Consider the following 134529-nt stretch of genomic DNA (forward strand, 5'->3'; position numbering starts at 1 on the left):
GTAATTAGGTGATCCATCCCTCAAATTTGTGTATAAAAAGAAATTCATTGTGAACATTAACCAAAAAATTAGTGGAAGTTTAGTCGGTTGAAAAATAATAATAATGCTTTCAGAATTTTGATATTTTTTATTGAAAAAAGTTATAATATACTAGTTAGTTTAATCCTTTTTTAAAAAAAATTAGAGTTGGTATAACGTTCAAGTTTATTTATTTTACTAAAGGTTGTTTTTAGACCAATTTACTAATAAATTTTTAGCAATTGACTGATATGAAATTCCTTATTAGAATCCTGACCAATTTATTATTATTTTCAGTCAAAAAAAATAAAAAATAATAATGAGCAATTGAACAATTTCCTAATTAATACAATTTCTTTTGACGGACATAGTTTTTTTTGACGGACATAATTATAATATGTATTTTTTGGTACAAAATTACAATAGATTTTAGTCCTTTAGCAGAAAAAAGATCAGATATGTTTATTTTTCAAAAATAGAAAAGATATTTTTTGACCAAAAAAAAATGATAACCTTTTCAACGGAAGAGTGACTAGACTCTTAACGGCGTCGTATTAAAGTCTGAGAGTCAATAACGGCGTGCGCGTTTTACAGTTAAACCGTGTCCCTTAAATATAGCACGTGTCATCATTCTATAAATAGTTACTTCTATGTTCCAATTTTCTTATTTCTAGCGTTAAACAAACCTAACCAAATCTCAAATAATAAAACTTCATTTTCATTCTTAACTCTTTAACTTCATAACAATTTTCATTTTATTTTCTTTCCTCAACAAAACGCATAAAACCCAAACCCAGGTAACGCGATTTTGAATTTGTTTGTAATTAGGTATCATGTTAGAGCAGTTACTGATTTTCACAAGAGGAGGATTAATCCTCTGGTCATGCAATGAAATTGGCAACGCTTTGAAAGGATCACCGATCGATACATTGATTCGATCTTGTCTTCTAGAGGAGCGATCTGGTGCGGCATCTTACAATTACGATGCACCTGGAGCTGCTTATTCTCTCAAATGGACTTTTCACAATGATCTAGGTCTTGTTTTCGTTGCTGTTTATCAGAGAATTCTGCATCTGCTCTATGTGGATGATTTGCTTGCTGCTGTTAAGCGTGAATTCTCGCAGGTTTATGATCCCACCAGAACCGTGTATCGAGATTTTGATCAGATTTTTAAGCAGTTGAAGATTGAAGCTGAGGCTCGTTCTGAGGATTTGAAGAAATCGAATCCGGTGGTTGTAGGTGGGAATAGGAAACAGCAGGTGACATGGAAGGGAGATGGATCTGATGGGAAGAAGAATGCCAGTGCTGGTGGTGGTGGCGGTGGTTTGAAGAATGACGGTGATGGGAAAAATGGGAAGAAGAATTCTGATAATGACCGTTCTGTTATTGTGAATAACGGTAACGGTTATAATTTGAGGAGTAACGGTGTTGTTGGTAATGTTAGTGTAAATGGTAAAGAGAATGATAGTGTAAACAATGGAGCTTTTGATGTAAATAGGCTCCAGAAGAAGGTTAGGAATAAAGGCGGGAATGGAAAGAAAACAGACGCTGTTGTAACCAAGGCTGAGCCGAAAAAGGTAGTTAAGAAAAATAGGGTTTGGGATGACAAACCCGTTGAAACTAAGTTAGATTTTACGGATCATGTTGATGTTGATGGGGATGCTGATAAGGATAGGAAGGTTGATTATTTGGCTAAGGAACAAGGTGAGAGTATGATGGATAAAGATGAGATTTTTAGTAGTGACAGTGAGGATGAAGAGGATGATGATGATGAGGATGATGATGCTGGGAAGAAGAGCAAGCCTGATGCTAAAAAGAAGGGTTGGTTTTCATCTATGTTCCAGAGGTAAACTTGCTGAACTTGATTAATTAGTTTTTAGTTTTTTTTATTTTTTTATTTTTTTGTATATAAATTGAAAAGTTTGTGCTCTATTCAGATTTATGCTAAGTAGCTTACCTCATAGATTCCGATTGATGTTGTGTTGCTTGAATTAGTGAGAAGTGTTATATTTCCTTGAATTGGATTTTTTTGTCTGTTGCATTGTTTCTAATCGATGATTCCTTGACAATACTTTTATTGTTTTAATTCTAATGATGATTTACTGCAAGTGGTGGTAGCAATAGAAATTACACTCTAAACTTCCTTGGGTTGAAATCTTATTCATAGTTGTCCTTTGCTTTAAGACATATGTGCATTATTAGGATGTCAAGCTTATTTAACTTGTAATGATATTGGTATTCGTTTGAAAGTCAGGAAAGGTGTTGAGGTCAGGGGCATATATGGATATGACAAAGCATAAATGAATGAATAAATTAAATTGTTACTCTTGGTCATAAATGAATTTCCTCTTACATGTTGCTTTGATTGTTGTTTTTCTAAGATTTTGTGATGATGCCCTGTTTCCATTTTCCTTGTGACGGTATCGTCTTGGGTGAAATTTATTTTGTTGTTTGCAAATATCCTTGATCTGCTACTTTGATTGAATAATTTTACAACTTCACTTTGAAATTATTACTATTAGTTTATTTCAATTTTCAGCTTTTCATTGAAATGACTACTAATGAAGTTTATTTACATGCTTGTGCTCAGTATTGCTGGGAAGGCCAATTTGGAGAAGTCGGACTTGGAACCAGCTTTGAAAGCTCTGAAGGATAGACTCATGACCAAGAATGTGGTATGTATTTATCCTCAACATCATTAGATGTGGTGGCTTAAACGTCTAAATTTTGTTCTATTGTCTTCTTTTTGCTCTTCTTAAGCTATATAATATTTTTTACATTCTGTGTCACTTGTAGGCTGAGGAAATAGCTGAGAAGCTATGTGAATCAGTGGCTGCAAGTCTTGAAGGCAAAAAACTGGCTTCATTTACAAGGATATCTTCCACAGTGCAGGTTTGGTTTCTATCTTTTTCCCTATCGACATTTGATGCCGACCTTTTATTTATATACAATTTCACATTATTCATACTTATGCCGTGTTTTGAAAAATAATGCAGGCGGCAATGGAAGATGCACTGGTTCGTATTTTAACTCCTAGGCGTTCTATTGACATATTGAGGGATGTTCATGCTGCAAAAGAGCAAAGGAAACCATATGTTGTTGTATTTGTTGGAGTTAATGGAGTTGGAAAATCTACTAATCTTGCTAAGGTGAAGGACGTTCATATATTCTTCTTCTCTTTATGTAAAAATTCCGTACGTCGGGCTTGCTTTTTAACCTGAAGGAGATATTCCATTTTCTGTGTGATTATGCAGGTTGCTTACTGGCTTCAGCAACACAATGTTAATGTCATGATGGCTGCTTGTGATACATTTCGATCAGGAGCTGTTGAGCAGTTGCGGACTCATGCACGCAGACTTCAGGTTTACATTGATTTTAGTGCTTAAAGATTAATACATATATTGTTAGTAATATTAATAATAACCTTATAATTCCCCCTTTCAGATCCCTATATTTGAGAAGGGTTATGAAAAAGATCCTGCTGTTGTGGCAAAAGAAGCAATTCAGGAAGCTTCACGGAATGGTTCGGATGTTGTGCTAGTCGACACAGCTGGTCGTATGCAGGTAATAATTGCAGTTGTTGTTGAAGCAAAAGTTTATTGGTTTTATGGGGGTGTACAATATACCAAATGACTCAATACTATTGGTTATCTGTTAGGAACCCGGGATTAATACCGGTTTTATATTGACTAACGAAAGGAAATTGAGCCACGCTCTTATAGGAAAGCAACAGACCACCTGAGCCAAGGCTCCTTCAGAGAGGAATATCCTACTCCGCCTAACTGAATGAAACAGTTACTAACTTCTAGAATGAATGGATATTAAGTGGTCCAGCTACCCTCCCAATCTTTTATGCACTTATTCCTAACAGAATCCCCTTAAGAAATGGAACCTCTAATGCCACGTCATTAACCATCAGCTCTCTTAAGTCTTCTAGAGTATACCCTCCAAGGTTTGCGATGTGGGCCAGTATAGAGTATACCCTCCAAGGTTTGGGATGTGGGCCAGTATCCACAATCTGATCCTCTTCATGGCCCATTTCATTATTGGGCTCCAGAGCTCTATCACTGTTTCAGTTTCTAGGCCTTTGCTGTCAAGAGATAGTACTGAAAATGAACCTTTTATGTTTATTGGAATTGAGGAAAATTGTCATAGTTGAATGGTTTTGGTTATATTTAGAGACTATTGACGATGTTTATTTAAATGCATTTATATGTTCATCACTTCATCTTACATGTCACTGATGGTTTTCAGGATAATGAACCATTGATGAGAGCACTGTCAAAGCTGATCTACCTTAACAATCCTGACCTGGTCTTATTTGTTGGAGAAGCACTGGTTGGCAATGATGCAGTTGATCAGCTTTCAAAGTTCAACCAGGTTAGGTTCAATTTATTCAATAGTAGCTTTGTCCAACTACAATTGGGTCTTCGTCTCTCTTTTTCCCATAAGTCTGTTATTGAACCCATTTATTTTGTTGCAGAAACTGGCTGACCTTTCCACATCTCCTACACCCAGATTGATTGATGGGATCTTGCTCACAAAGTTCGACACTATTGATGATAAGGTATGCAAATACTGGAATTGCAACTTTGCAAGTAAATTTATGGCTAAGCATTTGGATATTCTTGATGAACATTTATTGGTTGGCTAGGACGGAGACTGTCCATTTAATATGGGTAATGATTATTGTTACGAATTAATAGCCACAAGAAAGCATCGAATGAATCATGTCCGCTGATTTTGTTTCCATCTCACCCATGTATTTCGCCCCCTTCCCTTTATTTTGTCTTTGCTAGTTTTTATATGTGTTATTCTTGCTTTTCTTGCCAATTTCATTCGCAAGAAATAGCACTGCTCATTTAATATAGATGAAATCGTTTTCTAATTATGTTTGATTTTGTCAGGTGGGAGCTGCACTTTCAATGGTTTACATATCTGGAGCTCCAGTCATGTTTGTGGGATGCGGACAGTCCTATACCGACCTCAAGAAACTCAACGTCAAGTCCATTGTGAAGACGCTCCTTAAATGAAAGGATGAAACTATTTTAGTTTCGGTCGTGAGACTCTTCTCTTCACCTGTGACCTGTCACGAATGTTTTCAGTTTGCAAGTTACTTGATGATCCTTGTTAATCCTATTACTCTGTAGGCCAAACTATGTGGCTATGACTTTGGATGCAGTTTGGTTTGTTTATTTTGGAAAGCTTTCTTCCCCCTTTATCTATCTTGGAAAACTTAATATATCCCAATAAAAATGGTTTTCTGTTTGTTTCATTTATGATTTTTAAGAGCAGACATATAAAAATCGTTTTAAATTGCTATGAAGAGGGACGAGTACAATCTGAATAAATTATATGTGGTAGAGTGCTTCACACAAAAATCGTTCACAATGTTATAATTTGGAATTTAACTTATTAATTCTTTGTTATTCTTGAACTTTGATTTCCTTAAAATTTTACTGAGAAAAAAAAATCATATTTCCTTAAAATTTTACTGAGAAAAAATCATACAAAGTAGAGTTTAGAGGAAAATTATATGGCAAATATTTATTCGGTTGATAATAATTCAGCTATAGTTGATAAATAAAGCTCATATTTTACAAGCATGTAAGTTATAATTCTGCTGCTAACTTAGGTCGTGTTAGTGTGTATTGTGCTAATGCTCTTTGAGACTTAAGCTTTTTCTCCCCGTATATGTACTCTAAGGCCTAAAAGGTGGCTTGTCGGAAATTAGTCATCGGTAAAACTAATAACATGGCAAAAGAAAAATTAAAAGTGCTAGTTAAACCTACCAACGGACATCCTAAACAAGAATTGAAAACCACACTTTGTATATATGAATTATCAACATAAACTAATTTTGTTAATTGATTAAATGTTCATTGATCATGATTTTGTTTGGATAGAAAAGTTATCTCGATTCATTAATTCCATCTTATGATTGATTAATATGTTTTTAGTCCCTACAATAGTAACAATATGCAAATGTATCTTGGATTAGTGGCATTTGATGAAAATTTAGCGAAGATCCTACAATGTGTTTGAACCTACCCCTAACTCGCCTAAACTTTTAGAGGATCAAAAAATAATTACAATAACGTATAGAGCAATGCTATATCTCTAGAAAAATATTAAACAAAAATATGTGCCATTTACAATTGCCACAAGTCACATGGACGATCTCACAAGTCACAAGCATTTGAATTGTTGCTGTGACAGAGTGAGATGTAACACCCTGCCTCTACTCTGGAACGGAAAAACAGTTAACCTCTCAGAAAATGAACAGATTTACGTATAATATATCCTCTAAATCTCTAGTTGTATTTTTGGATAGGGATGGAATTTTATATATTTATTAACTCTACTAATTTATAAATATTACCACAAAAAAGGTGTAAGAGGTAAGCTACTAGTAGTACTATTTTTTTACAACCTTCGATTATAACAGGGAATTTAATAAAGAATTCATTCATTCCTTTTAATTTTTTAAAATTGATTATCTATTTCATCCCAAAGGATTATGAAAAGGCAGGAATCTTAGGTAATGGCTCGCCAGTTCACCAAACCACGTTGTTGCTTCCAATTGCCAAGTAGCTTACGTAGATTCTCAAACTACCATTGTTTACTAATATTACTACTACTTTTTTTAATAATAATAATAATAATAATAATAATAATAATAATAATAATAATAATAATAATAATAATAATAATAATAATACAGGTATGTTAACAAGTGTTTTAAGGGCATTCTTTAAACAGATATTACGTTTTTATGAAAACTTGTACATTCAATGCATATTAGACATTTTCAATGAATAGTTTCTTGGGAGATTAGTCACTTTAGTCCCTGAATAGAAAATGAGTCGGCACTTTAGTCTCTGAATACAAATAAATTACAAAATAGTCCCTGAATGTAGACTCCGTTAGTCAATTTAGTCCCTGAATGTAGACTCCGTTAGTCACTTTAGTCCCTGAAATTGACCAACAGAGTCTACATTCAGGGACTGTTTTGCAATTTTTTTTCATTCAGGGACTAAAGTGACTACTCATTTCCTATTCAGGGACTAAAGTGACTAATTCCCAGTTTCTTAGTTGAGAATTCTTAAAGAATGTCCTTGGATCACTCGTTAGCAAAAACTTAATAATAATAATATTATAATAATGACATGTTTCAAATCTCATGCACATGTAACAATCGTAAAATAATTATTTGTGTCACGGTAATTAATAATAATAATAATTTTACATTCCCTAATTGTTTTCTTAAAAATATATTGAATTGAAAGTTGTGTTGAATCCTATAAAAAGCTACTCAATTCTAATTAGTCTTTCACCACTAATAAGACAAACAAAACATAGCCATGAATATGGCTTCTTCTTCTCCAATATTGTTGATGACTATTTTCTCAATGTGGCTGCTAATTTCCCACTCTGAATCCACAGATTATCTGATTGGAGACAGTCACAATTCATGGAAGGTTCCTCTTCCATCACGACGTGCACTCGTCAGCTGGGCCTCTACTCATGAATTCACAGTCGGCGATACTATCCGTAAGCCATATATAGCATTGTTCTTAATTAATTACTTCTTAACTACATATAAAATATGATGAATAAAAAAGTCCAAATTTATCCATGATTTATCTCTATTATAATGAAAATATCATATATTATAATTTGAGTATTATTTTTTTGTCATGGATTGAACTGCAATGTATGAAAATTGATTAGTTATTGGATACGTGTGTAATGTATTTATGCATGTATACATGCATGCAGTGTTTGAGTACGATAACGAAACAGAATCAGTGCACGAAGTGAATGAGCATGATTATATAATGTGTCATACAAATGGAGAACATGTGGAGCACCACGACGGCAACACTAAGGTTGTGCTTGATAAAATAGGAGTATATCATTTCATAAGTGGAACAAAGAGTCGTTGCAAGATGGGATTAAAGCTGGCTGTGGTTGTCCAAAACAAGCATGACCTAGTTCTCCCACCTCTAATTACAATGCCTATGCCACCTTCGCCGTCACCGTCACCAAATTCGTCCGGTAATAAAGGTGGTGGTGCTGACCTTGGATTCTTCATGTGGTTGGGGGTTTCATCGGTGATGATGATGTTCTTGATATGACAGATTATATATATATATATATATATATATATATATATATATATATATATATATATATATATATATTTCTACATAGACGTCTGTTTCTATAAGAATTAAGCTTTGTGACTACATACATATATACAATGTAATATCGTGTGGTCAAGATCACTTACATTTTCATTTTGCTTTCATTTTTCGTTAATTTCATGGGAAAAATGTAGTTTTTTTTTTGTTTGTTTTAAATTTGGCATATGGCACATGAGCCAACTAATCCGAGAGGTTCATCCCACCGTCCACTTGCGAGGGTCCAATTTAAAGTTTGAAACATAGTTTTATATGGACTTAGCCCTTAGCGTTAGGGGAAATCGAACATGAGACATTGATAGAAACATACAAGGTCCCAAACCAACCATTAGGTCAATCACAAATGAGTTATGGGAAAAAAAAACGTTGTTAATCTCTTGAGTAAGAATGATTTCGCCCTTGAAACTGTAACAATTGGTCTCTTATAGTTTATTCATTCTTTGGTAAAATTAGTGGTTAGCCGGTAGTTTATAGGTTATAGTTGATGACTGAAATGACCATGACTGCTTATTGATAAGCTAACTGAAGTATTTAGTAAAATTAGCTGTTCGACTAACTAATAAATGTAAAATAACATAAAAGCACATTTTAAATCATAATAAGATTGATATCAACTTTTTTTTTACAAAGATTGATATTAATTAAATAGGGAAATTGCTAAATGCAGCGGAAAAATGAACCATTGTGAAATACTTGTTTTTTTAAGGGTCGTGAAATACTTGGTTGAAAAACTAAAAAAGAAGAAATTAACGACTATATATGATGTGTAGACTCTGATTGGTTCAAGTTATATAAGTTTTGCACGATACACACTCTCTTGACAAATAATTTCAATCTATTTATATTGGTGATTGAATGAATGTTTACAAAGTACTAACAGAAAATTCCACGACCATGTCAATATGATTATGTTAATACGATTACCTGCTCCATCACATTTCTCTATAAATACACATGCAAATCTCGTACTCCCTCCATTTCAAAATGAGTGTCGTTTTAGCCAATTGCACACAGATTAAGGAATGAAATAAAATAATCATTAGACATAACACTTTTACTAAACTGCTCTTACTTTATAAGAAAAATATAAAATTAAAGTTGCATTGAAAATTGTGTGAGAGAAAAGTTGAAGAGGGTAAAGTTGGAAGAAAAAATTAAAGTTGTATTGGAAATGTAAAACGACATTCATTTTGAAACAATTTTTTTTTGCTAAAGCGACACTCATTTTAAAACAGATGGAGTATTAGGAAAACTAGATCAATCAAACTATCATTTGACTTGTATTTTGACTTTGTCTATTTGGTTTTCATTTACTTCTGTATTTTGAAACTTAGTAGTTCTCAAAGACCTCCCAAAAATTTGTACTTGACATTCTTTGAAGGATTTAAAGAATCTAGTACTAATAGACAAAATTTTGACATAATCACTTGAAGAAAAGAGAATCATTATCGAAAATTATTAACCAAATCGTCGGCTAACTTTCAAGTTTAACAAGAGATACATTAATCATCTCTCATGAATGATATATTTTTTTTGTTTACAATAACAAATAAAAAAAAATTTGAAGAAGCAAAAATAACAAATAATAAATTAAAGCAAGAATCCCTTCAAGAAAAATGAGAAATTTAATAGAAGAGTAATATAACAAAACAAATGAACATTTATATCATCGAAACTTTATTACAAGATTGCTAAAGTAGCAGCCTATTACATATTAGCCTATTAGGTAAATCAACTAAAACAACTTTGTCACATAAGAAAGAAAATTAAAGGACACACTACAGCAAGAAGTTTACGAGGATATAGGTGGTATGTTGGTAAGCCATCCATCCTTATTTATGAAAGATGATAAAGAATATTCATTTACTTCTGAGTTATTTAGGCTTTTTTTCATCCAAGAGACACGTTCCTTATTATTGGCTCCTGGTCCTGTACAATTGATTTCTGCATATGTGAGCTGATTTCTGCAAGTTATTGGCAAATTAAGAAAATGGTTACATAAAAATAAAAATGATAGCATTTTAACATACCAAAAAAAGGTTGTTTTCATATAAAATCAAAGAACAAAACATACACTTCTAATTCTCAAATTTGTAAATGAGAATTTTTAAAATATCTGGGTCAAATTTTAATTTTTAATAAGTTGGAAAACCAATTGGCAAAATGTGAATTAATTGGGACCATTTTGTAAATGCTTAAAATTTTAAAAAATCCATTCACTCAACTTGTGAATTAATTGGGACCATTTTGTAAATGCTTAAAATTTTAAAAAATCCATTCACTCAACTAAATTGACACACCAATATTAGAAGAAAAATATGTCCTTATTTATTCTTTAGGATAATACTTAAAATAGAATATACACAAAAACAACTTTAAATAGAATATTTTATCGCTCAATGTTTTTATGGAATATTTTATCACTCATTTTACAGCTGATTTATGAGAATAATTCTCAGATAACAAACCAATTTATCATCTAATTTTTTAGAATATATTTTTTTTTTAATTTTAAAACATGTATTGAGTGAAGTAGAATTATTTATGTTTTTGGTAAAAAATGGCTATATACTAACCATTTAGTCCTCTAAACAAATTTGTTTTTTTGTTTTTTTTTTTTACAAATAATAACTTTTAATTTAGTCTGTGCTATCATTTTTTATGGATGTATATTTTTAAACTTACACTTGAGTATTATGCCAAGCACTCCATCCTTGTGGAGATACCACAGATGAAAAATATGTTTCCCAAAATATAACTCTTGAATATGGGCCCCAAGGTCTTCCTAGAGCCACTTCACCATTTCCAACAACAGACCCTTGTCTAAAAACAAAACCACTTGTATCAGAATCATTTTCCCTACGTTGAGCAGTCACAAAACCTGAAGGAATCGAATTCTTCTGTGTGGCGTTTATCAGACAATTCTACAAAGAGTAAAATCATAAGGATGAAAAGCAAAAACAATTATATTTGCAGGAACAAAAATATAATTAAACCAAAAAATATTAAAAAGAAGAAAAGTGTGTCTATGTTTTACCTCAAAATAAGATTGGCCAGAACCAAAAATAAAGTCGACATCACCTTGAATATAACAGTCTTTAAAGTAGTGTCGTCCCATTGCCGCAAACAAAGTATCTTGATAACTCAAAAAACTACATTTAAAGATTGCAGATTTGTCTCCGTAGAAAGCAGCTGCCAATGCTTGTTTGATAATATTTGACCCTCCTTCCAAATTATATGAATTCTGCATGCAATCATACAATAATGTATTAACTAAAAACAAATATAAGAGACATACCAAAATTGTTGTTGTATTGATTTTACCTTGAAAGTAATGTCACTCACAATCACATTAGTTGCGAATGAACTGAATGTAGATCCCCAATCTGATGTTCTTTCAGGTTGACTAGAAATAATTGTTGTAGTGTTACTACCGGATCCTTCTAAAATGATACATGGACTCGAAATGGGAATATTAATCTTTTCCCTACACAAATTTTACGCGTGAATATTAATTTTTAACGTGTGAAAAGGGAAGCATATAGTTTAACGTAAAAAAAGGAGAGGAGTGTAATTTATTCTAAACTTTAATATTTTATATAATAAATTAAATGTGTAACAACATTTTAACTTACCAATAGACGCCCGGATTTATGTGAATCTTAAACCATTGATTGTTATTTTGCTTTATAGAATATATGGCAGATTGGATTGTAGTGAAATTACCCTTTCCCTGTTGTTGGTCAACAATGACTGTATTTTGAACATTACTTCCACCACAATCTTGGGCTCTACTAAGGCAAAAACAACCACTAATAAACATGATTAGAGGGAAAAACATTTGTGAAAGAAGCATCCTCATGTTAACGATCTTAAGTGAATAATTGTGATACACACATATCTTATTGGTTCATCATTAAAATTTAAATACAATTTGAAAGCTATATGTTTTCGTGGAAAATTTTAGATTATGGAAAACACATTTACAATGACAGCTATAATCTAACAAATTTAAATATTTATTATTTGATAAATATTCAATATTCTTAATTGATGGACATGTATGCTGTGTTTCCATTTATGGAGAAAATGTTGCCAACAAAGATAATTAAATTCATTTATAAATATGACTTTTGTTCTATTGTGACTTTCTAAAAAATCCAGATTGCACAATAAAATAAAATATTCTTAATTAAGATATTCTTAACTATTTAAACATTAATTAAAATGGAAGAAATGAATACATAAGCTAATTGTAGTATGTATTGGTTCAAATAAAGGAAATAAATTTAAGTCTATTACACATCAGATGCTCTTTCTACACAAAACACACACACACACACATCAGATTCTCTAATTAATCCCGAGATTCTTGGATATTTGAGAAAATATCACCAAAAGATTTATTTCCTTTTTTACTTTGTTGTGGAACTTAAGATGGTTATTTAGTTAGATAATGCCTAGTAATGGAAGAAAACATATCTATGGTTAGTCTTGATTCGGATGGCAATGCGGGTCAACTCGCTCCGTTTAGGCCCAACCAACTATTAGTCCACCAAAAATGGGACGGGTCAACTTAAGGTAGTGAGCTCAATCACACGTCTCAGTCAAGAGGCAAACTGGCGGGCTGACCTGTCTAACAATTTTTTTTTTTTAAATATTTTTCTGTGACTAATATTATTAAAATAATATGACACCGCTATAAAAAGTTAATTTTATTTTCTCATAATCATTTTATTCTCATTTTAATCCCACATAAAGAGAAAACTATTGTCTAATAAAGAATTGTCGAATTATTTTTAGGAGGAAAAACTTAAAAATTGAGACATTTATTATTTATTAGTACAATAATAATTTAATAAAACTTTTTTAATGAACCTGCGGTCTAGCCAGCGCCACCCTGCCACAACACACTTTTTCAGCGGGTTAAACATGGAGGTCCAACTATAGAGGGTGGGTTTAAATCCTCAGCCCAGTCCGTCTAAAATGGTGCGTTAAATGGGTCAACTCAACGGATCAGGCCCGTTTTGCCGGCCTTAGTCTTGATCACAATAAAACCTACTTTATATGTTCCACAATTAGGGGTGGGAAAGGGTGGGTCACGCGAGTTTTTGCTTAAATAGGTTGGGCTTAGTTTAAAAAATCAAGGCTTGAGTATGTCCTCTTACCTAACAAAGATTTTATTTTAAGTTTGATCTCATCTTTTTAAACGCTTGGTTTGGCTTATTAGCACGTATAAAAATCTATTTAGTGTTAATGATTTTAAATAGAATATTTGATCTATTTATTTTTTTTGAGGATATTTGATCTATTTCGAAAAAGGTTAATAAACATATATTTCTTAAAAATGCTAATAGACCAATAAATTTGTATAGAGCATGTACATCTATTTTGTAAAAAAAAATGTTCATCCATTTTATTCACTTTTTGCATCATCCTTAATGTATAGATAAACATTAACTACATACAATAGAAAACAAAAGAATAGGTTTTTATAGTAATAGATTGAAACATGTTGAGAAGATTTTACTTGAAGTGTTCAACTAAGAGTCTATCTTGAAGATTGAAGTATTGGATGGATGATCAATCTCTTGAAGATAAGTGTGACTTTGTAAATATTTAAGATTTCTTAATTTGTAATTTAGAATGAGATAAAAATAAAAATAATAAGAGAGTATACCAAGAGTTGTGTTAGGTTTAAAAGTAAAATCAAGAAAGAGACAAGAATATAATTTAGTTAACACATCGTAAAATCCTCTCAAATGAGAATAATTAGATCATGATGTAAATCAATCAAGTAGTCTGAAGTACACTTGAATTAATATAGGATTTCAATTGTAATATTATGTTTAAGGAGTTAAACAAATCCTAGATGACTTTGTATAAGTCAGACACAAACTCAAGTTGTATCTATTTAAACCTCTTATTAGTAGTACCAACCTTTTTAAGGGATAGTCTAAAGAAACTCTAAACACTACATCCTCATGGACTTGATAAAACAAATCAATCTAGACTAAGTTAGGATCATTATTGGATAACTCATCATTGGTTGGATGACCAGAAGATGATGGGACGAATGGACTTGAAATAGATTGATGCTTTATGGGAAACCATGGTATAGCCAAAGGGGACAGAAGATACCCTGATTATTATAATTCAGTTATTAAAGTGAAGCAAGCCCCTCTCATTGAGATGGAAAAGTCACTGTAGATAGGGTGGATTGGACTTGCCAATCATATTGATGGTGACCTAGTGTAAAACATATCATCTCATTCTCTCTCTCTCTCTCTCTCTCTCTCTCTATACACACGCACACACACTTTATAATTAGAGTGTTGGAATAAGTTATTTAGAGTTTAAATTCAAATTGTTTCTTCTAGTCAAATAAGGTTATATGTTTTGAAAAACAACTTATTACTTTAACATACACTTTGTAAACGTATATTTGTTAAAATACTTAAACATAACTGGTTCATAAAAAGAAAAGTATTTTAAAAACTATAAACATAATTCAAACTCTTTTTTTTGTGTTTCTTTCTCCTTCAATTGATATCAGAGCTCTAGCCACCTACAAACCGTTGTCTTCGCTTTCTTCATTTATTTCCTTGGTCGCAACCATTGTAGTGTCAGCTGCATTTGTTAACCATGACACTTGCGAATATGTAGTACTTGCTTTTGTCTACTATGCTTCCTCGATGAAGACCTCTTTCAAGAAAATATATTTCTATTCTTTCACTGGTTTCACAAACCTTGACAACTTCTTCATTGAATCGCTCAATGATGTGACGATGAATGATGTCTTTTATATATGTTGGGCATGGAGCCTCTTGGCTTAATGATGGAAGAGTCGTTGGATGGCTATTACGAACTGCGGAGTTTGGTAATCTTCGCCAGTCATTGGTTAGTTATTGAGGGAAGGTAATGTTATGGATTATATGGAATCCAAAACTTTTGACTGTTGGAGTCTCTATTTGGTGCATAAATGCAAACCCGTTCTTGGGGAGGTGCAAACAACTCAACCGAGCTGGGCGTCCAAAAGTGATGGGCCTTAAAGAAAAATGTATAGCCCAATACACACCCCCACTCATAGAAGAAAAAAACATGTTCTTGTTTCTTCTTTCTTCCAATGGTAACACTACTTCTTCTTCTAAACCTCTCTCGTGTTCCCTCCCGACCTCCATCTCTTAGCCACACGCCGCCATACATACACCGGTAACCACCACCAATCCAACCTCCATCTATACTCTAGTTCTCCTTTTCTGGACAGGAATTCGATGTTATCAAATCATCCAATTTGTATAATCACTTAATCAGTCAATTTGAAAAGTTATTTCAAAGAATCACAACAATCATTTCTTTTTCGCAGAAACCATTTGTTTTCCCCTTTTCCATAACGAAGGAACTAGAAATCCAAATGACCCTGTTAAGTAAGTTTCATCTCTCTTTCATTAATTTTTTTTATCTTTCTTTTGATATATGTTGCTATTATTACTACTTCAAATTTCAATGGCTGATAATTGTTATATACTTCTTATAATTGCTAATTTTGTTGAATGTTGAAAAAAGAAGTAATTATTGTTAATTTTGATTTCGGTGGCTGATAATTGTTATATGGTTCTGATTGTTGAATGTTGCTAATTGTTATATGGTGCTATGTATATTACTTCTTTAAATTTCAGTGTATAATTGATATATGTTGCTAATTAATAATTTATATCTTAATTTTATTTATTGGTTTAGCCTCAACATTGTGGTTCAACTTGAACGTTGCGAAATTGCTCAAGAACAGTCAGGAATTTTTAGTTCAGGGAACTATTTTTACTATGAGAGTCGAGAATCCAATTTTATAGGGACGATCATGCATAAATGGTGCAAGATTGGTGTAGATAGCAATTGAGCTACCATATGTTTGGACCTTTGATGAGCATATGCTCGATAAGGGTTTGTTGAGCCAAAAATATGTTTTGAGTGTTACTTTTCCCACCCTATGCCTTTCCTCGCGCGCCCTATTTTTTTTCCAATTCTACCCCTTCTCCGGATAACGCTTTCCGGATTACATTGTTAGAATTTTGCAGATATATCCGGGTTATATAATCCGGAATAGTGTTTTACCAGAACTTTTGCAATTTTAAGCTCTACAATTCGTAAAATAAAATGCGAATAAAATAAAAAACATAAATAAAAAAGACACAAACATAATTTTCAATTCATTTTATTAATATATGAACAATACTTACAATAATTTTCAAGTTTTCAAGCTTTTTAAGCTTATTACATCCTAAAACTATTTCTAATCCTATCCTATTACATAAGCTAAACCAGTGGCTCCAGCTCTAACTCCAGCCACTGATGGAGAGGAAAGAGAGTGGGAGGAAAGAAGATGGCGGTGAAGAAGAAAATCTGTTGGTGGGGAGACAGAGGGGGCACAGGTGTCTCTAGGGAACAAGAGACCATGATGGTCAACATGACACCCAGGCAAACCAACCTCAGATTCAAACTGACCCCCACCCTATTGACCGATCATATGACCCCTGATGCTTTTCCAAAGAGGCCTCTTTCTATGAAAGGCCAACGATGGAAACACATCGTTGTAGAAAAGGTGAAGAGAAGAAAGAAGAAGGTGTGAAATTTTTTGAGAAAAATGAACCATATTTATAGGGGAGGGGGGATAAAAAACGTGTGGGGAGGCCATAATTACGGTCAAAAAACGTGTAAAAACATGTTTTCTGAAGCTGACCACCGCCCATAACGTTTATAAAACGTTTTCTTTGTGGTGCAGACCACCGGCCAAAACTTCTGGTGCAGTCCGGAAGATATAATCCGGAATTCACATGCACTCCAGATTACGTATTCCGGAAAAAGACGATAATGGGGTGTCCCAAAGTGAAACTTGGGACTTGGGACGTTTTGTATGGTGAGGGTTGGTTCGGATTGTATAATCCGGATTGCTTCATCATTGGATTCTTCTGTGTGGCCTGCGTTGTACCGACAATTCTTGCGGTCCACAACGCCCAAATACCTCTATAAATAGGGGTCTCTATTTTCATTACAAGTAAACTACACCAGAAAAAAATCATGGAATTCCCTGGCTTTGATCCGAACACCAAGCTAGCGGCAGTTTACTACAACGGTGGAACACCACCCCATCTGTTTAGGATTCGCGACGATGTCACCCTATCCGGGCTAAAGGATGAGCTGGATCAAATCAACCGTCAACTCAACCGCAGAGACACGAGGAGGGTGGTCGGTGTTGAATATCGATGTCCATTGTCCGACTCAGCATTATCCGACTCAGTCGGATCTCTACGTTTCAGCCGGATGAAACTCACAAACGATGACGACGTGAGAACCATGTTCTCTGTCTTTGGTCAGCACAGCGCTAGAGGACCGATCGAGTTAGACGCTTCGTTGGTTAGATCTGCTGAACAAATCCTGAAAAGTTTGCACCGGCCTAGGAACTACGAAGAGATCAGGGCTCTGCTGGAGGGACCAGAGGAGGAAGAAGTTAGTTTAGATGATCCGTGATAATGTGTTATGTTTTAATTAACCGCGTGTTTTATGTTGTTTTAATTGCGTGTTAGTTATGTGTTGTTGAATTAAGTCGTTGCTTTATGTTTTAATTGTGTCTTTTATTGCGTGTTAGTTATGTTTTTATTGTTTTAATTTCATTTAATCGATTAAATAACCCAATATATGCTTTTCGGATTACATAGTCTGGAAATCACAGGGCGTAAGTATATTCCGGAAAACGTAATCCGGAATGCCTCAGCATAGGATTCTTTTGTATGGACCACATTGCACTAAGAGTTTATGTGGTCCACAACATCCAAGGACCTCTATAAATACACCCTCTCCGATTTTGATCTTCAATACCAGCAAAACACACAAACACCAAAGCAAACCATGCAAATTTTTGTCATCAAGCTGAGGATCTTTCTCATGCTATTTTAAATATATAGATCTCTATATAACGGCATGATGAAGATCTTCAGCATGCTGTCAAAAATATATAGATAGTCCTTGATGCCTCCTTGATAGATAGATAACTCAAAAATATCAAGAGGTTTCTATGAGTTAGATCTTGCTGCCTGCCAGATGAATATGTCATTTGGCAAGGCAGCAGGATCTAACTCAAAGAAATCCTCTCGAAAACACCTTGCCTTTCTTCATTGTGTTGCAGATCTGACTCCAAAGAAGAGGTTCTTATGAACTCGAACATGTCGGTCTGCAGATCGTAACATGTCAATTGGCAGGATCGAGTTCAAAAGCTCCTCTTCGAACCACCTTCCCAAAAGAATCATCATTTATGCTATTCTGGTGCCGTTCGGACTATATAATCCGGAAATACTGCATGCATTCCGGATTATAAAATCCGGAACCACTCAGTAACAATTTGGCCGATGACGTTTCACCAAAGCTTTGGCCGGTTAGTGGAGTTTGAATGCATTTTTTTACGGTTTTGAATGTGGAACACGTTTTATTTGACTGTAATTAAGACCTATGACTTATATAAGGCTATAAAAAGGCTTGGATCTTCAACATTTTCCTTCATTCTTCTTCACATCCTTTCTTACATTTCTTCAAAAAATTTAAGTTTTTTAGGTAGCTTTTAGGAGTGTTTGTGGTGTCATGGTCATTGTTGACCGTTTCTATGAACCCTGCAATTGCATTGCAGCTTGTGTGGGGTTCATATAACGGTCAACAGAGACCCTTGACATCAAAGAAAGACACAAAATATGAATACCGTATTTGTCCGGAGTTTATGTTCCGGAATTACTAACAATCTGGTTCGGAAAATTTAATCCGGACCAGGGGTATTTTTGGAATTTTTGCAGGGCGTGCGAGAAGGCCATAGGGTGGAAAAGTAACACTCATATGTTTTTGACCTCTTATCGAACTGTCGAACATAGCCTTTTGGACAGTCCAATACACATATTAGCGCACACTATGAAAAGATTTTATGAAGAAAAAAAATAAGATAACAAGATGCTTTTCTCTAGATATTATGATTTTCTTTGAAAGCAAAGGAAAAAAAACATTTTTTTTAAAGATAAATATGTATAACATGTGATATATTATTATATTATTATATTTACACAAATATGTGCACCGATCAAGAGAACAGAAGGTACACATTATTATACGCCCTGCCTCCACTCTGAAACGGAAAAACACTTGACCTCTCAAACAATGAACAGCTACAAGCATAATATATCCTCTATTTTTTTTTTTTTATTGGGAAGACATGATATGTTATATATTAACTCTACTCTACTAATTATAAATATCGCCACAAAAAGTGTAAAAGTAAGTTAATAGCATCGTCCTATTGAAATCTTTAACATTCGATTCCCGTTAATTTGTCTCAAACTGTTCTATTTCATCCAAAGGATTACGAAAAGGTGCAATTCGTTTAAAACTCAATGCAGGAATCTTATGTCATGGCTCGCCATTTCACCAAAACATACAGTTGCTTCTAATTGGCAAGTGCCTCTTTCAGCAAAAAAAATGAGGCAAGTCTATACCATACATTATTTTCGGCCACCAATGTTTAACATCACTTCTACTACTTCAATGATAATAGCAAAATACCAACTTGTCAATAATGCTAGAAAGATCCAAGCCTTCAATCCGAAGATTCTGAGTTCAAGTTTTATTAGTTTCTTTAAAAAGAGGTAAAGTAAACTTTTTTTATAAACGATCTTTGAACTTTAAAATTTATTTTTCAAGACAAAATTGCTCTCATTTCTTAGAATGTGTCAAATAATTAGGAAATTGTTTCTTTTTGGACGGTGCAATTATAGGATGTTCACTATTGAAAAATATATTTGTTTTTGAGAGACAAAAACCCGAGCAAATGACGAAAACCCCTTGAATTCATTTAAAGATAATTAAATATTAGGTTGTGCTAACGACTATCTTGATAACACTTAAAAATTTTAAATTTTGAAATTATTTTTTCAAGAAATCAAATATTATAATTTCAATGCATTATATATAAGAATTTTCATAAAAAAATATTATTAAAGGTCGTTAAAGAGTTTCGGAAACATTTATTAACATTTCCGTTAGATATATACTCCCGCATGTCTATAAGTATTGGAAGAAAAAACCCTCTCAAAAAAGGTATAGGAAGAAAAAATAAAAACTATTACGGAGATTCGTATTTTTTGTTGGGGTAGAATAGGGAGACTCATTTAACAAGATAATTTAGATTTTTTTTTCAAATGTAATCTTGTATAATGTGTTCACATCCAACACTATAAAAATTAGAATTTAATTAAGGCTTAAATATGTTATTCGTCCCTGCAAATAGGGGTCGCTTAAAATTTCGTCCCTGCAATCGCTAATCCTTTTTTTTTGCCCCTGCAAAGTTTAATCAGTTAAAATTTCGTCCCTTGACCCAGTTAATGACTGCCACGTCACTAATCTGATGAGGTGGCACTGCTAATTGGTTCATATGCACGCGAAAGGACAAAAATACCCCTAGACTCATCAGACAAATGAGAAAATACCAAAATACCCCTGGACTTCTTCTTCTTCTTCACACATCCCCTTCTTCCTTCCTCTTCTTCTTCGCCGTTCCATTCAAAGGAACCCACCACCACCAACAAACACAACAACCACCCTTTTCTTCCTTCTCTCTACCGTACCCACTTCAACAAAAAAGGGAATGAGAAAACTCCACAATCACCATTCATCTTCTCAAATCCGCATTCATCTTCTCAAATCCACTTTTTCGTCTTCGCCTTCAAATCGTTCTTCCGCTAATTGCGCTCTTTTCATCAACAACAAAAATCTGAACCTCTCACTCTTGAAGCAGTTACAAACAACATTGATGGCATTTACAAACTTCAATTCCCTCGCCTCATTCGTTTTCCAGTTGCAGGTTGCCGTCACCGTCGTCAATTACATTCCAAAAAATACGTGTTTGATGAGACGGCGGAGCGCGACGGCGGAGGTTGAAGAGGCAGCGGGAGATGGGGGAGCGCGATGTGTTTGATGTGAAGGACCCAAACATTGTTTTCGTGTTCAAGTTCAGAACTCATTTTGGAGGTGGCAAGTCTACGGTTTTGGTTTGATCTATGATTCTGTTGAGAGTGCAAAGGAATATGAACCAAAATACAAGCTTGTCAGGAACGAACTTCATACTAAGGTTGAAAAGTTTAGGAAGCAAATGAAGGAAAGAAAGAATAGGGCAAACAAGATCCGTGGAGTAAAGAAGACCAAGGCTGGTGATGACCAATTTTGCAGTGCTTTTAATTATAATTTTCGTGGTAATTTTGTGAGTTCCTTGTAGTAATTCTTTAAAATAGTTATGACCAATTTTGATAATTATGTTGAACAATTTTTGTGCTTTTAATTAGTTAATTGATTGAGAATTCTGAGTTGTGTGGTGTTGTTTGTGATGTCGAGGATGGAGGAGATGGTGGTGTTGTTGTGCTGGGTTTTGAAGATGAAGAGGGAGAAGATGAACTTGGGGCTAAAACGGTCATTACGCGTATGTGTGAGAACTTAAGGGGCATTTTGGTCCGTTCACGTAAGCTTTTGATGTGTTAGCACTGCCACGTCACCAAATTACTGACGTGGCAATAATTAACTGGGTCGAGGGACCAATTTTTAAGTGATTAAATTTTGCAGGGACGAAATTTTAACTGATTAAACTTTGCAGGGGCAAAAAAAAAGGATTAGCGATTGCATGGACGAAATTTTAAGCGACCCCTATTTGCAGGGACGAATAACATATTTAAGCCTTTAATTAATATTCATCGATAATGTATAATTATTTTACAGGTGCATTAATGAATTGTTGCTATATTATTTAATTAATATACCAACACGTTATTAATTGCATGTGTAAAATAAATTTACAAATGTAAGTTTAGTTCGGTTGGTAAGACTATTACAATACTTGACCCAAAAATCGATATGTTTATACAACTAAATTGAGACAACTTTCCCTTTAATATTTAGAACTTTTTTTTTAGTCTCTCTATTGTTTTGTTCCAAAATAAAAGAGAAGACAAAATTATCATAAAAGTTGATTAAAAAATGATTGGACAAATATCATTTCTCTTTATGAAATCATAATGACATGCTTTGATTTTTGTCAAACTCATTACTATATCAAACAAACACATATCCGAGGAACACCGTTATTGGCCAAATATATTTACCCTAAGATCGATCATCGAATTACCAAAGTCTTTTTACACTAAAAATAGGAGGTTTAACAAAAATAAAAGATAATGAGGCTGATTATAGCACATATATCATGTTTATAAAATAATAATAATAATAATAATAATAATAATAATAATAATAATAATAATAATAATAATAATAATAATAATAATAATAATAATAATAATAATATATTCGATACAGTATTGTGTTCAATCCTATTTATAACCAAAATGACAACCCAAAAGCTACTCAATTCTAATTAATCTTTCACACTACTGAGACAGAATCATCACATCAACATGTCTTCTTCTTCTCCAATATTGTTGATGTTCATTTTCTCAATGTTGTTGCTAATTTCCTACTCTGAATCCACAGATTATCTGGTCGGAGACAGTGAAAATTCATGGAAGTTTCCTCTTCCAACACGACATGCACTCACCCGCTGGGCCTCTAACTACCAATTCACAGTCGGTGATACTATCAGTAAGTAATAGTAACTCCCTTCTTTTCTTCTCTATAATTTTTTTGACAATAAAATTGGTCAATATTTTCATGCATATATCTAGTATATCATCATATAATAATAATTATGGTGCAAATAAATGTTGATATATTAATTGTGGCTCCGTAGTATACGTAAAATAAATTTGATTTGATAATACTCCATATTCATGCATATATATTGTACAGCATTTCAGTACAATAACAAAACAGAATCGTTACACGAAGTGGAAGAGGATGACTATGATAGATGTAGAATAAGAGGAGAGCACGTGGACCACTACGACGGAAATACAATGGTGGTGCTTAAGAAAACAGGAATGCATCATTTCATAAGTGGAAAAAAGCGTCATTGCAGGTTGGGATTAAAGCTAGCTGTCGTTGTTATGGCAGCTCCAATACTTTCTTCCCCTCCTCCGCCTCCTTCACCGGCTTCACCACCCGCGCCTCGGTCAACTCCAATTCCTCATCCTCGGAGGAGACGTTCACCGCCTTCACCTCCTGCACCGTCGCCTTCACCGTCAGAGTCACCTTCACCTTCAGAGTTACCATCACTGGCACCGTCACCTTCACCTGTAGCTTCACTGGCACCGTCACCTTCACCTTCAGTAACTTTACTAGCACCGTCATCTTCACCTTCAGACCAGTCACCTTCACCGGCACCGTCCCCAAATTCATCTGGCAGTAAAGGTGGTGGTGCTCGCCGTGGATTCATCATGTGGTTGGAGTTTTCAATGGCTGTGATGATGGTCTTAGTTTTATAGATTATGTTTACTTATTTGCATTGATGTCTTTTGAATTAAGCTTTGTGACTACATGCATAAATATTATGCAATATTATTGTGTATGGGGTCAAAGTCAAGCACATTTTCATTTTGCTTTCATGTTTCCTTAATTTTCATTTTCATGTAGTTTCTTGTGTGGTTGATTAGAATGATTTCGCCCTTGAACTACAACGGTTGGTCTTAGTTTTCCTTAATTTTCATTTTCGTGGGATAAAGTTTGTTAGTTATTCATTTCTGAATCAATGTTTAAGTGTGAGTATTACTAGTTGTTCCTTGAAATCCAAACACACGTGAAAGCCTAAGACAAATTTCGAAAGTAAGACTTTTCAAAGTTAAAAAAAAAAAAAAAAAGATTTTAGGAAAAATATTATATTTTTATTCAAATTTTATTTACAAAACAATCAATTAAGATTTAGCAAATTATAAACAAAATATTTGTTATATAAGAACAAGATAAAATTTATACTATATAAAAATTAGAATTCACATTATCATTAATGATACTCCCTCCGTCCCATATTACTTGACCTATTTAGAATATTTGCACTATTCATGTAACATGCTTTGACTCTATTTTTCTACTAATATATAAAAACAAAATATAGCATATAAGATGTTGTTAGATTCGTCTCGGTTAATATTTTCAAAATATCAAATTTTCGTAATTTTTTCTACTAAATTATTAAAGAAATTTAAGTTTAAAATTGTGCATTGGCATACGTGACAGAGTCAACTAGGTCAAGTAATATGGGACGGAGGGAGTATGATATAAGCATATCATTGCATAGTAAAAAGAAAAAACAATTGCTCCCAGAAAAAAAGAGAAAATAGAATATACTCCATATAATTGCCATATCCGTTTGTGTTATCAATGGATTGATATTCAAAATTAACAATCAGTGCATAGTAAATGTCGTATTGCTTCATTAGGATTGTCAAATTTGTTGATGGAAGTTGTATTGTTCCCTAATCACATGATAACTCCCATGTTAGTGGAATTGTGTGACGCACTAACGCCCCTTGTCCGGCTTTGTTCTTCTCTTCTCAAAGTGGTTATTGACGTTGACAGCAACAAATGGTGGATGACGCGTTACTATCCGGTCCCACTATGTACTCTTTGACTCGGCTTTGAATTTCCACTCATATTAGGAGTTAGTGGTCTTAAAAAAGAATCAACTTCATTCGTTCGGCTGTTCTGAGATCAGGGCGGATCTCTTTAGAGACCCCCAGGTGCCACACAACTTATATGTTGGTGTTGCAGCGGTTATGCAATCTTTTTATCAGTAAAAGGTCGCGTGTTCTTCGTATTTTATACAAAAAAAAGGTCCTAGTGGGATTTGAACCGGCATCCCTCATGTCACATTCATGCAATTGTACCATCACACCAGTTTACAATATCGTATTTTTTATGCAATTGTACCATCACACCAATTTACAATATCGTATATTTGTTTGAAACTTTTTAGTATATATTCTACAAATATTCGGCATCCCCGAGAAATAAACTCAACATCCGCCACGGGTCAAAATCAAAGAAAATCATGGAGAGAGAGAGACGAAATGTAAAAGTAAAAAACAAGAGTGTTGCTATTTCTAGCGAGAGATACTATAACGAAGGCACAACGAATCATTTAAAACCATTGGATCTCATGGTTTAGTGGAAAAATAGGTGAGGTAGAAGTAAACATAATGGCCAATTAGTTACTACACGTCATTCTGTAAGTTCGGGACGATTTCTTCGCTACATCAAGCATTCCGCAAAAATCAATAGTACATGAAAAAAAAAGAGAAGTGCTAAATCTAGCGAAAGAATTTATCCCGACAACATAGCGAATGATCAATTAGCCAATTAAAAAACGAGCACTGCTATATCTCCCGACAGAATTCCTCACGAACTGATCACGAAACACTTTTGTATAGCTATTAATTCTCAACAAAGTATTCAAATCAATTACCAATTGAAGTAAAGTTAGTCTGGCACACTACAAGACTTGTCCATTTTGATTTTGTTCACTTGCAAACACACGTGGCTGTCCATCCAAAACTTTACTCCACCACCTACCCTGGCTTTGGACAAACAAATTTTTTTCATCTTTAAAACCAATTTTATTATTTCCAATCGTTTTTCCATTATGATAGAGAGTAGTAGGACCCTTTTATTGTATCAGGTGATTAAAAAGTGGTATTAGTTTGGTCTCAAAGTAATATATGCATGTTTCGTGAACCTGTCGTGAAACAATATTTCGTGATGTTAAGCATTACTCTTAAAAAACATAGTTTTACGGAAGGAAAATGCTTAATGTTACGACACAGTACTCTTGCACGAATTTAGACGAATGGTAGCTATTCATTTTATTTTCAAAACACAGCAAGCTAGATTAAATTTCTATAAAGTATACAGTAGTAACCACCATCTGCCAACACTTCCCAGTTTTTTATGCTTCATTTCTCTCTCTTTCTCATGTGTTGTTATACCTTCTTTTTTATGCAATGATGATATCAAATATTAAGCGGTGAGGTTGGCGGTGATACTAACATCATATGCAATGATAGCTATATAGGATTCTATTGTCAGTATATTAAATTTGTTTAAAATGAGCCCATATATGGTGATTTTGTAAGGCAAACAAGCTTTCGTACATTTTGTGCGAACAAAAATCTCGTACCACATAGCACTACTGTTTACGGAATTCATGGTATGCTATTGACAAGCGTAAACACGTCGGGACATTTTCGCGTTGCTACTATTCGCTATAAACAGCATTTCGCGAAAAAAAAAAAAACAATAGTACGTATGCATGTTTGTGTTTATGTTGGAAAGTACGTTTATATAAAAACATTTATGTTTTTATTTATGCAATTCAATATTTCACATTAGTTTCCACTTATAGAAATAGCTACGTATAGCCAAAAGAAAAAACTATTATATATTTATAACCTACCTCATGTGGTGATCGAGATTTCAACTCTGACTTGTATATTTGTCATGTGAACTTTTAATGATTATTGTCATTCCGTTTAATATAACTTGTACACTTTGTATTAAATATATAACTTTTAAATAAATAATTGTTGTTTTTCAATAAATACTTGTTATTTTTAGTCATTTTTACAAGTTTAATATTACACATATTAGACAATTAACCCTTTATAAAAATAAAAATAGAAGTACTTTTAGAATAATAACATTAAATATGCATGAATTAGTTGACATAATTAAGTTCAACAAATATAAGCATTCATGGGAAAAGGAACGACGAAGTACTATATACAAGCCAGTACTAGTGTACTACTACTACATTCCGTATGGAAAATGCTCCAACTAGCTAGCTAGCATGCATGTTCAACAAAATTTGAAGGTCAACGACAACATGCACGTGTCAAATGTGAAAGATTCCAATTATAGACACTCCTCTCTTTGTAGAGAACCCCATTGTTTTTCGCCTATCATTTCTTGTAACCACTCCCATTTTCTTTGATCTTTCTTCTATCAATACTTCCACAAACACCCAAGCCAAACACTAGCATTAACAACAGAAATTTAAAATATTTGTACTTTCGAAAAAAGGAAAATCAAGTGAAGATGGCAGGAAATGAAAATCAAGCAATGAAAGATACACCACCTCGACCACATCCAACAAATGTACTTCACCAACGCAAAAAAGTACCATTTTGTCCAATGAGAATGGCCATAGGGGGTTTTGCAGCAATATCTGTGTTAGGTTACTTTGTTTTGTACGCTAATAAGAAGCCTGAAGCATCAGCCTTGGATGTTGCCAAGGTTTCCACTGGGGTTGCTCATCCAGAAAATACCCATCCTCGTAATTAATATCACCAATCAATCCATGAAGCATACACTATGGTTTTGTCTAGCTATCTTAATTAGAGTATATTTATTTTTTGATATGTACTTGTTTAATTAACTAAGTTCATTCTGGGAGTACATCATTGTATATTTAATTATCATCGACTGCAATAATCATTTTACTCTTATTGTTGTTTCGAAGATTAAACATATCAGAGGGAAATGTTACGTGCAATATTGCACATACATTTTTTATTAAAGGTGTGTCCCAACATTTGACACGTAATGTGTCCGGTGTCTTATCGGTGTTTCATAGATTACATGCAAGTCACCGCATGACATAGTTATTAGGTTTTGTATAATTGATTTTACGTATTTCAATGTGAGAACTAATTTTTTTAATACACTCGTTCATGCCCAATCCCAACGGTTTTTGTGCCTTATCTGTGATTTGAATGAATAATCTCTAATACTCTCTCCGTTTTAAAATGAGTGTCGTTTTAGCTAAAAAAAAATTGTTTCAAAATGAATGTCACTTTACATTTTCAATACAACTTTAATTTTTTTCTTCCAACTTTACCCTCTCCAATTTTTCTCTCACACAATTTTCAATGCAACTTTAAGTTTGTCTTTTTCTTATAAAGTAAGGGCAGTTTAGTAAAAGTGTTATGTCTAATGTTTATTTCATTTCGTTCCTTAATCTGTGTGCAATTGGATAAAGCGACACTCATTTTGAAACGGAAGGAGTACAATAATACATTTTTATATTTGGTTTAAATCATTTTTTAAAATTTTGTCAATGTGAAATTCAAGTTTTTCTCAATAATAACCATTAACAACTTTCAGCTCCAGCAGTACCAGACAAGTTCATCTTACTACAAAACATTTGTCATTTAATTTCCATGAGTTTTCGTTCTTTCCTTTCTTTAAAAACTAAGTAGAGTGATAATGTGATTAATTAAATTGAGGGAAGCTTATAAAATAGCAACTAACATTTGTTATTTCAGAAGAAAACACCGACCGTGTGCAACATTTCAAGAGCTAACATACATAATTTTTTTTTCACAAACAAAAATGATGTATATTATCAACAACGGTGATACACCCCGCACAAGGCGTGCAAAAAGTGAATCACCGATCCAAGATTACAAAGTCATAACAATTGATGGTGAACACCTATACAAAACAACGGATGTGTCCACCAATCATAATAACAATAACTGAAATTAGGGTGGTTTGCCTTTACCCACAAAAAAGAGTGTAAACTTTCTCAAAAAGAGCATAAGAATTAGAACCCGCATTATTAAAGAGGCGGTCGTTCCGATCCTTCCATATAATCCAAACACAAGCAAACCAGATACCTTTCAAAAGAGATTGAGAACATCGCGGTAAACCAGCCAGGTAAGAAAACTGAATCAAATGATCACGTATATCATTAGGAAACACCATTGAGATGCCTAACCAATTACGAACCTTTGACCATAAATATTCTGTTTGGGCGCAATCCAAAAACAGCGGATTCCATGATGTCACAACCGCTTGGGCACAATGAACCTGTTTGTTGAATGATGTTGCGCCTCACCAAGTTGTCACATGTCGGAATTCTATTGCGAAGTAAACGCCAGACAAACAAAGAGACCTTCGTCGGTATGTTCCTATGCCATATGTCAGCAACAAGATTTATGTCCATTTGTTCCCCTGAATTTGTAAGAAAACGATAGGCATCACGCACCACGTAACCATGAATAGGGTCTAGAAGCCACCTCCATGTATCAGTTATATTATCCTGCAAAACAATGTTATGTAATAATAATGAACATTCCCTCACACTCTCCTCCTCCCATGCTAATAACCGGCGCCTCCACAAATGCGCCTCCCCACCTTCCCCCAACTCTATCCTAACCATTTCCCCCACGGAGCATTCCTTATTCAAAGCCAAATCAAAAAGTCTAGGAAATTTGAACCGTAAAGGCGAATCCCCTACCCAATGATCTAACCAAAAAAAGGTGTTTCGTCCATCTCCCACAACCCGACGTGTGCTTGGAACAATATCACGTCTAGCAAAACCACAACGTGGAAGGTCGGGTGTTTTTTGCTTCCATATTTATTCATCGGGACACATAATGGCACTTCCAATCAATGCCAAACCAAACATATACTTGGTGAAAGTTTTGTTAAAAGTACGACATATCTTTTGAATACAATAATTAAATTTTACTACCTTTTTTTTTTGTTTACAATAACAGGCCATACAAATTAATTATCCTCTTTGATTTACACATTAGTTATCTTTAGTTCAAAATATACGAAGTGTTTTTTTTAAAAAAAAAAAAAAAAGCTTAATAGCAGTTTTAGCCCCCTAACTTTCTGAAAGTTGCAATTTTGGTCCCCTAAGAATAAAACTACAAAATTGTCCCCTACGTTTTGCACATGTGGCAGTTTTGGCTCCCAAGGTCAATTTTGACTCGGTCTACGCTGACGTGACACCCTAAGTGAGGTGCCACATGTTATTTTTTTTATTTTTTTTGTCTTGGGGGGCCAAAACTGCTACAGTTGCAAAACTTAAGGGGCGGTTTTGTAGTTTTTTTCTTTAGGAGTCCAAAATCGCAACTTCGTGAAAGGTAGAGGGCGAAAACTGCTATTAAGCAAAAAAAAAAAGGATGTAATATTTTATCAATAGGAATCGAATTCGGTACTTTAGAGTTTACAACACTCCAACATTAGTTAATAGGGATGTAATTTTTGCTAATTGGTTCCAATTTGCATGGCCTAGTTTCTTAAAAATTCCTCCCCAAGACTAAAGTAATGTTTGGATAAAAGTTACAAATGGCCAAAAGCGCGGCAAGTCTAACTCTACAATTCTCAGCTTCAAGAAAGTCACAGCAAATCATGCATTGGGAATTGAGAATTGGGTTTCCACCGCCAAATCAAACAAAGCATAAGTATCTTTTGTGGTGGCACTCATAGACAAGAATCTTTGTGTGCCAATTAATGCACATCATTCCATTATATAGTATATAATTGGAATTGGAATTGGAATTGGAATGATGTGATTGAGGACAGTAAATTCTTACAAAAACAGTAATACATGTAAATATTTTTAAATTTTCTATATTGATCGATATTATGCACTTTTGTCTACTCCGTTTTTTTTTTTTTTTATGGAAGACATCTAAGTTGAGGGGATGATATTTTAATCCAAGGTAAGGAATATCATTTAGGAAAGAAATCACATTTATCTTCTTTTAGAGACAATAAGAAGGCTCAAACATGACCCTTTAAGTCTAAGTTTGTCTTTTTTATTATTAGATTAAATCTTTGAAGTTAGTTTTGTCTCCTTTAAACAATATTATAATTTGAGTAAAACATAATATTATTACTTTTTTACTAATTTATTTCTATTATAATATTTTTTTTTTGTAGTGGCCGAATTTGAACCCCAGACCTTGCGTATTTTATGAATGGTCCCAACCAGCTGAGCTAAACTCACGAGGACTCTATTATAATAATCTATACACTTTTGGAGTGCTCTTTGTGCTTAGTACTCTTTTTTTTTTCTTTTTTCGGACAAGCTGCTTATGATCTTAAATATAAAAAAAGTAAATCAAATATATTTTAATTTTTGCTTATATTTAATATAGGAGAAGAACGAGTCCTAAAATGGTTAAGGGTCAATGAGAAGACATTGCCTACCCCTATATATAAGCAGGCCTGATAAACAATTGCACAATAGTTTTTAGGCTAAATTTCATCCTAGGTTTGCAATAACTTAAATGAACAGATTGATTTATGTGTGACTCTCAATCTGTTATAAACGTCAAATTTAAAAGATTTATGTGTGACTAAAATAACTTAAAGGATCAATCTATTGCAAACCTCAAACTTAAAGACCTATGGTGTAATTTAACAGAGTTTTTATACAGTTTCTCAATCCCTCCTCTATATATTTAAATCTTTTGTGATCCATGTGAGCTGTCTAACTTAGATATGTGCAATATGTGCAGCCTAATTACATTCACTAATCACAAATTCCATCCTAGCTGAATCTTCCAAACATACATATGGAAACATTACCCAGTATTTTGGGGTGAATCTAATCTAGTAGTGATATTTTGAGTTTATATTTTCTTTCCTTTTTTTATGTCGGATAAATTCGCTATCCTGTATGCGCATTATAGGAAGAAAATGTGACATGAGAGGCACTCACGTTTGGAGATGCTAATCGCGAATAGACAACCAAACTCACAAAGTCAACAATATGCACGTAATCCAATTATTATTATTAATACTAGTATTACACAATTATTTATATGATTAAGTAAATACTTTTGTCAAAAAAAAATATGATTAAGTAAATATTCATTCGTCCCTATATCTAAGCACCCATTTGACTTTATTTTTGTCCATAAATGTAAAATCCTTTTCAAATTACTAGCTGCATTTATTATTTTTTCATAAACATAACCCTAATTAATACTACTAACTTTTCTTGAAATATGAATAGTCAAATTTAATACACATACAAACAAATAACAATTTGGTAATATTAACACACAAAACAGACACATTAACTTTTCTTAAGAAATGTGAAAAAAGTAAAGGGGACTTAGATATAGGGACGGATGCAGGGGCGGATGTACAGTGAGGCATGGTGTGGCAGCTGCCACACCAGATTCTAGCCCGGTTTTTTTTTTTTTTTAATATATGCATAACTTAAGGCACTTGAAGTGAGGGAAAGTGGAAAACACACACAAACAAAACAAAACGCGTTTCTTCTCTTCTCTACTCTCATAAACAAAATCGCGTTTCTTCTTCTCTTCTCACAATTCACAAACAAATCACAACGTCTTAACAAACAAATTGCAAGCTTATGTTCTCCTCTTCTCACAACAAACAAACAAACCTCTCCTTCTTCCACTATCAGCAGTCAGCAACATCATTTTCTCTCTTCACTCCTTCAAATCTAGTGTATCTCTCAGTTCTCACTCTAAGTCTAAGCCAAGGTAAGTGAAATGTCAATTGATTCTCTGCTTTCTCATTCATTCTACAATTGCTTTTTTTAGAGTTTTAGAATTGTGAATTGAGAATTGTTTTTTTTTTTAGGGTTTGAATTGGAGATTTTCTGTTGTTTTGCAATGAATGAATTTAACACAAAATTCTAACATTGAGACATTCAGTCACTTTGTTTATGAGATGCTCTTTGTCTTTGCTTCTTGTTAAATATGAGACTTTGATAGATTTGATTTAATATATGTTTTGGTTCAAACGTAAATAATTGAGAATTGGTGTATTATGCTTTTTATTTTGATTCCAAGACTTAGCTCAAAAATGATTCATCAGAAAGTAGCATTATCATTAGCAAAACGATTCATTCTACAATTGTAATATGCCAACTATAATTGTAGCTATTGTTACTGCTAGTGTAAAAAAAAGAATAGGTCATATTTAGATTTTCTTTGTTTGTTTTGCTACTGCCAGTGCCGAGTTTCATGGCTTTGTTTGTTTTGTTTTATTAATAATACAAGTTAAAAATTGCTTGTTAAAAATTGCATCAAACAATGTTATATATTATTTTTAGCATACTTTGTATTATAGTTTCTTTAAAAGTTTTGCCACACTAATAGAAAATGTCTAGATCCTCCCCTGGAGGGATGAAGTATAAAAGTAGATGCTAATGCACGTTATTTCGTTGATTAAGTAAAAAATATCATGTTAACTCATACTTTAAGATCATATGGTAAATAAATTTAAAAATAGAATCATTTTCTTAAATTTTGAATATCCAACAAATTTAATATACACATTTCAACAAAATATTACTATATTATACATTTATTAACTTGTATTTTAAAGATACAAGTTAACCTTAAGAAAATCCGAATTTGTTTAATTTATCTACCTTTATCTACTAGTATTCACATATAAACACAAAAAAAAATTAGTAAGATGTAAATTAATCTTTCAATTATGTTTATCCTTTATGAAAAATATTAATGAATGTCTCTAAAACAAAGAGCTTTAAATAATTTTAAAATTTAAGATTATTGTTAGGAGACACTCATTAAATAAACAGTAAACAAAAGAGACAAGATAGTAAAAAGTTGACAAACTTTATGCTGTTAATGCGCATATTTTAATATTTATGAGAGTAATTCTTTTTTGTGAATAGATTTTGTTGTCTTCAATAATAGAATTATTGCTACAAATAAAAAGAAAAGTATATTAGTATTGATTTTAATTAGTTTTTTTTTTTGTGATTTGAGATTAGGATCCTTCCTCCTTGTTGTTCGGTGCAGAGTTTGTGTTGCAGACTGCAATCAACTTCTCTCTCTTCTTCTTCTTCGAAGTCACCGCAACTTCAACTTCACTTTCAACAGTTTCTCTCTCTCTATGAGGTCCGTTTTCTTCTTCTCTCTCCAATTTAATTGCTTTAATTTTAATGGAATTTCACTCTTCGCCGCCGTCCACCGTCGCTATTCATTCTCCTCACTGTGCTTTTCTTGTTAAACTGCAAAAACTTTACTTCACTTCTCTGCATCTCTTTAACTACAACTACAATAGATCCATTTTTTTTTGTTTTTGTTATTTTTAAAAAAAATAATTTTGAAGGGATAAGAAATGTTGCTTTATTAATTTAAATTATTTCATGATCATAAGGCTTTAACTATGTATGTATATTTTTATTTTTGGTGATTTGCTGTATCATAAGGATTTAACTACGTGTTAGTCAATAGTAACGGCAATATGGTTTAGATGATTAATATTGGAAAGTATTTCATGAACACCCAAATAAAACCCTGAGAGAGAAACAAACAAAGAGAGTGTTTTGATAATTGATAAATATGATATATCGATGATGTGATGAGAAGAGAAAGAAACGACGCGTTGAATTGAATGTGTGTTTGGAAATCATGGGCGTAGAAATATCATTGCTTGAAAATTACAATTGTTGCCCAACTCTGGATTATCAGGGTCTCTTTCCTATGGGAATAAGAGGGTTACCCCAAAAAAAAAAATGCTGTGATGGAAGGAAGATGATTATAAGTAATAAACTAGCAACTTTAGGTTCATTTTTATGGTGTACTTAAACCACGTTATATAGTAGATTTATTTACATATGGGTTTTAACACCTGGTAAAAGTAATCTTGAGCATGAGTTTCTAGTTTTGGGCCATGTCATTCTTTAAATTATTCTTTTTCTTGATTTTAATTCCAAGTTGTTTCAGCCTCTCTACCATGATGCTTTTAGTAAACATTCGGAATCTGACCATGAAGAATGCAATACTATAAATATTGTTGGTCATTATTTTGAATATTGTTTTGTTCATCTGCAGGTTGTGCATCTGCGACCTACTGTTGAAAGATGTTTGACCGAAGTGATTACAAATCACAGTACATGGATGGCCAGCGAGAAAGTTCTTTTAGGTATCCAATATATTTTCGTTGCAATGTCATGGTAGAAATATGAATGAGAAGAGAGTAGTGCAAATAATTTTTAGATGCTTTACACAAATCTTGTGTATGTTACTATGTGCACACATTTTCTTATTTATTCATATCTTCTCTATGTCTTTCTCTGATCTAGATGGGTCTTAATATTCCTGTTTATGAACCGGTAGTTACTTCACTATTGTTTGAGAGGAAAGTTATATGTCTTTTTCATTTTTTTTTTTCTAGGTGGGATTTCTTGGATTCTAAACTATCTTCATCTTCTGATGTCAGAGTTACAAAATCTGGATTCAGTATTGATAAATTAAACCATGGTAGTCATGGAAGCAGCACAACCTCTAGGTCTTTTAAAAAAGGAATGAGAAAGGGATCTGAAGGACTGAAATTAATTGGTCGATCACTTGGACTGGGGGTATCTAAGGCAGTGTTTCCAGAAGATCTTAAAGTGTCTGAAAAGAAGATATTTGATCCCCAAGACAAATTTTTACTCTTATGGAATAAATTATTTGTTATCTCATGCATTTTTTCCGTGTTTGTGGATCCACTGTTTTTTTATCTTCCTGTCATCAATGATGAATTACACTGTCTGGGTATAGACCGAAAGTTGGCAATAATAGTCACCACCTTGAGGACAGCCATTGATGCTTTCTATTTGCTAAACATGGCTCTCCAATTTCGCACGGCTTACATTGCTCCATCATCTCGTGTCTTTGGGCGGGGCGAGCTTGTGATAGATTCGGCACAGATAGCCAAGCGATACTTGCGACGATATTTCATCGTTGATTTCCTATCTGTGTTGCCAGTACCACAGGTTGAAAAGACTTCTGTATCTTGAATCAATCTCCTTTTGTAAATACTGTACGATTATTTTTTCTTCGGATTTTATGATCTATCTGTACCAACTACCAACAATGTTCTCTGTTATCTTTCAATTTTGATTTCCATGAGATAATATTTTCGCTGCAATCCTCTTGCTTCTTACTCATAGGAATGTTTTTTTTTTTTTTTTTGGGGGGGGGGGGGGGGGGGGGTTAGTTGGTAGGAGGGTGTTAAGTAAGAGACGTCACCCAAGAGAAGAAAGAATAAGTGCAATAAAATTGGAGAATATAATATCATACTTGGCAATGCCACAGACAAATAGGCAAACACTGTCACCAATACACCAATCTTGTTGCATACCTGTTTTCTTTGATTTGAAACTATTGAAATTGGGGATTTTCTTATAAATTTTTCTAATATGGATTTTGTTTGTGCTTTTAGAATTGCTTCTTCTCTCTTATTTTTTTCGTTTTAAGTTCTCCTATTTTTAGCTCAATAATTTTTGTTAGCTGGACTGTGTGCTACAATAATTTAGTATAAATGATGCTTTTTGGGTGGATTGGATATACTGAACCCTTATTTCGGGAGAGACAAGGAGTGTTCAATTGTTAATTCTATATAGACATTTGAGTATGTACAAATTATTTATATGCTTTGTATTTTGTTAATATTTTCTACTGCTTAGCCGACATTCACTAACATGTCCAAAAATACTTCTTTCTTACTTCTCAATTAATAAAATCGCAGCAGTTATCGTATATGTCTGACGCATGTCCTTATTGCTACTGTAATTTTAAGGAGTGTAAGAAAACTAAACCCTTGCCTTTGTTTTCTTTTTATATTCTTGTAATCAGATTGTTGTTTGGAGATTTCTTCAGAGGTCAAAAAGTTCTGATGTACTAGCAACAAAGCAGGCCTTGCTGTTCATTATCTTGCTTCAGTATATTCCTAGATTTCTTCGAATGGTACCATTAACTTCAGAACTTAAGAGAACAGCTGGTGTCTTTGCCGAAACTGCATGGGCGGGTGCTGTATATTATTTGCTGTTATACATGCTTGCCAGTCATGTAAATGTTTTTTTTCTTCTGTTTTTCGTTTTGCCTTTGCTTCCTTGTTCTATTTGAGTTGTATACAATCTCACTAGTTAAGCTATTATTCTTGCTTTCTAGCTCTATGTTGCGTCAACTCTGCCACTAATGTATTTTAGGTCTTTTTCCATTACTGATTATTTGCAGATAGTTGGTGCTTTTTGGTACTTGTTAGCTATTGAACGCAATGACTCATGCTGGCAGAATGCTTGCCGTGACAATGGGTGCAACAAAAACTACTTGTATTGTGAGAACCAGCACACGGAAGGTTATAGTGCCTGGCAAAACAAAAGCAAAGCTATTTTTAAATCAAAGTGCTCTGTAGATGATGATCCTCCACCTTTTGATTATGGAATTTTTAAGCAAGCCTTGTCATCTGGTATCATTTCATCCAAGAAATTCATCACAAAATATCTTTACTGTTTATGGTGGGGGCTCCAGAATTTAAGGTAATTAATTTGTTTCTTGTCGACAATTTGTCCAGATAAGAGTGTATTGGACTTCCCTTTTGGTGCATAATCACCCCACTCATTACTTTGCTCTGTAAAACGAACCTTAATTTCTGAAGTTAGGTTTTTAGTCTTATCCTTCAATTGAGTTAAGGTCATTGATTTTATGGAGTTTCTATGTCTAAAATACTGGTCTTCTTTTGAGTCTAAAAACTCAATAGTTTCAAAACTAGACTGCATATTAATATTTAATAGACCATATCAATGGTAGGGTTATCTCAGAACTTCTTATAAAGGTGATAAGTTCTAAAGCCTGCATTTTTTGGCTTGTTTCACGTTTTGGTCTAAATATCAATTTATTTATTTTTTAATTTAAATTTAGTATGTAAGTTTTTTTTTTTTTATATTAACATATTCATATCCAGATCCCTACAATATGCGCTTTGCTCTCATGTCATGTGACATCCCCCCTCCCGTGATTTCATTGATTATTTGTATGCCACAACCTATTTTCATTTACTTCACTGCAGTACCCTTGGTCAGGGGCTTCAAACTAGCACATATCCTGGGGAGGTTATCTTTTCAATAGCACTTGCCATATCAGGTCTCATCCTCTTCGCGCTTCTGATTGGCAACATGCAGGTATACTTTAAACCATTGAGCTTGACGTATCGTAAAAGTAAGAATGGTTGAAGTTTTGATTTTTAAGAAATATGATAAAATAGAGGAGGATCTCTCTAAGGGTTTCCCCTTCACAATAGAGAATACCATATTCACAATTGCTATATTTATATATGATTTCTATCCATCATATTCTCCTATTTATACATGATATCTCTAACCAACATCCCTATTTAACTCCTCGTTATCCTATGTTGTTACTAACTCCCCTTATCCCATATCCTAACAAACTTCCCTCTTATCTCATCCTAACAATCTCCTCACTGTCTTATGTCCTAACACATACTCATATTCTCACGTGATATTTAAGTTTCTGTGTTATGGCTTTGCTTCATAGTTGAGAACTATATGGCTGTGGACCAAATGTTATTTACATGAGCACTCAATGTTATTAAGCTTGTTCTGAATGATGTTTCTCTTTAAAGTATGAAATTGCAGATTGTTTATATATTATAAATGTTACTGAGGTTTCTGTATTTCCGTTATTGCAGACATATCTTCAGTCCCTTACCCTTAGGCTGGAGGAAATGAGAGTCAAAAGGCGTGATTCAGAACAATGGATGCATCATCGCTTGCTCCCAAAAGAGCTTAGAGAGCGTGTGAGGCGGTATGATCAATATAAGTGGTTGGCAACACGTGGTGTAGACGAAGATATTTTAGTTCAGAGTCTACCAAAGGATCTTCGAAGAGATATTAAGCGTCATCTCTGTTTGGCTTTAGTGAGGAGGGTATGCTGTCACAAACACTTAAAATTAGTGAAACACCAAAACACTCTCTCTTACGTGTGACTAAAAAGGACTTGACTTTTTTCCGATAAAGGACCAAATATTTTTACAGTAGAAAATGAAATGTTGTCGATCAGTTCCACATTGATGTTGTTGTGCAGTATATCACATCAATTTATCATTTAGTCCTTCTGCATGAGTATAAAAATATAGTGTTTGAGATTTGTTGGACTTGATCTCTCTCTTAGATTAGTTACCTGGTCCATGAACTATTTCATCAACTCATAGATTTGCTTTTCAAATTCTTTTTGGTATTTAAACATGCAGTGCCTCTATGTGACTTTTTGGAGTTATCTCTCTTAGATTGATTTCATTGATCCTTATTTCACTGATTGATTTTCAAATTTTTAAAATTCGAAATTGATCCCTCTGGTAGATTAACTTAATCAAATTTCTGTTTAAGCATCTGAATTTGTTAATTCATTAACTTATTTTCATGGATTTGTAGGTTCCACTATTTGAGAGTATGGATGAGAGATTGCTTGATGCCATATGTGAGAGACTGAAACCATGTTTATTTACAGAGAATACTTATATTGTTCGGGAAGGAGATCCAGTTGATGAGATGCTTTTCATCATACGCGGGCGTCTTGAGAGTGTTACCACAGATGGTGGGAGGAGTGGTTTTTTCAACCGCACATATCTAAAGGAGGCTGAGTTCTGTGGGGAGGAGCTTTTAACATGGGCCCTGGACCCCAGATCTGGTTCTAATCTTCCAACCTCTACTCGGACTGTGAAGGCGTTAACAGAGGTTGAGACTTTTGCCTTAACCGCCGATGAGCTGAAATTTGTTGCCAGTCAGTTTAGACGTCTTCACAGTAGACAGGTTCAACACACTTTTCGTTTTTACTCTCAACAATGGAGAACCTGGGCTGCTTGTTTTATTCAAGCAGCATGGCGTCGATATTGTAAAAAGAAAATTATGAAGCTTCGTCAGAAGGAAGAAGCGGATGAGTCAGAAGGAAGTCACGGCAACGGCAGTTCCTCCAGCCTTGGTGCCGCCTTATTAGCCTCAAAGTTTGCCGCGCGCACTCTCCGTGGTGTACACCGCAATCGACTCGCCAAGACTGCCAGGGAGTTGGTGAAATTACAAAAACCCCCTGAGCCTGACTTTACAGCAGATGATGCAGACTGAAATTTTGATGTGTAACTGCTCTTGAAATTCTTGTTTTCATTTACTATTATGACTGAACTTGTGAAAAAGGTCAAAAGCAATGTATCCTTTGTAAATAATTGTATTATAGTATACATTAAGCCTAACTGGCTGTCATATTAGGTTTGCCACCAGCATGTAACTTATTTACCGTTGTCAATTGTAATATTGAAATTATGGGTTGGAAGAATTAAGGTTGATTTTATTTGTGGTCAATATTTAATGAGATTTTATAATACGCTTGCTGTTTTTCCACTGGAGTCAGTGGATATTCACAAAGCTTCAAACATGTTTTGCACTTCAATATTAGTTGACAGTACCTGTCCAAGACGAACGTGATCGTAAGCTAAATTCAATTTTTTTGTACTAGCTCATATATGTTGTAATATATGAAGCTGCGATGTTCTTGTTCTATTGCTTCCATCCTCTTCTTGTTCGCAGTAGTTAACTCTTACTGGAGTATATTGTTTAGCAACAATAAAACATGATGATTTTGATTGTCATTTTGGCTTTTTTTTTCACAAATATAAACAAAAAATGTACAAATTGTTTTTTTAAAGGAAAAATTGTACATGTATATAATTCAAGAGTAATGCTATATCTTAGGAAGGAGTAGTAACTTCTGTCTTTGATGGAAAGCAGGGAACATGTGTTAATCGTGCGTTTCGTTTTGTAATATTCAGAATTACCCATAATTCAAAGTTGTGCTAAATACATTTGATTATATTTAAAACAGGAGGGAGTATAATAGATAACTTTTTTTTTTTATTAGGATGATGTAGTTTTTTTGTTATGTTTAAGACCATAGGATGATGCAAGTAGACTAAGAATTTGAAAATCAATCAGTGAATGGTGTGATTTATGGTGATGGCGCCCTGCAACGCCCCTCTCCATCTGTCCAGGGTCCAAAATCAACATCCTCTCCTTTTTTTCCCCGATCCTTTTTTCGTTGCATTGTGAATGGTGTGATTTGTGGTGAGTGTGAAGGTGAATTGATGTGTGAAGGTGAATTGATTTCAGTGAAATTGAGTGGTGAAAACTGAAATTGTTGTTGATGGTGATGAATGATGAGATCCGGGGTGCAGAAAAGGGTGTGCCATTTTCGGAATTTGAAGAGAGAAGTACAATGGTGTTTTAAAAAATTCTTACTAATTTTAAATCACAGCCTTAGGTGCTTTTTTTCCATGTGTCGTGAATCCATTAGCGTAAATGGATGACATCCTAAATGGAGCAGATCTAAACTCCTAAAATTTAGATGTACTAACTAACACGGCATGAATGAAAAGTTTACACTAAATACCATTAATATATAAACTCATTTCTGTCAATAATAAAATAAGTCACAAAATTAATTTGAGAAAGAAACATTCTCAAATTTAAGTCTGTTTCAATACATGATCCTCCAACATAGAGGCAGTTTTCAACTAAAAAGTTTTGTTCATACTGATGTGTCTACATTTTCCAGAAGTATACTTGAACACTGAATATGGCTGCAAACCCATATATAATAAAGAAAGAACTCGTGATTGATACAACTAAAGGTAGAAAAAAAGAATCACCAAATAACTCAAATATAGCAAAACATGGAAATTTAGTTGTCCTCTTGTACCGGTGATTCTAGCATCCGTACCGTGCGAGGGAGCATAAACTCGGAAAATATAGGAAAATGAGATGAAGGATAGCATCCATCAATATTATCATTCACCACTTCACATGAAACAGGAATAAGAGATCTACCTCTGAAAAGGATCCAATCAACATGAAGATCTTGTGTTTGCCGATCCCAGCAGAGGCAGAGCGCTCTAAAAATTAACTTGAGGTATTCAACGGTTCCTTGTTTGTCACCTGACAACACCAGATAATAGCACAATCATGTCATACTCATTTGATAAAACATAAAAAACAGTGTAAAAGCATCGAAACAAACAGTACCCTTGAATCCGTGATAAGTGCGGATTAGAGAAACATTTTTCCTTACACGCGCACTAGGCCATGCATCCCTCATATCCCCAACTACACCATGCTCTCTGCACTCAACCAGAGTAAACACACAAGTTAAAAACCATTTTTTTTCTAGTATGTTTCCATAGAATCCCACTTAAATGAATAACAAGGGTAGGTGTACTAAGCATGGTTATCGAATCTAGATTTGAATCATGAATTGGAAGATTTTTTTCCTTCTGAATCGCTAATCAAATCTCATTATGAATCATAAGATAAATTGCCCATAAAAATGTCATTTAGAAGTAAAAAACAAGTGACATAACAAAATTATAAGCTGATGGGTCATATATGAATCTCAAAATAAATCAAGATTTAAGTGATATATCAAATGACAAAAGAAAAGTGGTTGGTTTTACAAAGTTGTCAAAATAGTAGTTGGCTATACTAAGTTTAGGTAGTGTTTATTAGAATGAATCAGGATTCATCATAGTGAATCAGGATTTATCACAAAATCGTGATTCAAGATGAGATTTATGTTATTTAAAAAAAAAAAGAGAGATTTATGTGTAGATAGATACACACTAGAGATTCTTATCAATTGGATTCAGTTCAGTATCGAATCGATATTCGACTCTCATGTGTAGTAAGATACTGATAATCATGACACTGCAGGAAATATGAACTTGGACTCCTGGCACTAACATAATATAAACCGGAGATATATGTATCAAGAAACTACCTTGATCTTCCGAGAAGGAAACGTCCAGTAGTTGATTCTTTTTGTGTATTGAATCCTCCACAGTACACAACTGGTAGGCTAGGGGGTAAGGATGCAATGTGTTGCCATGTGAGTAAAGCACTTCGTCTACGGGCTCGAGCACTGTGCTCATCCATGTTTGTATTTACTATCTGAAATGAAAATCCTGGTGGCTCAACTCCTTTTAGTTGAAATGTGTGGACATCATGTCAAAGAACCAAAAGATTTAAAATATTGTGAAACAAAAGTATAACAAAGTTCGAAAACAATTCAAGTTATATTTTATTTTCTAAATCATAATAAGGATATAGCCCATGTTGCAGTGCAAGGAACTTCGGAACCCCACGACATGCTTCCAGGTACAGAAGGAGACTCAGACAACCAAAAGGTTCCACCTTCTAGAAGCTCTACCTTCATTTTTTTCAAAAAAAAAAAAATACTCAACAAATCTGTTCCCAGACCAGTTAAATAAAAAATTATATGAGATAATATCAAAATAACCCCTTTTACCTTTTCCTTGTCATAGAAGATAGTGCAATGCTCATCAGTTGTATCTTGTGGCCCTTTTCGGGATACGCCAAACTGATCATAGCCTGAGTAATTTTTTTATTATCAACTTAAAGTAATATGTTTTGAAGTAGAGTATTATTACGCAGAAATAATACTATATCTTTCCTTGGACTCCAAACATATTTGATTTCCATGAAGAATAATTGTATATAAGTGGTTTGGAATCCACCCTTGAACATTATTAATTCAAGATCATTAGCAAATGTAGCAACTAGCAATACAATTTGAGCTATAACATTTCAATACAAGCATTAAAGAAAGTCACTAGAGACAGATTGAATGGTCAATGGTGTTGTCTTGTTTGTTTTTTCATGTTTCTTGGTGTGTTTGGATTCCTTGTATTGGATTTTGTGTTGTCATTTGTTTTAGTTTACAATGTGTTGGGTGTGTTTTGGGCATCTCTTGTACCCCTCCTACAGGAGTTTTGGCAGGACCCTTTGTACATTTTGGTTTCCCCTATTTATTTATATATCTATGTCTATGTCTGCCTTCAAAAAATAAAAACTAGAGATAGATGGAATTATTTCCTTGAACGACAATCATCAACAAGTTATTTCAATTATTTTGATCGTTTTGGCAGTTTACATCAAGCTAAGTATGGATGAAGTCTACAACACATACTCCTCATGCATAAATTTGACACCTGATTGTAGTTGGAATCCTAAATTTATCTAAATTCTGACCTTTCTATCATTTTTGAATGAACCACACCCCTATTTTAACATAACAAAACCATCGATAATGTGAGCATCACATGGGATGAAAAATCTACCAAGTGAGCGTGAATTTATTTAAAAATTGGGTCCGTAACACATTAGGTGTGGTTTCCTATGTTTCCACGGTACTGACTCACATCCAATCTTAAAAGATCAGACAGACTAGTAGCTTCTATCTAGCCGCGTCCACACCGCAATTCCAAACATGCTCTAGACAAAAACACTTTACAAACACATTTCTGTTAATAACCCAGAACCAGACAATGTAAATAATCCTTTAACAAGGACATATATGACTATGGTCTGGTACATCCATTATGACATTTGAAATGGAAAATATGTTTGTAATAATATTAACAAACAATGCAGGCAACATCAAATTTGAGAACTATAATGAATCCTATTAGAAGGTGAAGAACAACATGTTTTTAAAAAATATATATTGTTACCTGGCAAACCCTGTTGTAGAAAATCCAATTGTGTTTTCACTCCTGAATCGACCAGATGCAAATTAAAACAAACAACTGAATCAGAACATCAACATATATATATATTTTTCAAAGAAGAATCCAATCCAGATCAAACAATCCAATGAGAGACAAAGAAATCAAGAACTCAATAGGATGCAAAAAATCATCAAAATAAAAGATCAATAAAGCAACCATTTTTAGCAATTGAATATTGAAAGGTGCATGAAGAAGGATCCAGAACTATACATTGAAAACCAAATCACAAAAAAGAAACAATTTTATTTTTATTTAACAAACCCAGATGAAAATAAAAAGATGGGATGGGAATGCAAAGAAAGAGTGAGAAGCTATCTATCTACCTTGTTGAGTACAGAGGATGATGGGGGAGTAACTAGTAATAACACTTATGCATATATCTCTTCTTTTGTCCCATGAATTAGGACTATCTTGTGGTTCATCATCATGAAGATTCAAGGTCATCACAGTCAAAGATACACTCATTTTCTTCTCTCTAGTTCATAGGTAATTGAATGAATGATGAACAGTGTTTTATGATGTTTGTGATTATTTATTCATGGAGGCTCTCTCTTCCCTTTGATGAAAAAAAGGACTTTTTTATATGTTATTCTCTTGATTGGTGTGAGAGTGTGAAAGAGTAGTATAGTAAAATGTGAAATGTGAAGTGAAAGTTTTAACGAAGTCATAGGTAGTACTACAAGAAAGACAGACAGGATACCTTTTTTCTTGCCACCAACCATTCAAATATTCCTTTTACTAGGTGCCGGATTTTGGGCTAATTTTGTCCCTAAGTAAATTTTATGACATAATTTGACTACATAGTACCCTTTTAATTTGACTGCAAGTCATAATTTGACTTTTTTGTTTTTGTTTTCAGGGAGGGATACAAGACATTACACTTTATACACTTAAATTATATAGTAATAGGACTTTTTTTTTTTTATAAAATTAAATATAAAAATATAATCTTAGAAATTGCGTATTTTAATATTACTTATTTTTGATAGAGTGTATTTAATATCATGAAGGTTTAAAAATTCATCTTTTAATATAAAACTTACTTTTTAATTCCTTTTTTAACTCATTAACTTGTCCTCTTTTAAATTGAAAAATATCCCTACCGCTATTTGAAAATTGATGAAACAACTCCCTTAAGATGGAAGTTATTGATAATAAAAATTACCTCGTCCTTGTCAAAACATTTACTACCTCCGTTCTTTTTTAATTGTCACTTTTTGACATTTCATGCAAACCAAGACAATCAATAAATGTTACTACTTTTGATACAATTGTTTTACTTTTACTATAATGGCCTTATTAATTTAATATTTCATTTCATATGTTTCTCTCTCCGCAATAAATATCTAAGGGTAATATTGGTAAAACAACATTTAATGTTACATTGAACTTTGAAAGTGACAGTTAAATAGGAACAAAAAATTTCTCTAAAAGTGACAATTAAAAAGGAAGGGAGGGAGAGTACAACACATTTTCTGTCTACTCCCTTAACCACTGCTAGAGGTAGTTGATCGTCCAATATTTGGAAGGCTACTTTGAGTAGTTGGTGGGACAAAGTTAAGCCTCACATCAGATGAGTTCTTAATGATGCTCCTTATATTCCTCCTCGAGAGATTCAACTCTCAGTCTCATCTCAAATCTTGTCCTAAATAATGATTGGAATTGGAATATGATGATCTACACTAAAAATTCTTGAATTCATTTTCCAATAAGTAACTAAACTAAAACCTTCATGAACATGCGCCAAGTGGGAATGATATCCAGAATCGGGATTTATCTTCTGATGGTCAATTTAATGAAAAAATTGCTTGTAATTTCATTTAGATAATACTAATTATCATCCTTTGTTTCTGGAATTGGAAGAGTTCAACTCGTATATGTGCTGTTCTTTGGAAGATTGATCATGGTTCTCTTCTTACAAATGTTGTTCGCGCTCATAGGAACATGACTTGTATGTGCCCTCGGTGTCACTCTCAAAGCAAGTCAATATCCATATGCTCAAGTGCTGGAATCAGTTCGTCAAAGAAGACAATTGGGCCAAGTTCTATGGTCTATGCTTGCATGCTTGGTTGGAGTGGGATCTTAGTACTTAGAATGTTAGTTTCAACCATTATAATTTGGTCCACGTTCTTCGAAGTGTCTCTTTGGGTAATTTAGAAGGATCGAAATTCTTCGGTTTTTTCCGGGGAAACTGATCTCGACATTCAGCTCATGTCAAAGGTTAGTAGTATTGGTGGTTCATCAAAATGGAAAGAAGTTTGCTTATCCTCTTGCTTCTCGAGATGATAGAATAGGCACTTTTTTTTAGTGGTCATAATACTCTTTACCTAGGAGGAACTTTAACTTTTGATCCCTTTTGCTTATACTTGGATTGGATTGGATGCCTTAAAGCAAGATGATTTTACATCGGCCATCAGTAGTTCAAATGGATAGATTGCAGCACTCCGTAGGAAGCACATTGGTCCCTCCAAAAGAAAAAGAAACAAGCTGTGCCTTTTTTTTCTGTAAGAAACTATGCTTCTAAATACACACATAAAAAAAAAAAAAAACAAATGGACCACCCCCTTTGCAAAAGAAGACACTGCGTTTGTTTGTTTTTGACGGGAAGAAGAAAACACTACTGGAGCTACGTAGGATGATAGAAATATATTAAGAAAACAAATAGATGCTTAACTGAATTATTGGCAAACCCTGAAAATACAAAGTATTCTTTTTTGTATTGAATACACTGTGGAATATACCTCATCTTACCACCTTTTCCATCCACCATCAAATTACTTATTCATAAAGCAACCCCAAATAACCAGAAAAACCATAACATGATTTTTATCTTATCTTATACTTCACTCATGACGCCAATAATATTTGAAGATTTCAGTTTGCAGTTAAGAAGAATTTTTCAAAACCCATTCCACTAGAGTAGCAACGCCAAATCCTGTCGCTGAGCGCTTCTTGTCATTCCACACAGGACCAGCCATGTCAATATGCAACCATTGAACCTTTTCATCAACAAACTACAAAAGCAAAGTTGTTTCATAAGTCAGACAGTAAACAAATAGAAGCAAATAGTTTCCATATTTAAGAAACTAGTATATTTTCCTCCAATAATAAGTTTCTTAAAATAAAATGTTACTATATGAAATTTTTACTATAGATTAGGACAGTTCAAGTTCCAATGGCACACAATCACTTGGATAAATATGGAGCGAGAAAATCGCAGAATATCATTCAGATGTTATTACCACTCCACGGTACCCAACACAGCTGTCCAATTACATTGAGAAGAAAAATTCAAACAATAACACGGTTCGTATCATTATTAAGCACGCACCTGTTTCAGGAAAAGAGCAGCAGTGATAGAACCACCTGGTCTACCACCAGTGTTTACCATATCAGCCACTCCTGATTTCATTGATTCCCAGTAGCTTTCCTCTATTGGCAGCCTCCATAGTTTCTCCCCACTCACCTCAGAAGCTTCCAAAACTTCTTTTACCAGTTCATCATTGGGTGAAAACACACCTTCAAAATAATATATCTTTCAGTTATAATCAGACAATGTTTGACAGTTTTATCTTTCAGGTCCAGTCTCTCCCGAGTTTAGCTTTACTATTTCCCCAAAATAATATATGAACTTAGGAGCTTATAGTTCCAAGCAAAATATTGAGAGTTTTTTTTCCTAATTCTAGCAAGAAATTTTGGAATATGGTAATAAAAAAGAGGTCAAACACGTACACGACATTAATAATTTTTAGTTTATTTTTACCTGCAATTGAGGGCCCAAGAGCAACTACACATGCCCCAGTTAAGGTTGCCAAATCAATAATCTGAAGAAGAGATTATCTACCAGTTAGCAGTATTCTAAAACTAAATCATACATCTAAACAGAAAAAAATTTAAGCTTGTCTAAATTGATGCCAGAAAACAAACAACATATGAGAAGTTTGTAAATATAAAAAAGGCCAAAGTCAGCACTTGCTAGGCAAATCTTGGTACACCGAAACAAAAGTAAACTTGTCCATAGATATTCTTAAAGAATGAGAATGGTATTCAAGACATATGCTAGTAACAGTCAAAATGTGAATTTAGTTGGCTTCTAGATTGATTACTTTCTAAAAATGTGTCGACTTTAAAGAGAATGAATCAACTATATAAGAGTGTACTCAAGACGGTGTAAAAAATGGGTGTCTTCATGTCCTACTAGTAATTCTCTTTCATCACATAATTGAAAATCTCACCAAATCTATCAAAATATTAAATGTTAAGCAAATGATTTGGGAAGGCAGCCGAAATCTGTTTATGATTTATAGGGATACTGCAGAGATAGAAAGATGCAACTAACTTGCAGTATACCTTTTCAACACCTTGGTTACAAGCATATACCAGAGCATCTGCCAGTGTGAGTCTTCCCTCAGCATCAGTGTTGTTCACCTACACAAAAAGTTACACCAATGTCAAATTCCTAGTACATCATATAAAATGTTAATACTTAACAAAATCAAGGTCAATACTACATATGTTTACAGAGTTCATAGGGGCCAAAACTTCTCTTCAATTGCAATGTAATTGTATTATATATATTGTTTAACCAAGTATAACTACAATAGATTTGCATTTTCAGTACTGATACACACAAAATGACAATCAAGAGCTGCATCCCAAGCATCATAAATGATTATTGCGAAACTTTTTTAAAATGGAAATAACGATGCATTTCATTTTCATTCAATTATCCAAATAAAATATTTGAAGAAGCACAAATTACATGCTGTCCACTGGACCTTATGACATATATACATATTTAACAAATCAGAAAGATAGCAAAAACAAAAAAAATCATCAAATACTATGCATCAATACCATGTACAATAGGTTAAATTTATTGGAAAATTAAAAAACAAAGACCTAGTAAACCCTCACCTCAATAGTTTTTCCATTTGAAGCTGTGACAACATCTCCAGGCCTCATACCTGTTCCACTGATCATATTCTCACAAGCTGCAACTATAAAATGAACCTGCATATGCAAGGTTTTTATTACACGACAATAACCACCAAGTATTCCAAACAAATCATTCCACGGAAAAGCAGCCACCAGAAAAGTAAAATGAAAATCCATACTCAACAACTCTTATTATGATAAAAAAAAAAAATCAAATGAGATTAGGAAATTTCTGTGACTTTTTATTTATACAAACCCGTTATTTTGGAGATCCCATACTACATCACCCAATAATCCCTAAGCAAATCTTGACATGAAATTGAAAAATTGAAGGACCAATGATTTAAGTGACTAACCTCCACCCCAAGAGGTTTGATTTGACCAAGTGCTTTTGCAGCGCCTAAAACTGCGGCTGAACCACCCATATCAAATTTCATGAGTTCAATTGAACAGCCAGGTCCAGTCTTGATGTTGTAGCCACCACTGATAAAAAGCAGAAAACGTAATAAAAAAGCAGTAAGGAAAAAAAACTAAAACTTCCTACATCAAACAAAAAAATAAATATGAAATGGGAAAGAAAACCATGGACTCCTTAATTTTGAGTTGAAACAACATATATATTTACACCAATACTTAGTATGCCATTGTAGCAAATTGGCAATGCATGAAAAAAGAATACATAATCATGCCTATGTTAGCCTTGTCAAGCATAGCCAGTCCCAAGGCTGGGTAAAAGGAGAGGGTTGTGTTGGGCCTCGACAGCCAACGTAAAACTTTGTCGAATCCCTATGAGACGGACCAATAATTTGATCCATGTAGCCGGACCCATTTAGTGGGATAAGGCTTGGTTGTTGTTGTATTTAGAAAGAATATATTGAAAAAATCTACTTATGACCTCATATTAAAGATTTATCAACAAAGCAAAAACATCAAACTTCATAACCGCTGATAGTTTTGGTACCATAATCAAAACCATGGATAATACAGGGTGGAATCCCGTTTCAAATTTTTCCATGTCTTATGAATTGTAAATAAAAAACACGGTTTGGTGAATTACCTATCAAAAGTCAAACCTTTTCCAACCAAAGCCAGCTTGACCTTTACAGATCCACTTGGAGGTTTGTAAGTAAGATGGATAAAACGAGGAGGATTTGCCGAGGCTGCAGCAACACCTAGATAGGACCCCATTTTCAATTCCTTGCACTGATCAGCATCTAATATTTTAGCGGTGAAAACATCACTATAGGTGGAAGCAACCTTAGATGCCTCTTCTGCCAACACCCCTGAGACCAAAACATCACCAAGTACAGATCAGATTTTAGAGAAGCACGCGTACACTATACATACATAGATATAGATATCTATATAATACAGTTTAAAGTGTCGTACGAACCTGGTGTGAGAACATTAGCAGGAGAGTTTACAAGCTCCCTTCCAAAAATTATTCCAGAAGAAACATCTCCAGCATACTTGAGCTTTTTCTCCAATTCAGGTCCCGTTCCAAGACCAATAATGTCAATGGATCTAACTGCTGGTTTCTTTGATTCTGACTTGTATCTTTGATCTTCAAATAATCCCAGCACAGCCCCTAGCACAATTCAAGCCCACGCATCAAATGTAGCTATAAAAATCACAAACTCGCATTCACACACGCGCGCACATATACACACAAGACAAGTAGGGATCCTCACCATTTCTAAAGTTTGTGATGATAAAAATCAATGTTTCTAAAAATGGGGACATGTATTTTTATTTTGTATAATTAAACTTTATACACTCAAAACATTAGTAAATAGTAATGGAGAGATCCCTATTTTAACACATCAAACACTTAAAAAAAAAACATAAAATCAATACATCAAACAATGATAAATCATAAAATCAATACCAGATGCAATTGCATAAGCAGTGCTAAGCTTTGATTGTGAAGAAAGTCCTTCAGAAGAGGCAAGAACAATAGCAACATTGCTTGCCTGAGCAGACTTAGCAGCTGCGACGACAGCCTCACCAAGACCCTTATACAGTGCAGTAGTTGAAGGTGACTGACCAAGACCGATCAAACCAATCCTCTTTGATCCAAGTCCTTTAATCCTAACAACGGTTGATTGACCAACTTTACCAGAGAAATCCTCTTCAGAAGAAGCTTCAGATAACAAACCATCCAACTTCAAATCAATCTTGTTCAAAATCGAATTCTCGAATCTCGATTTAGCATCTCTTGTTAAATCTTTCTCAGTAACACCCACTGCTAGTATGTCTCCTTTCCATTCAGTCACATCAACATCCGTAGCAGAAAAAGAGATCTTTCAGGAATTTTCACAAACACGTTAAAGGCACTATCAGTAAACACATAAAATAAACAACCCACAACGAGAAAATCAACAAGTTAACGACTTTATTCATAATTTACGTAAATGAAACAAAAAAAGAAACATGGGCATAAAAATTGAAGAAGAAAATTAACCTTAGGGGATTCGATGTTGGTGGGGTGAGTGAGGCCGAGAGTGGTGTCACGTGACTGAGACATGAGCTTCGTCGTTGAATGAAAGCTTCGCTTAGGAAATGAAGCAAAGCGAATACGCGAAGTGAGAAAGAGAGAAGAAGAGGAAGATTTTGAGAAAGCAATAACAATGGCAGAAGCTATGGCCGCCATTAGGGTGTGGGAGAGTCTATCTTATTTATAATGAACCATCACATCTTATTCATCCAAAAATAGCCAATTAAAATTAAAATCAGGATTAATTTCTTATTATTATCGTTTCCTCAAGTGTAAACAGCACTACCTGTCCGTTTTTCTCGATTGATAATGAAAGTTGCAGGTGAAAAATGATCTCGTCATATTTAGATTGAACTCGTGCTAACTAATTAGTCGCGTATATTTAGTTCAATTGATATAGACAATATATATTTATTTATTTTAAGATGTAGATTTTTAATTGCTAAACTATTTCACAAAAAATAATTAATTACTTATATATCTTAAAATAAAATAAAAATTATGTTAGTATTTTTTTTAACCCTAATTTAAATGGTATGGATATTGCGATATGCAAGAATAAAGGTTCTAACCACTAAACAACTTCATAAAAAAATTATGTCTATTAAAAATTTAGTTTTCATATAGAAAAAAGAAAAACAATTTCTACCTTAGTTAGTTTAAAATAATGGATAAAAAAAATTCATAATTTATTATAAATATACATGGAAAAGATTTTCATAAGAACTATAATAAGTTCCAAAAAAAAATACTATAATAAGTTATCTTTGTGGGACATGTCATATCTTTTATACGTAGATAAATTTAAATTGATTTATTTAAACAGGTCCCAAAACTTGATGTGGTTTTCATATATTAAAAAACAAATAAAGAATAGTAGATTATTAATTATTCGTTCATTTAGATTACTTTATTTATTGTTCTTTTTTAATTCTAAGTAAGAAGCCAACATACTTTCTTGTCTTTTCCAATTTGAGATATGTTCCTTGTCAGACTTGACGAGTTCTACCACGTAACGTTTTAAATTAAGGGAAAATAGTCACTTTAGAGATTACAATAAAAGTGATTTTGATGTAAAATAATTTAGAGATTATATTTTAGAGATTTTATGAAAAATCAGAATCTATTTTGCGTTTGTTAACCGTATTAAAAATTACTTTTCTTAAACAAATAATCTAGTTTGTTTGGATACAACTATATAAAAGAAATTTTTTTGTTGCAAATTAGTTCAATCTTTTAAACAATATTTTCTCTCTCCTCTAAAAAAAATCTATTTTTTGAGAAGCTGCTCTTAACAGCTTCTCATTTGAGGCTGTTTTTAGATTTTTTTTTAGATTCTGATTTTTTTAAAAAGCTATAACAAACGGATGCAAAACTCTGAAAAGTGATTATTTTTTTAAAATAAGTGATTTTTCCTTAAAAAAAACTATAACAAACGGGCTCTTAATCCTTGAATGAAAAAGGAATGGTCACTTTAGTCGCAGAAAAATTACAAAACAGTCCCTGAATATAGACTCTGTTAGTCAATTTCAGGGACTAAAGTGACTAATGGAGTCTACATTCAGGGACTAAATTGACTAACGGAGTATGCATTCAGGACTAAATTGACTAACAGAGTATACATTCAAGGACTATTTTGCAATTTATCTTCATTCAGTGACTAAAGTGACGACTCATTTCCTATTCAGGGACTAAAGTGAGTAATATCCCTTTAAATTATTAGTATATTTAAGTCATAGCAATTGATATTGAGTAAAGGGGGTATTATACCAAATGAATTTGATTAATATAGTCATCCTTTTGATAAATTAAAACCAATATGTAATGTGGTATTTTTTTTCTTTTTCCAAAAATTCAAATCAATATACATAGAGAGACAATAAATTGCGTTGTTGATGGTAAATAAAAAAAAAATTGTAAATATAGCACACAAAAAAAGTATTGAAGTTGCGACGGTCTCTTACATATTTTATGTTTATGGATTGAATATATAAATGTGTCTGGACCTTTATCGTTTGAGCTAATTTTTTATAGGGGATCCAAATTTATTTGACATAGTATGAAAATCAAGTTAAGTATTAAAATGTGTGAGTGGGTATTGAAGTCTTGTTGAAGTCCCGTACTGTTCAAATTTATGGGTTTGGACACCATCATCATTAAGTTAAATTTTGGATGAAATTCAAGTCTATTTAACAAAAAGTTTGTATATTGCCAAAAAATATTATTTGTTGTCGAAAAAATGTTATACGTAATTTGGTCTCATTCTTGTATGGAGTCCCATACTCATAGTTTTAAAACTCGGCTCGGTCATCGACTCGGCATGGGTACTGGGTCAATGGTCGAACCACCGAGTCACTGATTGAACCGCATGACTGAATCGGATTAAACCGGATAGCTCGGTTAGATGACTCGGTCTTAAGATTAAATTTTTATAGGTATTTAACTAGATTAAAATATATATCAAACTAGATTTATAGTTTATAAAAAATTAATGTTAACTTGTAATTGTAATTGTCAAAAACATAACATTGCCCTTTCAAAAAAATATAATTATTCAAAAAAAATATAAATATATAAATTATTCAAAAATATATAAATAAATAAACATCGTTTTATATTTTTGTTGACACGAGGTTTACTAATTGCGAAACATTAAAATTGGGCTTTATAGACAAGCCCATCACATACCACAAAGTGAAAACCCTAATCATATACATCCTCCCGTCACTATTATAAGCAAAAATTTACCGGTCACTATTATAAGCAAAAATTTACTTTTTAGGTTCATTCAATAAATGATGTATGTGGTCTATTTAATGGACCGCATACATCATTTATTGAATGAATCTAAAAAGTAGATTTTTGCTTATAATAGTGACCGGAGGTTGTATATAGTTATAACACATCATTGTAAACATTAGCGCCGCACAGCAACAGTGTGCACCTTTTCTTTCTCATTCTCTGTTAGTTCTTGTTTGAATCTTAGAACTATAAGGGAATTCTTATATGGTTTTAGTTCGTTCTCTCTTCCCATTCGCTGTTTAAGACCGAAATCCATAAACCTTTCTTCTTCTTTTTACCATTTTTTTTTTAAGAATGCTAAGCATTGAACCGGACGGTTCTATAAACCGGCCGAGTCACCGGTTTTGACCGGTTTTTATCGAGTCGCACCGGTTTACACCGGTCTAATTGCATGGCCGATCCAATGAAACACGAACCGGATACCTCACCGGTTCCCGGTCTGACCGGTTGGACCGGCCGGTCCGGTCCGGTTTTTAAAACTATGCCCATACTGTTCTAATTTATGAGTTGTTAGGATGTATAAATATCGTGACATATTATGATTTCTTTTTGAAGGAGGTGACGTGTATGTTTTGGTGAACATTATATTACATACAGAGTTTCGTTGGATATGTACTTATCATTCAATCATTTAATATCATGTTATATTTTTATATTAATTTATTTAAAAATGAATTAAAATGTTAAACAAATTTGCAATGTAGAACTGATACTCAATCAAACTCTATGGTATTTAGGAATTATTACCCTATTTTTTTTTCTAATAGTGGGAGGTGACGTATATTAATATTAGGTTTGTGATTTATTAAAATAAAATAAAAATTTAAGCTTGTTATTCATTCTTGTCCACAAACTCTAACTCAACTGTCAAATATCAAAATTGTTAAGTTAAACATCGTGACCTTGGTTTGAATCTGAGACCCTACAGTTCTCTGTGTGAGTTTTCAAATGGTTTTTTTATCATTCGGTCTATCTAACAAAACAAAAAAGAGTGTGTCATTCTTATCGTGAAGCAAAACTTCGTGCGAATGTGTTGAAAAACTTGAGATGTTGAAAAACATCGTGACCTTGGTTTGAATTTGAGACCCTACATATTATGCTTTTTTTTATTAGTTGATTCAGCAGGAGTTTCTACTTCTCGTTTGATAAGTTTGTAATTTTTCAATTTAGTCCTCAATTGTGTTTTAAACAAATCTAAAATTTGATAAGTTTAATCACTACTTCAAAAACTTTTCTTTTTTGACTCATTTTTCTAAAAGACTCGGTGCTTCCTTCAACCACAAAAAAGACTTTGTGCTTCTTGCTTGATTCTCAATCACAATAGTGTGTGTGTACAGAGAGAGAGGGAGAGGGAGAGAGAGAGAGGAGGATCAAAATACACCGGTTTAATGTTACACTGCTCAATATCGTTTTACTCGATTCATATTTTTTAAATTTGACCGTTGGATTGTATGTTTATATCATATAGATCATTCACGTAAATTTTTACGAAAATCTAAAATCATTTTATATGTTATTGAGATACAACAAGATTAACGGTGTTCTATAAAAGTGCATAAACTGTTAATCTTGATGTATCTCAATAACATACGAAATGATTTTAGATTTGGAAGAATAATTTTAATGGAACTTATTCCATGAAGAGCATATATAAATTGCTTCTTGAAAAGTATAATCCAATCAATATTTTGCGATGTATCTCAATAACATACGAAATGATTTTAGATTTGGAAGAATAATTTTAATGGAACTTATTCCATGAAGAGCAGATATAAATTGCTTCTTGAAAAGTATAATCCAATCAATATTTTGCGAAGTTGGAAATGGATCTGGAAGTTAAAAGAGGATGCAAATGCGCAATTTTTTATCTGCCAGTGCATCAAAGATCTCTTCTTATTAGGAGTATCTTACATCATAGAGGGGTTAATATTTCTAAATCTTGTCATTTTTGTGATAGTGTGGAGGAAACTATATTTTTTTGTATCATCTTATACCCTCGAGCATCGGAGGTGTGGAAGGATTGCGATTTAGAAAGGTTAGTGATGTTTTGATGAAATGTTTTCCATAGAATTCAATGTTATTTTGAATAGTTTGGAAACAAGTTTGTAGTTGAAGCTACTTGCCTATTTTTACCTTCTATAGTTGCAGGCACTTTTTTCGTAGTGGATGATACTAGGGGCAACATTGAAGCCTTTAATCTAATAAGTGGATGATCTTTATTCATCATATTCTTTGCGAAGACAATGGGTGCGTTTGTTTCAGCTTTAAAAAAAATAGATTTTGTGTCAAAAGAATCTAGAGATTTTTTTAGAGATTTTAAAAAAAATCTGAAGTTATTTGTGTTTGTTTACTATCAAAAAAATCCATTTTGTTAAAAAATTGAGTTCTAACATAGATTTTGAGAAAAGCTAATCCTAATAGCTTTTCATTTTAGGGTCAAAATAGATTTTTTTGATAAAATGATTTTTCTAAAAATCCTAAACAAACACTTAAAAATGAAAAAAGTGATTTTTTTAAGGGAAAAAATAGATTTTTTTGAAAAAAAAAACTGAAACAAACGGGCCTAATATTTGTTCTGATTTTTTTAATCAAAAAAGGAGCAAATAGTTTTGAGTCCTTAACCGTCTTGCATAAACCTTGTCTTAGGCTATCTTCAACTATATTGGCTGATGCATTGGGCGTTGCCTTTTTGAGGGTGCACATTTTTTTCTCTTTTCTTTTCCCATGTATACAAAAAATATAACATATTTAGTTCAGTCAATCACTCAATTGCCAAAGTCTAACTAACAACATTTGTTGGATAAAAAATTATTCAAAGACCTCAATTTTTGTTATTCCTAATTTATTTTATGTTTTGAAAAATTCAAAATTTAAATTATTTAGAATTAATTTGTATTACGAAAATCTCAAATTTAAACTTATCAATAAATGATTTTATAAAAGTAAGAATATTTAAAATTGATTATGTGTAAAATTGGTTTTTTGTTGTGTGTTGTGGGGGTAGGGATTACATGTGTGATGTTAGAGAAAAGTTTTCCTTTCAAATTTCAACTGCGACTCTTCAACCGTGTGAAAATTGCTTTTTTGACATACATATCTTCACAATGACACAAGAAAATTACTCAAAAACCCCAGCGGTAGTTAAAAATTACTCACTGGTGCCCGCGGTAGTTAATTGCAGCTGCGTTCTGTTATATGAACAGAACAGACATAGGAGTTTCCAAAACTCCATTGTTGCGTTTTTTGCTTCCATAGGTACGAATTTCAGCCATTTCAAGCCAATTTAAATCACAAAATCAAGTAAGTGTTTTGAACAATTTTGCATTGGTTTTTTTGTTATTGAATTGTTAGATTTTTTGGGCTTTTATTTGACATATTTAGGTTTTATAAATTGTTTTGATTTGATGATGATTTTGTATTGATTTGCTATATTGTTGTTTAGAATAGAATTGTGTTAGAAAATGTTAAGAATTGTTACAAATTGTTAGGTATTAGAAATTGTTAGAAATACTATGATTTTGTTTTGATTTTATGATAATTTAGGTTTGGGTTAGAATTGTTTAGGTTTAGGTTTAATGGATATTTCAAATAAGATTGACATATTGTTGTAGTTTAGATTTTGACGAATTGTTGTAGAATCGTTACGATTAGTTTAGGTTTGTTACGACATGATGTAGGTTTTGATCCTCAATTTGTTTATGTAAATATGTCTCAGAATCAAGGAATCGTTGAGTTGAACAAAAAGGAGGGTGATGACAAGAAGAAAGAAAAATCGCCTATGACATGGCACAGAATCACATGTGATGGTTCCGTCAAAAAGAAGGATTTGAAGGTGCTGGTGTACAATCACTCGAGGTTGAGGAGGAGTGGGAGGACATTCCTTAACCAAAAGCAGGTGCCCCAGGGACCGTCGAGGACAACCCGATTGACTTGTGTGACGATTGAATGTGATTGTTTTTTTATGTTTTGGATCTTATTTTGATTAATTGTTTTGGATATTTTTTTTTATGTTTTTTTTATATACCGTGCGCATTTTGCTACATTTTGCTTGACATTATGGTACTTTGAATAAAATTGTGTATTGAATAATTTCGATTAAACTCGATCGCGTATTGAATAATTTCGATTAAATTCACGTATTGAATAATTTCGATTAAACTCGATTGCGTATTCGAATAAAGTCTAATTAAGTCTAACGTGAATTCGAATAAAAATTGTTTAATGAATAAATAAATTTGAAAAGTGGTAAATTCATTACATTACATTACATTACATTACATTTGGGAATGCACCTTCCAACTACAACAATTATCTTACCTCTGAATGGGGTAAATTCAAACTTGCTAAGCAGCAAGACTCCAACATTCGACCGGCACTCCCATTGTTCCATTCAAAAGATTAAATTCTTGTTAGGTTTGGTTTAAATGACGGTATTCAAGTGTCAAAAGAATGAGGTCCATTCCTTGACACTTGAATACCTTCATTTAAACCAACCTAACAAGAATTTAATCTTTTGAAATGAACAATGGGAATGTCGGTCGAATGTTGGAGTCCTGCCGCTTTACAAGTTTGAATTACCCCATCCAGAGGAAGACAATTGTTGTAGTTGGAAGGTGTATTTCCCTACCTAATCACGATCTTCTGGCAGAATCAGACTCTTCATGATATCTTCAGTTGATCTCAGCAACATTACCCGCATATCGATCCACTGGAACATGTTGTGCTCCCAAAACATGCTCGTCACGTTTTCGTCGTTCTTTAATTCCACCCAACTGAATGATACTCTCCCCTCGTCGAGCTTTGGACGTTTATACCGAACGTATTCCACTCTACTTGTGTCTCCGAGGTTGACTCCCTGGTTGAATTCATTCAGTTCATCCTTGAGACCTCTTAACGTTACACCAAGACACCGAACCTTCAACCTCTGAGGTTCTCCGTCGTTGAATTGTGCATGAACGTCGATCCACCCGACCATTGTTTCAAATCTACAGAATTAGAAATTAAAAATAATCAATGAAAAACTCATTCAAACACTTGTAGTGAAAATTTTACATAAACCCTAAAAATCCTAAATAAACCCTAAAAAATTTATAAAATTCGAAAAAAATATATAAATTTAAGCAATACAACTCCATTATAACAAATATTCATAATATGTGTTAATAGCATTTCAGATCTATAACATAACTATATTAAAAATAAAAATTTAAAAATTAAACTACAACTAAAATTATAAACATATAAACATATATACTAACTAAAATTTATCAGAATAGCATAAGTGATAACTTACTTGTGATTTAGTGAATTTTTTTTGCATGATCTGGTAGAGTTTTCTTTAGAGAGAGAGAGAGAGAGAGAGAGAGAGAGAGAGAGAAAATTTTGAATTTTTAGAGAGAGATGGTGATGATAGAGTGGCTGGAAGCTGGGTTCTATCTTGAATATGTTACGAACACAACGACAGTTAACTAGGGCTGACACCAGTTGTAGTTAACTGCTGCCGGCTTTTTCAACGGTAGTTAACTATCGTTGGGGGCTTTTGGGTAATTTTCTTGTGTCATTGTGAAGTTCTGAATGTCATAAACGCAAGAATTTTGCTCTCCACCCAGCACATTTTGCTCGCACCCTGCAACCTTTCCAAATTTACCCTTGCGCAAGTTAACTAACGCAAGTGTAATACTATGCGTTAGTTAAGTAACGTCGCGTGAATTAAGATGCGCAAGTGTAAAACTATGCGTTAGTTAACTAACGCATAGTCACGTATAGTATAAAACACTACGTGAGTTAACTCGCGCAATGTATTACACTTGCGCGAGTTAACTCACGCACTACTGATATATCAGAACAACATTAAATGCTGTATTGATGTGCATTCAATGCAGTTTGGGTCCAAACCTTAATATGCTCGTAATTGAACCTGCTTACGCTAGTTTAACAATATTATGGGATAATACGACACAATCGATCAAAATTACACTAAAACATCATTTTTTTCACAATCACATAATCACACATAACGATCCAAACGGTCCTAATTAGACAAATTCGCCGATAATGACCCGTAATCATTTAAACACACTTAATGACACGTAAACGATTAAAATTACACAAATTTGTCCATAAATTTATAAAATTACATAATCTCACATAAACGGTCAAACATTACACTATTAAACTTAAATAATGATTACACTTCAACGGATCGGACAAAAAGATACAAAGTATTATTCTCAACCATTACCCTAAACATGAAATCAACGTCCCTATCATCTTTGAGAAGTTGTGGATAATACACGGTCTTCCAGAAGTCCTCTTCCTTATCCTCCCCCAAGTCCAGGTCTGGCACATTTACTATCACATCACGTGTTCTATGATTTGAACCAATATGGATAAAGAAGTCGTCAAGCTTTGCCTTCAACTCGTCCAACTTGTCGGTGGGGTTTACAGTGAACCAAACCCTCTTTTTCACATCTACATAACGGACTTCAAGTTTAACCGGATCTTGTGCATCTTTAGACATGTTTCACCTCACAAACTTCACAAAAATATAATGAAAAACAAATATGAGATAAAATAAATAGTTGAATAATTAGAGACAAAGTAAGTAATGCAAGCAATAATTGTTCGAAAAACAGGAACATTGCGTGAGTTAACTTAGAAAAATTAATTAACATGAAAAATGGAAACTGTCATCGTTCTTCTCCATCGTGTTACGTATCATGTATTTCAAGTTTCCATTACACGGTAGAAGCCATCTTCTTGTAATTTATCTTCAATATGATTCTAAGTAATATGAATATAAATTGTGTTATTTAACGCCCTTTTGGACGGTGATTTTGATTCTGCAATCTGCATTATTTTATAAGGTTGTCGACATTCAATTTCAAGTGTGGCTGAACCATGATTCTAGAGCGGTGGTTGCTCGATATTCATTGGGCGGCATCATGGAGGCTCTGACGTAAGAACCATGGTGGTCGTGTTCTTCTAAGAGAGAAGGAAAAATTTCCATGAAAAAGAAGAAAGACAAACTGACTTTGTTTTTCAAATTTTAATCACTTTTTATTTATTGTTTTTAAATTTTAATTAATTTTTATTTATTTAGTGTGTTGTAATCTTTTTATTGGATGTGTGCAAAAATGAGGTGTTAGGTGCGCTTCTATGCAAGTATTTCTCAAATGAAAATCATATTTGCGGTTCATATTATTCTTACTGTAACCATTGTTGATATCTTGATATTAGCGCATTGATTCGTGTTAAATATCAATGCAAACTTTTGACAAAAAAATTGGCTCAAGATTTCTCTGAGGGTTTAGTCTTTTTCTTCTTTCATATCTCTCTCTCTCTCTCTGATTTGTGTGAGTTTGTACGTGCCAGGAACTTCACGTTAACGTTGTGAAAATGACATAGTGTTGAAATTTCGAATAATGAAGAACGGCTTGGAAATTTGGGTTATAAAAAAAAAAAAAAGACTTGGAAATTTGAAAACATTTATATAAATCTACAAAGTACTCCCATTACAATGAGTTGAACAACGAGTCCAGCATAATCATAATAATTTGAGTTCAGAAGATTATCTCCTTCTCTTCCCTTCGCGCTTTCCTCGTTATGCTTGCATTAATTTTCTTCCTCCACTCTACTCAAGTTAACGCAGGTAAATTTGTATTTGCCATCACAACACACAAATACATACATACATACATACATGATAGCACAAGAGGTGTTGTCCAATTCAGGGTTAAGGTATTTAAAATTATTTCAATTAAGGGTTTTCATTTTTGTAAATTCTTAGATACCTTAGAGTTTCGTTGGGTATCGATTAAAATTTGTTTAATATTTAAATTTATTTTAAAATAAATTAAAATGAAAATATGACATATCATTGAATGATTATTAAAAGACGAGTACATATCCGACCAAACTTTGTGTTATTGTGTTCACCTTTCATTTTTAATACTTTTTACAAAATATAAATTTTGAATCGAAAATCTATGTGGACTTGCCACATCTGCATCGAACCACATGATGTATTTTTCCTGTAACATACTATTATTGACTAAAAACGATTCATTTTACAGATGTGGAATTTATGAGAAAATTGGGTCTCGTGGACAGACAGAGAGAAATTCCACCACCACCTCCAACTGAATTAGCGGATGCACCACAGCAAGAGGCACCATTTTAAAAATCTTGTATGGATGATTTGAGGAGCAAAATAAAGGAGTTGAATAGATTATACTACAACCCAAAAAAAAACAATAAAATTATTCTAGGGCATTCTATTTGAGTCTCTTTAGCTACAACTAGAAGTGGCCCAGTAGTAACCATTTTGGGGACGTATATTAGTTCATCACGTCTACTCACTCTTCAAACTATTCAATTTTTTTGAGAGATAAAATATTATCATCATGGAAAATAAAAAATTAAGATTCCTAACATTCTGAACTTCTGCATTCATATCATATGCTTCTCTGTAGTTTTCAAACTATTCAATTGAAAGTATTATATGGAGTAAATAAAATATTATCATCAGTTTAGACCTTTATTTATTTAAGTATTGTTTTTTTTTTCTTATCAATTTTTGTTTTTTACTTTAATTACCATGATTGCGTTATATATACACAATGAAAAGATATTAGATTGGTTTAAGGTGTGTGTGTGAGAGAGAGAGAGAGAGAGAGAGAGAGATTCTAACATCAATCAATATATACACAAACTATAGTAATAATTAGTCATGAAAAAGTTGACACAGAAACTCCAACAAAATTTTGTGACATATATAGTTTTTTTGCGAATGCCTCATAAATAGTTAGTTGTCAGATTCTAGCAATACTTGAAAAGAATCATGTTGAATTGTGCACCACATCCAACACCATTTTGCAATCCATTGAAGAGAGCCTGTAGAGGACCATGAGGTTGTGGCTATGATGAAGGCGCCATACCTAGACTATCATTGGCACCTTCTTTCAAGATGAGTGCTATCAAGTATCAACATATTTTCTAACACACTCTAATTAGTTCAAATTCAAATGAATCACACTAAATTATATTAGCCCCACATAAATGTTGGAAAGGAGTTAAAGTGTACAAATATTATCATCATAACATACTTACGCATTGCGATAATGCACACTCTAGTTCATCTTCTGGTTGAGGTAGGTGCCATTTAGCTTGGACCAATTGAAGAATTGGATACACGTTAGAGATAGATAATGCTATCTTCCCTTTGATTGTGGGGCTTTTTAGATTACTCAATTATATACTATCCGTTTCCTGATAACATTTCTTTTTAATGAAAAAGCATTTTAATTGTCAATTGTCATCATGGAAAATAAAAAATTAAGATTCCTAACATTCTGAACTTCTGCATTCATATCATATGCTTCTCTGTAGTAGTTTTCATTCACAAGTCATCATTCCCAAGGACTATAAAAGGGGCACATCCACTCCATAGCATTGACATTTTCAAGATTCTGTAAATGTAATAATTGAGATATTTTACGTGTATGTAAGTTACTTGAACAAGAGAATAAAAAAGTCTCTAATGTTCTCGAAGATGTAACAGAGTGGTATGAATTAGGAGGTCTAAAGTTCAATCTGTTCCGTTCCGCTAACAAAATCTCTTGTATAATGGCAGATAGTGACAGAATGAGACAAAAGATTATTTATTTTATTTCTCTCAAGGACAAAACTGATGGTTTTACTAAAATTGAAGCTCATGAAACATTGCAGGTCACGACTCACGAGCAATCATCTGCCACAATTATCATTTTCAGAGCCAAGCAATACCCTACCACTGTTGGTGGAATCCAAAGGTAGCAAACATGTCTATGAATAACGAGGAGTCATGTTCCCACAGTGACAAAAAACAAAGCCACTGTTCTATCATTGTCATCCATCACAAGTGGGGGACTCATCAATAAGTTAAAACTCTAGCTGGACAATAATACAAAGCATACATGAATGCAAACACAATAAAATTAAGATGTTAATCCTGTATAATGAAATGAAATGAAATGAAATTCAGTTATCTATTACCTGCTAACACTGGATCAGTAAAAGAAATTTCTAATCACTGATAATTTTTACTGTACAAAAAATTCTACACCAATTTGTTAAGGCTTCCATCCGGAAAGCTTCATACAACAGCACATGTAATTGATTCAACCCTTCTTTGAGATTGATACACAAATTCTCCTCAAATATAACTCAATCTCAGGCTAAGTATGTAGTGTACCTATTTGATCTACCAGATTTACTGTGATTCATTCTGAGGACAAACTCAAATTATCAATGGCAATGGAAAGATCAGATTCCATCACACTATCACATGCATTTGGTTGAGCATCCTCATTCTTGATGGAATTCTCCACCTTCCCTTCTGCTGCAGCCACACATTCCTGAAATCTGAAGCAACTAATGAGGTGGTCATTAGTTAACCCCACCACCTGCATGAAGGAGTATATGACCGTGGGACCCACACCGCGGAAACCTCTTCTCACCAGGTCTTTGCTAATAACTTCAGCTTTTGGTGTTTTAACGGGAACCTGTCGGGGATATCGGAATTTGCTAAGTATAGGCTTGTGGTTCACAAAACTCCAAATGTAATTGTCGAATGACCCAAACTCTACTATGACCTGGCATCAGTAAAACCTGCAAAAAGTTAGTTGCAACGACAATCATAGCCGTGATGCAAATTGTGCAGAGTGCAATTATGGCAGTTGAGTAAAAAAATGAATTGTAGTGTTTAATGTTAGGTGACTTAGCACATACCAGCTAAGCATGTTGGCTGGTTAAAGAATCCAAATAATTAGGTCTCACATCATTGTGACAAATTAGAATATAGGAAGCTCAAACTGTACGAAAGATTAATATCATGGTTTGTCCCATATGGGTCATGCAAATTAAATGAGGACCAGGACCACAACCCAATTACCTTTATTATCTAAACCTCCCTAATCAAATCATCATTAAATGTCAATTGTAAGTCATTCAATTGATTCAATATCTCTCCCATTAGTCCCTCATTATCAATGGTAATTATATGATATAGAGTACTATAACAAAGATCTCGGAAAATCATTTCAAGCCTTTTTTTTCAAAAAAGGGAAGAAAGTTCGTTAATTAATGAAAAATAATTGAATTATCACGCTTGAAATGTTTCCCTTTTATGAAATTATTCGACTTACTTTCCTAGTTAGGTGTTCTCCAAAAGATCAATACAGAAATATAGATATGATTTATTTTTTTTCCGAAGGGAAAACCCCCAAACTGGCAACACATCAAGCGGTTGACTTCTTTAGTTGTTCCCCAAACCCTCAGAATTACACTTTATTCATATATCATGAATAAAGAAAGTATATAGTACCACCTAGAACGGCTAGTAACATCACTTGTTTCCTAGACATGTTATTAAGCCCATATACACCAACCCAAGAGCGTTTGGATGAGATGATTCCGGTCTCTTCCAAATTAACCAGAGGCCATGGGTTCAAATCCAACCCTGAAAATGAAGCACCGTTAAAAATCTTGAGAGAGCTTTGACGCCCATTGTGTCATACTCTACTCAAGGGATTACTCTCTGCAGTTGTGGGCGAAGGGTAGCCAATTATACCAAAAGAACCATATACACCCAATATATATCTACTCAAGGGATTTCTCTGCAGTTCCGGGTGAAGGATACCCAATTATACCAAAAGAACCCATATACACCCAATATATAACTAAAGATTTAGAATATGGCAGTAAAATACCACAAGTAATTATGATCTAACCCAAGAGGGTATATTCTACAATGAAGGTAGCAAAAGTCACGCGAAAACTAATATACCTTTGATATTTGGCGTGCATTCTCAATTATTCCACGCAATTTCTGATCAGAGAGTAAGGAACTTGTAGTGGTTCCTGGTGTTATCACCTTCTTCTCATTTAATTTTGAGACAGCAACTGGATCAAAGTCAGCAAAAACTTCCCTGCAAAGGACTTTGTTAACAAAACTTATGTGAACAAAGTCAAAGAGAAAAAAATGGCTACATATGAGGTAGCAGCCAGCCATGATAAAATTGGCTACATTTTGAAGAAATAAAAGAAATTTGGAACTGCTAAATCGATAATTACCTAAAAATGTGTCTCTTGCTTAGAATGGCTGGCCAAGTGAGTTCAGATAGAGCACTCGAAAGAACAAGAACCTCAAACAGTTTCCTACATGTGATAAAGAGTGCCAAGCAAAATTTAATGGAGGATACATTCCTTTTCCAACCAACATAACAAGACTATTTTTAGTGTATAAGAACATACTTGTCGTCATGTACTGGAACTCCCCATTCTTCATCATGGAAAGCAGCATAATATGGCTCTAATATCAACAAGTAAACTTAGTCAGGGAAACAAAACTTTGTAAAAAAGCCAAAGTAGTTCAGAACTTAATAAAACTCGAAAACTGTATTGTAGAGAAATTTCCAGTAAAGGTATGGCTAGTTCTCATTCATTCATATGGAGTGGCATAAGCATTGATCTATATCCAGTTTGCGGCATGTACTTCTTTTGCAACTCCCAATTTTCTCTCCAATGATAAAAAACAACAACTATAGCCCATAATAAGAGGTACATGTCCATTGCATGTTTTACCCCATTTTGGCTACAAACCCATTGCACGAATGAATATTTGAAGCACGAGCAATAAAATATCTAAAATTAACATATCAGACTTCATTCTTATTCACATTTATTTATATGGAAAATAATATGTTGATGTCCAAATGGAGTTATGAATTTAAAGTAAAATCTCAATTTTCAAGGACAAAAAACTATTTTTAAGTTAAATTAGTCATACAATTCGCAATATGTCAATATCAGATCAAATGCATCAAACACAACCAATGAAACCAGATGAATGAGATTAAACTACAACCGCCATATATGTGAAAGCAATTCAGCATCCAAAAGTATCATGAACCGAACTATGAACTATCCTACCAAAGGCACACAGCCACACATATACAGGAAAAAAAATCAATTTATCATTAAACACATAATTATGCCCCGGCCCATGATGTTTTAAAATCACTCCAAATGTCTTCTTAAGAAATCAAGGAAATTGGGGAAGGAGTGGAACAAACCAGTATTGGGAGTGATCCAAGCACACCTCTTCTTGGATTGTGCACCATCAGGAGGAGGAGATTCCAACACACCGTCAGAAACAACACTTCTTGGCTTCGACACTGACCGCTTCCTTGTCAAACCATAGCTATTAGACCGAGTCAATCTTCCAGTAGAAGCTCGGCTATGAAACGAGTCTGTGGATGCATCCGAAGAACACGAAGCATTCATCGACAAATTAGAATGCAACAACTGCTCATGTCGGCGCAACACTGAAGAAACACTGGCAGAATGTGACTGAGGAGAAGCATCTTTCTTCTCTTTGGCCAAATCAACCTCCTTGCCCAATTTCTCAGCCTTTCTCAGTGGCTTTGAAGCATCTTTTCTAGAACTATAAGAACCTGTCTTATTTCCAGCAGGACCAAACACAGGCCTTGCTTCTGAGTCAGCAACATTCATAGACCTCAATCTAGGACCTCCTGAAGCTGACATTAACACAAATCTTTCTAATTTAGGTTTCACAACCCACCAATACACACAATCAATCACCGACCAAATTCTTCTTCTTTTTTTACCTCACTACACACCCTTTTGAAAACTCTAATTATCAATCAAAACTACCCATAAAAATTTAGAAAAAAACTATCATATCGAACTTTTAACAAACACCTGGTGCACAATGAAGTGACCCCAAAAACAGATCTTGAATTTTCAACCTTCAAAGTGAACTACGAAAACCCCATTTCTTTGAAACCCAAAATTGGAAACCTATAAAAGGTTGAAGCTGATTGGATTTAAGAAAATGGGTTGACTTTTTGGAAGCAAAATTAGGGTTTAGGTAGAGTTTTGTTTAGCTATGAAATTAGCTGAAGAGAACCTCGAAAGGCCAAGATTCCGTTCTGCATTGTTGAAAGGAACTTCAATGCTACCTCAAAAGGTTGGTGCCACGGTAATAACACACGTTCCTTAAGAAGAGTTCATGAATCTATTTTTTCCTGGAAAATAGTAGCAGAGAAATTTTGCGAGAAAATGCTGGGGAAAAAGGATGAAAATGAAGAGAGAGAAGGAAGAGTGTGGGGTTTCGATTATTTGATCAAACAAAGAAAGAAAGCAAGGTACAAGTATTATTGACACAAAATGAAAATATGCTAAGGATCAAGATAGATAGTAAAAAAGGTAAGGCTGTGAAAATAAAATAAAGAAAAGAAAAAGTGAAGAGGCATTTATTTACTTATTTATTTATTGACAAAAATAAAAGATGTTTATTTATTCAAATTGATAAAGACATCAATATAATATGGATTTAAAGTCACTAAAAATAAAAATGATGAATATGCAAACAAACTCCACAATATCTACGTTAATAGTATAAAATGACATAGTATATATGTCTACAAATATGATTATGTCTACAAATATGATTATATTCAAGTCTCTAAAATGCTCTTGTCTTCGGATTTGCACCGTTGACATGCAAAAATCGTTATTGAATCTGCATTTGCTCAAAGTTAATCTTCCAACCTAAATCAAATAAACACTTTTTTTTTGTACAACTATATAAGGAGAAAATAAACACTTGTTTAACTAAAAAATAAGGAGAAAATCGAGAGAAGTGAGAGATTCAAAGTTTCAAAATGGCATTCATTTTTCTACATGTGAATTTTTAATTATTGTTTTCATTTCTCCTATCTACAAAAAAAAAAATCGAGAGACTCGATTTTTTTTCTTGACAATAAGTGTGTGTTTTGTTGAGCGGTGAGGAAAAACAATTTAAGTGAATTGATATTTTAAAATTAATTTTAACTAAAAGTGAATCAATTTTTAAATTTATGTGTAAATATCAATTCTATAATAAAAAGTTATAAATCTTATCTTTAGGTAGTTCTAGTTCTTGAGCCAAAATCAACTCCATTCAAAAGCAACCAAAATGTAAGAATTAATGTACACTAGGTATATAACCCGTGCGTTGCACGGGTTTGATTATAATGTTTTTCTGGATGTATTGAAAATAAGAAATTTGGAATATCACATTATTGTCTATTGGACTATTCTTTGATTTTAAAAATGAGTATAAAAATACCTTTCTTTGAAGAACTATTAAAATATTTTTAAACATTTTCCTTTGTCAAGTGAATGTTGAATAAAGAATATAAAGAGTATATAGAAATTACTTTAACATAGATGATGTGTCATTCACCTTTATCAGTAAAAAAAAATACGGTTAAACAGTAAATTATAACAAATATTCTTTTTTATTAAAAATTCTTATTTTTTTGGATTTTGGTTTATATCGAATCATATTTTTTTCATTTTCCCTTTCTTTGAATATATATTTTAGATTTTGGAAAGAAAAAAATATAAATTATAATTAGATATTATCAAATTTCAACCTAACTTGAGTCAATGATATTATTTTATATAAAAGAATATTAAAATAACTTATTTTTAAAAAAAATCAAATGACTTTTTTTTCATAAGTATCACGCAAACACTTTATGACATCACGGTTCTTAATGAAAAAAATTAATAACTATTCATCTTAATCCTTTGTGGCATAAATAATTTGTATTAAAATTTAATTTGATTATATGTAGTTTCACTATTTAATCTTCAACATATACAAATAATGTACATTATTTTTAGCATGTTTAGTGATAAGTATAAAATAACTTTCTTATTAGAATAAAATTGGTGTATTTACGAAGCATATGAAATATGTTTGACGACAAATTATATTTTCTTACGAACATGGTGTGCTACAGTTAAAAAGACAAACTATATGCACTGCAATATCCTCCCACGTTGACTCCAGAGAAGAAGAAAAAATACACAATGAGATCACATAAGTTTTAAAAATTCTTCTTCTTCTATAACTTTTACATACCCTCTCAAATTGAAATTTCGTACACTCATTTGTACTAAGTAGTTATTCATAAGGTATATTTATAATCAATTCATGCCGTCGTTATTAGTTAGTATGAAACTGAAACGCTAAGAAGATATTTAAAAGGTTGAACTCAAAATAAATCCACAATAAAACACTAAAAATGGTGCATCCGTTCACCTTTCTTTACATTAAAAGTTGGCCACATTCAAGTCTAGAAGTAGTTATTTCATGGTGACTTTTAGGGTGCACAAATTGTTAAATTTGTCTACCCATGCACAAACACTCTTTTGACCTTTGATTTATCATTTTAAAATTGAATGGTTAGGATGTAATGATAGAAACCTCATTTCAATGTAGTCTGCAAAAACTATTTACTCTGAAGTGATTTTTAATTAAAAAAAGTATTTTTAGGATGCATTTATTTTTTTAATAAAACATTTTTTTATTGATGTGTTTACGCCAACTTTTGTCTATTTTTTTATTAACAGAATTAAATCCATTTAATCTAGTTTTTATGATTTCTTTTATCTCAACGAATAAACCTACAATTTTCAATATTTAACTTTTTATGGGACTTCTATTTCACTTTTACCCTATTTATATGCATTAGCCAACTATTTTTTCTACGCATAATCCAATCAAAACATGTTTAATATGTATTTGTAGAGATATTTTAATAACTAATCTAAAAAGTTGATATCATAAAGTTATTTGATTAGATGCACATGCACATATAAAAAGGTTTACACAGTATATGCTTACAAATTAAATCCAAATAAAAAAATTTATTTATTAATTGATTTGTTTTTACAGAAAACTATTACTAAACGATTAAAAATGCATAAAGGACACATAAACACGTACAGAGGAACAAAAATAATATGGAAAAAATCATTCCCCTCAATAACAGAAAAATAGGGAAAGAATTTGTGTTTAAAATTATATGTTACAAATAAAAGGGAGTAGATTCACGCTGTTAATAAAATAGGCCACATTTGTACCAAAAAAAACAATAATAAAATAGGCCACATTAAACTTTTTTGATACATTCCTTTATTTAAATTTGATACATGTAGACTATCACTAGATCTATACCATTCATTTTTAGAATAATAAATCCAAGGTTAAAAGTGTGTTTGTGTATGGGTACACAAATTTAACAATTTGTGCACCCTAAAAGTCACCTTATTTCATAACTGTCTTGTGAGTCTTCAAATGCACATCTAATATTTAACTTATAATAATTAATTAATATGAAGCAATTTAAAATAAATTATACTAACATATTAAAGAGAATTTTATTTATATTGTAGACAGTGGTTTCAATATATTTTGTTTGAATCTTTTTTCTTAATGAATTGTCTTAACCATTATCTACAATAAATTTAAATTTTGCTTAATAAATTTAGTCAGTGTTTTTCCTAATCAAGCAAACTATAATGTGTAACTTGAATTGTATCTTTCACTCTTATCTATATATATTTTTAGAGGCACTATTATATCTCTCTAAAATCTCTCAACGTTTTTTTTTAAGAATCAATTCTCTCAATATTTTATTTTTTAATAATAAACTTGAATCAAAGTGTTTTTTAATGATAACGCAACTTTTCAAATCTTCTTAGGAACTTTTCATAAATGAGAAAAAATATATATATGTAATATGACTTGAAAAAAATGAATAACTGAGAAAAAAGAGTGATAAGCGAATAAACATGACAAAATTTTCTAAGAAAAAGTGAAAGAAGTTTTTTAGACGGGACACATAAACAACATTTAAACTTAGAGTACTCAATGCATACATAGCTATAGATATTGATAGAAACTCTTCTACATTCAATTTTTACTCATATTAATGAAATATATAAAATCTTCTTCAAAAAAAAAATATATAAAATCAATATAAATTTCATTAAATCAAATCTCAAAATATTCCTAATGAAATTTACACCTTAATTAAAAGAAAACAACTAAATGATATATATATATATATATATATATATATATATATATATATAAGTCTTACAAATATTCAATAATAAAGTAATAATGAAATTTCCCTAAAGAAATGTGAGTAGGCAAACAATTTCATGAGCTACACCCAAATTTACCATGTTGTTGCTTTCAAATTATCAAAACGTGATTTTGCCTCTCCAATTCCCAGAAGTGGATGTGTGCAACTCTTCTATGTTCCACCTTTACCTCATATTTATGAAATATATAAAATCAATATAAATTTCATTAAATCAAATCTCAAAATATTCCTAATGAAATTTACACCTTAATTAAAATAAAACAACTAAATGAGAAATAAGTCTTACATTTATTACTTAAAATAAGATAATACTAAAATATGTGTAAAGGAATGTGAGTAGGCAAACAATTCCATGAGCTGCACCCAAATTTAGCATGTTTTTCATTTTAAATTATCAAAACGTGACTTTGCCATTCAAATTTCAAGAAAATCAAGAGCATTTCATTAGATTTCGGAGTAGATGTGTGTTTTTACCATAAGTTACTCGGACCTCGTAGTTAATAACTCATAGAAGAAATTGTTTAATTAAAAACATAACATGCTCGACTGAAATTAGAAAGAATAAAAAAAATATTCATTGTTTATATGTATTCTCCCATGTTTAGCTAACTCTTGGTCTGATTACAATGTTAAATTAAAAAATAATAATGACAATACTTCAATTTCAATGAAAAATTCAACAAAACCCTCCCTTTTTCAAATCCTGCATATGTGCATTCAAACAAAGGATATCCAATAGAGAATACAAAATATTAGTAGAAAGAAATATATACGACGCTTGAAAAAAAATGAATACCATCAAAACTAAAATGGAAAGGATAACATAAGAAACAAATATATATATATATATATATATATATATATATATAAGCTAAGAAAACAAAATGAGAAGCTTTGTAGTAAACTTGTGTGAACACTCTAAGATTTAGTATAATTGTCAAAATGAGTAGAAAATGAATGTGAGGTTAGTGGTGGATTGGTGGTTATAAAAGGTGAGAGTGAATGTGAAGAATGATGCACTATATTTTTCTAATTTGTAGGTTATAAATAAAAAACAATGAGTAGTGTAAGGAGTTACAAAAATTAATTGGAAGTTACATGATAAAGAAGTCAATAAATATATAGATCATGTAGCAAGTATATGAAGAAAAAAAGACACATGCAGTTGAAGAAAATAGAAGATGTACGGTGGAACAATTGACAGTTACATAATAAAGAACTTAGTGAATATGTATCAATATTATATTCCTTAAAAAAAATGTATCAATATTATATACAAATAAATGTGTAGTAAATAGATGAATGATTCTACCACAAAATAATAATAATAGTGAAAGAAAAAGGGAAAAAAATGAAAAAGAGAGCCACGTGGCATAGGTATGAGAGATTTGTTAGAAAGAGAGAGTTTTGGTGAGGTGACACATAAGCAAAGTGTAGTTTAAAATACATGTATATATATAGATAGATAGATAGATTATTAGAATCGACTTTGTTCTCCATAAAAATGGAACTAAACATACTTTAAAAAAATGAAACATTTTGATCTATTTTTAAGAGTGTGTTTGTTGCTATAAAAAAAAAGTTGTGTTTGTTACCGCAGTGATTTATCATAATTTTGACATATTTACTATGATGTCATGTATGTTTGTTATGCATGCAACATGTGTCCACTTCGTTATAATTTTGAATTTAAAAACTGCAATTATTTTAAGGGTAGTAGGAAATTAAAAGTGGAAACCATTTTTTGAAAATGCAAAATTTAAATTTTTATAAAGTTGAACACACATTTAGAACACTAGTTCTTTATTTTAATTACCAATATGTTGTATGTTAATAATTATAAACAAGTACAATATTTGAACTTTCTTAAATTTTTTATATTTGAACATCTCATATTTACGGACATCCATTTAATACTTCATTTATCTATCCATTTATCTTTTGTCACATCAATTTATTTTTCTCTCTCAAGATGTATGCGTATATATGGGCGTTGAATGCCTATTTATTGTAACCAACGGAAATTATGCATTCACAAATTCAATATGACAGAGATCGTTAGATCAAGATCGAATAGTATAATTTAAATAAAATATTAATTTTTTCAATATTTATAATTTCAACCTTAAAATCTACACTGTCTGTTTCCAACAATCACTGGCATAGTAAAAGCACGAATGCATTATTTTATTTTATTTTATCGGAGAAAACCTCAGTCTTTAGGTGTTTATTGAACATTTTCAATTACAAATAGACATTTTGATCTCTAAAATCGATTTAAAATTCATTATTATTATTATTATTATTATTATTATTATTATTGTTATTATTATTTGACAAATTATTATTATTATTATCTTTTTACCTTTGATTGTCTTTCTTTCCCGTCAATTTATGATATTTAAAGGTGTTCTCTAGAAGCTTAAATTGACGGGAAAGAAAGACTATATTATCATCCAGTGTAAATAGAACCCCCTTTTAAATATTAACTGTTACCCGTTTTTAAGGTCAAATGGAAATAGAATTTTATCATGGCTACTTGCAAAATTGCGATTAATATTATATTTTGACATGCCTCCCTGCAACCAAAACTCATATATGGAGGCTTGGAGATTATGAACTGCACATTGCATTGTATCATGATCCTAAACACTGCAATTATCTCTTAGAATTTTCCGCACTTAAGAGGGACCGATCTATAATATATATATATATATATATATATAGACATCACAGACATAAATAGACATGACATTACTTTTAATATGTACATATAAATGAATGAGACAACACTCTCTGAGATTCTTCAATGGAAGGAGGAAGAAGAAAGACTTTTATATAAGAAAGGGACTAGGGCTTTAAAATTAGTTCTCAAGACCAAGATGTATGTTTCTAACTATTGAGAGAGATCACATTGCACCTTAAAATCATCAACGGTGCTATATCCAGCGAAATCAATTTTCCCAAATGCATAGCAAAACAATAATCCACCAATCAAAAAGCTGGCACAACGGAATTCATGGGGGTGCTTTTATGAAAATATGGAAGTCAACAAAAAGCCTTGCCAAAATACACATGTCGTGATGTATCTTGAAACTACTTTTCGCGATGAATAACATTATTGTATAATCATTGATATTATAAGTTGTCCAAATTATGTCATGGTGGCGAACACACATGAGATGAGTAAAAGGATATTTTAGCACACAATTAATTCTTGTATAAAAGTTGAGATAGACAGAGGCGGAACTGGGGGGTGGCAAGGGGGAGCCACCGCCACCCCATTGTTTGTGTGAAATTACTATTTTACCCTTCCTTAAAATTAATATTTTCTACTCAATTTCACATTTGTCCATCTATTTTCTCTTTCATAGAAACAGAACGCACGCGTTTTATCTTCTTCTCCCAACCAACCAAGCTTACAAATCGTTGACCCACCACCACCAGGCAACCACCACACCTCCACACCACCACCGGCCAACTTCTGCGACACTCTCCATCTCCATCTCCATCTCCATCTCCATAGTCGATCTGAAGTGAGAACAGAGAGCTGTCTCCATCTCTCTCAACAAACCCTAATTGTTGGAAATTGTAAGATAATGTAAAATTGAATGTATTTTCATTCAAATATGATTCTTCTTTGATGATTACATGTTATTTAATTGGTTTCCTTGAGTTTTCCATCTGTAATGTTGATTTTTGTTCACGTCAAAAATGCCAACTCTGTTCTGTTCTGTTGTAATGTTTTAATGATGAAAGGTGCTGTTTTAAACTTTTAATATAACTTGTTCACGTTAATGATAACAAAAGGATGAATAACACTTTTAAAAATCATAGTTATTTATTTATTTATTTTGTGAGTGTTTGATGCGTGTCTATTAATTCAGTTTAGGAATATTTAGTTTAAAATGTGTAGTTGTTTTGATTAATGAAGGGTGATGTAGTAGTGACAAAATATGCAGAATTTAAAGCAAACTTGTTAGCTAATTCATCATTTTATCTCTTTTTTTATTACTACATTGTTGAACTTTATCTTTGCTTGTTATGGATCTAGATTTGAATTCATTTCCTATTTTTTATTTTCAAAGTTGGTTTGATTCTTGCAATTAACAGGTGACCATATTATTGGAGCACACAGTTGGTAAAGTTAAGATGAAGCATCAAAGAATCGATACTATTTTCAAGAGGAAGGCCGTTGATGGTGAGATGGCGGCCACCCCAAACTTTTTTGTCTGGCTCCGCCACTGGAGATAGAGACTAAATTGTTTCGGTATAGTTTTATCATGATTATCAAAGTTGAATTATGTTTTGAGCTACCAAACTGAGCCACAATTTTTTTTTTCTTTCTGAGATCCAATGGCCAAATATATTCTCTCTCTTATGGTCTAGTATGAGACTGAATGCATCAAGTCGTTTGGCGGACACATGAGCAATCTATCACTTATGCAATTTTTTAGTTCGATTCACAAATTGCTATCAAAGGAAGGAGATCAATTTGTCCGAATTTGGTTAAATAATATGTGAATGTAGTCATATTTGCAATCTAATCCAAACATTGCGAGAGTTTGTTCGAAGATTAGTTAGGGTAATAATAGAGTGGCTGCATTATTGTCTATTCTCTAAAAATCTGGTAAAATTACAAACTTATTTAGTTTAATACATGTGTGACTTTACACTTCCATCTACTCCAAGAATATAAATTTGACAATTTAATAATAATAAACATGACAAGTATGACAAGTAATTGTTTATTATCATTAAATTGTTAATATTTCATGTAACCAAAAAAATTGTTAATATTTCTTTCAAAATAAAGAAGTGATTAGATTAAAGTTAAACAACGAATAATGATCATTATTTTATACCAAGTTTCGAAACCCATACTAGCATACGAGATATCCAAGTTTTGTCGAGTGCCCAACAAACCAACCATCAATCATTAATCTCGAATGCATTACCAGATTTAGAAAGAGAGAATTTTGGGTTAGAAAGAATAATATGACCTATTTTAGTCTCTTCAAAAAACAAAAAAAAAAAGGAATAATATGACCCACTTGGCCACTTTGGTACAGGAAATAAACAATTTTAGAGATTAAATAATCATTAGTACCATCATAGTCCATACCTAATACTTTGATTTTCTGTTTGAGATTAGATTTGCAATTTACATTATCTCTGCACGCCATACGTAATCTTTGTCCTATACTAAGTAATCATAGAGAGTGTTACGAATGGGTAATTAGAAAAGGGAAATTAAGATTTATTAAAATTCAAATTCTATATTTTAATTCACTTTATTTACGAAATTTATTGTATTGATCAACTAATTTTTCACTCAAATGCATTTTGTCCTTTATCTGCCTTCTCATCATAGAATGAATATATAACTCATTAGAAACACATATGAAGAGTAAATGAGATGAATTTATCTGAATTTGGTTAAATAATTCGCGAATAGGTATACTTGCAATATAGTTTGTTCCCAGATTGATTAGAGTAGCTTAATTGTTTCCTAATATATAAATTTCAGGAAAAATTTAAAACTCATTCAATTTTGTTGATCAAAACGTGTGTCTGTGTAACTTTACCCCATGAAAAATATAACATTTTTTTTTTTTAGTTTGAAAGAGAATAACTGTGAAATTTACGTTCATTAAAAAATGGGAAATTGCATCTGTTGAAGTTGGTTTTAAAATTGTTTGTAGTTTGTTGTTAGTTCCATATCGCTCAGGTTTCCGAACTGTCAATTGTATAAATATGTTTGAGTTCCATCCTCCTTTGAGCTAGCTTTCAAGATGAGATCCAGACATATTTAACATGGTATCAAAGCCGAGTTAAGAATTGCGACGTGGGAATTGGATCCAGATCCACACTAGGCCTAAGGGTGGATGTTGAAGTTGTTTGTAGTTTGTTGTTAGTTCCACAAATGTCTTGCGGTTTTTTACCATGTGAATTTAATGACCATAACATGGCTAAGTAATCATTTCTCCCTACATTTGTTTATGTAAAATGTGTTTTTCACCTATTTTTATTTTGTTGAAACTTCGTCATATCACTCAGTATGACTTCATCTTCATGACGAGGTTCACCCTTTGCTAGGGCTGTGATGTTGACATTGCCAATAAACAAACAGTTAAATCGTAGATTAAACAACCAATAATGATAATTATTGTATACCAAGTTTTGATACCCACTAGCATAAGAAATACCCAAGTTTTGTCGAGTGCCCATACCAACCATCAATCACCAATATTCCTCAAATCATTAATCTTGAGTACATTACCAGATTAAGGAAGAGAGTTTTTGTTTTTATATAAGAATTTGGGGAGAAAGAGTAATATGATTCACTTTGGTACAAGAAATAAACAAGCGTAGAGATTAAATAACCATTCATGCACATAGTCCATTGGTTATCATAGCAGTCGGTTACAAATAATAAGTATAAATCCCTTAAAAAAAATTATAAATAGAAAAACAAGGGAGTTAGGTCCGACCAAATGAGTTAAACTATATTTGAAAAAAAATAAAATAAGTTAAACGATGCAACACATTGATTTCTAACCGAGATTATTTAGTATATGTTATTTATTGAAATCACTATCTTTAATTTAATTCTTTTTAACCAACCATATTTTTCGTGTTTACCCTCCGATTTTTAAAGAAAAAGACCTAATAATTCAAAGTTCAACGGTAACTTAGAATTGTTTCATCCAAAAATCGAATCTTAAACGATTTGTCTTCAAGATTACTAACCAATTAAGCCAAATCACTTTATTATCACCAATCCATTTGATATAGCCAGAAAAAAGTATAGTATTTTTTTTTTGTAAGGTTATTATAATCTACATGTATATATGTTGATTGATTTTGTTTAATTCAATTTTGAAAAGATAATGCTGGCCGGCTTTGACAAAAGATTTAAAAATATCTAATAATATTCAGGTTTGTGCAGTTTTTTTGGATCAGTTTGCAATTTTTATTTTAACGGCTTTGAATTGAACATCCCAAATAAAAACTAAACATTATTTACACATAAAAATAATTAAATTGTTAGCCAAAAATGATTAAAAAAAACATGAATTAAGATTTTAGTCCGATTTTAAATAGTCTATTGAAATATAGTTGAACTAAATAACAATTGAATAGGACACAAGCAAATTTCTCTCAAGTTCACTAAGATTCACAAAGGTCAAATGAACGTTAGAATCAGTCAAAGACACACTAGAATAATTACTTGTATTTATTCCCTGAGAAATGATAATTGAACAATTATTTTGTAACAATTTTTTCTCTCATATTTATATTGTGTTTTTACTCTCTCTCTCTCTCTCTCTCCCTCTCCCTCTCCCTCTCCCTCTCTCTCTCTCTCTCTCTCTCTCTCTCTCTCTGTTGCTTTGATTTTGTGTCAATACCTATTTTTCTTTGTATATTTTCGTTGTTTCACAAAGTTATCCCAGAATATGGTCGTTCAAATAACATTATTCATCTTATTCACTAATGCATCCCAAATAGAATTACATTCAGTGGAATGAATCCATAAAAAACCAAGTTAAAAATATGTAGTAATCTTATTTATTTTAGTTACCTTTATTTTGATTAAAAAAAGTTAAAGCAATTAGCAAAAAGAAATTGAATGTGAATGAAAGCAGTCGTGCGAATAGCAATAGTTACCTTTATTTTGGTTACCTTTCTCGTTAGCTTAACATTCGTAAAAGTAGCATTTCTCTTAAGTTAAATATAAAAGATGAAAAAACAAAAACATTTACATGCAAATGATTTTTAATTTTCTGTATGATAAAACGTTTTTGCTCGATATATGTTTGAGCAGTCACCGCCATCATCTTCATATCGAATCATTCGGGTGGTAATAAAATGATAACACTATCATACTACTTGTCCCCATTGGCCATTACCATGTAAATAGATTATGCCAATCAATTCTATACTTGTTCCACTACAAGCAAACTTTTTCAGACAAGCTGAACGGATGTACATACAAATAAATACACACAAACTGTTCCACTAAACTACATGAGAAAAAACCAAGAATCAAGAATAAAAGATAAACACATGAAGCCGTGAAATTACAAGAGACCGGCTATCTAATTTATATATTACAACTGCATGGTTTCTGAATGATGAATTCAGCAAGGCTTGATTTCAAAACCTATGCTCAGAAGCGTTCGAGCTGACTCTATTGCTTTCTCACCCCCAAGGTCCTTGGCTTCCCCGGTTAGTTCTCCTTCGGTGTCCACTGACCATTGAGTAGAAATTTTCTGATTTTGTGGCGAGTCCGGTTTACTCAACTGCAAATTATTCATGGAGGCAGGTGCTGCATCAGCCACAAGAGGAGCACTTGGTGGGCACAGCAAATTATTCATGGAGGCAGGTGCTGCAGCAGCCACAAGAGGAGCACTTGGTGGGCCGTGTCGTTTCTTCGGCACAGGAGTGTCATGATCATGTACACCCTTGTAAGTTATGATGACAGCATCTGAGTTGTCTACGGCAGTCTCAATGTGCTTTCGAACAGGACATCCAGCAGAAGTGCATCTGTAGTAGTTTCTGATAAGAAAAGGAAAAAAATTCAATGGAAAATTAAAGAAAACTTAAAAAGAAAACCAACAATCCGTAAAAGGAAAAAAGTGAGCTTTAATATCATTCATATAAACAGGAAGAAAAAAAAGCCGAAAAATCAGTTTGGCAAATAATTTTGTCCGGATACATTTTCTTGAAGATACAGTTCTGTTTCCATGGATACATAATACTACCATGATGGATAGATACATTTTGTAGAACAAGGGATGGAAACAGACATGTTTCGGTGGTCAGTAACGGATCTTTTGAGGTACAGATGGAAGTCACGGCTCCCCCAAGTTTTTTATTCTATCCATGTAGCACCGACGCCTCGAATTAAGGATGTGGATGTGTCCGATGTTCAGCATGTGCGAATGTCTAACATCAACACATCATATGGTTACATTCATAGAAGTTTACGGTAGTCTAGTTGCTAAGCTAGTTTTGCAAGGAGGACGGGGACTTGGAGTCGATTCCTTTTAAGCGCATTTTTGCCTTTCCAGTGTATTTTCTTGAGGAAACATGGTAGGCCCAAGATTGGAACCCCGGAATTCAAAGTAAGAAACATGTGGATTAAACCACTATACCAATGGTAGGCCCAAGATTCGAACCCCGTATTTCAAAGTAAGAAACAAGTGGATTAAACCACTATACCACGATACAAGCTACACGTTATTTGTGTGACATATTTACATGTATATTCCATAAAAAATTGACCCCCTCTACTGGTCTCAGTTTAACACAATATTTACCAACTTACCTAGGCCTCTTGTTTCACAATTTAACCAATAGGCTATAGTAATTTATCTAAAACTTTTCATTAATTAACACCACGATACAAATTACACATTATTTGTCCAATATACTTACATTTATATATTCCTTAACATTTATATACTATCATCCATGCTCCGCCACTTATTGGTCTAAGTTAAACATAATATTTACCAACTTATCTTAGCCTCTTGTTTCATAAGCTGACCTATAGGCTATAGTAATTTGTCTAAACCTTTCATGTATTAATTTAACACTCTGTCCATATTTGTTTTAGCTTAACTTTAAAAAAATAACAGCTTTATAGATAATAGCTCTCTTAGCAACATCTCTATTTTAGACACATTCTAAGCATAAAATAAGCCAAATATAAACATGCACAAAATACAAGTGCCTTCAAAAATAAAAAGTTGCAAGCTTCATTTATCTAGTTTACAAATTTCATAAAATTCAAAAGATATTTGATACTTAATCAAATAAATTAAACTTAAGGCATGATATATTTGTGAAATAAAAATAAATGTCAACTATAAAATAACTACACAAGTCAAATTTATCTAGAATTTGGTGTGCATAATCCCTAAGATAATATGACAATATTCAGCAACTTAATTGATAAAATTTAATTTAATTGTGACAAAAATTACTCTCAATGTAAGTGAATATCCATCCATATAAATTTATGAACAATATTTTAAAAAGTCACTTAAGTAGAAAAGAAAGCAAAAAAGGCACCAGCTTGAATAAGATCTTGGCCTTGTCATTTTTCAAACTGCTTACAATAAATAAATGCAGCTTGCAACTTTTTTATTGGACTTTATATTTTTTATTTATTTTAAAAAATTGAACACTGTTTACACCTAAACTCAACTTTCATAATATTCAACTAAAGATACTGATTCATCAATGCAACAAATTCGATTCATATCAAGAACAAAATAAATAATAACCAAAGGAAACAGAAATTATGCATACTTGGCTTGTGGATAAAGACCTTTACCTGGGATGTGGGTTACCCTTCACCATTTTCTGTCCATACTTGCGCCATCGGTATCCATCACCAGATATCCCCACATCTCCTGCTGCATGTACAACAAACTTGGGTTTCTTTTCAGGTTTTACAGAAGAATCTGAGTGAACCAAGTCACCTTTCTCCTTTCTGGTTATCAAATTAAATGAGAGAACATAAATCATTATATCCTGCCACAATTAAAATAAATGGGCTTATTGTTTAAGCTTTGCTGATAAATAATATGATTTCATACGCGGACTTGCCTTCGTTTTGGATCTGGCTCGTCGACATGTTCCTCGTTCAAAACTATTTTACCATTACCATTGATATCAGATGAGTTTTGTGGTTTCTTGTCAGAACTGCAAGGTGTTTCTTCTTGAGCTTTGGAAGATGTGGATGGATCAGAATCTTTCGGAGCATTGACAGGCTTCACTAAAACACTGTTCTCTGCAGTCGGTTCGTTGGAGGGCGCAAACTTACTTTCCCTAATGGAACTAATCTTCCGTGGGGGATCATGACTGTGCTCACTTTTATAAACAGTCTCTATCACATGACCTGAATGATCCCAGCATTCAATCTTCTTAGCACAACAGTTTGATTGAGTACACCTGTAATAGCTTCGAGAACCTGTAGTAGGACTCTTAACTTGCTTCTGCCCATATTTCCGCCAGTTGAATCCATCAGATGATGGTGTCCTTGGAACAGAAACAGAAGACAAGGCTCTACCGCCAGAAGTACTTTTTTTGTTTACTTCTGCCACAGGCGTATTACTAACGATTGGAGGAGACATATTCTGTATTTGTATGGTTGGACTAGGAACGGATGATAAAGATTTTGTAACAGAATTTGGTGATAGTTCAGATGGTGGATTTGAAGACACAGTCACTTGAAGCTGCTCTTCGGCCTGAGCTGAAGGTTCCTGGACAGCTTCTCTTTTAGCAACTTCCTTTTCATTTTCAAGAGGTCCAACCGTTTCCTGAGCATGAAATGGCCTATTTAGTGCTAAAGAAATCAAATACCTTGGGATGTACATAACATACAATTTTTTTATGCTTAATTTGAATGAAGAAATACTGTCTTGTCTTGGGAATTGTTCATTCAAGAAAAGCAATCAAATATTACTATAAAAACCTAATTTGTTAGATGAAAACTCAAGAAATGTATATCTCTGTCAATTGAAACCTGTAGATTTTGTACTAATAAATGCGCTACCGGATAGACATTTCATTTGTACATCATATGCCAGTGTTAAAATTCAGAATTCAGCATTTAAGCTACTGGGAAAAAAGAATCCTAAGAATCTTCACGAAGATCATAAATGAGTTACATAAAACTTGAAGTCTCAATTTTGGATATGGTCTATCATTAAACACATCAAGTGATTCAACTTTTATGCGATTTTGGATCACTTTGTAGCCAGAGAGCCTGGTCATTGCATCTCGTTTTCTTTCAAAATTTAAGTAAATTCATTCCTCCTTTTTATGGGATCAGTCAAAATTTAAGTTCATGATTAAGCTGAAGCTTCTAAGGCTTAAATAGACCGAAAATCGAAACAGGAGACTCAGTAAGTCTTTTCCTATAATAACTAAGTCCTAAACCCTACCAAAAATAGAAGCATTTAACAATCATTTTCAATCCAGATTCCAAATTCATAATCTATAAAGCAGAAACTAACAGTACTACTGCCTTATTCTCAGATTCAGAACAAAAAGGAGAGTAATTAATTTGTTTCAAAATTTTCAGTGAAAGCTACACAGTTTCCACATAAGGGTATTACATTCAAAAACCCTAATCAAACAAACTTTTCAAGGTCGAATTCCCCAATTATAACCATGCCCTAAACCAGCAACTACTGCAAATGATCAAGCAAAGTATGCAATAAAAAAACTAAAAATTAAAAATTCTATATAAAAAATTCACAAAAAATTGAACGATCGCACGTTTAACTAAAATCTGTTTCAATAAAATAACACGGTAATAAAGTTAAAATTTGGTACAATAAATTATCTAACCTTAATTTCGGATTTGACAACCGAATTCAGCGTATTAGGGATTCCTTGCACATCTGTGAAATCAACCAAACAATTCACAATTTTTTTCTTAATTTTTTTTTTGTTGCTGAAAAAGGATAAACAGAGTGGAAATTGAGGCGTACCGAAACTACGTTGATCCAAAACCAAAGATGGAAAAGCAATTAGGGTTTCTGAATTCGAATTTTCATTAGAACTCGGTAATTCACTTTTCTGCGACTCGGTGGCTGACGGTGATTCGCCGACTGGTTCCTTTTTTATCTCTTGAGCTTTTTGTTGTTCTGGGAGAAGCTGAGTGGGTCCCACAGGGAGAGCTTCGGAGACGCGATGCTCAGCCATGGAAACTTAGACACAGAAAGAGAAGCTTCTAGAGAACTTTTCTTATAATCGATTATTGCAAAAAGCTAAACGAGTTTCGTGTTTGTTGAATTTCCACGGTTTATGTGTGAGTGTGTGTGTGTGTGTGTGTGTGTGTGTGTTTGACTATCATTGACTCGCTCACTCACTCAGGTGTTTCTCGTTCATTCTCCTAACTTTTCATATGATTCTCTTTTCTCGTTCGTACCAGGTACTAGAGTAATACACGTCGTTTGTTTTTCCGTCAGTAATTCGTTCGTCGTGCTCTGCTGACGCCGTTAGTCAATGAATGTTTACCGCTTCTTTTGACTTGTTGTTATACGGTGCCGTTTTCCTCTTTCTCTTTTGCTTTTTCTAACATAATCACACTTTAATCCTTCGATACAACAATTGAATTGATGATGACACAAACAATACAAAATTAGAGAAGGTTATGTTATGAGATAAGAATAATCACATGTTACTAACCACTGATTATGGTAACTAAACATGAATTACGTTTCAATCACACTTTAATCCTTTGTTGATCTCGTACATGATCATAACTTAATTATCCAAACACATTCAATTGAATCACTGAAGACTTATTTTATTTTCATTCCACACCTTCCCTAGAATTGTACCATGCAGCCTCTATGTAGGACACTTGTTCGAAATACAATGCAAGAGCAACTAATTCTCCCCAAAATTAACATGGCAGAACGTTATTTCTCAACATGCTTATTGCCGTATTGAGAATTGTCATATTTCATCTCTCAGTAAGGCCATTGTGTTGGGGTTTATATGGAGTTGTAACCTCGTGTTGGACTCCATTTGATTCACGCAAAGCTTTGAAATCATTTGAGGTGTATTCTGCACCAATCCTCGATATCTGGATGCACTTCTCATTTTATTTTTCAACAACTAGATTGAATCTCTTAAACATTTATAGTGCTTCACATTAGGTTTTAATCAAATAGACTCCCCTTTACTAAATTTATCTAGAAAAGAGATAAAATTTGTATTGCCTATAAACGAGTCCTTGTGTGTTATGTTCTAATTAAGAGCAAAAAATTCTTCAAGATGACGAAGATTCCTGTAGAAGGTACGGCACGACTTGTGAGATTACCTTAAAGTATCAAGGATGACTAAAGGCAAAAGAGAAGTTATGGTGAAACTTGTGAAACTACTCTTCAAGAGGGTAGAAGGCATTATGAGATTTGAAGAGGTAAATTTGAAAGCTTGTGGGACTACATATTGTAGTTGGATGCAAGGGTAAGAATCAAGGTGGTTGATGATTACAATGGTGTCACCATTGATTTAGAGTCAAGGTGGAGAATTGTTGTGTGTGACTGAAAATCTTGTTGAATTATTTTTTTCTTGGCTCCAAAGAAAGTTGAAGACGCTACTTGTTTATCAAGAAAACATAAATATAAGGTGGTTTTTTCTTGCTTAGCAAACCATATGGATTGCAAGATTATTTCTTGAAGTTAAAGACGACGGTTGTTTCACTTGTTTAACTACTTGTTTGATTTCTTCTTGGCGTTGATGATTCATCATCAACGTAATCATCAACGTTATGAACTTAAGTATTTGCTTAAGTATTTGGCATACATGTCTTCACACAACTTTTGGTCATCCTCCAAAAAATGAGTAATTGTTTCAAGTTGTTGCACTTTTGTTTTCAGTTCTAATGGTTAGATTCCACCGCAACATTTTTGAGAAACCAACTTCTCATAAGAAAGTTGATTCATGCTCCTAAAACTCAAAGTGAACAAATCTTGAGTGCCAAAGCCAACATTCTTTAGTTGAATCAACAACTTTCAAACACTGAATCTCTATTATAATAATATCAATTTGAAATATCCTATTTTTGACAAGAGCTTTCAACATCAACTTCTAATTTGCATCATACCTTTGCAACATATTATCTTTCATCACTATTTGTAACTCTTTTTGAGTTAGTTGACCAAGACTTAGCAAATTGTTTTTCATAACAGGGACATAGAGAATATTTTCTATCATAGTTGGCTTGCCATTTCCTCTTGTTCGCCATCTATCATATGCAAACCTCACCTTGCTCTTTCTTGATGATCAAATTCAACTAATCACTCTGTGACTTGACATGTGGGTTGAACAACTAGTACCAAGAAATCATAATTCTGATTTTGAACAGTCCTTGTTGATGGTGGTGGCCAATGGCCATCAACAAAACTGCAGTTAAAATACCGCACTGATCTTGTCAAATTTATTTGTTGTGATTCTTCAATAGTCGTGGCTGTTGTATCTCATGTTTCATCAATTGCACATACATACAACATAATCAAATTTGGAAGGCAGTTATCTAGAATTTTCTTAAACACGTGCAGATATGTGAGATTCGTTCCATTTTGAGCGACTGTTGACAATATTGTTTCAATGCTTTTGCGTTTGCACTTCATGATGATTTAAAAAAGATTAAGGATTGAGAAATACTACTAATGAGAATGTAAGACATTTACCAGTGTACAAGTTCATCCCAAAATAACTTATTGGATATATTATATAAACTTCAATTTGACACGCTTTTATAAAATAAATAAAAATAAAAATTCAATGAAGTTATACTCAAACGCTCCTTAACCCTTAGACACAACTAATCGACCGTCCAATATATACACAACTACTCAGACAAATGTCAACTATGAAAGTTGCAAGTTCATAACACAGCAAGATGCCTAGATCCGCATCCCCTATAAGTTAACCGCATTGATCCTTTGAAAAAAGTTAACCGTGTTGATTGCAAGTTATAAAGCTGGTTGGTACAATAATGATATCAAATCTTTGAGCGCATATCCAGTGCACACTACATCACACACATTATCCTAAATTTATTTTTCTCCATCAATTAGTTGAAAAGAGCACAGAGGAGAGATAGGGTTCAATATTAAACTCAACAAAAATATAAAGTTACAAGGGACACTTAAAGAATTCATCTGGCCAAAACCAGAGAGTTCAATAATTAAAGAGACAAGATAAATATGGTCCTTTTCTCCACACCATGTTTTATGAGTTTCAAGCTCTTTTCCACATTGACAAGTTTATTGAGCACACAATCATACGAAAAATTACTACTTAGGACCAATGTCCTTCAGGGCACATATCTGCTCTTCACCCATCGCAGACATAACAGAAACCACGAGATCTTTTCCATCAGCAAATCCATCTTTAATCTATGAATGTATCCAATAAATCAAATTAAAGAGACAAAATATATATGTGGCATAAATTCATAACTAATTTTATAAAACCCAATACCTGAGTAAGTAGTGAATCATCAGTAGGAAGCTTCAGATCATCTTTGGTACTTCCATTGTCAGTCAACAAACTCACCTAAACAAAACATTCATGTAGGTTAATAAATGATCCACTGCAATGACAATAGCATAATAATTTGTCCCTTTTTCTTGTTGTGCACTTGTTTGTATTCACATTTTGGAGTGTCATAATTCTTCATTATTTATCTTTTCAAATCAACAATGTGACAATATTTATTCAACATGAGAAAAATACAGTTTAGAGAATGCACCCTATGTCATCTTATTTTTACTTATGTGCTAACAAAAACTTGAATTGAATGTATAATAGAGTTTACAACTATGAAGCATGGACACGTGTCGTGTCCGACACAACACCGACACTTATAATTACACTAAATTATGTGATTTTTTCAAATTATTAGTTATGCCAGTGTCCGTGTCCGGTGTCTGTATCCGTGCTTCATAGGTTTACAGCAAAAGTCAAAAAAAAATGTTATATTTAATGTGAAATATTTGACTTTCTTCATGTTAGGAAAATATGGTAGAAAACAATTGTTATCTTTGAAAGCAACCTGACATAAAACATAATGTAAAAGTCAAAAGAAAAATATTATAGTCATTCCTTTGGTAAAATTTACTGTGAAATAGTTGACATTCTTCATGTTAGGAAAACAAGGCAGAAAACAATTGTTATCTTCGAAAGCAATCTTACATAAAACATACTCAGTTTTTAGGACATGGTAGTGCCCTCATCCCTTAATAGACATTAAGATAACAACACCCCCATGTAACTCATCTATATAACCTAATTCTCATTTTATATATCCATTTGAAAGTTTTAACTTAATTTCCCACCTACTAAAGTTGTCACAAGTAAAAGAAAAAACTTACAAATCCATCTTCAGAAATATCAATCAACTGATAATCAGTACGATTCACATGAGGAACCTGCAAAGAGAGCAAAGATGATTAAAAAATGCATAAAACAAAAATCTAAAAAACATAAATGAAGAAAGATCTAACTTACATCACAATTGTGGGATGAAGGAACAATATCTTCAAGTTTTTTCCCATTGAAAATATCAATAGCAACAAAGTGACACTTTGCATGTCCATGTTTTCCTGTTTTTGAAGTAGAAACCTCAACAACCTACCAAAATATATTGAGAAACAAATACGGCACCCAATAAACAAGTTAGCACAATTGAGAATGAAAATCATAATAACAAAGAAATATTCCAGCAAAACTAAAATTCCAATGTCCCTGTTGTCAAGGATTATAGGGATCAACACGATTGATAATTCCAGTTATATCAAGTTTATAAAAAATTAAACCTAACTCATCCTAACGATGTCGACTACGTGTCCATCTTTAAAAATTGTTTCAAAACCTAGGGCCTGTTTGGATTGACTTATTTGAGCTTAACGATATAATCGAGCATTTGCAAAAACTTGTGAAAACAGTTAATGAGATAGTTGTAAGTCATTTTCAGTTTATTTTCACAAGCTCTCTTAAAAAGAGTATAGAAAAAAACTAATAAACTTTATTTTATAAAAAGTTCATACATAAGTGCTTATGCTATATAAGCTGTAAATTAAGTTAATCTCTTTTCAACATGGAACTTAATTTTTTTTCACAATTATTTATTGCAGCCAATGTTAGATCTAGATGTAAAATAGCACCATATGTCTATGTCTCCGTTTAAAACAATCAAATCAAATCAAAACAACCAAATCATGTTCCAATTTTTATTCGATTCAAACATTCCCAGTTACCAATCAACCAAAATCAACACCATATAAACAGAAGCATGTTAATTAATACAGAAAATATACAAATCTTAATCATACAATAGCATAAATCACAATCAGAGTGAGATTCCAGATTAATCGAATAAGGAATTCAAAAAATACAAATCTAGAAGGGGAAAGGGAAAAGCAGAAAACCTTGCAAGGCCTGGACTTGATGACTATGTAACCATTCTTGCGAATAGTACCAGCCTGTTGAGGGTAGGTTTTGGATGCTCCGGCATCGGCAGCGGGTTCAAAGTGATGTTCTTCGTCAGACATGATTGATTGATGCTTTCTCTGCGCGCGTGGGTAATGTGTTATGTGTGAGGAGAAGAAGATGGATGAGTTAAGAGATTTTTTGGTGCGGTGGTCCCTAACTCTCTTTTTATTCTAAACCTAATCATTCATCCGATCCTCACCGTCCGATTGGCATTCACTGCATCTGTTCCGTTTTTGGTCTTGTGGATACATACACACTGTATTTTTTTTTTTTAAAAATAATTAATTTTAAATAATGTAGATAAGTATTAGCTAGATATTTTAGGACACTATTAAGATATAAAGGTGAGATAATTTGTAAGGCAACTATTTTTTATAGATAAATAAATGGTAGATAAATAGATACTAATAAATAGTTTTATTTGACATGTTTCGTAATAATTTATTCTTACGAATCTTCGGTGTCAATTTAGGTGGATTAATTTAGTTTCTTTAAAAAAAATTATTCTTACGAACTTATATTTTTTTTTATAAACTACTCTAAGTAGCATTGGAGCTTATAACTTATAAGTTGTTATTTTTCCGTTAATTTTACCGTTATCTTAATTGAAAAAAAATTAAAATATATAGTTTTTTGTCACTTCATATCTATGAGTTAGTTCGACTATGTTATCCGCTACTTCCTACCAAACCTAGTATTAATTTAAAATCATCATAAACATGCATATCACCAGGAAAGCAAGGACTTACAAATTTATGATTTTGTTGTTTTTAGTTTTACTGCAAATTTGTAGTTGTACTCATGTTGTATTTTAATTTAGATTTTTGATATATAACATTATTTAGAATTGTATTTTAAGCAATACATTATTTATTATTGTTATTTACAGTGAAAATAATTAGCTAACCAATAACGGTGTTAAAAATTAAAGGGTTAAATATGTTTTTAGTCCCTATAAATATGTCAACTTTTCGTTTTAGTCCCTCTAAAATTTTCCTTTAACTTGGGTCTGTTTGGATGATCAAAGAAAGTGAAAGGAAAGAAAGAGTGAGGAAAGATTATATGAGGATAGAAAAAGAATAGAAAGTGAGAGGATTGTTTTGGTTGTTTGGTTTAAAAGAAAGTGGAATAGAAAGTGAAAGGAAAGAGTGATGTGTATATATGTAAAAAGACGATTACATCCTTAAAAAGTTTTGGCTACATATGTCATTTTAAATTAAATATTGTAAAAAGACAATGCTATTTTGGACATTTCTCATAAAGTTGGTGCATTCCTCTTTGTTTCCGTCCTTATGGCTATGGAAAGTTTTTGAGCGTGGGTCCCACCTCAAAACTTTCTTTCCTTACCCTTTCTTTGTCCTGCCAAACAGTGGAAAAGTACTGTAGCCACTCACTTTCTTTCCCTATCCTTTCTTTCCCTTATCTTTCCATGGATCCAAACATACTTAGTCCCTATAAAATTTTCAATCACTACTCTTGATCCCTAATTTTAATTTAATTTTTGTATTTTTTTAATGAAATTGTGCAAAAATGTGTAAAGCATTCTAAAAAAAAAATCTGAAAAAAAATTAGAATTTTTTAACAAAACACAAATTAAATATGAATTTTTAACCGTAAAAAATATAAAAAATCATATTAAATTCATGTTTTATTAAAAAATTCTGAATTTTTTTTGGAGTGATTCTTATAATATTTTGAATTTTTCTGGAAAATTTTATTAAATAATATGAATTCTACATATGAGTTTACTTTAAAAGAGGGACCAAAAGTGAAGATTGAAAATTTTATAAGGACTAAAAGTTGAAGGAAAATTTTAGAGGGACTAAAACGAAAAGTTGACATATTTATATGGACCAAAAACATATTTATCCCAAAATTAAAAGGGTTAATTATGTTTTTGGTCCCTACAAAATTGCGACCTTGTAAGTTTAGTCCTTACTTAATTTTAATAGCATTTTTAATCCCTACAAAAAATTTCTGCACTCAATATTAGTCCTTACTCAATCCAAATTTGTTTAATTTATGTTTAAACTCTTAAGTTTTTCAACAATTTTTTACAGACGTGTTAAGAACATTATTAAAAGGTCCTCTGAAAAAAATATCGCAAAAATTTGATTTCTACGTCCATATTTTTGTTACTTATATCTTAAACTTTTGTCGTTTTAAAAAATTCATATTTAATTTATTTCATGTTAAAAAATTATAGATTTTAGTAAATGAACCTGTCATAGTGTTCTAAACTTGTATAAAAAGAATCATTAAAAAATTTAAGAGTTTAAGGATAATTAAATAAAATTTATTTTAGCAGGGACTAAAATTATAAGTAAATTTTTTTTTGTAGGGATTAAAAAAGCTATTAAAATTAAGTAAGGACTAAACTTAAAAGGTCGCAATTTTATAGGGACCAAAAACATATTTAACCCAAATTAAAACAACACTTGCAAACACTAATATCAACACATAGATAGCTGATGTATGTACATTTACATATTTACATATCACGAAGGTAACCCTTGGCCATTGTACAGTATGTTTAGTTTTCTGTTGAAAATATTCTCAAATCACATAAAGGGATTTGGGACATTCTCCATGAGAAACCAAACATATCTGAATCTGAATATTAGTTGGACACATTTGAATGTAAAGTAACTACAGAACTCTTTTGAAATAAATGTACTTTTGAGATTGCAATTTGCAAACTAACCAACCATCACATAATTGGGTACATTTGGATTTTGGACTCAAATTAACTACAGAGTTCTTTTGAAATAAATGTACCTTTGCAATTGCAACTTACAAACCAAGTAAAACATATTTACTGCTACATGATGCAGTAACATTACATGTCAGTTCAGGTGCATATTCATCAAAGCTATATACTTCTTCATCTACCAAAAGAACTAGTGGAAGAAAAAGGATCAGCGTTAAAAACAGAATTCGAAAACTTAACAGCTCCACATTTGCTCCATGGTTGCATAGGAAGCTCTCAATCTAAGTACAAAAAAGGAAAGGAAAAAGAAAACGAAGTTAAATAAAAACACCACCATTCTATTACATCATGTGTTGCTAAATACTAACTAGTTGTAGGTTCAATATCCTTTAGAAGTCCAACTATCTGCTGCATGGTTGGTCTCTTGAAAGGTAAATCAGCTGTGCATAGATATCCAACTTTAAGAGCCTCCTCCATTTGTTCATCCAATCCTGTATCGCGGATTTTCGGATCAATAGCTCTTGAAGTTTGATTCTTTCTTACGAGTCCTCTAACCCAACTTACCAAGGTTGTTGCTTCTTTATTATCATCAGTGTAATCATCTCCTACCGGCTTCTTTCCGGTAAGTAGCTCAAAAAGAACAACACCAAAACAATATACATCCGATTTAGGCGTTGGAGACTCAAATTCCGATTGAGAAAACTCAGGTGGAACATAACCGGGAGAACCGCGTGCAATCTCTTCGTCCAAACCACTTCCAAAAATCTTGGCAAGACCAAAATCAGACAACCTTGGCTCCAAATCATAATCCAAATAAACACTGCTGGCTTTGACCGCTCTATGAATTATTGGAGGAGAACATCCATGATGCAGAAAAGCCAATGCTCTTGCAGTTCCAAGTGCGATTTTGTGTCGAAATCTCCAAGTTGTGAGCAATCCTTCAGAACCAACATTTTGAATTCCATTATCAGCTTCTTCCCAAGTATCTGTGCTCCAATCATCTGTACTTTGAACACCAAGTGGCAAATCATAAAGAAGATTTTGCAAGTTTCCATTCTCCATGTAATCATATATAGCGATCCTTTGATCACCAGCTACACAATAACCAGTTAAAGGAACTAGATTAGGATGCTTGATTCTACCAAGAAACTCAAGCTCTCTTGCAGCTTCTTCATCTGTCAATGTAGAACCCACAACCAACACTTTAACTGCTACATGGATATTTCCAGGTAGAAAGCCTCGATAAACAGGTCCAAATTTTCCATCAGCCAAAAGGGTACCTCTATCAAAATTTGAAGTTGCAGATAAGAGATCTGCAAATGTAATATTCAACAATGGCTTCTCAAAGATTACTACCGGAACAGATGTTGCTTGTTTGACATCAGCTACCCAAGTTGTTGAATCAGTTTGGAAAGAAAAAGGACCTGAGATATTCTGTTCTTCTCTGTATGAACCTTGTTTCACTTCCCACATTTTATGTTTCCTTCTGCAACCAAAGGCTAGAAACAGAATACCAGCAAGCGCAAATATCAACGAGAGGGTTAATACAAGAGCAAGCTTCATTCCCCTGTGGCCGACGTCTCTTCTTTTTTTGAAAAAACTCGGATTTGCAGCTATTGGGCAGCTGTTAACTGATCCAAAGAACGATGTTTTCATGATATCAGGTTTGATTTCTGAAGCACAAAGGGTTAAGTTATTATATGAGAAGTTATATTTCTTCATCTTTGGGAGACTCTTCAAGATAGATGAAGGGACTGGTCCACTCAAATTGTTGTGTGAAAAGTCAATAACTTGAAGATGTTTATTCTTCAGTAAGGGAATTTTTCCATCAAGATGATTCATAGAAAGATCAAGTGCATTCAAATTACCAAGATGTGAGATTTCATCAGGAATGTGACCAACAAGACTAGTTTTAGACAAATTAAGATATTCCAATCCTAGGAGCATTTCAATCTTTGGAAATTTCTGTCTTGAAAATCTATTGCATGCAAGACTAAGGTGCTTTAAATTCATTGAATTGTTCAAGTTTTGGAAAATTTCTCCACTAAGCTGATTCTCAGACAAATCCAGATAAACTAAATGAGACCAGTTGTTCTTTACCTGAGAAATGTGACCTTGAAATTGGTTTCTGCTAAGGTCCAAAGCCTCCAACTTTAGCACAAAGACATCTATAATAGAACCTTGAAATGAATTTCCTGAAATGTTGAGACTCACAATAGACTTCAACCTTGAAAAATCTGATACACCACCATAGATATTATTCTCAGCAAGGTTCAAAGTCCTAAGCTTAGGAAAAGTATCACCAAAACCATGTGGAAGTGTTCCACTTAGCTGATTTGATGAAAGATCAATTGAAACTAGAGACTGACACTTGAGAATCCCTGAAGGAATGCTTCTAACAAACATGTTGTGGTCAAGTTTGAGAACCTTCAAACTCACAAGGGAACTCAAAGCTTCAGGAATTTCATCAGAGAAACTGTTTTTTGACAAGTCAAAGTTTTCAAGTGAACCAAAGTTTCCAATGTTGTTAGTCAATGAACCTGAAATATGATTGGAAGAAAGGTTAAGGCTTTTGAGAGAGGATAAACTCCAAAAATCTGAAGGCAAAGTAGTGATTTTGTTGTTGCTAAGATCCAAAGATTGAAGTTTATTGAGTTTGCCTATGGTTGTATCAGGAATTGGACCAGTAAGACCAATACCAGAAAGGTTCAATTCAACAACATGTTCCTTATTGGAATCACAATGAACACCTTTCCATGAACAAACAGAAGATGAAAAGTTGTAAACTTTGGAGGATGATGTTAAACCCATTTTCTTCAAAAACTCAGAGACATAGAATTCATCAGTGTTTGGCTGCTGTGAAGCTAAATGCTTGAACAAAAATGTCAAAACCAAAACAGATCCAAATACTCCTAGACCCATTTGCCAATAGTGTTCAAAATTCAAAACCAAAAAAATATCATAGATTATGGATAATATTTTACTCCATTGGAGCAAACCCTTCAATGCATTCAGAATGTTCTTGAACTTTAAGACTAATACACAAGGATATTAGTGAATAAAAAAAAAAAAAAAATCTCATGTGAAAATGATAGATTTTTTACTGCAAAGTATATATAGCATAGAAGGACACAAAGTACAAAGCATAGAGTAAACAAAATGAGCTGAAACAGGAGTAAAGGTAAAACTACTACTGGTTGTGTTTTTGAAGAAACAAAGTGAGTTAAAGGACACACAAGGTTGTGGTTTGGACTAGAACAAGAGAGGTTGTCTTTATCTAGACTCAAAGATTGTGGAAAAGTTGTGATGCTTTTTTAACTTGTGTGGCGTGGAAGCACTTTTTGTCATGGAAATAAAAACTTTACCCCCTTCAAATGAGTTGTTATAGTACATGGAGTGCAATATGTGTAATTATTAGTGTTTTCTTATTCTATTACCCTTCCAATTATTACGAGAGGTTAAAATGTAAGTAAAGTTTCAATCAAGATTTTCTAAATACTAATGTCTTTAAATACTCCAAAACTCATTAATTAATTGACCTCAGTGACATACTAGTAGCATGAATGAAAAGGAGGTGGACATGAATGTTGTTGAGTGCAGTGGGGTGGGTTTGAGATTCATAAATGGAATTGAAATATTGTTGAGAATGACGGTTGGTGATTGTAAATATAGTATTAAAGATTTATTGGTGTGAATTTAATGATTCTTCATTGAATCACTGAGTGAGTGTGTTTATCACCACCACCACAGGAGTAGTTGGAAAAAATCCTCTGAATTTTAATATCCATTAGTTATTCTTCACATCACTATCGTTATTTTTCTTGTCAAATAGTTTACTGATTATACTCACGCATTACAAATGTGAAAAAATGAAAAGTTTAGAATTCGAGTCTCGACTTCTAGTTTATCACCACCACCGTTGTTATTTTTCTTGTCAAGTGGATTACCGATTAGTTTATCACCACCACTATTGTTACACTTAAAACTCTATAAATTAATAATGTCAGGACCGGAAAAATTTATTAATTTAGAGAGTTATTAATTTATCGATAAATTAATAATTATTAATTCAAAGAGTTTTTAAGTAATTATACTGTACATACCAAACAAAAGGGCAAATTAGTCTATGCCTCTTAGAATTACGTTGCAGCGAACCTTGAGACTCAACGTAAATTAGTAACTACTGTGTTCAATGTATTCTTAATATATTTTTTTTTTCAGTTTCTATGAATTATTAATTTATGATTTTCTTGGGACCGAAAATTATAAAGGGATCTCCCGAAAAATTATTATCTTATTATTTTATCGAGTTTTTCAATTTTTTACATTGGCCTAAGTCGGGACCGGACAAATTTATTATTTTAGAGAGTTTATTAATTTACCGAGTATTAAATTAAAGAGTTTCTACTGTATTTTTCTTGTCAAGTAGTTTATCACCATCACTCTTAGTTTATCACCACCACTATTGTTATTTTAGTTTATCACCACCACTATTGTTATTTTTATTGTCAAGTAGTTTACCGATTAGACTCACACTACAAATATGGAAAAATAGAAAGTCTAGAATATAAATCTCGACTTCTAGTTACAAATGTTAATGGGGCTTATCAAGCGAGGTGCAAACGATACAATGACCAATTTTTGTTTTTACTTATCATAATATTCGTACGAAGTTTTCACTGTCATTTAGCAGTAACTAATCTCTATCGAGAAACATGTGGAGTACATAAGGCGGATTCTCCTTCTCTCCTCTCAACCAAATTTTTTCATACATGTAAGCCAGAAATCAAGCCTTTGACCACGTATTTAAAAAACGCAAGTCATGTACCACTCCGACCAATCCATTATTGGTTGGTATACACTAACTCATTCTATTACGAAAGAAAAATAACCACCATATATTACTTATTTTTTATAAGAATTCATTTAAAGTGAGGGATAGTGAGGAACAATGACTTGATCTAAAAAAAGAAAAATAACCACCATATATTACTTATTTTTTATAAGAATTCATTTAAAGTGAGGGATAGTGAGGAACAATGACTTGATCTAAAACTTAGAAGACTGTAAATTCAAAGAATATTTGTAAATATATTTATATTATCTCATTCCAAATATTCGCTAAAAAAAATCTCATTCCAAATACAACAGCAAAACTCGAATCCGAGATATATGAGATCAAGACCGATCTTTATACCATTAATTAAATTAAACCACTCGAGGATTAATTTCCTTTTGTTTACGTCTGTGTATAAAACTTTTATGATTACTCTTACTATAAGAGCTACATGGATTAGCTTGATTTTCTCTAAATAACATAAATCCGAACATAGGCCAGGTACGTGTACTTTGGTCCTTGTGATCTTTTAGTGCTTCCTTGATATTGACGGTACACCCTTCAAATGTTAAGAAAAGATGATTGTCTATGGAGAAGTTGAGAATTAAATAGGTCTTTTAATTTTTTTTAATGGTCAAAATTGAATTACAATTTTGTATGTAGAATTTATGTGAATATAAAGTACAGGGCTAAAAATATAATAAATATAATAAGTTGAAAGTAATATCATATTATTATTATTATTATCGGGATCACCTAAAAAAAGATAAAAAAGATATTCATTCACGATGGTAGACTTGCTACGATCATCCATCATAGAAGGCGCCAAAAAATAGTACATCTTTCAAAATCACTTAATTCAAGTGAAATGATGTTTGGACATTAGAGTTTCGATGTTAAATACAGTGTATTTTAAAAATACGATTAATTTGTAAAAGATATAAACTCAATGAGAAATTGAAATAAATATATATTGCAGGAATGTTGTTGAGGATTTTGATTTTTGTCCCTTCTTTTTTGTACTCCCTCTAGTCCTTAATATAAGAAGAAAAATAAAAAAACATCAAAACCAATACAATTATTAGCTGTTGCAACTTTTTGAATGTTTTGCAAATATACCCTCATAAAAATTTGTGAAGTATTAATATAGTATTCACTAATATTAAAAAGATAAACATTAAATGATGGCTAAAAATGTCTTTTACGTAATAAATACACCTTAAAAGTTGTGACTTTTTTTTTATAAATAGAACTAATTTTTTAAAAAAAGTTTATTATATAAAGGATCGGAGGGAGTATTTTTTTTTCACTTGCTATTAATATTTGATTAGAGTGTTGTGGTATACAACTCCTCTACGTGCCCGTTTGGTTCAGCTTTGAATATAATTGATTCTGAGAGAATTGATTCTGATAGAATTGATTATGACAGAATTGATTCTGAGAGAATTGATTTATGTTTGGATACAATTATGTAGAATTGATTAAACAAAATGATTTATGTTTGGATGCAATTATGTAGAATTGTTTTTGAATGTATAATTACTAAAATAGACATAGCTAAAGGAGAATTGATAAAGAATGAGAATTGATAAAGGGCAATAAAGTAAAATAACGTGTTGTAATAATAAAATATACAAACCTATACACGTTGTTCAAGGAGAATTGATTCTAGAAAAGCTAGAAGCTAAGATTTGTTGCTTCATGGAGAATTGCTTTTGGAGGACAAAAGCAATTCTGAAAAGCTGAACCAAACATGTTGTTTTTGGCTAGAATTGCTTTTGGCACTGTAGAGAATTGATTTTGGGCTAGAATTGCTTCTCAGAAGCCAAACCAAACAGGCCCTACATCTCATTTTTAAGCTAAAAAAATTATGACGTGAAAAAATTACATAACTATTGAATAGTAGCTTCAAAAATTATAAGAATGACAAATAATAACTCAAAGTTGAAATCCTTTCATCACCCTCAAAATAAGGTAGTACATGTTGAGCCAATATTCTAAACCCCCTGACTTCTCTTGGACATAATCCAGCCACTCCCCCTACTGCATGAGTACTTTACTCCCTCATACCATTACCCCCTTCTCTTTCTTTGCAGGTTTTTTCATTAAATTCTGGGGATTTGATCTTTATTGTGCAATTAATGTTGTTGGTACAAAGAAAAGTTCACAGTTGTTAACAATATTTTAGCTATATTTCCATTATCATGGTCACCCAACCCACGTAGTCCCTTTTGTCCAAACAAAAAAAAAAACCATTAAGTCCCAAAAATAAAATAAAAATTACACTATTTTTAGTTGTCATAACACATGCAATAACGAAAGAATCAATTTAACAACTATAATAGCATTTGTTATTAAAAAATATTAGTATAAAATGACAAATAAAATAAGAAAGAAAATAAGGAATGTGTAGTTTTCAATGGATTAGCCAGGTTTCTTGCGTTCTTGATAGAACAAAATGCATTTTTTTGACTTTTGAAACATAAAATAAGTCCCCATTTTCCAAAGTGACCCCGCAATTTATGCTCGCTAGGATGCAATTTACATAATGCGGGCCATTGTGAATGTCACGCTCTACTCTTTGGGACAATGGCAATAACCCAACCAATAATCTACCATGTGGACCATCTAGTAGGTGACCATATTTGATTTGAGAACTTTACTTTAAAGTGTAAACAATCATCCATTTTCACTTTGGATTTTTGAGCCCTTTTCGGCCAGTTTGTCGTATCACGTGAAGCAATTCAACAGGGACCAATATGAGGATTTGGTCGACTTTTTCACTAATATTCATTTTACTCAGCAAAATCAATGCGAGTCTCTAACAATTCAAAAATACAGTAGGTTTTACATGTAGTAGTTTCAGTTAATACAAGAGGGAGTGAATATTAAAGTAAGGGTTGAAAATAGAGCATTGATATTGCATGCACTCCATGGGCGATAATTCATGATGCGGTATATGTTTTTTTATAAGGAAATGATGCTGTATGTAGGTTTTCTTTCTTTGTTTTCATGTTATTTTATTTTTATCTTACCTGTTGTCCATCAATTTTTTACTTTTACTATAGCTCAATTATGTGTCTCATTACCAATTTTTATGGGGGTGGTCTACAGACCATATATAATTCATTTTTATCTCTATGGCACAACTTGTTTGGATCTTCATTGGAGAAATTCCACAACCCTCTATTATGAAGACAAATCTTCACATACACGAAATACATTATTTGGTTTTCACTTATGGCAAGTTGGCCTCTATGTGAAACATGCGCAGAAAGTCAGCTTTTAACAAATCTCCGAGGTTGGGTCAATAAGCATAAACATTGAAATTCATTAAAAAAAAACATACATATAGGAATTCTTTTTGTTTAAATCAAATACATTTTTTTTTTGAAAGAGTTTAAATCAAATACATGAAAAGGTAATTTTTGTGTGGAAGAAACAATGTTTATAATAGCTCCTCTATATAAATGTTTATAATAGCTAATCAGAATAATAAAAAGAACATAAACTAGACATTGTCTAATCTACACAAGTAAATTAGTCTTACATCATGTATAAGATTGTTTTTTTCTTTTGAAGAATGTATGAGATTGATTTTACTATTGAATCAATAAATCTTTGTATATTTTATTTAATTTATTGATGAAACTTATTGATTCAATGATAAAAATAACATTATGCATGATGCAAGATTTAGCTTACTTGTACATCATAAACTTGACACATAAAATAAATACTGTTTAAATAATATATTGATATATTTTTATGTCTATAAACAAAATGACAAAACTACTTAAACTCACTCACAAATATGAGGTTTCAGATTCAAACTCAGACGAAGATAAAATGTTTATTACTAGTAATATTATCCATTGAACTAAGCCTTACCTATATAATTGATCATACATTATTTTGATATCTATGTCATTGAATATATTATAAATAACTATGTTTCGATTATGTGTTTCCTTTAATAAAAAAAAGTTTTGATTATGTGTGTGTGAGAGAGGGACGCATTAAGAAGAACCGTACACAAAATTATGAAGGGAAAGGGATGAAAAAAATAGAGCGGCGTCAGCGTTAAATGATTTGCTATGATAGTCAAGGATGGGGGTTCAGGAGTAACAATGACACATGAAATGTACCGACAAAATGGCTAACAATAATCATAGCATCTCCACTAGTATTTTTATGCGGAAGCTGTGTGTATCATATCATATCATACCATTTTCTTAATCATGCAATGCAACTATACTCGTTCTTCAAACCACGTCAAATAAGTGTTTGGGACCATCAAATTGGATTTCACGCAGTCAGATTTTTAATACAACCATGCAGTTAGGACGTCAATGATTTTCCGGTTCAAATAAACTAAGTTTAATTTTTATTTTATAAATTTTAAATATCAAATTTACAATAGGATCGTTTATCTTAATCGGATGGTCATTAATATATGATCGTAGGAAAAAGTTAACTGCAACCAATCACAAGTTCATATATAAAAAATTACACCAGTGTTTATTAGGTATATATTCGCATGTAAATATATTTTTTAAGGAAAAAAAACTAGACATATTTACACACGAAAATAATAGCTTTAAAGGTTCTCATAGAATCTCATGTTGAAATGAACAATATAGTGTGTGTGTATGTGTGTGTATATATATATATATAAGTGATTTGCAGACTTTATTTTATAAGTTGGTTTTGTAAGTGTTGAATTAAACACAATCTAAATTATAATATAATACGATATCAGTTCACTCATGCACGTTAGTTAAGGTGACATCATAAAAAATGACCGCAAAAATGGCATGGGTGTAAAACCAGAAAAAATAGTTAAGTACTGCGACAAAAAAATCAATTTTTTAAATGAGGGTTAAAACTTCAAACTTTTATAAAATAAGAGATCAAAAGTGCATTTAAACCAAAAATTAAAAAGATCCACGATATTAACCTCAACAATGAAAATTTTAAAATGGTCCACAACATTATTAGATAATTTTATAAAATATCAATAACATATAATTACAATAATATAGCTATAAAGAAGAATGTTTCAAAAATAGCTATAAAGAAGAAAAGGAGATTGAGGTGTCCCGGTTATTTTTTTCTATGTTATTATACTCATAAGCATTCATTTATAATTCTCTATAAAATATTGAAAAATTTCTTCATTTTTTCTTCTACTCTCGTCCCTCCAAATTCTTTTCTTCCCCTCTAAACTCTTAACAGAGTCTGATAGCATATCCTAACGGGTTTAAAGTTTTGAGAAGAACGGTGTACTGTTTAATTGAGCTTGCATTAAATGACCAATACCATGGCAAAGAGGAAACTATGTGCTGTTCGAAGGTCAACGTCCTTGAGACGGACATGTGAGAGAGCATTTGTTCCATGTCAGACAGCTTTAAATTCCACAAGAGGGTGTAATAAAATCATCATTCACGTAACAAATCAAAACCAGGTTCATTCTCAGGATATAACTATGTCTTGGATCAGCCATTAACTTTAGGTAACCTCGTATACGTTAAAGATGAGTAGTGAGTGGTGACAGTAACGAGTAACCTCTATGCAAGAACTCTAGCATGAGCAAAAAAAATAAAAAACCATGAAAACAAAATTCTGGACACAAGGCGAACGATTATAACTTAATATATATGCAGAGACTAAGTACATTTTCACTCAAACTTAAGGGACCCGTTGGTTTGAAATATTTTCAAGCTTATGCAAAATAATTTATGCAAATAAATAAGTTTTTATGTAATATCATAAATTTGTCAAAGTAGTTGATGAAAACACAGCATAAGAAGATATAGTTTTCAATTATGAAAACCTATTAACTAACAAAAAAGCTCAAATTGTTTTTTCATAAGCTTATTTACATAAATTGTTTTTCATAAGCTCAAAAATAAGTAATTCAAACAGACCTTAAATCCTCAACCCCCAAATAAATGTCTCTCATTTTATTTATTAAAGGCATAGTTTATGTATCATATATTAACCATTCGATATAGAAACAAAAAACAAGTCGAATATATTAAACAAATTACGTAAGATATCCAATGGAAAATTTTAAATTCATATAAACCTTGAAAGATTTAATAAATTATGCTTTGCATAAACAAATTTATTTTCTAAACTTTCCTTCAATTACCGATTCATAGAAGGTACAAAAAGTAAATAACAATATTCAAGAACAAAACTTGAGCTACAACATGCAGCTAATACAAACAAAACACAATCGATTCATTTTTCACTTCTCGATCATGAAGCTAATAGTTGTCTGAACTATAAATTGAGATGAATTGAGAAATGTGCTAAGGGGAAACCCGTGCATAAAAGACAATAAACCTCTATAGCTCGATCCCAACATGAAGCAGCCAACAAAATTTAGGTGCTCTCTTCAAAACATCTCCAGTGTTTGGCAAATCAATAATTGTTACAAAGAAACCCAGAGTTGGAGTTAAGTTATATTCTGAATGGAGGATTTCTGAGGCTAGAATGGTCTAATTTTGCCCTTTTTAACTTAGATTTCTCGGTAGCGATTTCTTGAAAAATATTTGGCCCACCAAAACTCTGCTTCAAACACCTTAACTTCTTTCTCTTTCCTGTGTCATATTCCTCATCCCTGTAAATTGAGGTGTCAAGATACAGATTTATAAATGTACACGATTATTGATTAAAATAAGTCTAGTCTCACTCCCTAGTCCCTACCAGTTCACACATTTGGCAGCTCTAAAGTAATAGTCTGTAGAGCATAATAACATTAAGAGCATATTTTATTTATAAATCTGGACAAAACACGTCAACAGAAAGATGCATTGCCTAATGGACATGATTAGCAGCGAATCTATAAGCCAACATTCAACATCTTTCAAACAAAACAAAAAAACATTCTACATTAAATAAATCACTACATATTTGAACATGAAATAAGCCAATAAGCCAAGTACAATTTCAGATTCAGCGTATTCCTAATGTGTCCCGACATGCTGGACGCATTTTTAGATCATTTTTTCAAAAGAACAATTCGGATACTCTTCCGATACACATCAATAGCGTATCTCAACATATCACTCCGGATCCAGAATGATTCTTAGACAAAAATAGTGTATCAGTACTTCGACTACACAGGAATGCACAAACTAAAACAGCTCAAATTACTTCAATAACTTCCATAGTAAACAAGGAAAAAATCTTAGAATATTGGGTTGAGCCTGCCGGCTTGTAAGGTAAAGGCTGCCAAAGCTTAATAAGCAATATAGAGGCCATATCGCAATGTGGGACTAAATCCACCCCTTGACACCCCGCGCAATGAAGGTGTTGGAGGTTGCAATGAAGGCAACTTAAAACCGCAATTAGGGACAGTCCGCAATGAAGGCGGAATTTCCAACCCCCTCCTCCTGCAAGGCCCCAATGAGCCTAAAGCATGGATGATGGAGTAAGGCCAACAACAAATCTAGGATAGGCTCTAATACCATCTTTTATAATTTTGGGTTGGGCTTAACTCAACCTCGCAAAACTTGCTTGTAAGGTGAGGGCTGCCCAAGCTTTATAAGCACTACACAAGCCCGTGTCTCTAGGCAACATGGGATTAATTGCATCCCTTCACAACCAACACAATGAAGGTGTTGGTGGCTGTAATGAAAGCAACACAAAAGCCACATTAGGCGGCTAGGGACAGACCACAATCGATGTGGAACTTCCAACAAAAGGTGAGGGCTGCCCAAGCTTTATAAGCACTACACAAGCCCGTGTCTCTAGGCAACGTGGGATTAATTGCATCCCTTCACAACCAACACAATGAAGGTGTTGGTGGCTGTAATGAAAGCAACACAAAAGCCACATTAGGCGGCTAGGGACAGACCACAATCGATGTGAAACTTCCAACAAAACCATATATATTGAGCTCACCATTCATCCCCAACATATCCAATGCGAGCAATCTGGTCAGTCTTTGACTCCAAGACCTGAGATGAAGGTAACTCCACATCATCCCAACGCGCAACTGTACCCAAAGAGAACATATATGTTATATATCAAGCATAAAGAAGCCAATATTCAGAGTTCAGTTCAGAAAAGCATAAAACATAATACAAATATGCAAACGTGCGATAACAAATTGAGCTAGTTTAACTAAAGTAGTTTTATATTAATCAAGGATGGCAAACATTTCACATGTGAAATGAAAGATTGATATTCGTACAACTACTCACAACAAAACATGATCAACACACATTGATGATGACACCAGATACTACTTTTTGTGTGGTGTGAATAGCACCATTTTAACCCAAGGAATTTGGCAATTAGCAAGATTGTGAAATCATTAATAGAATAGGCTACCAGAGACATTAAACCAAACAATTAAACACTACAAGAGTATGAAGTGTAAAAAAAACTACTTAAAAGTAAGTATCATCTAAGATTTTTTAGCATATTAACAATTAATCATATTTTTATTTAATTATGTCACAAGGTAGCACACAAACAATTAAGCAGCTCATCTTTCACACCCTAGAACAAAAATAATAAAATTACATAGATATTGACACAAACTCTATGTGGTGTGCCAAATAAATCTGAAAGGAAAATGTTAATATGAAACGTACCAACTGTCTCCTCTAGACCTCGAGTCACAACAGTATTATGCATTTGATCCCTCTTATCATCTTGTAGACTACATCGGGACATATTTTCTACTTGTGTAGCTGTTGCAAGCGCAGCACAGTTCCGATCCATCCTGTTTATAATCTCTCCTTCAGCATCATGCTTCATCAGAGAAGAACGTAAATGGTCTTTTCCGGATATAGATGGTCCAACATCTGATGAAATGGCAAGTTTATTCAACTTTTCTTTACTATGATACTTCAAACCCAACAAGCAGCGTCTATTTTTTTTGTGATTCTTCTTCCGCGGGCCTAGGCATCTCAACGAAAGGCGGATCGAGCTAAGTTGCATGATTGATCCCTTGTACTTTGGAAACTTCTTTTTTGATTTTTTCACTTGCTTTTGATCAAGAGTTGAGTCTTTCAAGGATCTGTTTGATGAAACAACTGCATTCTTACACAATAATTTGCATGCTTTCTTATACACCAAACCATTTGAAGTTCCAACCTAAAAATAAAAGTAGAGTCAATACACCGATACAATAAGGCCCCAATATATGGGCAAACAGGTGATATGATCAACAAATTTTGGTTGGGTTACTGAAATTACAAGGCCAGCGCACTCTGACAAGTTTGTGACTGAATCTTGAGCTGCAACGGCATCAACTTCAGCGGGGGAATTTTTCTGGGAGTGAATTACAGATAAGTAATCAAGAAAACTAAAATAGCACCAGTTTTGTCCAAAGAGGATACTGACATATTTTGAAACACTTACCTCATCAGACGGTGATGTTATGTCACTAGCATGTTTACCAGTAACTGTTTGGGGATTACTGACGATTGGCTCAATTAAAGGAGAATCAACACCCTCTTTTAAAAGTGTATCCTCAGTAAACAGATTAGGTTTGTCTCCAGCTGGTGCAACTAAACATTTCTGATTACCAGCCACATTGTCTTTTCCAGAGTGATCTAAGGATGATAAACATTCAAGTTCTGATTTAGCAACAGGGAGCTCGTCTGATGAATTCATCTGTGTAAGTTCCTTGGAAGTACGTTTAGATAAACATTCATTATGAATTAAGCTTTTTGCTAAAATGCCACTATTATTTTGCTGAACCAGAGCATCCTTCACATATGATATCCTTGATGGATCAGCATTTAACAAATTTTTCTGAGTTTCTGCAGTCAAAGGTACCCCACAAAACTTATTTTCCACATGACCATTTGGATAATCTTTCAGTGCATTGGTTGGGGTTGAAGGATATCTACTTCCAGTAACATTAGTCTTTGAAATCTCTTCCTTAGCGATATTAACAGGCTTCCTTGGAGCAATACTTTTTTTATCACGAACATAAAACAACATGTAAGCTTGCTGATTTAGAACTTCCTGTTCACCGACATGACTTACCTGTTACAACAATAAAAATAGGGTTAGATTGATGAGCAATGCTATGGTCACTCACTCAAACACTCTCTCACAAGCACTCTCCATGTGTATGGTGCCACATGTCTAAATTTTTAAGTCCTCACTTGTTTACCAGTTTTTAAAGTAATGTAAGGGAATTTTTATTTTTTATTTATTTATAATAATTACCATCTGAAAGGTCAGTTCGCAAACGGTTGGAATCCGACGCCGTCGTCTACAATCTCAATGGCTTTTGTGTATGGAAAAAGGATTCCACAACCGCCATGTACAAATCTCACTTCCGTAATTATCCTTTTTGATTTTTTCAATATAAAAAGTATGCCTATCAATTTAGTATCATTTGCTTCACTTAAATCGGACTTGTCAGTTGTCATCATCGGTTAGTAAAAAAATTATAAAAAGCAAGGCAACTATTGTTAAATCTTCCATCAATTTTGTTTTGAAATATCAGCATCACTTCAATTTTTTCTGGGTTGTACTGGTGGGAGGATGAGATCTACTACTGTAGTCAATCAAACTCCACCACAAACAAAGAATTTGGCTGGCGGTGGAGGCCATTAAAGTAGATCGAGAACCACAATAATGGAGAAAGATGTTCACTTGTCTTCCATTAATCTTACTTCAACTTCATCCCGTCGTCTTCCCTGCCATCACCATTTTCCATGACTGCTCCGTCATCTTCCTCTACGGCTCCTCCCTCCTCTCATCACTCTTGTCTTCTCCGGTGTGTTGGTCTTTGGAGCCGCCGTGGTTGTTTAGATGAAGTGTCAAAAAAGGGGGAGAAAACGTGTAAAAAAGTAGAGAATAAAATAAATGTTGAAAAAAAAAATGTTGAAAGTATCTCAACCTGCTGAACCGGTTAGTAGGTAGAAATTGAAAAAGAGGGAAACGTGGCACCATAGATTGAGAGAGTGTTTGTGAGAGAGTGTTTGAGCAAGTGTCCCTAGCATTGCTCTAGATTGATTAATAAATTTTATGTCACAGCTGAAGTAGGGCACCTAGGGTCTGGTTTTAAGAAACCATTCCTCCACAGAACATTCATCAATACGGTAACCATTGATTATTATCAATACAGAACATTCATCATACAGTGACCATTTTTTTAGTCTATTTCTAATAACCAATGGTTACTGTTCCAACCTCAAGTCCGAATGTTTTTAGTCTATTTTTTTAAGAAACCATTCCTCCACAGAACATTCATCAATACCAATGGTTACTACTGTTCCACCCTTTTTTAGTCCTTGGTTATTAGAAATAGACTAAAAAAAAATTCAAGAAAGGATATTTATTCTAGATGATGATATTCTCTTCATTTATAAGCCCCGGCCAGATAACGCTAACTGATTTTTCTCAGGTTATAAATATTTATAAAATTAATGCGAAGAATTAAACAATTGATAACACTATAAAGATTAAAGGATGTTAACGTATTTTCAGTACCCGGGTGTCATCCAAGGTATACCACATGTTATTTGAAGTGCGGACATAGCAGTAATAGTGGCCAGAGTGAGTACTAAAACCAGAATGAACCAGGACCCCGTATAACGAGTATTTCACATCTCCATCCTGCCAAACGGGAGAAACTTGAAAGTAAGAAGTATATCACACACATGATTCTTGTAAATTATTTTATTTGACAAGGTTTTGCAAGTAAAGAAAGTGGGATAGCATAAAACTAAAAAAACTATTGCTTACCGATGAGCCGCTGACGAAAGGTTTCAAATTCAGTGCGGAGTCAAACCGAACTTTCTTTTTAATCTTTATGTTAGGGTCATGAGGGTAGAATCTCTTTAAATGAATTGCTAGCACATAAGGTGCCTTATGAATTGTTAGCTGTTTGACAGCTTGCACTTTCTGCTTGCAACGTTGACAATGGTATTGCTTCTCTCCTCCATCCAAAAGTTCTGCAGCTGTGAAATTTGCTAGTGCCTTTTGTAGTGAATCTGCCTTTAAAATTTCAAGACTTAAATCTAAGAACGGATCAAATTTGTTGGAGGAATAAGAACACTGTCTGCATTTCACCTGAAAAAAGCACCCAACAAACTTTTGAGGTGTTGTCATCCATGAAGTCAAAAGATACTCTTGTTCTATAAAGATTCCCAGGTAATGCCTTAAATATCAAAGATAACAATCTTCAAACTTCGATTAGTACTACTATCTCATGAAAATCCCATCGAATCAAGAAACAAGTACCTGACTTCGAAGACGACCACCAAAGATCTTATGAACTAAACTTTTCTCGAAAGCACCAGGTGATTCACTCGGTACTCCAGAAGGCAGGCAGCATTTATGCATTGACTCAAGTAAGTTCACCATATACTCATGTGCATCTTCCTGCCTAGCCTTTCGGAAATTGCGTGATATGCCTAATCTTATGTCAAGGAGTACAAGTAACCAAGCTAATAAAATGGGAAGTGCTTCTAGCAAAAAACGGGGTGGAGGCAGGAGACAATACTTATGAATAAAACCAAGCAATCAGCACATGATTAAATTTTAAAACATTATTACGCCTTATCTAACAAAATCAAGCATGTTAAATACCGTTCTAGATATTACAGCAGGATTTTAGAGAAGAGTGATTTCGTAGCCTCAAAAAACCTTAGAAAAAGTAAAATTATCTATGATGAAAAACTTTTTCAATCTTTTCCCGTTTAAAAGAAACTGAGCTGAAAGAGGTAAATCAGTAATGTTGAAGCTCCCAAAAATATAAGCCAAGAAGTTGGTTCTAGGCTTAAAGCCTTGTTTCAAAAACAGACAGCATGAATACAGATATTTTGAAATATTAAGATCTTCTGCAAGATAATGTGGACATGCGGTTATAAAAAAAAAACTTATTGGTCGAAGGAATACAATTCCCATGAAAACAATTGTCAATACCGGCCATTTTCCTTGACTCAACGTAATAAATGCAGAAACAAGAATATTATAATACAAATATGGTCATGACCTTGATTTGATTACTCATTTAAAAAAAACGCAACATAAGGATACACCGCAGATTTCCAACCATATCCTGTGGCGATAATATTCGTCCAGTTGCTTGCAGGGCACGGCTAACATGACTCTGAATTGCACAAAGCGCACAAAATCCAGCAATGTGGCCTATAAATATAAAAATTGAAAAATGTAATTAGAAACGCTGTGAACCATAAATTTCCTTCATTCATCAATATAAATCATTGCTAAAATCAAATCATCGACATAATATGGCAAGTGACAGAGAAGTAAATGTATTGCTTACATGAACTTTTATGTTTGCCACTTTGCAGATATGCAGCTAAGGGCTCAGTGTAGGTCAAACACTGCAAAACTGAATTCAGAAAACAAGTGTTTCCAAGATTCCAAAGCCCAGCACCCTGAAAATTTTCAATCAAATCTTCGTTTTTAATTACTAACGCTAAAAAAAGATCAATTCCAATTTAACTAATCCAAATGAAGTGAAAACAAATTTGCATCTCAAATTTTCACCGAAACAACAAATTCAAAAACAATAAAAAAAAAAAAAACACTCACTATTCTGCGAAAGGTAATTCCGAGGCTGAGCTCCGGATCCAAACCAAACTCGGAGAATTCAGAATTTTTGGAAGGTGGCTGCGATGATTGAATATTAGCGGAAACAAGTTGTCGGTGTTCGGAGGTGGTAGGGTTTAGGGTTTCGATGTGAAAATCATTGGAAAAGCCTTTGAATGGTTTTTTAACAGGTATGAATTCGATTTTTCTCTGAAATGGATCGTGTTGTTTGGTAATAGTTTCGGTTTCAGCCATTAAAGTTTCTGACATTGTTATTGATTCTTCAATTGAAGCTTCTTCGATTTGAGAATTGAAAATGGAATGTGTAAAGAGAATGAATAATAGAGCATAACAGAGAAGCGAAGGGTTTCAAGCTTCTGCGAAAGAGAAGAAATGAGTGTGCATTGTGGCTGCTATTAAACCCTACACTGCCGCAAAGAAAAAACAAACGCTATACTCGTTTTTTCTTTCTTCGTGTTATGTAAGGATTGGGCTTAGCCCGGCGCCCGGCCCGTGACTCTTATACTGACATTTTCATAACTTGAACCCGAAAGGTTTTTTTCTTTCCATTTTAATAAATTTTAGTAGTAGAATTTAATTTAATTGACATTGCATCGTAAAATTACATCTATTGTTCCGTAAAATAACTTTCTCTGTATTCTTTCTTTTGTTTCATTTTCTCTCCATTGTATTTTATTCACTGTTCTCTCTACTCAAGTACCTCCACGGTAAATACAATAGTTGTCAAGAAAATATCACGTAGTCTAATCTATAGCCAAAGATTTTCATCTATAGCCAAAGATTTTCAACTCTTATGCAAGAATTCGAACCGTTTCTAGAACAATGATATCTAAATTTTTCTAGTTTATTATTCCAGTTTAAACACCAATATCTACATTCTTCAGTAGTTTTTTTTTAACATACTAAAATCAATATATTTTTTCGATTGTTAATTGGGATGAAAAAAACGAGTATGAATTGAGAATCTAAGAGGAAGAATGTTAATACATATAAAAAGCAAGATCGTGACATTGACATGCATATCTATAAAATCAATATCATTTGTGATTTTAGATCGTAAATTCATCAAATCGATATCGTTTGTGATTTTAGATGTAGATCCGTCAATTTGTTGAAACACAAGTATGACTGAGATTAAGATTATAGATTTATATTTTAGATTCTCTAATTGTTTTTTTCTTGTCTTTTTTCTTGACTTTATTATAATTGTTTTTTATTCTATTTTATGAAAAAAAATAAAAAAATTGTAAGCGTGATATGTGCGAAAGCGCATGTACCTTGCCAGTTATTTCAAGAACATGTGTTGTGTTTAAAAGGGATTGATGTCAATTATATCCAGACTTTATTCCTATTATTATCAGTTATTTTTAGATATTTTTTCAAAACAAAATGTTTATTTTTTTTTTGAAATGGCCAATATTATTAACCAACAAGCTCGTGCAAGGCGCACTAATAAGCTCGGGTGGAAAAAAAATACACCGAAGGGGAAATCGGTTGCCGTACAAACGTGGCTCGATCAAAAACCCCTTTAAAAACCACCCAAAAAACAAAATAGAATTGACGCTGGCATATACAAAGACAAGCCACAAGCATACCCCTGCATCAACTCCTAAAACACCCCAATCGCCTAAAGAGCAGCTGAAGCTACATCTAAAAAACTGACAGAAGCCACCCGCACAGCAAAACAAGAGCCAAGATAATAAACCTCCAAAAACAAAGAATACTGCTAGCTCCAAAAACAAAGAATACTGCTAGCTGCCAAAAACCAACAGCTCTAAATAAACAACTGCAGCAGAAACCGAAATGCAGAAAGGGAAAAGCATCACGGCTGCTAACAGGAACACCAAAAAACCAGCAAGCAAAAAATGATCCAAGAGGCCTTGAACCAAAATCACCACTTTATAACACACCAGTTTAGCAACCAATCAATCCACCACCGACGAAACAGCCTGAACAGAGCAGCAAAAACCGGAGAAGAAACTAGCCAAAAATCTCCCGCTTAAGACATTCCTTAGGATTCCAACACCACTCATAAAACATACAAACCGGTATTTTGATCCTATTGAACGTCCAACGCCAAGATTACACCTTTACTTCCTCTACAATATCCTCCACATTCGAAATATGATTGTTGAAAATCCTATTATTCCGAGTTTTCCAAAGTACCCAAACAGTAGCATGCCAAATAAGCCAAAGACCACACCAGATCTTCTTATTTCTCTCCCCACCAATCCAACACATACAAAAAATAAATAAGTTTGGTGGAATCAAAAAGTTGCAATCCAACCAATTTAGGATTTCCAACCAAACCCTCGAAGCAACCGTACAATGAAGAAAAAGATGATTCGATGTTTCCACCCCATGACCACACAAAACACAAAGCGTGGAAGCCTCCGGGGGAAGGACATTCCTAACAACAGGATTTACCCTCGATGGAATACGATCAAGTAGCAACTTCCAAGAGAAAGCAACCACTTTCGAAGGTGCGGGACTTTTCCAGACTTTCGAAAACACCAACCTTTCTTCTTCACTCCACAAGTCATCATTCAACACCAAACCCTCCAACTTCCCGTACGCGGATTTAACCGTAAAGCACCCATCATCCTCCAACCTCCACATCCAACCATCCTCCTCAACACCAAAACGGACATCCTCTAAGTCCATGCAAAGCTCCGCCAACAAATGTTCCTCCCACACAAATAATCTCCGCCTCCACTCAAAGGTCCAATCCACCCCGGAAATGAGATCTCCCCCCACCTCTCGGACACTATCTTCTTTTTGATTTGAGATAGAAAAAAGTCGCGGGTATTTCACACGAAAAGGCAAATTTCCTCTCCACGTATCGTTCCAAAAACTTGTTGTCCTACCATCTCCCACCCTCCTAACAACTTCCGCATTGAACCACGGAATCCCATCAAACACATCAAGCTTAACAATCTCCTTCCACCAAGAAGAAGTGAACCTTGGCCATGAATAAGAGTCCCCATCCAACATCTTAGAGATGTTTTCGCCATATTTAGCCATCAAGACCTCCTTCCACAAAGCATTACTCCCGACCAACAATCTCCATCTCCATTTGGCTAGAAGACTCACATTAACGGCTTTAATATCCCTAACACCCAATCCACCATACTCTTTCCTTTGACAAACGGTCTTCCACTTTACCCAACTAATTTTCTTCCCACCTCTAACACCACCCCACAAGAACTCTCTTTGCAATCTCACAATCTTCTTCCACACCACTCCCGGCATCTTCATGAACGATAAAAAGTAGATAGGAATAGAGTTAAGCACCGAGTTTAAAAGCACCATCCTACCACCAAAACTAATATAATTATGGCCCCATGAATTTAACCTCCGATCCAAGTGGTCAACCAAAGGTTGTCAAGTAGCACTTTTCCTATGATTTGCCCCAACCGGGAGACCCAAATACTTAAAAGGAAGAAAACCTTGAGGACAATGTAAGAAGTTGCACGCCATTGCCATAAAATCGGATTGGACATTGATCCCAATCAAACTACTCTTGGAAAAATTTATCTTCAATCCCAAGGCCAACTCAAATCCTTGGAGCAAAGCTTTGAGGGTCCACAAATTCTCCACCGATGGGGTGCCTATACAAAGAGTATCATCCGCATATTGAAGATGAGAAACCTCCACCTCACTATTAGCAAAAAAAAAACCCTCATACAAATTAAGATTAACCGCATTCCTCATCAACCCACTAAAACCCTCCGCCACCACCAAAAACAAAAACGGCGCCAACGGGTCCCCTTGTTTAAGGCCTCTATGAGTGTTAATTTCCTCCGTGGGACTTCCATTCACAAGAATAGACATACTACCTCCACACACACAAGTTTTCATCCACTCCACCCATTTATTGCAAAAACCTACTCTCATCAACATATACTCCAAAAAGCCCCAATCCACCGAATCATTAGCCTTTTCAAAATCAACCTTAAGAATCAAGCATTGCCTTTTTGCTTTTTTAGCATAATCCACCAATTCATTGATAACCATGACTCCATCCACCAAATTTCTACCTTTAGGAAACCCCGATTGGTTTGTTGAAATAATAGAGTTCATAACCCCCGCCAATCTTCTAGCTAAAACTTTCGAAAGTAACTTGTAAAGACAACCTAACAAAGATATCGGCCTATAATCTTTTAATTCCATCGGGGAAGAAACCTTTGGAATCAACGTCACAAAGAATGCCAACATTCCTCTCGGAAGCACTCCATTGGCGTGAAATTAATCAAACATAATCCTTACCTCATCTTTAATCAAATACCAAAATTCCTTTATAAACGCAAAATTATAACCATCCGGGCCCGGGCTTTTGTCGCCATCACTCTCTTTAACCACCGCCTTTATTTCCAATAAAGAAAAAGGAGCAATCAAACGGGCATTCTCCTCCTCGGATAGAGATGGAAAAGGAACCCCGTCCAATTTTGGCCTAACGCACACCGGAGAAGCGACATGATTTGTGAAATAATCCACCACCTCTTTCCTAACATTCGTTGGAGAAACCGCCCAACCATCACCCACCTTTAACGCCTTCATAGAATTAGAACTAGATCTCCTTTTGATACAAGAATGGAAATACTTAGAGTTCGCATCCCCTTCCTTCATCCATCTAGCCCTAGATCTTTGAACAATCGAAGCATCTCTAGCCTTAAGAATCTTCCAAAGATCACAAAACTTAGCTTTCCTACTAGCTATCTCCTCCTCATCCAACCCCACCTCCTCACCCTTCTCATCCAACTCCTTGATATCACCCACCAACCTTTCCGCCTTCTCTTCCATACCCCCATATTCCACTCTATTCCATTCTTTAAGACGACGCTTGAGGCTTTGAAGTTTTGACTTCAACACAAAGCTCATCCAACCATTCACATTATCCCTCCGCCACTCCTCCTCCACCACCCTTTTAAAGGTCGAATTTGTGAACCAAAAATTGTTAAAACAAAAAGGTTTAGGCCCCCAATCCCACCCACCATTTCTCAACACCAACGGACAATGATCGGACACATCTCTAGGAAGCACCCACAAAGTAGATTCACCCCACACATTTGTCCACTCCTCCGAAATAAGAACTCGATCGATTCTACTCATAGAAATCCCATTAGGATGAAACCACGTGAACCGACGACCCACGACATTAAGGTCCTCCACATCCATGTCCCTCACAAACCTATTAAACCAATTCATATCACCCACTTGACTAGATGAAGATTCATCATGAACACCCCGACTCTCATCATTATTGGCCACAACATTAAAGCCCGCAAGAACACACCAAGCAACATTCCCCTCCTACGACGCTCCTCCAAAATGGCCTCCCACAACCTTCTTTTAGACAAGGAATCACATTAGCATAAACATTAATGACAAAACACTTATGCCTATGCACCCCCCAATCAAAACACACCCCAACATACCCTTCACCACCGAAACAAGAAACATCATAAGCACAAGACCTCCTCCACAAGGAGAGAATTCCACCACTATTTCCTTCCGAAGGACGGAAAGACCATTGACAATCGTCGCTACCCCAAAGATTATAACAAAGAGCCGATGAAATATCTTCTAATTTAGTTTCTTGGATAGCTAAAAAATCCACCTTATTATGCCTCACCAACTCCCTAATCCTCCTCTTCTTCACCCCCCCCCCCCCAATCCTCTAATATTAAAAGAGGAAACAATCATGGATCCACCTTAGAAGACACCTTAGCAACCAAACTAACCTTAGAGGGAGAGAAAGTAAAACCTACTTGTTTTTTAATTTCTTCAATTTTTGCCGCCGCCAAGGCATCTACATTAACATCCTTAATCATAGCATCTTGAGTCTCTGGTACCACCTCATCATGATCTTGAATAATCAAATCAATATCGGAAGGAGGTGTTGGAGCCGATTTAGCTAAAACACCCTTCCTTCCTTTCCTCCCTCTAGTTTGCTTCTTAAGGCGAAGATTCTTTTTTAAATTCAACATCTTCTCCTCTTCCTCCACAAAATCTTCAATTGAATCACTCAAGTCCGAGCAATCGGAATCGTTCTTGAATCTAATATGCTTATTTATAGCTTGCACCCCTTTAATAACTAAATCCACCTTATTAGTGATCAAAAAATAATCACTAACTGCAGCACCACTAGGCCCAACCGAATTGGAACAAGCCTCCAAGGATTTTGTTCCTCTCCTCAAAATAAAAGGCCCAGGCCCATTATTGAAAGATTTCTTTAGTGGAGGAAATTCCACCAAACAGGGAGCAAGTGGAACATAGGAGGCGCTTTCCAACTGCTGAGTACAAACAGCGCTTTCCAACTCTGTCTGCACATTGCTGCCAATTTTATGCACCATAGACACCTGTCCACTCCCCACTTACGGTTTCAAAACAACAACCTCCAAACACTCCCTTTTGCTTTGACCCACACTAAAGGTACTACCTGACCCTTCCATTTGAATCTCGGAGACCCCCACCTCGGGACCCACCATTTCCATCCCTAGTCATACGGAGTTGTACGGCCTATGACTTTCAACCTCATCCATTGGGAAGTCCCTCTCTCTCACCTCTGGTAAGTCTCCCTTCCTAGACCCCACCGACTCCAACTCATCCCCTCCCCCATCCACCACCGTCTGCCACCCTTCACCACCACCAAACTCCTCCACAACCCAAATTTTATGAACAACCCCCATCACCCTTATACAAATTTCTTCATCAATCATTCCTCTTTTTGGTGTTCTAACATGTAATGTAGCAAAATCCAACCTCCTTCTCCCAATAGTGTCTTCATCAAAATCCAAAAACTCACCAAAATGGGTCCCTATTGCTTTGAATAACTCTTCATCCCAAACATGAAGTGGTATTCCAAACACTTTCAGCCATAGCCTCCGATTCAGAGCTACACATTGAGGGGTCCATTTTTTCACCGATAGGAACATACCTCGCCACCACATCTCATGCGCCTTCGCCGCCCTCGCAACCGCACCAGCATCCGATTCCAGCAAGAGAACCAGGGAGTCCCCCATCCCAGTTACCTTCGCACCAACAATACCTTCCATTACAAAGCGTTGTTGGAAATGTACATCATTCTCAACACATCTGAGCTCTCCCACAAACCCAGCTTCCAACATCTTTAGCATGTCTTCACTAGGATTAATCTATAAGCACACTGAATCCACACGTCCTGCAGGAGCTGTGCTATTCTCCTTAGTCATCGCAGCTTTGAAGGAGACTCCAAGAATCACAGGAGCATTACTTCCACCATGCCTCTCCTCCACGAGTTGGACATGCGGCCTATCTTCCCTACGAAACCTGGCTAAGTTAACCTTCAACTTTACATTATCAAACCAAACATTTTCCAACCTAGCAGCCAGATCCACCACTTTCAGCACCTCCTTGTACTTAACAAAGCCAAATCTCCTCCCAAACTTGTCCAGCTTATTAGGGAGGAAAACCTCACCAACATACCCAAACTTTGCAAATAGTTTCCACAGATCAGAATGACTAGCTTCCTCAGGGATATTGGTAAAGAAAAAAGAGGTTACATCCTGATTTGCAAGCCTAGCCGATGGTCTTCTCCCCGTCACCACCTCTTTGTCTCGCCGCTGCACACTCTGACCTCCAGCAACAACCCTCACATTTGTCCCAGTGGGCCCTATCCCCCCCTCAGTTTCTCTCTCTACACTCTCAGACATTCTCTCTCTCTACTACTAATATAAGTTATAATTCCATAAAAATGTCTATGCATTACAATTTGTTGACTTGTCTTGAAATCAATTTAGTCTTGTCTTTATATCACCTCGTCTTTATTAAACTCAAGCCTTGTAGGGTATGATCAGGTAAAAAGTCGAGTTCGGGTTGAGAAAATGACTTGTTATAATATAGCGTCAAAGGATAAATATAACTTGACCTAACTTCTCCTTTTTACTCACCTCTTTCTCTTTTGAAGTTAAAATCTACACTATCCTCCTTAAAAAGTTAAACCGTTTTTATTTTTTAATTATTATTTGTTTGATTTTTAATATTTTGTTTTTATCTTTTGACATGCCTTGTACTTTTTATTCACTAGTCTCTCTTTTTAAGTTAAAAATCCACATTTTCCTCCTTAAAAAGTTAAACCATCTTTATCTTTTGTTATTATTATTATTTATTTGATTTTTAATATTTTTGCTTAAGGCATAACTTTCTCTAATTACATTTTACGTAATAATGTACGATTTAATTCTACTTAAAATATTCTAACTGGAATTATTATGTTATAATATTATTTCCTTGCCTAGCCTATTTATGCATGTTGTGGTGTATTTATCTACCTATAGATCCATTATATATAAATAAATCTGAGTTGTTTATAGACAAGCATTACGTGACTTCTCTAAAAAAAGTTTTGTTGACGGCTAGAAAAACAGTTAAAATATGCCTTTACGAGGTAAAATTTAATCTTTTCTAAAAGTGATTATTTTAATCAACGTTGTCAAAACCGGATCGGCCGGTCCGACTGGTTAAACCGGAAACCGGACCTGTATCCGGTTCGGAAGACCCCAGAAACCGGACTACTATTGAACCGGTAAGGAAACCGGAAAACCGGTCTAAAACCGGTAAAACTGGATTTGGGCCGGTTGTGAGGTTAGACCGGATATAAATACAGGGACCTTTTTTGAAATGACCCCTATTTGCAGAGACTAAACACGTATAAAAGCCTAAAGTATATAAGCAAAGGTATTTATCGTTTAAACTATTGTTTGACTTAGACCATGATTCGTATAGTAAAAAGGAAAAAACCTTATACTATTTGCTACAACGTAAAAGAAATTTGAATAAAATAAATTACAACCAATGGGATTTTTTTTGGATGAATGTGCAAATATGCATACGTGATGTGTTTCAGGTCAATTTTAATATTGCTATAAAACAAATATAAAAATGATGTATGTAGACCAAGATTTTCGGGTGTCAAGCCATTGATTGGACTTGAACCTTCAATCTACCGGACTTGCTCGATTTTATTCTTGGGAAGGGAAAAAGAGATTGAAAAACCCTTTTTGGATCCGGGGGTTGGTTACGATTCGGGAAGGTGTTAGGCACCCGCGTCGTTCACGGTACTCCGTGAGAACCTCTTTCTAACATTATTTTATTTGAAAAATTATTGATTAAGGTATGAGTGAAAGAATGGAGGGAGAAGAAGTAGGAGTTTTGGTTATTTTTATTTGATTGATTTGAAAGGAATAAAGCCTCTGCCTACGTACCCTTAAAAGGGATCAAAACCACCGTAGTTCACTCTTAAAAATATTTTTGTAAGTTGGGTTGATTTTAGTTTGATTTTTGAAAATGATTTTTTAGAAGGGTTGCGAGACCTCAAGGCATAGAAGAATAAAATAGAAGTGAGGTTGTTTCATTTTATTTTGAGAAATTGAGTCTAAGTTTAATTAAAGTTCATTTAGGAATTTGATTAAGAAAACAAGGGGAAAACCACTTGGATTTGGATCCAAGGTTTATTAAGAAAACAATTTGGCTTTTGATTATTTGATTTTTGAGACAAAAAAGATTTTTCTAATTAACGGAAAGCTAGCGTAATAACGTGAAAAGTAAAGCGAGGTAAAAGCGATAAATAAAGTGATAGTGTCGGTGCAAGTGTCGGTGTGTGCAATTACTACGCTATTACATACCCTTCCTAATTGCAAAGCCCAAAATAAATTACATCATTCTCCTAATTATACACACTAAAGATCATGGGGCTTTGCAATAGGAAATAAATGAATAGATACCAAAAATTAAAGCAAACATGATTAAATGAGATATAGAGAAAATTAAAGGCATCATGTACGAAAATGAAATGCAATAATGCTGAGAAAATTCTAGCAAAGCACGAATTAAAGTAAGATGCATATGTGAGAAAATGAACAAGATATTAAAATGCATGAGATAGAAATTTTAAAGCAAAGAACAAAGAATAAAATAAGGCATAGAAAATAAAGCTTTAAAATGGATGGGATAATATTATTTGAAGAAAAATGCATGAAGTGGAAATTGAAATGTTAAAGCAAAATTAACAAAAGATGTTGTGGAGTAAAAAACATTTAAAATGCATGAAATGGTTTTTGTTTAAAGGCCTACATAGGCTATGATGCATATGATAAAAATCGGGTAGATACATGATAAATCAATTGAAACACAATGTAAGCATAATTAAAATTGAACAAACCATATAATAATGCATGATTGAAAATTATTTGATTTAAAATGCATGTGATGATTCTTATAAAATGAGTACGCTAATTAAAATGTTGAGTGAAAATGAATGTAAACAAAGAGATAAAAACGAAAGCATGAACAAAGAAGCAAGACACTGCAGGGGGTACAGACAGTATATGGGGATATGCAAATAGCAGAGCAGAAAAACAAACAAGAAAGCCAGCAAAAGGGCTTGCAGCCCAACACGTGTTGGACTAGGGTTGAGAGCCCACCGGGACGGTTCATGGGTCATGGATATGGGGCGGTTGGGTTAAATTGAATGGGTAGTATAATGAAAACCAACAGAATCCCTTCTTCTTCATTTTTACAAAACGTATTCTACTCCCTCTCTCTCGCTAAAACTCAACTATTCTCTCCTTCTCTCTACACACTCAGAGACGTCGAAGAAGAAGATAGGAGGTGTCGGAGCTTCTCCGACGCGGTGGTCGGCCGGAGAGCCGCCGCGTCGGAGCTTTCTTTCAACTTTAGTTTAAATCCGCACCTCTTCCCTTCCTCTTCGTCCAGATCGCAAACAAAATAGGAATACCAATACAAACAGATTAAAAAGACTAAAAGGAGGGAGGAATCACTACCTCTTATGCGTTCAAGACTTCGACTCGGTCGACCTGTGATGAGGATGATCCCGTTCGCGACCTTGTACGTTGCTGCTGATGACTCCGACTTCGTCTTCTTCTTCTCTCCGCTTCTGTTCCGATCTTCTTCGTGTAAAGCTTTTGTTTATCTCGTTCACCTTCTTCTTGCTCCTTCTGGAAATTGAATTTGTTGTTGATGCTAGATTCAGATTTGTTTGTTGACACCGTTATGAGCTTCGACTTCTGGCGCGGATTTGTTCGAGTTTGTTTCTGCAACCGTTTAAGCTTGCACGTTGGAAGTGGTTGTAGTTGTCGAACAGTATTTGAAAGGCCGATGATGATAATGGATGTTGTTGTTTGATTTTCGAAGTTGATGGTTTCGTGAAGGTTTGACGAGTATTGGTAAACCAAAACTGGTGTGTTAGTGAAGATTATTCAAGCTTGTTAAGGTTCGAGTTTGGAACTTGTTTGTGTCGAAATGAATCGACCTTGTTTCTTCTTTCTTCGTTTTTGATTTCTGTTCGAATCTAAGCTCAAAGGTAGGAATGTTCAGATCTATTTGTTTACATGATGTTTGGCGATGAAGGTGTGGTGGCCGAAAGCTTTGGAATGGGGTTTGAAGGATAAACAGTGACGTTTGTTCTTTGGGAGATGGATTCAAATTTCAAAATTGTGTGTGTAAGGTTTGTAGTTAAGTTCAATTGAAAGTTGCTGGGAAATGTGATTCAATTTTTGTGAAATGTAAGAAAAAACATTGTTGTTGATGGTATGAATCTGAAAATAAATGATAGAGAAAATGGGTTTGATCTGGAATTTTGGGGCTGCTGATTTGGAGAAATGTTTTTGTGAGAGTTTGTTGAGGACTGCCGTAAGAGTGTGGAATTTTGGGGTCAGTGCAGCCTCCTTTCATCAATGATTGGGAGCCTATTTATAGCCAAAACTAGGTTAAAAAAGGATGAATAGACTAAAGACTAAACTACCCTTAATGAAACTTGGAGAGAAAGAAAATGCTTTGGATGCTCTTTGGACCAATAACAATGTAACAAGTGGACTTAAGACAAAACAAATTGTTGATAAAAATGACATAAAAATGGAATAATAGAAAATAGAGTTGTAAAATAAGATAAAAGTAATAATAATAAAAAAAGTAATAAAATTTAAAGCTGTCGAAATCTCGACTGAGACGACTAAAACTTGCGGTGTTTTAAAACACGAACAGAACTTTTTAAACGGTTTAATCATGCGGACAAAAGGAAATTAAGGAAATGAATAAAAGACTTTAAATATTTTAAAAGCACGCGTAAAAATTTAAAATGCCCGAAATGACAAATAAAGCAATTTCAACTGGACAAAATTTTACTTGCAAGATCACAAACTTTGAATGATTAAACAACGACTGAGAAAGGTTTTCACTCGTTAAAGCGAAAAGAAGAGAAATTGAGCCGCTTTACAATACGGACAAAAATAGGTAAAAACAGAGCAAAGTGGTCAAAATTTGGGGTATGACAATGTAATTTTTCGTGAAAAAAATAATGAGTATTTTTTTAAGTATGTAATGATGTGTTCTCTTTTCTATTTGATCACTTGATACATAAAAAAAAAATTGTATTAATAAGTGATCGGTGTCACTTTCTTCAAAAAAAATTCATTGGTGCCACTTGCGGACTTGCCAATAAAAAGAGAAAATAAAATAAGAGTTTTGTTGACGGATATTGGTTGGTACATAAGAAAAAAAATGAGAAGATACACAACTTAATATATTTAGAACTTTTACGAAAATGTGTTTGGCCCAACTTTTACGGTTAAGGAGAAGGTAAGTTAATAAAAAGCTGGGTCAAACATAGATTTAATAATCTCATGGAGGCATGTGGTCTAATTTGTTTACCACAAAGTTAAAGGTTGATAATTCAAAGTCATTGATGACAGTCCGTCATTCCACATTTTTAGAGTCTTTTTATGATATTTTTATAGCATTTAGAGAGTCAATTACTTGTAATTCATGGTGAAATCAGATTAAAACAGGAACAAGAGCCCAAAGGAAGAAATTGAGAAAAAGAGGAAAAAATGTGAAGAATCGTGCCACGTTTGCTCTAATCGTGGCACGTTGCAAGGATGTGGAATTCACTGATACTTTCTGGAAATTTCGTGGCACGATGAACCACGAAACGTGCCACGATTATTGAATTAAGTTGCTGCCACGTATGAATTAATGAGGATGAGAACAAGTGTTTTGCTTTTGGGTGGTGTGAATAGAAGGTATGAGACAAAAAGAGAAGTGGTCTTCAGCAAAGAAAAGGAAAACGTAACATGCTTGTTGCAAAAGAAAACAACTAGGTCACAAGATATATATATATATATATATATATTTACAAGAAGCTAGCAAGGAAAGGCATTCACGCTTTTACGGTTTTGGGAACAGCAGCTGCACCACAATTTGGTTTGGAAAACAAGCACGCATCACGAGACAGAAAGGGAGTTGCACATGGATGATTGGAAACAATAGCAGCACAAGTTGAAAAGAAATTGAGGAGCAACGCCGGCAACGTCGAAACTCTATCGGTTTATTTTCTTTATTATGTTGTTTATTCATTCAATTATGTGTAGCTAATTTTCTTTGATTAAGCCATGATGAACCTATTGTAATATATGAACCAGTAGTTGAACTCTCTTTATTATCAATATTATTTAGTCTTTATTCAGAATTATTTGTGTTCATTGCTTTTCATATGATTGTTTGTATGACTATTAACCCTAGCTTCTTGCAATTACATGAATTGATCTTAGGAATTGAATGACTACTAGCCTTAGCTTTTAATCCTGAAATAATAATTATGTTTAACTCAACACTAGGAACCTAGAGATAGGAAATTGAGAGTTATGACATATAAATTAACGTTCCAACATAGCTTCCGCAGTTATTCAGTCTGGTTAAGAGATTAATAGGGTTATAACTTAGGAAAGGGTTTTGAGTCAAGAGATTGATCAAAACCACCTAGTTAATTTGTCGTAAAGAATGAATAGCAATTGAGAGTAAAGAGAGGTAAACTAGTCATATAGAGCAATAGCGGATTCACCGACTTAATCATGTGTTTTCTATATAACTTCCAACCATTTGTATTTACTTGCAATTTATTATTTTAGCACTTAATCCAACTGTCTAGGGCAACCTTATAAATTTAATACATCCTTAATTTTAACGTCTTTGCCGAGTAGAAATTGAAACAGTCCCTGTGGATACGAACTTATAAATATTATTACTTCGATAGTTTTTGGTACACTTGTCAGATATCTATCAGTCATAAATTGTCGATTGACTTAGACGATTCAAAATAAAGACACACGATTTTCAGAAAAAAGTTATAGTATTTTCTGGTTAAAGTTTTATGTTAAATTTGACATGTCTCGTATCAATACAAACTGCTATATACAAAATGACTAAGTATTGTGTTGTTGAATTCTTTTATCCAATAGTATGTTTTTTTTAAAGAGTCTAAGAGTACAGTAAAGGTAATAACAATATTGTTACACTTTATTATATGGTTGTTCAACCGAAATTCAAAAGATTTAAGAAATTCATAATGTTCAAATATGATACTTTAGGTTTGATTGATTTACTGTGAAAAATACAACAACCACAAAGAATATATTACCCATGTATACGAGTGATCTTGAATTTTATTTATTGTGTGTATGTTCATGTATTGTGTTTTTTAAGTCATATAAACGATGTTCGTTGTGGTGAGGAACATTCACGCTAGTGAAATTTCATGGAATGAACATATGATTGTTTTTGAATATATATTAGTTAACTAAACTTTTTAATTTAATTACAAAACATATGCTCGTCATGACAAACACAAAATATCGAGAGAGAGAAATAGTTGTGTTCATGGAAATCCGTAATAAAATGATATTATTTTCTTTATTTCAATATCATATTAGCTAACGTTTAATTTAATTTTTTTTTTGTCTAAGGGTTAAATTAATGAGCATGGTGGCGGGAATTTTGAAATATAAATATTTAAAAAAAATACTCAAATTTATTAAAACATATTTAAAACCGCACATTGACAGTTCCACAAAACAAGTAAAAAATAACGAAAAAAGAGTTTAGAGCATGAAATATAAAGTTTAAACATAATTGAAAAAGATCATAATGACATGAGTCGTAGAAACCCCCAAAATCATATCATTTCGAGCCTTTCAAATCAACCAAATAATTATATGTCAAATCACCACACCATTTATTAATTTAATTATTCCTTGTATCTATAGTCTAATACTACAAATGTATAAACACGTTGGCAAGATAAATAAATTAAAACTTTAACAATTGACAAACCTTTTACCACACCCCACTAATAAAATCACAATTCAAAATTGATTTATCACTACAAACTTTGAATTATGTGCTGAAGACACGCATGATGTTCCAACGTGTATAGTTGATGAAGAACCGGTGAGGTTTTGGTATAAAAAGGACGATAGTTTCAAAGTTCCTCGTGCTGATATATATTTGCAGATAAATTTAAACGGATAATGTTTTGACGTGGGAAGCAGCGAATTAACTGAGTTTTTTATTCACCTTCTTAATGATGAGTTGTTTGGAGTGATATCTAAGGTAACTTATTTATCTTGCTGATAAAAAATATAATTGAACAATGGATGAGGAAGGTTCTCCACAATAAACAAAACACGGGAAACAAACGAAAAATTGTGCTATTAAGGATACATAATACATAAAAATAAAAATAAAATTTCAATTGTTTATGGATCTCTTCTCAAGATAATCTTATAATCGACATTCAATGTATCCACGATAAAATGCTTTAATCAAATATATATATTAATATATGAATTTGTATCTATGTCTGCAGGCTAAAATTGCTATGTTGAAAATTTTAACATCCTTTGTTGATGGTATGTTTAAGTTAGAGGTCTTTGGTTTCAATGGGAAACTTTCTCTTCTCTTACGCGAGGTTTAATCTAAAGTTGGTCTTTTTATGCCAACTGAGGAAAGATTTCAGGTGAGTGACATGTTTGTGTTGTTTTTGTTTTTCAACGTTAACGTTAACCATGTTCTTTAGTTGTTCTGACCATGACTATTTTAACAGTTAATGAAAAAAGACATGAAGAAAAGCTTAATGAATCGCGACATTGCGCTTCTTAAAACTATTATGTGTGAGCTCAATTTGAAAATTATGATAAGCTCTCTTATCTGGACAATGGTTTATCGCATGATGTTATTAAGAGGTTTATTGAAGTTCTCCGCTCAGAGGTTTAATGAAATATTTAGTTTTGACATTTGAATGTTATTTTATTTGCAAACGGTTCTTTATTTTGATATTATATTGTTGTTATATGGAAGTGTCATGCGTATATGTTAACAATTGGAGGAAAATAAACTCACCGTAATCAATTGTGCTATATTTGTTGATTTTTTTTTATTGTTGACGTAGAGTTAGTCACATGAAATCAACATTAGGTGTACAAATACTAGAATAGTTATTAACTATGATTTTATTAATTAGCAAACACATTAGGTTGTTATAAAGTTGGAAATTTTTCAAAAAAATAAGTTTGTTATAAAGTTGAATGTATTTCATTGTGTTTTTGGATTTTGTTTCCATGTTAAATCATATGATTACGATTCATAACACTTGCAAATATGTATTGATAACTTCGTAAAATGATATTAAACCATTTGTTAAACATTTTGAATGACATATCATTCAATAGTTTTAAAATAAATTCAATGAAGTGGTTAAAACAAAAAATCTTCAACACTCACTTGCAAACATATATTGATAACTTTATAATGTTGAACAATTGGTTAAACATTTGAATGACAAGTGGATAAAAAATGTAGAATAAATGTATTTTTTATATTTTATTTTATGGCATGATCTATGTTTCTTTTTCACTACAATGTTTTTTTTTTCTAATCAAATTCCTATTCCATATAATATATGCACACAATTAAAAAACACACACTCTCATGTATTTGTTTTTATCCTAAAGTTCTTTATTTTCCTATATAAAAAATTAATTCATTTTTGTACTCCTCATATCTAACTATTCTTTTCTCTTTCTTTCACCGCTTATTCAATTTTTAAGAGTTTTGTTTTATTATTTCTTTAGGTATAATTTTCTCCGATTAAAAAGCAGGTAGTTAAAACCATACGTAAAAATAGTAGTTAGTATGATATGCTTTCGGTGTTTTGAAAAATTCAATTATTGTTTTGTATATAATGTCATAGATAAAATACATATTAAAAAGATAATATGTTATGATATATTCCAATAGTGGAAGGTGATGAGTGCATTAATTTATAATTTTTTCTATAAAATAGTGAATGGTTATACTTTATGTGATTGTAAAAAAAAGATATATTTCATAGATAAAAGATTACCAATACAAAATTTAATATTTATCATTGCATTATATTTTTAATACAAAATTTAACATTTTTTTTAAAGTCATAGTGAATACATTAAAATATGGAGATTGTGTTCTTTTAAAAAGATATAATTGTGGCTACATGTATGTAGTTGGTGGTGTTATTTATGATTGAAAAATATATAACTAATATTTCTATTTTACGTGTTCATTTTTCATGATATGATCAAGTGATAACAATAGGTTTGATGTATGAAATGGTTGTCTGTACTCATCTTTAAAAGTAATCATAAAAGTGAAAATATATTTATATTTGAGAGTTTAATAAATATAATTAGTTTATTTATTGTCAAGAGACTTATATAAAATTAAATAATTTAATCATGATTATTTCAATTTTCACCGTTTTTGAAAATGCAAGTTGTCAGAAAGGTGGAAATTCTCCTAAGTTGATTCAAACGATTTCTTTTATTCTTTTTCTTGATCATCACTCTCACTCGCTCACATTCTCTCACCAAAAAAATCATAACAACAACAAGAATCTCTTATCTTATCTGCATTTCATTCCTTTCCAAACACTCTCAACAACACCAACATTCCTCACAAAGAGTCGCGCTTCTTTATCATCATTATTGCATTTTTCGTATGAGAAAAAAATTATCATCATCACCTTCATCATCTTTGTTCAAAAGTTTGATTCTAATCTCTCTCACACTCCCTTTTTCTTGTTTTTCCCCAAAGAATTTCAACCGACGACCACACTCGTATTTTGTCTAAGGTTTATAGATCTCCATATGACATTCGAGATTATCATGCCATAAAACTTGCAAATGGTCTAGTAGCACTTCTTATGCATGACCCGCTTGTTCCTACCAAAACAGAGAAAACTTGAAAATCAAAAAGGGGGCGTGTGCATGACCAGCTTGTTCCTACCAAAACACAGAGGACGAACCTAAAAATTAAGAAGGGGACGAAGGAGAATAATATGATTTTTTTTTACTATAAAATGTGTGTGTGTGTGTGTGTGTGTGTGTGTGTGTGTTTGTCTGAATGTATACGTGTGTGTCCTTATAGGATAAAAGATAAACTTATTATAAATAAAAGTTGAATGTATTCCACTTCTACTTCACATGTTTTGGAATTTTATTTCCACATTAAATCATATGATTACGACTCAGAATGCGTGCAAACATGTATTGATAACTTCGTAAAATGACATTGAATAAGTTGTTTAACATTTAAACGACAACTCATTCAATAACTATAAAATAACTTTAGCGGGGAGGATGAAGCAAAAAAAAAAAGGTTCAACATAATTAAAAACCACTAAACAACTTTAGTGTGAAAACGATAGACCGTGTTTAAAAAATGTAGAATAAATGTGTGTTTATTTTAATTTATTTTATGGCATATGTTTCTTTGTCACTATAATGTTTTTTTTTTCTAATCAAATTCCTATTTCATATAATATTTGCACACAATTAAATAACACACTCTTATCTCTTTCTATCTTAAAGTTCTATATCCTCCTCTATAAATAATTAATATATTTTTGTTCTCCTCATATTTGAGTATTCTTTTCTCATTTTTTTTTACTATTTATTCAATCTTTAAGAGCTCTGTTCCATTTTTTCATTAGGAACCATTTTCTCTAATTAAAAAGTAGGTAGTTAAAACCATACATAAAAAGAATAGTTAGTATGATATGTTTTCATTATTTTGAAGAATTTGATTATTTTTTAGTAATATGATATCGTAGATAAAAGATATGTGTTAGAAAGATAATATGTTTTTTTTAGTGGAAAATATAATATGTTATGATATATACCAACAATAGAAGGTGATGAGTGCATTAATTTATAATTGATCTATAATAAAATAGTCGAAGATTACACTTTATATGATTGCTAAAAAAAATGATATTTCATAGATAAAAGATACACAATGCACAATTTAATATTTACCGTCACTTTGTATTTTTAACAGATATATAATATCCATTCTCACATAACATGCATGTTTCTAAAAGGTATAGTGAATACATGAAAATGTGGAGATTATATTCTTTTAAAAATATAACGGTGGTTACGTGTATGTGTTTGTGGTGTTATTTGTGATTGAAATGCATGACTTCAAGAGTTATATCTAATTCATGAAAATCAATTGGGCATGGAATATCTAATATTCACTTTTTTAAAAAAATTTAAAACAATATTTTAAAATTGTCTCTTTATCCTTTCTTTAGTTGATATATGTAAAACTTAATTTTTGAAATTAAAACTATCAATTTTTTTTATTAAGTTTATAATTCAATTATCAATCAGTAGTATCCAAGTTTGATCTTTAATTCGAACAATTCTTGATAGATTTTTCCTTGTTTTCCTGAATTTTTGATTATCAAAGTTTTTTCCCTTGGAAATTGGAGAGAAAATATCGTAATTTAAATTTCTATCCCAGCCTTCAAATTTTCAATTAGGATTAGATAAGTTTTTTGTCCGCAAAAAATTATCAAATCTTGTTTTTTGTCCTCTAAAAAAAGTTGCATGTTTACGTTCCTATAAAAAAATTCAGCATCTATTAGTAATCTCAAGTCTCAACTGAATTTAAATTTGTTTAATTACCGTTATATTTGTAAATCATACTTATATCTAATCTTTGTTAACAATGCTAAATATCATACTTAGATCTAATCTTTGTTAACAATGCTAAATACCTTGCAAACCCTAAACCTAAGCATTTTGGGCGCCAATCAAGCAGGACCGTTTGATCAAATCAGCAAGCTAAGCATTAATCTCATCCTTTGATCTAATCTGATTGCATTTTACGTTAAATTCCCCATGCCTTTTACGTTCAACGCTTTTGGTTGTTGCTTTCCCCATTCCATGATTGCATTTAATGTTGTTATTGATTCCAAAGCCTTTGATATGATACCAATGTATAGGTATCATTTCCATGATACATGATGAATGAATCTGAACGTGTATATATACCATACCATGGAATCACATGAATCACATCTCATTCTTTTTCAAATTCAATCGAATCCCATGGCAAATAATGGAATCCAGGCGCTGCTTGCCTACCATGATTTGATAGGTATAAGTCTTCCATCCTTTGATATTGTTGTTTCCAGTTTTGTACAAATCACTTATGTTGCTTTTTTGTTGTTTTTTTTTAACAGCACCTCTGATAGATGTCATACTTCTTGACTATAAACAAAACCGTTTGAGTCTTTCAAAATCTTCCTTCTTACTTTTCCAAAATCATCCTTCTTGACATTTTTATCTAATCTCTCTAAGGTGTGAGAGAGAGAGAGAGAGTAAGACGAGAGAGAGAGACTCAGAAGATGTCATCGCATGGGATAGATCCACGTCAGCCATCATCGGCGAAGCCGTACGTACCACCAGTGATAGCTCCACAAGATCTTCCGATCGATTACGCCAGTTTCATCGCTGTCTTATTCGGCGTTATGTTCAGGTATTAGCTGGGTTCGTGGTTGGCTCTCATATTTTGTGCTCAATCCATTGTTAATATGAGGAATGTTGAAAATGATCTTAAACAAGTTATGATGGCTATGATGTTTTCTTTAATGGGATTGATGACAAACTACTTTGGGCCTCTAAGACGGCAAGCAAAGTTGAGATCTCAAGTTCTTGAGATGAAAAATTACCTTTTTTTGAGCCTTTTCAGGATTAGATCAACAAGCGCAAGATGGAATTTAGAGTAACTCAGTGTCTGTGATTTCTAATTCGTTGTATTAAATATGCTTCTGAAACTGCATATCTGTCAATTTGGACAATTTGTTTGATGTTATAAACTTTGAAATTTAGAGTAACTCGGTGTCTGTGATTTATAACATTTTGTTTGATGTTATAAACTTTGAAAGTATGTTATAAACTTTTCACAATGGTGTTTTGGATGATTTCAATTCTGTTTTGTCTGTTTTTATTTTGAGTTTGCGGACCAGCAAGTTTTTGTTTAAGAGATATGCCAGATTTTGTATTGATTGATATGTATGCACTTGATTATCTAAGTACCTCTCCCTTTATTTTCAATGAAATTTCTTTTTTGTGTCCCATTATTGTGTACAAGTATCCTTTACGATATATAATTCATCTGCGGTAGTGTTTAAGGAGGTAGTGTTTGGGCTTCTTTGGGTTGGTTGTGGCTGCTGCTACTGTCGGCAGCTGCTGATGTTACCTGCTGGTGCTGTGTTTCGGCTGCTGGTGCCGTGCCTGTTTGAGGAGTAGCTGAGTTTTGGATGCTGTTTTGGGCTAGCAGCTGTAGTTGTTATGCTGGCTTCATGTTTTTCTCTTTTCTGTTTGCTGTCATGCCTTTATCAAAACCAGCTAACATAACTATTACTTTTTTATTACTACTATATTCGAAAATGTAGTTTATTGGTTTATTATGCTTCAAATGTATCAGCACCACTTCAAATGTAGTTTATAAGGAGATATTCGAAAATGTGTGACCCAATATTTGTACGCCCTTAAATTTATGTTTATTTATTTTATTTTTTATGTAATGAATAATATCAGAACTTTTTTAGCTTCTCCATTTTTAATGTCCCGGGCGGTAGCACGGGGAAAAGATCTAGTTTTTGAATAATTGTTTTAGACATGCTTAGAACCCTATAAAACGTTTCTGCACAAAAAATAAACTAAATATTTGATTTTTATGTCCAAATTTTAATTATTTTAATCTTGAACTATTTGCGTTTTTAAAAATTCATATTTAATTTATTCAATTTCTATTATTTTTCCTAACAATCCACATGTACCCACAATCCCACTCAACCAGTCACTATGAACCTAACTGATAATCAACCTGCCATTGTTCTCACTGGGTGGAAAATCTAAAAGGGATTGTTAGAACTTCTAAGACTATAACTGTGAGTAGTTGACATTGCCTCATATTATACATATAAGTAAACAAAATTGTCTGGCTATGTACATACAAAATATGGGTTGTAAATAAATAGATCAAACCAAAGACAACGATAAAGTAAAAACAAGAATAGTAAGAAACTCATTCTCAACATGAGAAAGAGAAAGGAACAAGCAGCAAATATAAAATTAAATATACTATGGCTTGCTGGAGCAATATGCTCCTTATTATAAGACAATAAGATGGTAATTGGTAATAATTAAAAAGGCAAACTAAACTAATAAGACAATAATTAATTATTCGAAGCTCTCAAAAAAAAAAAAAAATTAATTATTCGAAGGAGCAACTTCTTTCCTTCAAACTCACTCACTCACTCACTGTGATTTTTTTTTTTCTTCTCTTTTTTTCTCTTCCTCCAAATCGTGTAAGTCCTTTTTTTCCTAGCACCCAACGTAGTTCCTCTTTTCCTTCGAGCCTTGGCCGTCTTAACAGAAGCATCAGCAGCAGTAGAAGTGGGACACTTAACGAGTTGAGAATGAGAAACAGACACATCCTTGCTCTCGGTAGAAGAGGAACACTTAATGAGTTGAGAA

At 33.1% G+C, this 134529-nt stretch overlaps 15 protein-coding genes, 2 long non-coding RNA genes and 2 pseudogenes across 23 annotated transcripts; 7 read left to right on the plus strand and 12 right to left on the minus strand.

Moving 5' to 3' along the window:
• Positions 1-684: 684 nt before the first annotated feature.
• On the plus strand, positions 685-5293 carry LOC146903315 (uncharacterized). Of its 2 annotated transcripts, XM_085734269.1 has the most exons (10): positions 685-815; positions 847-1864; positions 2609-2693; positions 2815-2910; positions 3015-3167; positions 3273-3380; positions 3463-3582; positions 4273-4398; positions 4502-4585; positions 4926-5293. In XM_085734269.1, exons 2-10 carry the CDS (start codon positions 852-854, stop codon positions 5049-5051), a joined length of 1911 nt encoding a protein of 636 aa, XP_085590395.1. In that variant the 5' UTR covers positions 685-815; positions 847-851; the 3' UTR covers positions 5052-5293. The 2 variants fall into 2 exon arrangements, 1 of the variants encoding a protein (XP_085590395.1); XR_015022251.1 differs by having other exon boundaries at positions 685-1864; positions 4502-4780.
• Positions 5294-7316: 2023 nt separating this feature from the next.
• LOC146903316 (early nodulin-16-like) lies at positions 7317-8332 on the plus strand. Its single transcript, XM_085734270.1, has 2 exons — positions 7317-7572; positions 7801-8332. The coding sequence occupies exons 1-2, from the start codon at positions 7383-7385 to the stop codon at positions 8157-8159; spliced, it is 549 nt and encodes a 182-aa protein (XP_085590396.1). The 5' UTR covers positions 7317-7382; the 3' UTR covers positions 8160-8332.
• Positions 8333-9865: 1533 nt separating this feature from the next.
• On the minus strand, positions 9866-12106 carry LOC146903317 (putative pectinesterase 52; annotated as a pseudogene). The gene is made up of 5 exons (XR_015022502.1): positions 11861-12106; positions 11550-11712; positions 11263-11469; positions 10911-11149; positions 9866-10189 (listed from the first exon to the last, which is right to left on the minus strand). The product of XR_015022502.1 is annotated as a putative pectinesterase 52 (transcript).
• A 5194-nt stretch (positions 12107-17300) lies between these two features.
• LOC146903318 (uncharacterized) lies at positions 17301-18434 on the plus strand. The gene is made up of 2 exons (XM_085737228.1): positions 17301-17729; positions 18264-18434. Exons 1-2 carry the CDS (start codon positions 17301-17303, stop codon positions 18432-18434), a joined length of 600 nt encoding a protein of 199 aa, XP_085593354.1.
• Positions 18435-19509: 1075 nt separating this feature from the next.
• LOC146903319 (uncharacterized) lies at positions 19510-23869 on the plus strand. Of its 2 annotated transcripts, XM_085734271.1 has the most exons (5): positions 19510-19900; positions 21115-21502; positions 21642-21765; positions 22788-22895; positions 23103-23869. In XM_085734271.1, the coding sequence occupies exons 2-5, from the start codon at positions 21464-21466 to the stop codon at positions 23675-23677; spliced, it is 846 nt and encodes a 281-aa protein (XP_085590397.1). In that variant the 5' UTR covers positions 19510-19900; positions 21115-21463; the 3' UTR covers positions 23678-23869. The 2 variants fall into 2 exon arrangements, with proteins under 2 accessions (XP_085590397.1, XP_085590398.1); XM_085734272.1 differs by lacking the exon at positions 19510-19900 and having other exon boundaries at positions 19919-21502; positions 21642-21726.
• Positions 23870-28968: 5099 nt separating this feature from the next.
• LOC146903320 (uncharacterized) lies at positions 28969-29409 on the minus strand. Its single transcript, XM_085737229.1, has one exon. The coding sequence runs from the start codon at positions 29407-29409 to the stop codon at positions 28969-28971; it is 441 nt and encodes a 146-aa protein (XP_085593355.1).
• A 4347-nt stretch (positions 29410-33756) lies between these two features.
• CNGC5 (cyclic nucleotide gated channel 5) lies at positions 33757-40143 on the plus strand. 2 transcript variants are annotated; one of them, XM_085734273.1, is made up of 8 exons: positions 33757-33898; positions 34838-34928; positions 35181-35763; positions 36626-36838; positions 37007-37308; positions 37839-37950; positions 38481-38717; positions 39223-40143. In XM_085734273.1, exons 2-8 carry the CDS (start codon positions 34867-34869, stop codon positions 39907-39909), a joined length of 2196 nt encoding a protein of 731 aa, XP_085590399.1. In that variant the 5' UTR covers positions 33757-33898; positions 34838-34866; the 3' UTR covers positions 39910-40143. The 2 variants fall into 2 exon arrangements, with proteins under 2 accessions (XP_085590399.1, XP_085590400.1); XM_085734274.1 differs by having other exon boundaries at positions 35226-35763.
• Positions 40144-41229: 1086 nt separating this feature from the next.
• LOC146903322 (DNAse I-like superfamily protein) lies at positions 41230-44988 on the minus strand. Its single transcript, XM_085734276.1, has 7 exons — positions 44744-44988; positions 44364-44405; positions 43139-43221; positions 42937-43039; positions 42611-42824; positions 41860-41954; positions 41230-41772 (listed from the first exon to the last, which is right to left on the minus strand). Exons 1-7 carry the CDS (start codon positions 44883-44885, stop codon positions 41519-41521), a joined length of 933 nt encoding a protein of 310 aa, XP_085590402.1. The 5' UTR covers positions 44886-44988; the 3' UTR covers positions 41230-41518.
• A 443-nt stretch (positions 44989-45431) lies between these two features.
• On the minus strand, positions 45432-46024 carry LOC146903323 (uncharacterized). The gene is made up of 2 exons (XR_015022254.1): positions 45889-46024; positions 45432-45611 (listed from the first exon to the last, which is right to left on the minus strand). It is a non-coding gene; the product is annotated as an uncharacterized LOC146903323 (long non-coding RNA).
• A 1045-nt stretch (positions 46025-47069) lies between these two features.
• On the minus strand, positions 47070-52080 carry LOC146903324 (leucine aminopeptidase 1-like). Its single transcript, XM_085734275.1, has 10 exons — positions 51823-52080; positions 51247-51661; positions 50752-50946; positions 50416-50641; positions 49715-49841; positions 49338-49433; positions 48771-48848; positions 48184-48244; positions 47752-47939; positions 47070-47434 (listed from the first exon to the last, which is right to left on the minus strand). Exons 1-10 carry the CDS (start codon positions 52009-52011, stop codon positions 47306-47308), a joined length of 1704 nt encoding a protein of 567 aa, XP_085590401.1. The 5' UTR covers positions 52012-52080; the 3' UTR covers positions 47070-47305.
• Positions 52081-56438: 4358 nt separating this feature from the next.
• On the plus strand, positions 56439-58757 carry LOC146903325 (uncharacterized). The gene is made up of 2 exons (XR_015022255.1): positions 56439-56692; positions 58373-58757. It is a non-coding gene; the product is annotated as an uncharacterized LOC146903325 (long non-coding RNA).
• Positions 58758-60844: 2087 nt separating this feature from the next.
• LOC146903326 (uncharacterized) lies at positions 60845-61177 on the minus strand. The gene has a single exon (XM_085737230.1). The coding sequence runs from the start codon at positions 61175-61177 to the stop codon at positions 60845-60847; it is 333 nt and encodes a 110-aa protein (XP_085593356.1).
• A 3489-nt stretch (positions 61178-64666) lies between these two features.
• Positions 64667-68850, minus strand: LOC146903327 (DNA glycosylase superfamily protein). Its single transcript, XM_085734277.1, has 5 exons — positions 67773-68850; positions 66952-67009; positions 66772-66855; positions 66485-66626; positions 64667-65291 (listed from the first exon to the last, which is right to left on the minus strand). The coding sequence occupies exons 1-5, from the start codon at positions 68242-68244 to the stop codon at positions 64920-64922; spliced, it is 1128 nt and encodes a 375-aa protein (XP_085590403.1). The 5' UTR covers positions 68245-68850; the 3' UTR covers positions 64667-64919.
• An 11717-nt stretch (positions 68851-80567) lies between these two features.
• WRKY32 (WRKY DNA-binding protein 32) lies at positions 80568-85604 on the minus strand. Of its 2 annotated transcripts, XM_085734279.1 has the most exons (5): positions 85187-85604; positions 85044-85096; positions 83295-84007; positions 83020-83178; positions 80568-81233 (listed from the first exon to the last, which is right to left on the minus strand). In XM_085734279.1, the coding sequence occupies exons 1-5, from the start codon at positions 85398-85400 to the stop codon at positions 80816-80818; spliced, it is 1557 nt and encodes a 518-aa protein (XP_085590405.1). In that variant the 5' UTR covers positions 85401-85604; the 3' UTR covers positions 80568-80815. The 2 variants fall into 2 exon arrangements, with proteins under 2 accessions (XP_085590405.1, XP_085590404.1); XM_085734278.1 differs by having other exon boundaries at positions 85044-85604.
• Positions 85605-88311: 2707 nt separating this feature from the next.
• On the minus strand, positions 88312-90835 carry LOC146903329 (eukaryotic translation initiation factor 5A-2). The gene is made up of 5 exons (XM_085734281.1): positions 90644-90835; positions 89724-89846; positions 89588-89644; positions 88695-88769; positions 88312-88609 (listed from the first exon to the last, which is right to left on the minus strand). Exons 1-5 carry the CDS (start codon positions 90764-90766, stop codon positions 88508-88510), a joined length of 480 nt encoding a protein of 159 aa, XP_085590407.1. The 5' UTR covers positions 90767-90835; the 3' UTR covers positions 88312-88507.
• A 2665-nt stretch (positions 90836-93500) lies between these two features.
• LOC146903330 (Leucine-rich repeat protein kinase family protein) lies at positions 93501-96937 on the minus strand. The gene has a single exon (XM_085732482.1). The coding sequence runs from the start codon at positions 96337-96339 to the stop codon at positions 93781-93783; it is 2559 nt and encodes an 852-aa protein (XP_085588608.1). The 5' UTR covers positions 96340-96937; the 3' UTR covers positions 93501-93780.
• Positions 96938-104354: 7417 nt separating this feature from the next.
• UBP23 (ubiquitin-specific protease 23) lies at positions 104355-112237 on the minus strand. Its single transcript, XM_085737546.1, has 11 exons — positions 111806-112237; positions 111534-111648; positions 111284-111394; positions 110486-110658; positions 109988-110314; positions 109733-109858; positions 107642-108274; positions 107477-107551; positions 106870-107374; positions 106172-106265; positions 104355-104885 (listed from the first exon to the last, which is right to left on the minus strand). The coding sequence occupies exons 1-11, from the start codon at positions 112070-112072 to the stop codon at positions 104726-104728; spliced, it is 2586 nt and encodes an 861-aa protein (XP_085593672.1). The 5' UTR covers positions 112073-112237; the 3' UTR covers positions 104355-104725.
• A 6743-nt stretch (positions 112238-118980) lies between these two features.
• On the minus strand, positions 118981-119517 carry LOC146903332 (uncharacterized). Its single transcript, XM_085737231.1, has one exon. The coding sequence runs from the start codon at positions 119515-119517 to the stop codon at positions 118981-118983; it is 537 nt and encodes a 178-aa protein (XP_085593357.1).
• A 12229-nt stretch (positions 119518-131746) lies between these two features.
• LOC146903333 (protein Asterix pseudogene) lies at positions 131747-132974 on the plus strand (annotated as a pseudogene). The gene is made up of 2 exons (XR_015022256.1): positions 131747-132142; positions 132228-132974. The product of XR_015022256.1 is annotated as a protein Asterix pseudogene (transcript).
• Positions 132975-134529: the final 1555 nt, after the last annotated feature.

Source organism: Medicago sativa, chromosome 8 (genome assembly GCF_051527215.1).
Source record: "Medicago sativa cultivar Bolivia chromosome 8, Bolivia_mono, whole genome shotgun sequence".
In the NCBI taxonomy this organism is placed as follows: domain Eukaryota; kingdom Viridiplantae; phylum Streptophyta; class Magnoliopsida; order Fabales; family Fabaceae; genus Medicago; species Medicago sativa.

What these genes read in the sequence shown, in the direction of transcription:
- LOC146903322 (XM_085734276.1), bottom strand. Translation starts at nt 44,885, where the DNA reads ATGAGTGTATCTTTGACTGTGATGACCTTGAATCTTCATGATGATGAA. An exon ending in TCTTCTATGACAAGGAAAAG is followed by an intron (nt 43,040 to 43,138) that starts GTAAAAGGGGTT and finishes AAAAAAATGAAG; the next exon opens with GTAGAGCTTCTAGAAGGTGG. An exon ending in TTGCACTGCAACATGGGCTA is followed by an intron (nt 42,825 to 42,936) that starts TATCCTTATTAT and finishes ATGATGTCCACA; the next exon opens with CATTTCAACTAAAAGGAGTT.
- LOC146903329 (XM_085734281.1), bottom strand. Translation starts at nt 90,766, where the DNA reads ATGTCTGACGAAGAACATCACTTTGAACCCGCTGCCGATGCCGGAGCA. An exon ending in TCAAGTCCAGGCCTTGCAAG is followed by an intron (nt 89,847 to 90,643) that starts GTTTTCTGCTTT and finishes ATATTTTGGTAG; the next exon opens with GTTGTTGAGGTTTCTACTTC. An exon ending in ATGATTCACTACTTACTCAG is followed by an intron (nt 88,610 to 88,694) that starts GTATTGGGTTTT and finishes ATACATTCATAG; the next exon opens with ATTAAAGATGGATTTGCTGA.
- LOC146903330 (XM_085732482.1), bottom strand. Translation starts at nt 96,339, where the DNA reads ATGGGTCTAGGAGTATTTGGATCTGTTTTGGTTTTGACATTTTTGTTC.
- CNGC5 (XM_085734273.1), top strand. Translation starts at nt 34,867, where the DNA reads ATGTTTGACCGAAGTGATTACAAATCACAGTACATGGATGGCCAGCGA. An exon ending in CAGCGAGAAAGTTCTTTTAG is followed by an intron (nt 34,929 to 35,180) that starts GTATCCAATATA and finishes TTTTTTTTCTAG; the next exon opens with GTGGGATTTCTTGGATTCTA. An exon ending in TGGGGGCTCCAGAATTTAAG is followed by an intron (nt 37,309 to 37,838) that starts GTAATTAATTTG and finishes ACTTCACTGCAG; the next exon opens with TACCCTTGGTCAGGGGCTTC.
- LOC146903326 (XM_085737230.1), bottom strand. Translation starts at nt 61,177, where the DNA reads ATGTCTAAAGATGCACAAGATCCGGTTAAACTTGAAGTCCGTTATGTA.
- LOC146903327 (XM_085734277.1), bottom strand. Translation starts at nt 68,244, where the DNA reads ATGTCAGCTTCAGGAGGTCCTAGATTGAGGTCTATGAATGTTGCTGAC. An exon ending in GTTCCAGTACATGACGACAA is followed by an intron (nt 66,856 to 66,951) that starts GTATGTTCTTAT and finishes TATCACATGTAG; the next exon opens with GAAACTGTTTGAGGTTCTTG. An exon ending in AGCAAGAGACACATTTTTAG is followed by an intron (nt 66,627 to 66,771) that starts GTAATTATCGAT and finishes AGTCCTTTGCAG; the next exon opens with GGAAGTTTTTGCTGACTTTG.
- WRKY32 (XM_085734278.1), bottom strand. Translation starts at nt 85,400, where the DNA reads ATGGCTGAGCATCGCGTCTCCGAAGCTCTCCCTGTGGGACCCACTCAG. An exon ending in TTGTCAAATCCGAAATTAAG is followed by an intron (nt 84,008 to 85,043) that starts GTTAGATAATTT and finishes TTTCATGCTCAG; the next exon opens with GAAACGGTTGGACCTCTTGA. An exon ending in GAGCCAGATCCAAAACGAAG is followed by an intron (nt 83,179 to 83,294) that starts GCAAGTCCGCGT and finishes TTTGATAACCAG; the next exon opens with AAAGGAGAAAGGTGACTTGG.
- LOC146903319 (XM_085734271.1), top strand. Translation starts at nt 21,464, where the DNA reads ATGACCAATTTTGCAGTGCTTTTAATTATAATTTTCGTG. An exon ending in GGGCATTTTGGTCCGTTCAC is followed by an intron (nt 21,766 to 22,787) that starts GTAAGCTTTTGA and finishes CTGAATCCACAG; the next exon opens with ATTATCTGGTCGGAGACAGT. An exon ending in CACAGTCGGTGATACTATCA is followed by an intron (nt 22,896 to 23,102) that starts GTAAGTAATAGT and finishes TATATTGTACAG; the next exon opens with CATTTCAGTACAATAACAAA.
- LOC146903315 (XM_085734269.1), top strand. Translation starts at nt 852, where the DNA reads ATGTTAGAGCAGTTACTGATTTTCACAAGAGGAGGATTAATCCTCTGG. An exon ending in AATCTACTAATCTTGCTAAG is followed by an intron (nt 3,168 to 3,272) that starts GTGAAGGACGTT and finishes GTGATTATGCAG; the next exon opens with GTTGCTTACTGGCTTCAGCA. An exon ending in TCGACACTATTGATGATAAG is followed by an intron (nt 4,586 to 4,925) that starts GTATGCAAATAC and finishes TGATTTTGTCAG; the next exon opens with GTGGGAGCTGCACTTTCAAT.
- LOC146903332 (XM_085737231.1), bottom strand. Translation starts at nt 119,517, where the DNA reads ATGTCTGAGAGTGTAGAGAGAGAAACTGAGGGGGGGATAGGGCCCACT.
- UBP23 (XM_085737546.1), bottom strand. Translation starts at nt 112,072, where the DNA reads ATGTCAGAAACTTTAATGGCTGAAACCGAAACTATTACCAAACAACAC. An exon ending in TGGCAAACATAAAAGTTCAT is followed by an intron (nt 111,395 to 111,533) that starts GTAAGCAATACA and finishes TTATATTTATAG; the next exon opens with GCCACATTGCTGGATTTTGT. An exon ending in TGTCAGAGTGCGCTGGCCTT is followed by an intron (nt 107,375 to 107,476) that starts GTAATTTCAGTA and finishes TTTTATTTTTAG; the next exon opens with GTTGGAACTTCAAATGGTTT.
- LOC146903320 (XM_085737229.1), bottom strand. Translation starts at nt 29,409, where the DNA reads ATGGTTAGGATAGAGTTGGGGGAAGGTGGGGAGGCGCATTTGTGGAGG.
- LOC146903318 (XM_085737228.1), top strand. Translation starts at nt 17,301, where the DNA reads ATGGAATTCCCTGGCTTTGATCCGAACACCAAGCTAGCGGCAGTTTAC. An exon ending in AGGGACCAGAGGAGGAAGAA is followed by an intron (nt 17,730 to 18,263) that starts GTTAGTTTAGAT and finishes CCTCCTTGATAG; the next exon opens with ATAGATAACTCAAAAATATC.
- LOC146903324 (XM_085734275.1), bottom strand. Translation starts at nt 52,011, where the DNA reads ATGGCGGCCATAGCTTCTGCCATTGTTATTGCTTTCTCAAAATCTTCC. An exon ending in CCAACATCGAATCCCCTAAG is followed by an intron (nt 51,662 to 51,822) that starts GTTAATTTTCTT and finishes AATTCCTGAAAG; the next exon opens with ATCTCTTTTTCTGCTACGGA. An exon ending in CTGCTCTTTTCCTGAAACAG is followed by an intron (nt 47,435 to 47,751) that starts GTGCGTGCTTAA and finishes TTGCTTTTGTAG; the next exon opens with TTTGTTGATGAAAAGGTTCA.
- LOC146903316 (XM_085734270.1), top strand. Translation starts at nt 7,383, where the DNA reads ATGAATATGGCTTCTTCTTCTCCAATATTGTTGATGACTATTTTCTCA. An exon ending in CACAGTCGGCGATACTATCC is followed by an intron (nt 7,573 to 7,800) that starts GTAAGCCATATA and finishes ACATGCATGCAG; the next exon opens with TGTTTGAGTACGATAACGAA.